The sequence below is a fragment of the Eumetopias jubatus genome, unplaced genomic scaffold, assembly GCF_037043125.1.
Source record: "Eumetopias jubatus isolate StellerSeaLion01/CBP00866 unplaced genomic scaffold, mEumJub1_p1.0 scaffold_9, whole genome shotgun sequence".
Classification (NCBI taxonomy): Eukaryota; Metazoa; Chordata; class Mammalia; order Carnivora; family Otariidae; genus Eumetopias; species Eumetopias jubatus.
The window spans coordinates 121,285,754-121,429,932 of record NW_028274815.1 but is presented as its reverse complement, the minus strand read 5'-3'; the positions used below and the strand labels follow the sequence as shown (position 1 = coordinate 121,429,932).

At 44.1% G+C, this 144,179-nt stretch overlaps 3 long non-coding RNA genes across 5 annotated transcripts; all 3 read left to right on the top strand.

Moving 5' to 3' along the window:
* The first annotated feature begins 64,559 nt into the window (after positions 1 to 64,559).
* Positions 64,560 to 103,264, top strand: LOC114223229 (uncharacterized). The gene is made up of 4 exons (XR_003612101.1): positions 64,560 to 64,749; positions 82,649 to 82,824; positions 102,609 to 102,703; positions 103,169 to 103,264. It is a non-coding gene; the product is annotated as an uncharacterized LOC114223229 (long non-coding RNA).
* Positions 103,265 to 113,726: 10,462 nt separating this feature from the next.
* Positions 113,727 to 120,559, top strand: LOC114223228 (uncharacterized). The gene is made up of 3 exons (XR_003612100.2): positions 113,727 to 115,408; positions 119,435 to 119,578; positions 120,420 to 120,559. It is a non-coding gene; the product is annotated as an uncharacterized LOC114223228 (long non-coding RNA).
* A 1,998-nt stretch (positions 120,560 to 122,557) lies between these two features.
* LOC114223114 (uncharacterized) lies at positions 122,558 to 138,985 on the top strand. Of its 3 annotated transcripts, XR_003612073.2 has the most exons (8): positions 122,558 to 122,977; positions 123,581 to 124,058; positions 125,934 to 126,072; positions 130,027 to 130,176; positions 130,830 to 131,084; positions 135,996 to 136,577; positions 137,042 to 137,156; positions 138,045 to 138,985. It is a non-coding gene; the product is annotated as an uncharacterized LOC114223114 (long non-coding RNA). The 3 variants fall into 3 exon arrangements; XR_003612074.2 differs by lacking the exon at positions 130,027 to 130,176; XR_003612075.2 differs by lacking the exon at positions 135,996 to 136,577.
* The last annotated feature ends 5,194 nt before the right edge of the window (positions 138,986 to 144,179 follow it).

Here is a 144,179-nt window from a genome sequence, read left to right as displayed (position 1 = left end):
GTTTCAACACTCTTACACAATTCACAGCGCTCACCATAACACATACCCTCCCCAATGTCTATCACCCAGCCACCCCCTCCCTCCCACCCCCCACCACTCCAGCAACCTCAGTTTGTTCCTGAGATTAAGAATTCCTCATATCAGTGAGGTCATATGATACATGTCTTTCTCTGATTGACTTATTTCACTCAGCATAACACCCTCCAGTTCCATCCACGTCGTTGCAAATGGCAAGATCTCATTCCTTTTGACGGCTGCATAATATTCCATTGTGTATATATACCACTTCTTCTTTATCCATTCATCTGTCGATGGACATCTTGGCTCCTTCCACAGTTTGGCTATTGTGGACATTGCTGCTATAAACATTGGGGTGCACGTACCCCTTCGGGTCCCTACATTTGTATCTTTGGGGTAAATACCCAGTAGTGCAATTGCTGGATCGAATGGTAGCTCTATTTTCAACTGTTTGAGGAACCTCCATACTGTTTTCCAGAGGGGTTGCACCAGCTTGCATTCCCACCAACAGTGTAGGAGGGTTCCCCTTTCTCCACATCCCCGCCAACATCTGTCGTTCCCTGACTTGTTAATTTTAGCCATTCTGACGGGTGTGAGGTGGTATCTCATTGAGGTTTTGATTTGGATTTCCCTGATGCCGAGCGATGTTGAGCACTTTTTCATGTGCCTGTTGGCCATTTGGATGTCTTCTTTGGACAAATGTCTGTTCATGTCTTCTGCCCATTTCTTGATTGGATTATTTGTTCTTTGGGTGTTGAGTTTGATAAGTTCTTTATAGATTTTGGATACTAGCCCTTTATCTGATAGGTCCTTTGCAAATATTTTCTCCCATTCTGTCGGTTGTCTTTTGGTTTTGTGGACTGTTTCTTTTGCTGTGCAAAAGCTTTTTATCTTGATGAAATCCCTAGTTCATTTTGGCCCTGGCTTCCCGTGCCTTTGGTGATGTTTCTAGGAAGAAGTTGCTGTGGCTGAGGTCGAAAAGGTTGCTACCTGTGTTTTCCTTTAGGATGTTGATGGACTCCTGTCTCACGTTTAGGTCTTTCAACCATCTGGAGTCTATTTTTGTGTGTGGTGTAACGAAATGGTCCAGTTTCATTCTTCTGCATGTGGCTGTCCAATTTTCCCAACACCCTTTGTTGAAGAGACTGTCTTTTTGCCATTGGACATTCTTTCCTGCTTTGTCAAAGATAAGTTGACCGTAGAGTTGAGGGTCCATTTCTGGGCTCTCGATTCTGTTCCATTGATCTATGTGCCTGGTTTTGTGCCAGTACCATACTGTCTTGATGATGACAGCTTTGTAATAGAGCTGGAAGTCCGGAATTGTGATGCCACCAGCTTTGCTTTTCTTTTTCAAGATTCCTCTGGCTATTCGGGGTCTCTTCTGGTTCCATACAAATTTTAGGATTATTTGTTCCATTTCTTTGAAAAAAGTGGATGGTATTTTGATGGGGATTGCATTGAATGTGTAGATTGCTCTAGGTAGCATTGACATCTTCACAATGTTGGTTCTCCCAATCCATGAGCATTGAACGTTTTCCCATTTCTTTCTGTCTTCTTCAATTTCTTTCATGAGTATTTTATAGTTTTCTGAGTACAGATCCTTTGCCTCTTTGGTTAAATTTATTCCTAGGTATCTTATGGTTTCGGGTGCAATTGTGACTGGGATCGACTCCTTGATTTGTCTCTCTTTTGTCTTGTTGTTGGTGTATAGGAATGCCACTGATTTCTGTGCATTGATTTTATAGCCTGCTACTTGCCTGAATTCCTGTATGAGTTCTAGCAGTTTTGGGGTGGAGTCTTTTGGGTTTTCCACATAAAGTATCATATCATCTGCAAAGAGTGAGAGTTTGACTTCCTCTTTGCCGATTTGGATGCCTTTGATTTCTTTTTGTTGTCTGATTGCTGTGCCTAGGACTTCTAATACTATGTTGAATAGCAGTGGTGAGAGTGGACATCCCTGCCGCGTTCCTGACCTTAGGGGAAAAGCTCTCAGCTTTTCCCCATTGAGAATGATATTCGCTGTAGGTTTTTCGTAGATGGCTTTTATGATATTGAGGTATGTACCCTCTATCCCTATACTCGGAAGAGTTTTGATCAAGAAAGGATGCTGTACTTTGTCAAATGCTTTTTCTGCATCTATTGAGAGGATTGTATGATTCTTGTTCTTTCTTTTGTGAATGTATTGTATCACGTTGATAGATTTGCGGATGTTGAACCAAACTTGCAGCCCAGGGATAAATCCCACTTGGTCGTGGTGAATAATCCTTTTAATGTACTGTTGGATCCTATTGGCTAGTATTTTGGTGAGAATTTTTGCATCCATGTTCATCAAGGATATTGGTCTGTAATTCTCCTTTTTGATGGGGTCTTTGTCTGGTTTTGGGATCAAGGTAATGGTGGCCTCATAAAATGAATTTGGAAGTTTTCCTTCAATTTCTATTTTTTGGAACAGTTTCAGGAGAATAGGTATTAATTCTTCTTTAAATGTCTGATAGAATTCCCCTGGGAAGCCATCTGGCCCTGGGCTTTTGTTTCTTGGGAGATTTTTGATGACTGCTTCAATTTCCTTAGTGGTTATAGGTCTGTTCAGGTTTTCTATTTCTTCCTGGTTCAGTTTTGGTAGTTGATACATCTCTAGAAATGCCCCCATTTCTTCCAGGTTATCTAATTTGCTGGCATAGAGTTGCTCATCATATGTTCTTATAATTGTTTGTATTTCTTTGGTGTTGGTTGTGATCTCTCCTCTTTCATTCATGATTTTGTGGATTTGAGTCATTTCTCTTTTCTTTTTGATCAGTTTGGCCAGGGGTTTATCAATCTTGTTAATTCTTTCAAAGAACCAGCTCCTAGTCTCGTTGATCTGTTCTACTGTTCTTTTGGTTTCTAGTTCATTGATTTCTGCTCTGATCTTTATTATTTCTCTTCTCCTGCTGGGTTTAGGCTTGATTTGCTGTTCTTTCTCCAGCTCCATTAGGTGTAGGGTTAGGTTGTGTATTTGAGACCTTTCTTGTTTCTTGAGAAAGGCTTGTATTGCTATATACTTTCCTCTCAGGACTGCCTTTGCTGTATCCCAAAGATTTTGGACAGTTGTGTTTTCATTTTCATTGGTTTCCATGAATTTTTTTTAATTCTTCTTTAATTTCCTGGTTGACCCATTCATTCTTTAGTAGGATCCTCTTTAGCCTCCATGTATTTGAGTTCTTTCCGACTTTCCTCTTGTGAATGAGTTCTAGTTTCAAAGCATTGTGGTCTGAAAATATGCAGGGAATGATCCCAATCTTTTGGTACCGGTTGAGACCTGATTTGTGACCTAGGATGTGATCAATTCTGGAGAATGTTCCATGGGCACTAGAGAAGAATGTGTATTCCGTTGCTTTGGGATGGAATGTTCTGAATATGTCTGTGAAGTCCATTTGGTCCAGTGTGTCATTTAAAGTCTTTATTTCCTTGTTGATCTTTTGCTTAGATGATCTGTCCATTTCAGTCAGGGGGGTGTTAAAGTCCCCCACTATTATTGTATTGTTGTCAATGTGTTTCTTCGCTGTTGTTATTAATTGCCTTATATAATTGGCTGCTCCCATGTTCGGGGCATAGATATTTACAATTGTTAGATCTTCTTGTTGGATAGACCCTTTAAGTAGGATATAGTGTCCTTCCTCATCTCTTATTACAGTCTTTGGTTTAAAATCTAGTTTGTCTGATATAAGGATTGCCACCCCAGCTTCCTTTTGGTGTCCATTAGCATGGTAAATAGTTTTCCACCCCCTCCCTTTCAATCTGGGGGTGTCTTTGGGTCTAAAATGAGTCTCTTGCAGACAGCATATGGATGGGTCTTGTTTTTTAATCCACTCTGATAGCCTGTGTCTTTTGATTGGGGCATTTAGCCCATTTACATTCAGGGTAACTATTGAAAGGTATGAATTTAGTGCCATTGTATGGCCTGTAAGGTGACTGTTACTGTATGTTGTCTGTGTTCCTTTCTGATGTTTGCTGCTTTTAGGCTCTCTCTTTGCTTAGAGGACCCCTTTCAATATTTCTTGGAGGGCTGGTTTCGTGTTTGCAAATTCCTTTAGTTTTTGTTTGTTCTGGAAGCTTTTTATCTCTCCTTCTATTTTCAATGAGAGCCTAGCTGGATATAGTATTCTTGGCTGCATATTTTTCTCGTTTAGTGCTCTGAAGATATCTTGCCAGTCCTTTCTGGCCTGCCAGGTCTCTGTGGATAGGTCTGTTGCCAATCTAATATTTTTACCATTGTAGGTTACATATCTCTTCTCCCGAGCTGCTTTCAGGATTTTCTCTTTGTCTCTGAGACTCGTAAGTTTTACTATTAGATGTCGGGGTGTTGACCTATTTTTATTGATTTTGAGAGGGGTTCTCTGTGCCTCCTGGATTTTGATGCCTGTTTCCTTCCTCACATTAGGGAAGTTCTCTGCTATTATTTGCTCCAATATACCTTCTGCCCCTCTCTCTCTTTCTTCTTCTTCTGGGATCCCAATTATTCTAATGTTGTTTCGTCTTGTCGTATCACTTATCTCTCGAATTCTGCCCTCGTGATCCTGTAGTTGTTTCTCCCTCTTTTTCTCAGCCTCTTTATTTTCCATCATTTGGTCTTCTATATCACTGATTCTCTCTTCTGCCTCATTTATCCTAGCAGTTAGTGCCCCCATTTTTGATTGCACCTCATCAATAGCCTTTTTGATTTCGACTTGGTTAGATTTTAGTTCTTTTATTTCTCCAGAAAGGGTTTCTCTAATAACTTCCACGCTTTTTTCAAGCCCAGCTAGTATCTTTAAAGTCATGATTCTGAACTCGAGTTCCGACATCGTACTAATGTCCGTATTGAGTAGGTCCCTGGCTGACGGCACTACCTCTTGTTCTTTATGCTGAGGTGATTTTTTTCGTCTCGTCATTTCGTCCAGAGGAGAATAGATGAATGAGAGAACAAAATGCTAACAGGTTTACAACGTCCCCAGCAAATATACTGTATACAAATCAGAAAAGACCTGAAACCAGGGGAAAAGAAAGGGAAAGAAAGAAAAAAGACAGAAAAAAACCGAAAACAGAACAATACCAAAAGAGCAGAATGTGATCAAATATGATCAGGCTAGTGCATAGATCAGTGCCACACACTAGATTTTGGGCGTATTTTGGTCTGTTAGAAAAAAGTGCCTCCTAAAATTTTAAAGGAAGAAAGACATATATGTACAAAATAAGGGTTGATACAATGAAAGGTTAGAAGATGACTGTAAAGATGAAAATTATAAAAGATTTTATAAAAGGACTTGATAAGATAAGAAATTGTTTGAAAAAAGAAAGAAGATTGAAAAAAAAAAAGAAAAAAGGGAGAGAATGTGATCGGGCAGGAGACTAGAACAGAGCCATACACTAGTGATTTAGGGTATATTTTTATCTGTTAGAAGAAACTGTATCTCAAAATTTTAAAGAGAGAACAACTTATATATATATGCCATAAATAAGGGTAACTACTATGAAGGGATAAAATATGACTCTAAAAATGAAAAATAAAAAATGTTTGTTTTTTTTTTAAAAGATTGATAAGATGTTGGTTGAAAAAGTGAAAAAGAAAAAAAAAACAGTTAACAAAAATGAACTTTGATGAACTAATGAATCATGGTAAAAAAAAGCCATGAATTCTATGTGCAGTATTCCTCTAGCGCTGGAGTTCTCCCGTTGTCCTTGATCGGTAAACTTGGTCTTGGCTTGCTGGCTGTTCGTGCTGATCTTCTGGGGGAGGGGCCTGTTGCCGTGGTTTCCACATGTCTTTGCCGGAGGCTGAATTGCCCCGCCCTTGTCGGTCTGGGCTAAGCAAGCTGCTCGGGTTTGATCTCAGGAGCTTTTGTTCCCTGCAAGCTCTCCGTACAGCCTTGGAGGACCATGGCAAAAATGGTGGCCTCCCAATCTCCACCTGGAGGAGCTGAGAACTCGGGGCCCCGCTCCTCAGTGCGCCCCAGAGAAAAGCAGTCACTCCCTTGTCCCCAGTCTCCAGCCGCTTTCTGTGCTCACCTGGCCTGTGACCGAGCGTTGCTATCTCTGGCACCCGACCCCGTGTGGAGTCTCCAAACCCAGCAGATCCCTGCGGTGCGCTCCCGCACCACTCCTCCCAGGGGAGAGAGGGGAATCTCCCCGGATCTGCCGCTTGTTGGGTCCCTGCTGCAGAAGCAGTGGCCCGAGTGGGCCGCGGATCACAGTTTATGGCAACCCCGAGCTGGAGCCCGCGCCTCAGCTCTGTCTCTGCAGCCGGCTTCCCCGCTCCGATCCCTGGGAGCTCTGGCGCACTCAGCCTCCCCCGGTCTTTCTGTGACCCCAAGGGTCCTGAGACCACACTGTCCCGGGAGGATTCCACCCCCTGCTTAGCCACTGCAGCGACATCCCTCAGCGGAGCCGACTTCTAACAGTTCTGATTTTGTGCTCCGCGACTCTATCACTTGCCAGATGTGGCCGGCGGAGGCCCCTCCCCCGCCGTCTATCCTCCCGAATATCACCTCGGATTCACTTCTCCGCACGTCCTACCTTCCAGAAAGTGGTAGCTTCTCTGTTCAGAGAGTTGTTGCTACTCTCCTCTTTGATCTCCTGTTGAGTTCGTAGGTGTTCAGAATGGTTTGATCCCTATTCAGCTGAATTCCTGAGACCAGACAAAATCTAGGTCTCCTACTCCTCTGCCATCTTGCTGGGATATTCAATCTTATTCCAGGAAGAGTAAGGCATAGGGGCACAATGCTTGTCTTTTGTTTGCTTTCTCTTGAGATATCTCTCTTCACTTTTTCTTTGACCTGAAAACTGGGCCCATTTCTTTGGTTACTCAAGTCCAGACTTGATAAGGCAAAAGGTAGTGTAGACAAGACAGCTTAGAACTTTATGGTGACAATGATAAGCCCCAAGCATTTGAAATGGATCTTATAAGCTACCTGCCTGATGGTAGGCTTGGGATGAAACATTCACTCCTTCATTTCATCTTCACACCCCTGCCAGAGATAAGAACTATTATTTCTCTTTTACAGATAAGGAAACTGAGGCTCAGAAAAGTGAAGTGTCACTTTATTCACGTACCCAGTCAGGGGTGGAAATGGGACTGGAACACAAGTTTTTATGACCAGAAAAACAGAGTTGTTTTTTTTTTTTTTTTCCCCTTTTGGGCCTTCCTTAGACAATACATACCACTGCTCTTTATCAGATGCATTTCTTTCTTGGCCACTAATCTAATGATGAATAAATCATGGATTGTGGCTGTAAAGCTTGATTCTTATGCTACACCCAAGTGAGTGTCCCATCGGCCTCAGTAGCAATTAGCTTCAATGAGAAGCTGAAGTTACCTGATTAATAATAATACCACCACCTGCTATTTATAGATGGCCATTCTCCAAGGAGTCCAAAGTACTTTGTAGACATTATCTAATCCAGTCCTGCTGTGTTACAGTAAGTCGGGTCTAAGCCTGTGGTATCCTTGTCTTTTCACAGGCTCATGTTCACAGAGGGCTAGTCTTGGCACTCATCATACAAAGGGTTGGCATCCCCTACTGGTCCATCAGTGACTTGTTCCACCTTGTATGACTTTGTTCTCCGTGGAAATCAGACCAGGTCTGTCATCACCAATTCTGCTTTCCATAGGCCTTTGGCATTGCTCGTGCCACAGGACCTGGGCAGACTGCTTCGTGTGAATTTCCAAGGCTTTGTAAAGAGTATATCTGGACTCATTTCCAGGCAGAGGCACCTATGAATTGCTCCTGGGAACAAGATCATCATTTTCTTTTCTTTTTTTAAAATTTACATTTATTTATCTTAGGTTCACATTCGTAGAGCTTTTCAAACATAACTTCAGTGGGATTCCTTCATTTTCATTTTCTTCTCTTTCTCCTTCTTCCTCCTCCTTCTCTTCCTTCCTCCTCCTCCTTGCTCCTCCCCCTCCTCCTCTTCCTTTATAATTAACACAAACTTATCTAGTGCTAGCTATATTCCTGGTCCTGTGCTAGGCACTTCAGAGGGCCTACTTGACTTACTTCTCATAACAGTTACCAACAGTAGTTGTCATTACCAGTCTCATTTTACAGGGTAGAAAACTGAGACGTAGCATGATAAATGATTTATTTCATTCTGATTGTTGACAGTCTAAATGGTCCCAGGTCAACTTGAGAAAATCTAAGCCTTCACCATCTAGCACAGAGCCAGGTATGCATGAAACACTCAGTGAGTAACTGTTGATTAGAATAGCAGAATGATTTCCTTTTATCATCATAGATACATTATACATCATAATTTTTAATCCCTACAACAATTCTATGAGGTAGATATTTGTACTCTTATTTCACAGAAAATGAACTAAGGCTCAGAAAAGCAAATAGTTTGTCAAAAGCACATAGTTAAAAAAAAAGTGTTGAAGTCGTACTTTTTTTCTTTAAATTTTTTTATTGTTATGTTAATCACCATACATTACATCATTAGTTTTTGATGTAGTGTTCCAGGATTCATTGTTTGTGCATAACACCAAGTGCTCCACACAGATCGTGCCCTCTTTAATACCCATCACCAGGCCAACCCATCCCCCCACCCCCCTCCCCTCTAGAACCCGCAGTTTGTTTTTCAGAGTCCATCCTCTCTCATGGTTCGTCTCCCCCTCCGACTTACTCCCCTTCACTCTTCCCCTCCTGCTATCTTCTTTTTTTTTTCTTAACATATATTGCATTATTTGTTTCAGAGGTACAGATCTGTGATTCAACAGTCTTGCACAATTCACAGCGCTCACCATAACACATACCCTCCCCAATGCCTACCACCCAGCCACCCCATCCCTCCCACCCCCCACCACTCCAGCAACCCTCAGTTTGTTTCCTGAGATTAAGAATTCCTCATATCGGGGCACCTGGGTGGCTCAGTTGGTTAAGCGACTGCCTTCAGCTCAGGTCATGATCCTGGAGTCCCGGGATCGAGTCCCGCATCAGGCTCCCTGCTCAGCGGGGAGTCTGCTTCTCCCTCTGACCCAACCCCCCTCATGCTCTCTCTCTCTCTCTCATTCTCTCTCTCAAATAAATAAATAAATAAATCTTTTAAAAAAAAAAGAATTCCTCATATCAGTGAGGTCATATGATATATGTCTTTCTCTGATTGACTTACTTCACTCAGCATAACACCCTCCAGTTCCATCCATGTCATTGCAAATGGCAAGATCTCATTCCTTTGGATGGCTGCATAATATTCCATTGTGTATATATACCACTTCTTCTTTATCCATTCATCTGTCGATGGACATCTTGGCTCTTTCCACAGTTTGGCTATTGTGGACATTGCTGCTATAAACATCGGGGTGCATGTACCCCCTTCGGATCCCTACATTTGTATCTTTGTGGTAAATACCCAGTAGTGCAATTGCTGGATCGTAGGGTAGCTCTATTTTCAACTGTTTGAGGAACCTCCATACTGTTTTCCAGAGTGGTTGCACCAGCTTGCAACCAACCAAGGGTTGCAACCAACCCTTTTGCTGTGCAAAAGCTTTTTATCTTGATGAAATCCCAATAGTTCATCTTTGCCCCTGCTTCCCTTGCCTTTGGTGATGTTTCTAGGAAGAAGTTGCTGTGGCTGAGGTTGAAGAGGTTGCTGCCTGTGTTCTCCTTTAGGATGTTGATGGACTCCTGTCTCACGTTTAGGTCTTTCAACCATCTGGAGTCTATTTTTGTGTGTGGTGTAAGGAAATGGTCCAGTTTCATTCTTCTGCATGTGGCTGTCCAATATTCCCAACACCCTTTGTTGAAGAGACTGTTTTTTTTCCATTGGACGTTCTTTCCTGCTTTGTCAAAGATGAGTTGACCATAGAGTTGAGGGTCCATTTCTGGGCTCTCGATTCTGTTCCGTTGATCTATGTGTCTGTTTTTGTGCCAGTACCATACTGTCTTGATGATGACGGCTTTGTGATAGAGCTGGAAGTCCAGAATTGTGGTGCCACCAACTTTGCTTTTCTTTTTCAAGATTCCTCTGGCTATTCGGGGTCTCTTCTGGTTCCATACAAATTTTAGGATTATTTGTTCCATTTCTTTGAAAAAGGTGGATGGTATTTTGATGGGGATTGCATTGAATGTGTAGATTGCTCTAGGTAGCATTGACATCTTCATAATGTTTGTTCTTCCAATCCATGAGCATGGAACGTTTTTCCATTTCTTTGTGTCTTCCTCAATTTCTTTCATGAGTATTTTTTGAAGTCGTATTTTAATTCTCATTTTTTCAGATTCCAAATTCTCTACACTTAATCCATAAACTCATTTGAATCACTGATGGATTGGACAGTGGTTGGATAGATGGATGGAAAGGGGAAGAATGTATGGGGCCAGGAATTTCCTGCTATGCTTTTCTGTCTTTAATACTAGATTTCTGATAATGACAGGGTACTAGTGTGATAGGAATACATATGCAGCACAGTCCAAAACCTTCAAGAACTTATGTGAGGTGACCTGAAGTTGCTTACCCACAGAAGGAGAATTACCCTCTTAAACAGGACACTTCAAGAACTAAACAATACTGCCTGAAAGAACTCAGGTCCAAGCCCTGCCGATCTAATTTGTGTCAATGGAAGAGCTGGGCTCACTGATGGGGAGAATGCATGATTGTACTAGGTTGAAGAAGGGTAGAATGATGAGGGTCTTCTTTGCACTGTAAAATATCTCAGCAACTTCAAGATGTGGGAATTTGAAGTGTTCAATCTGGATAGAAGAAGCTAAAGAAATGGTGGTGGACACACAAGTGTTCATGTCAGAGCATCTGGAATAAGACAGCAGTAGCTTAGAAATGGTATATATGTGTAAAGGGAGGAGGTGGACTTGACAGAGCCTGGGAATCTGGGAGCCAGGGCCACCCTGCACCAAAGGGAGCCATGGAAGAGTTTTAGTCACTGGCCTGAATGAAAGACTGATGGGGAGAGGTACCCTGGCCTCTCCCTTCCTCCTTCCCTCCAATCCCCCACTAGTACCTCTGATGAGGGTTAACCAACCCTCATCAGAAGCCAGTGTTGAGGGAATTGGGGAATGCAATTTGCAGGATTCAGCCCTGTATGACATAGAGCTGAGAGAAAGTGTGGGGAGTGGATCTGAGAACAAACAGGCAAATGACTGACATTCCAGGTGTCCTGGAACATTTATTTATTTCTCAGCCTTGTGTCAGATGTCTGGACCAGATGGACTCTTTGATTCCATTTGCCACTCCAGAAGTTAGACGCCCTGAAAAGAGAGTCGATTTTGTTAGGATTTAATCACAATTCAAGGAGAAGAAGGAAGCCACCACCATTCAGACGAGCATCTTGCACAAGAATGTCACTTCATGGCCAGGGTCCAGCTTCCTTTGGTTGAATGCTTTTGGCAGCAGGTCACCAGGGACCAGCTTACCTGGAGGCAGAGGCCATAGGATTTATGCTGCTCAAAGGAGCTTGGCCATCCCTACATCACCTTCACCATTCAGTGACATAGTGATTGAAATTCCAAAATGGATGAAAAATTCCATGGGGATAAAATGACAAGTTTGGAAATGCCTTTGACAGGGTAAATAAATACACAAGAAAGTGCATAAATAAAACTTCTGTCTCTCTGTTGCAGACACTGCCCTTACAGTTGCTTGGACAAGCGTAGGATTGCACCAAGAGCTTCTATTTTTTACCATTCTGATCTTGCTGAGGACAAAAAGAGCAACTCAGGGACCTCCTGGTACAGAGCCAAAACTGCAACCCTCTCTGCCTAGCAGGATCACAGAAGCCCAGGAGCCAGGGTGCATTTACTCACTAAGAGAATTTTACTCAAATTATGCAATTTTCTCCATGGAATGAAGCAGCAAATACTTTCCTTGTTCCCTTTCTTCTTCCATCCCTTCTTTCCTTTCTTCATCACTTAAGAAAGAATAGCCACGATTTCAGTCATCTGTAGCCACGTAGCAAACCACACCAAACTTAGTGGCTTAAAACAACCCCAATCCTTTCTTTTTCTCATGTATCAGCAGCTGGGGTAAGGTTGGTGGGTTAGCTCTGCTCTGCTCCACACTGTCAGCTGAGCCAGCTCAACTGGGGCTGGAGGGTTCATTTCCAAGATGGGTCACTCACAGGGCTAAGTGTTGGTGTCAGAACTCAACCAGGCATTGTCATCTGGAGGACTCAGTTGTCTTCAAGGGGATCTTTCCAAGGGGATTCTTGGGCTTTTCCAGAATAGGGTGGTGGAGTTCCCAGAGTATTCTAAAAAGTCCAGGTGGAGGCTGAAAGACTTCTTAGGCCACCTAGAAGCCCAGAATCTCATTTCTAAAGCACTCTCTCAGTCAAGAAAATTTATGGCTTTCTTTAATCTACCACCGCACTTTGTGGGAGGTGAGCGTACGGTGTGAGTAACTTCACAGTAACAGAGCAATGATAAACATTCAGGACCCCATAGAACTCGAACAGCAGAATTCTGGTTGGACCGGGGACCTGGAAAGTCCCTGATATTTATCAAGGGTGATGAATTCATGTCAGGCTGATCTTTGCTTGAATCTCAGCTCTCAAAATTTATGTATGTTACTTGACAAGAAGCTACATATGAACATGGTTGGCTGTCTTCTGCCAGTCCATCCTCATACCTCTTCTGGTCTTAGATCACCATCATCCAGAATCTCTTTTTATTTAGTTTAATTAAATAAAAGTGGAGTTATAGTATTAAAAGACAGATTTTTAAATTTTTGTGGTTTGTAATTTCATAAAAAGGGTATGTAATCCTTTTTAGGACAATTACTATTGACTCACAACATTCATACAATAAAGCATACAAAGGATTAAGTATACAGTTCAATAAATTTGGGGGGGGGAGAAAATTTTTTTACTCATGTAAACACCCATTTACCCATGGTAGTTTACCATGTAAACTACCTCCCATTCCAAGTTATAGAACTTTTCCAGGAGCCTAAAAGACTTGTTTGTAATATTTTAGTACTTTATAAATTAAATACCATTTTGCTAAAATTTTTCCACATGGTTGTATATCATGTCATTATAAGCTTATTCATTTTGACTACTGTGTGATAGTCCATTATAAAAATATACCAATTTTTACCATTTATTGATCCATATACCATTACTAATCCGTCTCTCATTGGTGGGTATTTAAGTGGTTTCCACGTTTTCACTATTGTGAACCATGTAGCTCCAAATTTTCTTGGCTGTGGGTCCTGGTATACATGCTTAATTACACCTATGAGTGGAACTCCTGAACCATAGAAAGTATAAATACTTATTATTAGAAGACCCTACTCAATTATTTTCCAAAGTGCTAATACCATGTTTCACTCTAGCAGAGTAAGTAAGAGAGTCTGTAGATCTAAATCCACTTCAAACTTAGTACTGTAAACTTTTGATCTTTGCCAATTGAATGTGTATAAAATTATAGGTCATAGTTACCTTGCTTTGTATTTTCCTGATTATCAATATTCTTCAACACCTTGCCAAAGGTTTATTGACTATGATTCTTCTGTGAAATGCCTGTTCATGTGTCTTGCTCATTTTTAATTGGTTTATTCTTGATTTTATTTTTGATTTGTAGGATAATCTTGGATTTTTCATAAAATAAATTCTATCAATATTTGCCTTTATGCTTTCTGCCTTTGCTTTTCAATTCAGTAAAAAAATGTTTCCTATGCTACAATTATTTAAATATTCATTTGTATTATTCTTTTTTCAGGGCCTCCTGGTTTTGTCTCTGCTGTTTCCATCACTAGCAGGCCCCACCCATGCTACATTCCTGAGCTGAAGGTTTGCAGCCCAGGACGTGGGACTTAGCACTGCATGATCAGGTACCCAGGCATTTCTGGGTCTCCACCCTGGCCCCTTTCAGGCTCCACCCAAGCTTGGCTGTGGCCCGACCCAGGGAATTGCCTGGAGCTACCTGGTCTATTTCCAGAAGGTATGAGTCATTTTCCTTTCCAAGAACCCAAGGAGTATTATATTTACTGGATACTCTGGAAGATTCAGCTAAACTGCTTCTACAAATGGAGACACTGGGGTTCTGAGAGGTGATGTAATTTGTCCAAGATTACACAGCTACAAGTATGAGAGAGGCGTGGAGACACCAAGTGTTTGCTTTGGGCAAATGGGTCCATGTTGAAAACTTTGTGTTGGATTTAGGGAGCATGCATTAAATTCTGCTGTCTAATTGGGATTAAGAGATGTCTTTTCAATCTGATGAAAGGAAGTCCACACAGCAGTTCATCTAATCTCTCTGCTTTCATCCCTGTGTTCCCCCAGCTGCTCTGAACACAGCACTCAGAGAAAACTTCTATTGAAACCAGCTCGTTTCTCTGCATGGCTTCAAATTCCTTGATGGCTCCCTGTTGCACTTACATTAAAATCTAAATTTTTTACCATGCCCTGCATGCTTGGTACCTGTCTGCCTTCCCTCTTCATCTCCCACCTACAGTAGTGCTCACTCTTCCAGCCACAGACCTCCTTTAAGTTCTTTGAGTGTTCCATCTTCAGGCTTTTTTCTTCTGTGGTCTCCTTTGCTGAGAATCCTCTCTCCTGACCCTCCTGAATATATTGTTCTTCTTTATGATGTACCACAAGGGCTTTGTTTCATTCTTTACTAGAGCTTATTATGATCTGTATTATGTTATTTATTTGTTTTTTATTGCTTCTCTTGGCCCCCTTCCTCCAATGGATTGTGCATGCCCGAAGTTTGCCTCATTCATCTGTATCCTTAGGGCCTAGACCTGTGCCTGGCACACCATTCAATTGGTACTTGTTGAACCATTGAACAAATCCAGTGGCTACTCAATAATTAGTGGTTTTCATTTCCTTCCGTAAGCAGCAGTGGCCATGCACACACACTGTACACACAACCTGAAGGAACTTGAATAGGAGGTTGGAAATCACAGCTTGGTTGGATGCATCTAGTATGCATTTGAACAACTGGCCAAACCAGTTGAGGTAGTTACTGTTTTCTCTTTTGTTTTGTTTAACATCCACAAGTTCCTTGGCCTTGGAGCTTCTTCTGGCCTGGGTCTACATATTCCTGGAGAAGGGGATTTTACAACAATGGTGATATTTTAGGGCATATTGACAGAATGAGCACATTACTTGGATTGCTCACTCCCCAAAAGATACCTAATAAGCTATGACTGCAGAATGATACTTGATTTCAGGACATTTTGAAAGGGGGTAGGAACCAAATAAGTAAACGACGCAAGTACTTTGTGTTTATGAAGTCCTTTCTCAATACTTGGTCTTTAGTGAAATGGTAGAAGGTGAGCAGAAGGGAGAGTTCTCATGACTCCCAGAGGCTGAATAAGGAAACAAACTCAGAATTGTTACATCTTGGGAAGTGTGCTAAGCAAAACTGGGATTTGTCATCCTAACTGGGATTAAGAGATGTCTCTTCAAGGATGGCCGTGTTCCACCTTCCTGACCCAGTCTGGCTGGAAGATCCAGCTTTTGAAAGCACTTTTTCTTCTGCAGGAATGAGGAAGCCCAGGTCTTCTTGGTGATAGTTAGTTGGAGAACTTCAAGCTCCAAGGAATGGCTATGGTTGATATTTTTGGGATGAACTAGGCAATTTCATTACATTTGAAGAAAGAAAGCAATCATCCTTCCTTTCCTCCCCTCTGTCCCTTCCTGCCTTCCATTTTCCCTCTTTCTCTCCCTTCTTCCTCTGCCTTCCCCTTCCATCAACTATGTACGAGGTCTTGTGGCATGGGTTAGAGATTAATGATGAAATTTTATACCTCTGTTTACAAGTCAGTGCTGGAGAAAAACAGGTGGAACATTACAGTACAAGATGACAAAAACTATACAGAAGGCCAGGCACAGATTTCTGGGAACACAAACTGCGGTGTGCCGATCAGTGGTTAACAACCAGCTCTCCATTGGGGAGAGACCTCAATTTGCAACATTTGCTTATTTCTGTGGTAAATACTTCCATCTTGGCAGGTTTCAAGCTACCAACCTGGTGCTGGGAAGAGGTAGTGTTGGGGCTACCAACATGGGGTCAGGAAGAGGTGCACACACCCTGCTCTTTAGCTGGAGCAGGCTCATTGCATCCCTGAGAAGGAACTGAATTTGGTCCAAGCAGGAGTGGGATTTGTAATGTTCAGGGGAGACTTCCCAGAAGAGGAGACACTTGAACTGCATTAGCTTCCTTGAGAATGGGGACAGTAGTAAAGGGAAGGAGTTACAAATCTGTTTTCTCTTTATGTCCATTAAAGAAAATAGAGAAAATGCAGATAAATCAAAATAACAAAATAAAACTCACATGTAATTTAAAAAACTGGGAGATGAACACTGTTAATTTTTTGATGATTATTCCTTGGGTCTTCTTTTTTTCTCTTTGTTGTTGCACTTTTGTCATTAGAAAGCAGGCTTCTTTCCCAGTTAACCTTTTGTCTGACAGGAACATTTTAACTATTGTTTCCTTTTTAAATTTTTATTTAAAACTGATAATCCATTAAAAAAACTTATGCCTCTTTGTTTAAATTTGGATTCTGATTAATTAAAGGATCTTTGTTTTTATGTATTTTATTTTATTTATTTTCTTTCACTGACTCTTGAAAAATATTTTATTTTACTTTTTAATTTTTTTAAATTAAGTTCTTAATTTAAATTCTGGTATAGCTAACATACAGCATTATACTAGTTTCAAGTGTATAATATAGTGATTCCACAATTCTATACATCACTGTTTTTACACACTTTAAACTCACATTTATACATACAATTATAACTGTTAAGCTCATTCTTCTATCATCTTGATTTAGTTTTTTCTTTTACATGTCCTTGCTTTTTCCCTTGGTCTCTTGCTTCTTGTTGAGTGTTTTAATGCCTTTATATTCCTTATTTTGTTTAAACGTGTATGCCCTGTTTTAAATTTAGCTCTTCCCATTTGAATGAAGATTAATAGCGCAGTTTTACTTTCTCTACTAGCATCCTCTTATTTTTCTCTTCTACTCTGCGGTTTTTGTTCACGGGCTCTGGAATTGTAGGTACAAAGTATTGGTATAGAATTTTTATTGTTGTTGTTATTTACATTAAGTGTCAACTCTTCCAAAATTAATTTTGACCTTGGTATATGGTCTCAAGTTCAAATAAAGGTCTAGTTTTACTTGTATTTTAATTGCTTGCAGTGCTCATTGACCACCTGTTGACACCATTTTTGGGTTCTGGTTTTAGCTTCGTCTTTCAGTCGGGTGGAGTGCATACCCACAAAACTGTTCCAGCAAGTACGCCCCAGTGATCCGGTATAGAATCCCTTGAATGTTTGAGATGAGATGTGGTTCTGTTCACAGACCCCATGAATGGAAATGTCGCCAACTGAAAGTAAGACATCTACTCTTTTGGAAGGAGCATAAAAGAAATGACTGGCGACCAGGAGCCCCGACTCTTCACTTGGGACGTTAACACCTCAGCTGCAGGTCCCAATTTCTCTTTCTGCAGCTAGGTTCTTGGATCCCACGTGCGTCCTTATAGTCCTCCTCGCTGAAGGGCAGCATGTGCTGTTGGGCCTGCCACTGGGCTGCAAGTCGCCCTATGTCCCTCTGAGGCCTGAGCCCGGGCCCTGTGGACTCTGCTCACAGTGCTCACTGGGCAACGTCAGGGCCACCTGTGCTGGGAGCCGCCGCAGTGACAGGTGGGCCCCTCGGATGCCTACTCCTGCAGGCCTATCTTCTTAGCACCACTGATGTCTGCCAACATCCTTGGGGGCTTCCTCTGGGCTCTTCAAGGAGACAGCAGGCCCGCCACCAAGACATACACACAGAGGATGCTCTCTGTGACCACTCTTTTTTAAAAAAAATTTTTATTATTATGTTAATCACCATACATTACATCATTACTTTTTGATGTAGCGTTCCATGATTCATTGTTTGCGCATAACACCCAGTGCTCCATGCAGAACGTGCCCCTCTTTAATACCCATCACCAGGCTAACCCATCCCCCCACCCCCCTCCCCTCTAGAACCCTCAGTTTGTTTTTCAGAGTCTCTGTGACCACTCTTATTAACCACATGTGGCTTCATGCTCCAAATCCTTTGGGATGCATGTTCAACTCACATTTTACGTAATGACTTGTCATCATTTCTTCAGCATTTACTATACTCTCAGCACATTGTTACTTGATGTGCATTGATCATCTCCTACATGCATCTGGATGGCTCATTACCTTCATGACACAGGAGGAAACAGGCCGAGAGAGGTCGCATCACATGCTCAGGGCACCTGCAGAGAGAGTAGCAGAACCTACATCAGGACCCGGCATTCTGACTCACCTCCCACCATCCCATTCCCAGTGCTCTACCACCTTCTTGCTCCTAAAGGCTTCTGGCTGCTGAGCCTCTGAAGACTCCTCCTGGAGGCTTCTCCTGGGTCCCCATGCTGCCCTAGCCTCCCTGAGATCACCCTTTGTCTAGGTTTTTACATATACATTGAGGGGACTCCAGTTCTCTGGACTCCTAGCAGTTTCGGCCCTGTGGGTTTCCCCTTACCAGCCCTCCCATGGAGGCTACAGCAGGGGAGGAGGCTGCTGGGGCTTTCTCCTGGTTGCAGCCTTAGACTGGGAGCAGAGCCACCCTCACCCCCGGGGGGCCAGGGCTCACCTCCTTCAGGTTTTATTGCCTTGGAAAGAGGGATTGGGAGTAACTGTTTATAGGCCCAGGAGGAGCTGTAGAAGTTTGCAGGCATTTCTGCCTCTTACTTAATAAACCTTAATGTGCCCTCATGCACCCATTTACCTAAAAAGAAACACATAGAAAAATTGGGGAGGGACGGGGTGGTTTCAGGCCCCATCATCAAGCTCAAAGTCTCATGAATTCCACATGAATCTTGACTGGCCTGCAGAGTTCGGTGCAAGGGAGCAGAGTGTGTTGCTGGAAGCAGATCCAGAAGAGGTCGATTGGGGCCTTGCTGTGCTCCTGAGACCCAGGATTCTGCAGAGGGACTTGGGGGCCTAGCTCCTGTGCAGCTGTACTTCCAACCCTCGGGGCCTGCTCCCAAAGTCCCTAGGCTCTCTGGGGCCTGGGGAGATGGGGTGGTGGGCAGTCCGGGGCGGGGAGAGCAAACCATCATTAGCCCAATCCCAGACGATGCCTAGGGGGTCAGGCAAGAGAGAAAACACTGTAGGCTTGAGCGCCCTGGACAGAAAGAGACTTTGTTTCTGGCTTGAGGAGTTTAAATTTCAAGTAGAGATTTATATACATGACATAATAGTTACACTTACTAAACAGTTTAAGCCCAGACATTATTCTAAACTCTACACATGTTTGCAAAATCCTTCCAAGGTAAGCACTGTTCTCCCCATCTTTCAGATGTGGAAATACACGTTCAGAGAGGTCACGTAACTTAACCAAGGTCACACAGCTATAACGGATCAGGCTGGTATTCAAATGGAAACAGTTGGCTTTCAGAGGCTGTGATCTTGAGAGCTCTATGGCACAGGTTCTTCTGTCAGAAACCAGCATAGGACCCCACAATCCTGACCTTGGCTCTGTGCTATCAAGAATCAGGGCCTCCGGAAAATAGGTAATGCAGGAGGAGAAGACAAAGAGGAAAAAGAAACTAGCATCCGCTGAGCCCCTCTCTGTGCCAAGTAGTGTTTATGAATTTAGACTTCCAGTATATACGCTGTGTTTCGAGATGGAGATTATAATCCTCTCTGTTCAGATGAGGGAAAAAGTCGAGTGAGAGTAAAGTTACTTGCTAACAACCTAGCAAAACTAGGACTCACAGAGTTGCCTGATCTCAAAGGTACATCTGCTTATCCCCAAGGAAGACGCAATTTGTGCTCATAGTGGATCAGAAACAGCAGAATTCATTTATTCATCCATTTAATCAGTCAATCAGTTAATCAATACTTCTTGAGAAACTTTCACATCATCTGTCCTGGGAAACTAAGATGTTCAAATTCCTGGAACTACAGGGATGAAATTGGGTCTTTGACTCAGTTTCAGTATGCGCAGTCTTTGACTCCATGTGAATTTGAATCCCCGACCGCGCAGAGCCCCAGCGTATGGCCCTTGAGGACTCCTAGGTATGCTGTCCTAGGGACACCTCCTTTTTGTTCCTGCTTTAATCATCTTTAGGTCTGAAACTGCGCTCACCTTCTTCACAAACCACGAGGTCGCAGTTGTGTGCTGGGGTACAAGAGTAAGTGGGAGAATTGTCTTTTGTGTGAAAGAATTCATCTCAGTGACCTTCCTTAAGATGTCAGATGTATTGAGGGTCTGAAGAGAAACCCATGCCATTTGCTCAGAGAGGACAGGGGGCCATTTGTGAAGGATTAAGCCCCGGGGGCGGGGGGCGGTGGTGGTTAGAGTTGTCAGGAAGGAAGAGGCAATGCGTTTCTGGGGCAAAGCAGTCAGTGGGGAGTCCCTACCTGTTTTGTATTTCCCTGACCCCTTGAACTTGGCAGTTTTGCTACTGCTAAATTGTCTGCTCCAGATTTTGGGGGGAAGTACATTAACATCTGCTTCCAATAATCAAGGAGCTTTGGTAGAATGTAGGACAAAGAATCAGATTAAGTCTGAATTTTGGCTCTTCTTCTTTGGTTACATGGCATTGGGCAAATGTGTTAAGCTTTCTGAGCCTGTTTCCTCACATATAAAATGGAGGCATGCTAGAAACTGCATGGAACTATTTCCCAATGCAGAGTGGTATCCCAACCTGAGTAATTCATTATGGACAATGCAAGAGTTGTCTGCTTTGTAGAAACTCTTGGTCAAGGTTCTGTTGAATATTAGAGCCTGGACTCCAGAATCTCAGACCCAGAAGTGACTATGTAGTTACCAGGTTCCATCTCTCTTATTTTGAAGACAAAGGCTCAGGCTTAGTCTGTGTTCTTGAAAACACTGAAGTCTTGATGCCTTCCATCTGGGAGGTGCAGACCCAGGACAATAAGAATGTGAAAAGAGGGAAGTCAAGAAAGAACTGAGTGAAGCAATGAGAAGTGAGGTATTACTAGGCTGGGTATTCCTTCATGGTGGGCCAGGTCATTCCGTAGGAAGGACCTCTGTGGATTGGCTATGGGAGAAATGGAGTTGCTCCTGGGAGGCAGGAAGGAGGGAATTTATCTACTTGGATCCCTTCCATTTTCTTTTCCCCATTAGTCAAGATTCTTTCCATGGACAGTTAATTCTCTGACTTCTGGATCATGTCCTCTGGCCTCTTTGGTGGTTGCTCAGTTCGCCAGATACCACCATGTGGGATGGTGTTCCTTCTAACTCTGGAAGTGGAGAAGGAACCAGAAAGCCTGGGTCTGTGGCTGGTAGGCTGTGCATCTGTGCAGGCAGAGCCGAGGCTGAGGACTCAGCATTCCAAGAAAAATGACTGATCAGGACATCAGAGGGAGTTTGGGAGACAGGAGCCTCCATGGTGGGACTGAAGAGGCATTTAAGATTTGTTATGCATGTTCTCTGAGAGGGGAAAGGATCTGTCTTGTTGTGAGTCAGAATATAGAGTAAAATCCAGATTTCCTCATTCCAATCCTAGCCTTTCCGCCCCCCTCCCCCCCGCCCAGTGCCCACTCTCTTTTCAGGTATCGCTGCTTACTCTGATCCTATAGTTGTCTACACTTCCAATAGAACCTGTGTAAGAAGAGGGACCTGGTGCGTGTTGGGGACAGAAAAGAGGGGAGAGCAGACGCTTGAGCCGAGGTTGAGGTAGTTCAACCAGAAAGGCATTAGAAACTTCTCTTTGGCTCCTGTGAGATCTTCCATGTTACCCCCTTACCTCTCGTCCTGACTTGGCTTCTCTTGGCCATTCTGTGGGGCTGTTTGAATGTTCATCTCCAGTCCCTTTTCCTGTTGTAATTCTTGGTTTTATTAGACTCTTAATGGCACGCAACACCCTGTGAGGAGATTGTTCTTATTCCTCCTGCCTCTCAGGGGCGCTAGATTCCGGATTCATTCATCTTCTTGAGAGTGCTGGGTGTCCAAGGCTATGGCAGGACCAACAGTTTGCTAAACATATGGTTCATCATACACTGATGAATTTTAATCATATAATGACTACCATTTATAAAGTTCCCTTTAAAAGCTGAATTTCTTTTTGTGGTAGGCTCCCCATCATGGCTTAGGAAAACAACCCCGCCATTGTGAACTTTGTAGATCCTTGCAATAAGAGCTCAACTGAAAATTAATGTCTAAAATTTGTGACTTCTGTTAGACAGATTTAGGGTTGGTATTTGAAGGTATTGCTTGTTTTCCTTCCCACAGCACCTGTAATAAAGCACAGCATGTCTTCCTCGGTTGTCAGTCACTGGGACCACTCATTGGACCTCAGTTCCAGCTGGTCCTGAGCAGATCAGTAGATCTGGTTGAGAGGTTCATTACCCCTTGCTCCTCAAGTAACAGAGCCAATATTTTACATCAAACTATTCCAGATATATCATCTACCTCCCAGATTTTATGACAATCAGATTAGCCACTATTATCTGAACCTATAACAAATAGGCAGAAGATTAATTTTATTAAAATATATGACCAATTATTTTTTAGTGGAAAAACAAAATATTTCTTCTAATTGCCCCTCGAGATGCACCTCGTCAACCTTATTAGTCACAATAATTCATAACTTTTTGATTGCAAATGTGCGAACTAGTCCACACGGGGATGTTAATGTGGGCTGACACCACTCCTAAAAAATGGTTTCTGATGCATTATTACAATATGTAAAAACACTAAGTAAATATCTTCTCCCATTCTGTGGGTTGCCTCTTTGTTTTGTTGGCTGTTTCCTTTGCTGTGCAGAAGCTTTTTATCTTGATGCAGTCCCAAAAGTTTGGAGATGTATCTTGAAAGAAGTTGCTGTGGCCGATGTCAAAGAGGTTACCGCCTATGTTCTCCTCTAGGATTTTGATGGATTCCTGTCTCACATTGAGGCCTTCCATCCATTTTGAGTTTATCTTTGTGTAGGGTGTTAGAGAATGGTCAAGTTTCATTCTTCTGTATATAGCTGTCCAATTTTCCCAGCACCATTTATTGAAGAGACTCTCTCTTTTCCATTGCATATTTTTTCCTGCTTTGTTGAAGATTATTTGACCATAGAGTTGAGGGTCCATATCTGGGCTCTCTCTTCTGTTCCATTTGTCTATATGTCTGTTTTTGTGCCAGTATCATGCTGTCTTGGTGATCACTGCTTTGTAATATAGCTTGAAATCAGGCAACATGATGCCCCCAGCTTTGTTTTTCTTTTTTAACATTTCCTTGGCGATTCGGGGTCTTTTCTGATTCCATACAAATTTTAGGATTATTTGTTCCTGCACTTTGAAAAATGTCATCGGAATTTTGATCGGGATGGCTTTGAAGGTATAGATTGCTCTGGACAGTGTAGACATTTTAACAATGTTTATTCTTCCGATCCATGAGCATGGAATATTTTTCCATCTTTTTGTGTCTTCTTCAATTTCTTTCATGAGTGTTCTGTAGTTCCTAGAGTATATGTCTTTACCTCTTTGGTTAGGTTTATTCCGAGGTATCTTAAGGTTTTTGGTGCTGTTGTAAATGGAATTGTTTCTCTAATTTCTCTTTCTACAGTTGCATTGTTAGTGTATAAGAAAGCAACTGATTTCTGTGCATTGATTTTGTATCCTGCCACATTACTGAATGGATTTTCCCCATAAAGTATCATGCCATCTGCGAAGAGAGAGAGTTTGACTTCTTCTTTGCCAATTTGAATACATTTTATTTCTTTTTGTTGTCTGATTGCTGTTCCTAGGACTTCTAGTACTATGTTGAACAATAGTGGTGAGAGTGGGCATCCTTGTTGTGTTCCTGATCTTAAGGGAAAGGCTCTCAGCTTTTCCCCATTGAGGATGATATTCACTGTGTGATGATCTATAAAGAACTTCTCAAACTCAACACCCAAGAAACAAATAATCAAGTCAAAAAACGGGCAGAAAACATGAACAGACACTTCTCCAAAGAAGACATACAAATAGCTAACAGACACATGAAAAAATGTTCATCATCATTAGCCATCAGGGAAATTCAAATCAAAAGCACACTGAGATACCACCTTACACCAGTTAGAATGGCAAAAATGGACAAGGCAAGAAACAACAAATGTTGGAGAGGTTGTGGAGAAAAGGGAACCCTCTTACACTGCTGGTGGGAATGCAAGTTGGTACAGCCACTTTGGAAAACAGTGTGGAGGTGCCTCAAAGAATTAAAAATGGAGCTACCTTATGACCCAGCAATTGCACTATGGAGTATTTACCCCAAAGACACAGATGTAGTGAAAAGAAGGGTCATATGCACCCCAATGTTCACAGCAGCAATGTCCGCAATAGCCAAACTGTGGAAAGAGCTGAGATGCCCTTCAACAGATGAATGGATAAAGAAGATGTGGTCCATATATACAATGGACTATTACTCAGCCATCAGAAATGATGAATACCCAAGTTTTACATCAACATGGATGGGACTGGAGGAGATTATCATATGGTTTTCATATCATATTTCATATCATATTTCATATCATAATTATCATATCAATTATCATATGGTTTCATTTATTTGTGGAACATAAGGAATAGCGTGGAGGACATTAGGAGAAGGAAGGGAAAAATGGGGGGTGGGAATTGGAGGGAGAGACGAACCATGAGAGACTACGGACTCTGAGAAACAAACTGAGGGTTCTAGAGGGGAGGGGGGTGGGGGGATGGGTTAGCCCGGTGATGGGTATTAAGGAGGGCACATACTGCATGGAGCACTGGGTGTTATACGAAAACAATGAATTGTGGATCACTACATCAAAAACTAATGATGTAATGTATGGTGACTAACATAACATAACATAATAAAATAAAAATAAAAATAAAATAAAATAAAATAAAATAAAATAAAATAAATAAAATAAAACACTAAGTAAAATTATTCATTTCTTTAGACCATTTCTGCTTATTGATGTCAGTGAGAGAGGCTCCTAAGAGTTGGCCAGGAGATCAGGCTCAGGGATCAGAAGATTCCTAGATCTGTAATCTTTTTTTTTTATTATGTTATGTTAATCCCCATACATTACATCACTAGTTTTAGATGTAGTGTTCCATGATTCATTGTTTGTGTATAACACCCCGTGCTCCATGCAGAACGTGCCCTCTTTAATACCCATCACAAGGCTAACCCATCCCCCCACCCTCCTCCCCTCTAGAACCCTCAGTTTGTTTCTCAGAGTCCATAGTCTCTCATGGTTCATCTCCCCCTCTGATTTCCCCCCCTTCATTCTTCCCCTCCTGCTGTCTTCTTCTTCTTCTTCTTCTTCTTCTTCTTTTTAACATATATTGCATTATTTGTTTCAGAGGTACAGGTCTGTGATTCAATAGTCTTACACAATTCACAGTGCTCACCATAGCACATACCCTCCCCAATGTCTATCACCCAGCCACCCCATCCCTCCCACCCCCACCACTCCAGCAACCCTCAGTTTGTTTCCTGAGATTAAGAATTCCTCATATCAGTGAGGTCATATGACACATGTCTTTCTCTGATTGAGTTATTTCGCTCAGCATAATACCCTCCAGTTCCATCCAGTTTCATTGCAAATGGCAACATTTATTCCTTTTGATGAATATTATTCATTCCATTGCATATATATATATATTCTTTATCCGTTCATCTGTCGTTGGACATCTTGGCTCTTTCCACAGTTTGGCTATCGTAGACCCTAGATCGGTAATCTTGGACAAATACAGTTTATCTTTAGAATCCTATTTCTTTGCCTGAAAAATGCTCCTCAAAGCTTTAAATAATATAAAAATCTAAACTTTTAGTTTATTTATGATTCCTAAGCTTTAGCTCTTTCTTTCTTTTTCTTTCTTTCTTTCTTCTTTCTTTCTTTCTCTTTCTTTCTTTCTTTCCTTTCTTTCTTTCTTTCTTTCTTTCTTTCTTTCTTTCTTTCTTTCTTTCTTTCTTTCTTTCTTTCTTTCTTCTTTCTTTCTTCTTTCTTTCCTTCCTTCCTTCCTTCCCTCCCTCCCTCCTTCCTTCCTTCCTTCTTTTTTCTTTTCTTTCTTTCTTTCTTTCTTTCTTTCTTTCTTTCTTTCTTTCTTTCTTTCTTTCTTTCTTTCTTTCTTTCTTTCTTTCCTTCTTTCCTTCTCTCTTCCTCTCTCTTTCTCTTTCTTCCCTGGAGGTTATGTTGCATTTTCTTTGCCTCTGTGTGGAGAAAAATAGCCCCAATTAACTTACTGGGTTATAGCCTTAAACATACTCTCTTGCCTTTTTATATATTGTCATGCTTGTAACTTGTGTCCATCAGCATACATGCCAGGAAGATCCAAGTGGCTAATTAAGAGGTTCATTCACATATTTATGATAAGAACATATGGGAAGCAATGTCTAAGTCATATATAATCCAGGATTACATGCTTAAAGTTAATTCATTCTATATGTCTATAAACATAAGAACAAAAACATTCTATAAAAAAATGGAAATTTATTTCAGAATGTTAAGATGGTGAGTGATTTCTTTATTTAATTTCTTTTTGTAAAAATATTTCTAAGGTTCATTTATATGACAAATATTTATTGAGCAACTACTGTGCAGCAAATTGGAAATAAAACAGTGGAAAAAGAGGTCTGTTTTTCAGGGACCTTATGGTTTAATTATTAATATGTTGATTTTTTGGCAATAAAAACAAGGGAGAATATAATCCAAAATGATAAAAGTTTTTAGTAAGGATTATTCTTCAATGAGTTTGACCTTTAACAGGGCTAAAACTCAGTATTTTGATCCCTCTCTGTGGAGAAGAAGATGCTGGCACCAAGGGTGGTGATTTTCTTGCCCTCCAGGCAGAGAGAAGCTGGATATGCTGAAAGCTCCTTGGCAACAGAAGCCAAGATAAGGAAGGTGATGATATCATGGTGCGTTCAAATCATCACCAACAGGGCAGAAGAGATTAGAGGCATCCAATTATAGGGAGCCCCTGACTCATGCTGCCTCCTGGTTCCCTGTCTCAGAGCCAGCTGAGAGGTTGGTCTTGGAAGTACATCTATGAAGATGGTTGATGTCCAATTAGCAGAAAACCCAATAACATCTTCCTGAAAGTACAAATTTTATCATATCATCTTCCAACCACTGACATCACTTCAGTGGCTTCTCATTGCTGTTGGGCAGAAGACCAAAATCCGTGAGAGGTCCTACAAAGTCTTACATAATATGGATGTTGCCTGCTCCTCTCATGAGTCTCATTCTCATTTCCCCGGGGATTCAACTGCACGCACCATATAACCTCTTGCCTCAGGCCTTCGAATATGTATTTCCTTTACCTGGAATAACCTCTCAGCCCCACGCCAGCCTTCACTTCATCTAGTTAATGTTCCTCATCTTTCAGGTTGAAGCTAAGATCACTGCCTTAGACAAGCCTTCCTTGATGTCTTGGACCAAGTCAATTTCCCTTATTATTTCCTTTAATAGTACCAGGTATTACTGCACAGCACACGAACACTATTGTAATGTTATTCATTTGATGAATGTCTGCCTTTCTCGTGAGGGTAGAGATGGCATCTTTTATTTCTCTCTCATCATTGATTCCTTTAGGTCCTACCACTGTGCCTCATTAATGGGTTGTTGAATCAATGCATGAGTAAGAATGGAGAGTTTCAGGCTCTCACTTAGGAGAGCATAGCGTAACAGGACAGGCTGTCCAGAGTTCCATCCAGGAATAGAAACTGGAGGACTTTGAGAAGAATGGCTGATCTTCTAGACATAGGAGGAAGGACTGAAGAACAGAGAGAATAAAGACCACTCTTGCCTGAATATGTAGAGCATCCCCTCCCCCATCATCAAAGTTAGGGCTGAGCTCCCTGGGTTCTGTTCTGAGTGGTGAGAAAGGATGTATTCAGTACAGAGTTGCATCTCCTAAACATCTTCTAGTACTATCCTAGGTGATGAAATGGTGCCATCAAGTTGTCACTGACAGGGCTAGAAGTATGACAGCTATAAGTAAATTGAGTGAGTGAGGCCATGTTTTTGAAAACTAGTAAGAGAGAGGTAAGGCCAGTGAGGAGAAACCATCTTCACTGTGATATTGCTAGTGACATTGGAATCATGGTCATGTGGGTCTCTTCCAGGCTGCCATGGGCAGGGAAGCTGGGCTGACAGGTTGAGGGCATAAAAGCTTGGATTTCATGAAGAAGTAGGTTGAGGGGAAAGACCCTAGTGGATCTTATATGGGGAGAAGAGAATCCCCAGGCGTACGTAATAATAGTGACAATAAATACCTCTTACTGAATATCTGTTATGTGATGGAAACTTTAAAACCTTACTTTTAATCTCCATAACAGCTCCAGAAATTTAGCTTTATTATCTCTATCTTATAAATAAGGAAACTGAGGTGCAGAGAGGTTAGGTGACTTGCCCAGGATTCCACAGAGTCGATGCTGATTGATAGAGCTGGGCTCAAAGTGGCCCGTGGAGCCATGCTTCTTCTGCACTACAGAACTGGCTCTGAGAGCTGCCCATGAAGGCAGATTGAACTTTTCCATCAGGCCCTTTTGTAGAAATAAGCTACATGGACATTACAACCTTCTCACCAGGTAGCAAAAGCCTGCAGTGCATTCCCAAGGCACTCTACTTTCTTCCTCCTCAATTCCCTTTGAAGTTAGCAGGAAGTCTGCACCTGGGGGCTACAGAGAATCACAACGGGGCTTTGTGATCATCTGGATTTCATGGTATCCACATTTTTCATTAAAAAAAATCCAGATTCTATCTATCTATCTATCATCTATCTATCTATCATCTATCTATCTATCTATCTATCTATCTATCTATCTGGTATCTTCTCTCTAATAAGGCACCTTTAGAGAATTTTCTAATTCAATAATGGACTTTAAACTTCCTGTATGTAAAGTAGGTCAAAAATAGCTGCTTCAATTATTTAAGTAATATCCAAAGAGGCAAACATCAAAAGAAGCTCAAGTTGCAACACAAAGAGAAAAAAAAATCTTTAGGATCAGCAACTTTTCTCAGGCATGCAAGATGGTCTCAGACACATTCACGAGCTAAGCTTAAGGCTTTATTTTTAAAAAAATTGCAATTTTATTGATGACAAGATCATTAATAATGCCACTACATGTCCATGGCATACTCTTATCCACCCGGCATACCTGTCAAATTTATATACAAGCTACTTATTTCTATGGGATTTCAATGATGAAAAATCAATTAATTGGAAGCCTGGAAATTAATATGGGAAATTGAGAGATGGTGGTTCATCCACTCACTCTCTAATTATGTTTCTGAGGGAGAGGGGCAGAGAGATGTTTTTGGACATCTGACTTGGTAGGAAAGATTTCGAGAGAGAGGAATTTTATCTAGCAGGTGTTTAATGACAATACTACTCAATGAACTCTTTTTTTTTTTTTAACTGGTATGCAGTAAAGTAAATACAGAAATTTAGAGTAAGAATTTAAACATTGCTCCAATATCCAATTGTTCAATGGACTTGTCTTCTTGAAGCAAATATAATCATTGCGGATAGTGTCAAACACATGTGGTAAATGGCATTCAGCATGGGCTGTGCTCTAGTCATGCAGAGTAAGACCGAGGAAATTGGAAATTAAAAATAAACATAAACTTGTTCTATGTCACAAATGGTTTGAGAAGCACTATGCTACAAGACAGTAATTAAGTAAACTGGTAATCCCTTCCCAAAAAAATCAGGTGGTTACTAATTTGGGGAAAAAGTTGAATCCTCTATCCCTATCTCACAGATTCATATCTGACAGTGTATTCAACTTCTAAGAAATTCCCCATTAAACAAGCTCCTTTGTTTCCATTTAAACTAGTGTTTCTCCGATTGATTGCTTTCCCCCCCTGGATGCCTCATGCTGTGGGAAAGGTAGAGAGAAAGAACTCGCTCTCAGTGGGGCACACTACCTGCACTCCACACCTCCAAGAGTAGAAGATCTGGTTTTCCCAGTTGAATTTTGATGTTGCACCATCCCCTTCAGGCTTCTTCTACCACCCACTCCCTTGACCTCCCAGAATCTGGGGCTGGAGAAGGCAGGCAGAGACAATACCCCATCACCATCAAAGTTTGCAGGATTAGAAAAGCACCAAGTTCAAGTCAAGAAGACTCTATGATGAGGCTGGTGGAACTGAAAAGAAGATCAACAAGACATTTTTCCTCTGGATGTCTGTCTACTTATTCCTTTTTTTCCTTCCTTCCATGATAATTGCTGAACCCCTAATGCGTGCCAGACATAGAGTGGATAAAATTAAGGATATAGAGGTTAAGGATATAGTTGAAAATAGACTCTATTCCTACTCTTTAGGCACCCATAATCTAGTGGGGGTCAGAGACAAGTCATCAAGCCATTTGGCTAACAGGGGTGAAGCATAGGGTGGAGAGAAAGAGGGTGATGAGTTTGATAAGGGTCAAAAGGGGAAGCTATACAATCTGTGAGGTTGAGGGAAGAGACTACAAGACTTCCTCAAGGAATAGACAAGCTAGGTGAGTACTGAGGGATGAAGAGGAGTCAGCCAAGGGAAGAGAAGCAGTGATGAGGGGACTTTCTGGGCAGATGTTTGTTTCTTTATGGATTCCTGGGAAACTTTAGTGGCACAAGGATGATTCTGAACCAGGGAGGCCACTCTGGCTCAGGTAGGATCTGATTTCCATTCCTTTCCCAGGTGCTTCAGAAAACCCAACTTACTTGCCTTCAGTGCCAGGTTATAGAGTCCTCATAGCCAATTTCCAGTCAGGTCCCTGCCGAGGGAGGCGATGACCTTCTTAATGGGAACATATTCAACAGCAGGAGTCAGAGGCACCCAGAATTTTTCTTGCGAAAAATTAGTTGAGCTCCAAGGTCAGGACATGATGAGTGGGGCTCATCAGAGCAAATGACTTCTGTTCGAGTAAAAAGACCTTTGGGTCCTGTCAGGATCTTGCCTAAATTTGGTAATTATGTCTGCCTCAGGCTTTAAGCAAACAAAGCAGTGAGATAAGGGTAGTCAGAGATAGGGAAAGGGGTGAGAGAGTTTCAGCTGAGCCTGGCTGGGTTTTTGCTTCAGAAGGGTTAGGCTCAAGCTTCTCTGGTTGGATTTCTTGGAGACATGCTGTGAGCAGGGATGCGTCCATTCTAGGGTTCATCAGCTCACTTAGCAAGGCCCCATGCAGAGAAGGGTTCAGTAAATGTTTGCTGCCACCATCATAATCATCACAGAAGAAATTGTGTTTGTAGCCCCAGTATCTGTTTTTAGAAAAACCCCAATTTTTATTCAGATATAAACACCCCTCCTATTCAAATCCATGTGCTTTGAGGGAAGAAGATTGAACCCTCACACATGGTTCAGGACAATTTTAATTAGTAAAAACCGCATTTCCTGGCCATGGTGATTGGTTCAGGGCTGTGCTTATGGTCCCCTGGGACCAATGAAATGAGAATTGTTTCCTAGGTGTTTCTGGGATTGCACTTCCTCATTTTTCTCAGAGAGCTTCTAGTAGTAATGCCCTTCCCCTCTCTCTTGATATGGTCCAAGAGAGCGCGGTAGCTGTTGGCAGCCATCTTGTAGCCATGAAAGGCAACCTGCGTGTGGATGAAGTGGGCACCATGGTAAACAGAAGAGAGATGGATGTGATGACATTGTGGAGCTGCCGCATCAGACCAACACTTCCCTACATCAAGATCTTCATTATTCACCCATATAGCCTCTTTGCAGGGAACTACTTTGAGCTATTTTTTTATTATTATTTTTTTAATATTTATTGTTTTATTATTTTTTTATTATTCACAACTCAAAGCATCTCAAATTATGGCGACCTTGGTAGCAGAAAGTGAGGCATTGTTAATAACACTCTCAAGTATGGAATTGGTTGAGATTGGATGGAGGGCACAGTAGAGGGTTCCACTTGGTTAATCAGCTGCCTCTTACAACTTGTGAAAGAGACTATCAAGATTGTAGCATTTAGTGGACTTGGTAGAAAAAAATAGAGATATTAGTGCATAGATCTGGAGGTCCTGTAAAGATAAATTTTTAGGTTACAGACACCCTTTCTGAACACAGAAAGAGAGGAAAACACAACTTTGTTATAAAAGCATTTATGGGAAGCAATAACCATCCTATTTAAGTCAGTTCCTGGTGGGTTTTATGTTCCTTGCAACCGACACATACTAACCATAGCAATCATCTAAGTGCCTTGTGTATCCTGCTATTAGAGCACTTAGAAAAATAAATATTTGCTCATATTTCTGATTACTATTCATCTCTTGCAGGCAGGAACCCTGAATACCAGCGTCCCTAGTACCCAGTATAATGTCTGGTAGGTAGTAGATGCATGTATCTATTTCCTGAATGAATGGCCTCAAAGGGGAGGCATTAAAGCATAGGTTAGTAGCTTAAAAATGGAGATGGTTCATTCATCCTCTCAATTTAAGTGAGTGTCTTTTATATGGAGAATTTTGTGGCGGATGATGATTCTCTACAGACCTATCATTTTGGTGGATGGTCTTCCTTCCTTCCTTCCTTCCTTCCTTCCTTCCTTCCTCCCTCCCTCCCTCCCTCCCTCCCTCCCTCCCTCCCTCCCTTCCTTCCTTCCTTCCTTCCTTCCTTCCTTCCTTCCTTCCTTCTTTCCTTCCTTCCACCCTCCCTCCCTCCCTCCTTCCCACTCTTCCTCCCTTTCTCCCTTTCTCCTTCCTTCCCTTCCTTCTCTTCACTGGTGTCAGAACTGCATTACAGTCTGAAGATTCTCTCCAATCTACTTCCATTCTCTCTTCCTTTTATCTTTACAGGTATTTCACCCAACCAATCTCTTGTGTGTCTAATTCCATCTTGGTGCCTGCTTCTCAGCAGTCATAAACCGATGCACACTGCTTTGGCTCTCGAGTGGCTGGATGTAAGTGTGATGTTCAGCATACCTTATCCTATACTCAAAGGAACGAGGAGCTGCCCTTCTCAGTGTTTATGTCCAGTGGAGGCATTTTCTGGAGCAAATCTGAAAAAAGGAAGGGGACAAAAATCAGTTGTGGAGAGCAACTGACAGCAAGCAAGGTAGCAGCAAACAGGCATGGAAAGGAAATAATACAGGTTCTCTTCTTTTTAGATAAGTTAAATATTCACAGGGTTTACATGCTGTGTTTTTAATAGAGGATGAATATGCCGCGAAAGCTTTGATGTAATATAATCTTTTGGTTTTCTGGGCTTTGTCTTCAGAACATATTCCTTATTATTGAATCATTTCTTATTTTGCCTCCTCTACTCTACTATGCACTGTCAAAGCCAGCTATGTACACAGAGTGGAAGGGGCATTAAATGTAGAATAATATTCTCAACTGGCTTTTGCTGTGTGATCTTAAGCAAATGACTTATCTTCTCTGAGTCTGTTTTCTCATGCACGAAAGTAGGATGCTAGTCTGTCTTCACAGTGTTGCTAAGAAGGTGAAGTAAGGCAATAGATAGGGAGGGTCTAGTACAATTCTGGGCACAAGGTAGTGCTCAGTGATATTAAGTATTGCTTATCAACAGGGCAAGTTTCAGAGTATGAGGGGCAGCAGGGAGTGATCTGAGTGTTGTTGCTCTGGTATTCAAGAAGAATGATGGGTCAGGGATGAAAGACTCTATATCCCTATGGGTTCGGTGGCCATTGGCCATTGGTCTCTAGGTTCTTTTGCCAAAAGTTAAAATAACTGCGTCTACTTTAAATTCTATTCTTTCTACTTATTTTTGGAGAACTATTATGAATATTTTATCACATATTTGGAACCTAATATAAGATGGGCTGAGGTTTTGGAGCTAAAGATAGTCTGTTGAGTTCAGCCTACTCCATGGAGCACCTTCAGAGGAGGATACCAAGTCACGGACTTGGGGAATGGTTTGCCTAAGGCTTCAGTAGAGCTGAGTATATGTGCTCCCTTGTCTCCTTGTCTTGGGGCAGCATGGTGCTGCCTCAAATGCACCAGCCTCATTTAGAATTTGACTATTTATTTTGGAATGAATTCAATCTGACAGGTTTGAATAGAAACCCTACTTTCTGGGAGCCTGGTGTCCTCCTCTGGGGTGTTTTGTGATTTTTTTGAAAGATTTTATTTATTTGAGAGAGAGAGAGAGAGAGCTAGAAAGCACAAGCAGGGGGAGATGCAAAGGAAGAGGGACAAGCAGGCTCCCCACTGAACAGGGAGCCCAATGTAGGGCTCAATCCCAGGACCCTGGGATCATGACCTGAGCCAAAGGCAGATACCCAACCAATTGAGCCACCCAGGTGCCCTTTTTGTGATTTTCTTAATAGCACGAGACGCTACATCCTATTCCATACTCCAAAAACTTTGTCTATTTTCTTCTTATGGTCTGTGATGCTTGTGTTTTCTCTTTTCAGCCACGGTAGGGGCCACGCTCTACCCCAGTGTCTGGTACAGATTAGGGCACTACTTATTCGTTTGCTGAATTTATTGAATTCCTAGATTTTATGATGATGGATGGGTGTCTGAGGAAGTAGTGGGCAGCAGGGGTGAGTTTGGGGGGCAAAATATAAGCAGTTCACTTCACTTGTTTAGGGAAAGACTTCATTGTTGTAGACGTACTCCTATGAAAGAATTCAGCCAGGAGGAATGAGAGGCAGGAGAGCGTATCAGTTAAGAACATGGAGCTAACTCATCTGGGTTTAAATTCTAATTCTGTCATGTACTATAGCTGTGTGACCTTGAGTGAGTAATTTAATCTCTCTGTGTTCTGCCCAGAATGAGGATCCAGAATCAATATTCAGGAAGCCGGGATGTAGGAGGATGTTTATGCACAATTCATATGTAATTATAAGTGCAAATGTATACGTAGACTTGCACATGTGTATGTAGACTTGCATACACACACACACATATATATATAGGGCTGTGCATTTATATGCAGGTTGGCACCTAGAGTTCTCACACAGTGTCACCTAAAGGTTTCTTGGCGAGATTGTGAACATCGATCATTCATTCAGCGAATAAACATGTATTAAGCAATTACGAGTTGGCAGACCCCATTAGGAGCTGAAGAGGGAGCCATGAATTGAACACATTTCCTCACTTTAACATAAGCAGTCTATCACCAGTGAATAACTGATACTGTGTTAAGGGCACGGACAGAGTCCTCTGGAAGCATGGAGGAAAGTGTGAGCAATTCTCATGGTAGAGTTGGGGGGAGGGCGTGACAGGTGGGTAGGGTAATACTTGAGTGTGTCATGAAGACAGAAACTGTGTGTGGGGAGAGAACCGGGTGGGGGGATACTTCAGGAGGGGAGGAGTGGCGGAACAAAGATGGGGTGATTGAGGATGCAGATGGTGGGGGTGACTGGGAACCTCCCTTCATTTATGTACATTATTTTTTTCAAATGGTTGCTAAGTTGTTAGGACATAACTACTTATTAAGTTCTTTGGGCCTAACTACTTAATAAAGGGAACAGGTTTTTCTTTTGGCCTAGGGTTGTCATGAAAATAAAAGATTACTGAGATACCCAGCATGTCATGAGCTGAGAAAATGTGTGAAATTCCATCCTAGACACAAGCATGAAGACATTTCTCAGTTGTTGTTTTCTCCTGTACCAATGGGTTGTTCTCAGCTGTTGTCACACATGTAGTATCAAGATTGCGACAATTATCTTTGACCAAGAAAGACAATCACAGACGACTGTAAGTCCATGTACATGTTTATCCCCACAAACCACACGCCCATACACACCCATCACACACGTACACAGACGCAGGCAGAGTGATTTGGCCATGATGATAACTTTGGAGGGTAATTAACTTTGAGAAATGAAAATAATTAAAAATCAATTAAGATATCATTTCTAGGGAAATGGAGGGAATCAGGATCAGGAATTTTCAGGGAGGAATGACTTCCTTGGCAATATGGCTTCCCCTTGAGGCAAATAGGACTCAAAGCTCTCCTGTTCAGTGGGTGACTTGTATCTCCTGGGTAGGTGACAAGCACAAACAGGAATGCCATGGACCCTGATATCTTCCCAGGGCTCCTCATCTTTTCCATCTTACTAGCTTCTCTGACAGATCCACAACAATTTTTCAGAATGAGACTCTATCATCCCAGTTCTTTGTTGAGTGATGTCTGTTCTGATGGCTGCCAGTATAGTCAACTCTCTTCCATCCTACAAAACTGCCCTGCAGCTCTTAAGAACTCTGAGCAATTGTCTGTCTTGCTACTTGTGTTTTCTGTGAAATGTCTTTAAAGTTGCTGCCACGATTGGTATCAGAGCCAGATCTGGATCCCTCCTTAAGTGACCTTCAGAAATTCCACCCAGGGAAACCATGGTTATGGACAACATTCACAAAATCACCTGTTGGAGTATATTTTCCTTTGCTTTTGGAATAATGCACACTCTACCTTGCTCACCTTGTCTACTTACTCTGTATTTATGAACCTGGGGCTCAACTCTTTAATGAAAGACTTGATAAAAAAAAAAATCTACCTCTTATTCTATAGCATTTCTGGCTCCAATCTAGTTGCTGTTCTGACAACAGTTTCTCTTTGCTTCTGCCTTCATTTTTTGGAAGTAATTACCTACCTCTCCTTGAAACATCACTGTATTAGCCAGGGTTCTCCAGAGAAAGAGAACCAATGGGATATATATAAAGAGATTTATTATGAGGAATTGACTCACGTGATTATGGAGGCTGAGATGTCCCACGATCTGTTGTCAGCAAGCTGGAGACCCAGGAAAGCCAGCAGTGTAATTCAGTCCAAGCTGAAGGCCTAAGAATGTTTCAGCTTGTCCAGGCTGAACTACATTTCCCAGAAGTCCCTTCTCTTCTGTGTCCAGCTAGCATGAGCCACCAGGGAGGCTCTCGTGAGGCCTGGAGGGCAGAAGGGAAGTGGCTGCCATTTTGTAGTGTGCACACATCGCTAGTGATCGGCTGGCTCACCTTGTTGGCAGTAAGCAGTGTCTGGGCCTGAATTGCTTTACCTTCCCCCGGATCCTCCTTTAGTTTCTCTGACTCCTAAGCCAGGCATGCAAGGGTAGCTCCATGATCAAGAGACCCAGCTTCTGCAGGATTCCTTTGTTTTGAAGGTCAGAAATAGGAATGGAAAAGGGTTTCAGTCTGTCCTTATCAGATTCCAGCTCATGCATGGTTTTTGTTTTTTTTTTAACAGATCTACTGAGATATAATTCATATATCATACATTTCACACATTTGAACGTACAATTCATTGTTTTTTCTAGTATATTCACAGAGGTGCACAGCCTTCACTACAATTAATTGTAGAATATTCATCATCCCATAAAGAAACTCCATACCCAAGACAGTCACTCCCTATTCCCCTACTCCTGCCCCTTACCTCTAGCCCTACTTTCTGTTTCTATAGATTTGCTTATTCTGGACATTTCATATATATGGAAACATACAATATGTGTCCTGCTTCTTTCCCTTTAGCAGATGTTTTCAAGGTTCACCCATGTTGTAGCAAGTGTTAGTGCTTCATTTTTTTTTTTCTGGTGAATAATATTCTGGTGTATGGATGTACCACCTTTTGTTTGTTTTTTCTTTTACATTGGTACCACCTTTTGGCTACCATGAACAATACTGCTATGAACATCTGTGTACAAGTTTTTTGTGGACATATGTTTTCATTTCTCTTTGGTATATACACTTAAGAGTGGAATCACTGGGTCATATGGTAACTCATTTGGAGGAACTGCCAAATGATCCACTTTACATTCCCAGCAGCAATTCACGAGGATTCTAATTTCTCTACATCTTTGCCAGCGTTTATTATTATCTGTCTCTTTGATTGTAGCTGTCATGGTGTTTGTGAAGGGATATCTCACTGTGGTCTTGATTTGCATCCCCTAATGGCTACTGCTGTTGAGCATCATTTCATGTACTTATTGACTATATATCTTATTTGGAGAAATGGGTATGCAGATACTTTGCCCATTTTTAAATTGGCTTAGTTATCTTTGTATTATTGAGTTATGAAAGTTCCAGCCTGCTCTTGACCTTCTCTTCCTAACTGCCTGCCCTGTGGATTTTAAGCACCAGCATCAGATGCAAATACAACAGCCTTACGGAGACTATTTAACTGGCTTCCACAATTGCGTGAGAATTTCCTTGTAGTGAATCCATATATATTCTACTGGCTCTGCTGTTCTGATTGAACCCTTGTTGATGGATGGTCTCAGCCCCATGTTCTAATCTCACCTTCCTATACTATTTATACACAGCTATGTTCCAGCCAAACTATACCTCCAGAAGAATCTTCTTTTCTCATATTATACCTCATGCCTGTTTTTTCTCTAGCACTTTTTTTTTTTTTTTAAGATTTTTATTTATTTGACAGAGAGAGACACAGCGAGAGAGGGAACACAAGCAGGGGGAGTGGGAGAGGGAGAAGCAGGCTTCTCGCCGAGCAGGGAACCCAATGTGGGGCTTGATCCCAGGACCCTGGGACCATGACCGGAGCCAAAGGCAGACGCTTAATGACTGAGCCACCCAGGCGCCCCACCCTCTCTAGCACATTTTGCCTAACTTATTTTTTTAACTTAAAATTTTATCTGTTCTTTGAAACTATCCTCTGTCATCGGTAGAAACTTTCCTATTCTTATCATCGTCCTCCTTTGTACTTTATAATATTGCTTATCTCCTTGAAAATCAGTTTCCTTTTCTGTATCTCATGGGATGGTTGAAAGGAATAATAAAGAGTACACATAGAACATATCCTCATAGAGTACCGGGCACATGGCAGGTGATGAGTGATGGCTAATTCTCTTCATTTTCTACCTCTAGAACATGTCAAGGGCTCGGTAAATAGTGCTCTACGTTTTCCAATTTTGTAGATCTGGAAATGAAGCCAGGAGACTGAGATGATTCATGTTACTCTGCATTTCCCTCTTTTTCTGTGGCTTAAGGATCCTTCTTTTTTTTTTTTTAATTTTTTAAATTTTATTACGTTGTTAGTCACCATACAATACATCATTAGTTTTTGATGTAGTGATCCACGATCCATTGTTTTCATATAACACCCAATGCTCCATGCAGTACGTGCCCTCCTCAATACCCATCACCGGGCTAACCCCTCCCCCCTCCCCTCTAAAACCCTGTTTGTTTCTCAGAGTCCACAGTCTCTCATGGTTCATCTCTCCCTCCAATTCCCCCCCTTCATTTTTCCCTTCCTTCTCCTAGTGTCCTCCACGCTATTCCTTATGTTCCACAAATACGTGAAACCATATGATAATTGACTTTCTCTGCTTGACTTATTTCACTTAGCATCATCTCCTCCAGTCCCATTCATGTTGATGTAGAAGTTGGGTATTCATCCTTTCTTAGGGATCTTTTTGGGACACTTTGCTCTGTGTGCTCTGGGTTTCAGTGCTGGACACACCTTTTTGTAAAAGCGTGTATTTGTGAGATGATGGTAGTGATGACTTCCAGCCATAAAATGTTTCCTTTTATCTCATCAAATAATTTGAGGGGGCCGCGGATTCAATAAATTCAATGGATCTAATTAATAGCATTGAATCCCATTTATAGAAATGTCTCATGTTGGCATCATGCTTCAGAGTTTCCAGAGTGCTTTTCTCTTCGGATCCTCCCAGCATCCCTTGCTGTGAAATAGGCAGGGCGGTTGAGGACATCCTACTGGTGATGACACTGAGGCCCAGGTGGCTTAAGCGATACATCTGAAGGTCACAGTGAGTAATTAGAACCCACAGATCCTGACACCCAGGCTTGTGTCCCTCTCTTTGCACTCGTCAACAAGCAAAGTGAAAGGGAAGCTTGAGCTTGTTCCAATGCAAAACCCAGGGGATCAGCATCAATTGGTTAATCCTCAATCTGTCCCGCTTGATCTCCTAGGTGGTGGTGGCTGCTTTGCTTTATCCTCCCCCATATATCTTCCTAGCTCTGCTGGGGCTATTACCCTCCAGCATCCAAGATGCTGATCGCACAGGTCCAAGAGGAGGAACAGACCATGTTGGCTCTTTGTTTTATTTATCTATTCCTACACGATAAAACATCTTAAAACTTAGTGACTTAAAACAAGAACAATTTATTTTTCCTTATAATTCTGTGTGTGGGCTGGGAAGTTCCTCTGCTGGCTTCAGCCGGGCTCACACAAGTGGCTGCCTTCAGCTGGGGGCTCAGTGGGGCTGGGGTCTACAAGATGGCCTCATTCTTAAGTCTGGCGGTTGGTGCTGACTATTGTCCGGTATGACCTGGTTTACCTGCATGTGGACTTTCGCCTTTAGTAGGCTAGACTGGTGGTCTACATGGTGGTCCCAAAAGCATAAAGACAGAAAATGTAAGGTCTATTGAGGCTTGGGCCAGGCTCATGCACGGTATCACTTCCACTGACATTCTTTTTTTTAAATTTATTTTATTAGGTTATGTTAGTCACCATACAGTACATCATTAGTTTTTGATGTAGTGTTCCATGATTCATTGTTTTTGTATAACACCCAGTGCTCCATGCAGTTTGTGCCCTCCTTAATACCCATTACCGGGCATTCTATTGGTCAAAGCTATCTCAAAGCCAGCCTGACTCAGGGGTAGGGAAAATAAACTCCACCTCTTGATGGGAGGAAATTCACATTCATGTAGCAAAAGAGCAGGGGCTATCTTTGGAAACAATGGTGCATGGAGTCATTGTGCATTAGATGAGTTATAGGGAGCGGGCTTGGCTTTCTCACTCTTCCATGCAGCAGGAGCTTCCATTATGGCCCAACTGTCCCCTGTTGAGAACATGTGTTCTCACCATCACAGCCTTCTCCCTGCCTGCCTCATATGTGACAGCCAGAGAGGGTCGCTGCCTCTGTCCACCCTGGACTAACTCAGCACTGGGCACTGGGAACTGATGCACACTCTCCTGGGAATTCCCTAGTGTTTTGGTCACCTTTTGTTTTATCCCAGTGATGTGGTTAAGTGTGAAACCATTCAGAACTAATCATCTCTAAAAAAGTATTCTCCGCCTGACCCAGCACCAGTTAATGTGATTCTGCTTTGTGGTTTAAGGCCACGAAATGGGTTTTCCACCTACTGTTACGATCCTGGGTACTTCTGTTCTCTAGGGAACCCAAAGGAAGGGATGTTTTGATTGGTTAAGTATCCAGATACTTTAAGGTTCCCTTGCCATAGTAGCATAAAGAGCTCCCCTATTTCACCAATATTTCTAACATCCTACTTTGGTTTTTAAATTAGTCATTTCTTATCTTTAAGTGAATGTAACTACCTTTACAACTATCTCTATAACTGAATTCTCTTCCTTTCAAATCGCCAAGACTTCTTTTGATGAAAAGTACTTGGTCTTGCCCATCAAAGGTATATCATCCATTTGAAACCTAATCTCTCTGTCTTTAGGTCAATGACTCAGACATTCTCTTTTCCCCTTGCAGTCAGGGTTTTATTAGCCACCTCCTCCCCCTCTCCCCCCAGCTGGTTGCCTCCCTGCTAAGATAGTATATGGACATAGTGGAGAATCTGTGCTACCTTGTGGCATTGGGAGAAAGACATTTGGCATCCTCATCTGGATGTTTCAACTCCTGCCCACTGGGGTTTACCCCTCCTCCAAGGTGTGGGGAGGGAGGTGTTAGTCTTTCATCTTGTGCTGTTCCGGTTCTTGTGCCCTCCTCCAGCACAGGGATGGCTTAAGCCTTCCTGTGTGGGGACAGTTCCCATCACCATTTTTATGCCTGTGTTTGCCCAAGATTTACCACATGGTCATTCCTTCCAAGCTTTACTTCCTGATATGTAAACATCTAGTTTGGGGAAGTCTAAGAAAATCCTTTTCTCTTTTTCGAAATCTACCTCTCAAGACTACCTGCTGTGGACTTTGAACTCTAGATTGAAACTCAGAGCTAAGCACTGAAAACTGTCCTCCCTTTCTTTTCTTTTTTTCAACAATTCTGGACATTACTCAGTGCTCATCATGGTAAGTGTCCTCTTTAATTGCTATCACCTATTTTACCCAGCCCCTCACCCAACCCCCCTCTGCTAATCATCAGTTTGTTGTCTATAGTTAAGAGTCTGTTTCTTGATTTGTCTCCCTCTCCCTCTTTTTTCCCCTTTGCTGATTTGTTTTGTTTCTTAAATTCCACATATGAGTGAAATCATACATTATCTGTCTTTCTCTGACTTAGTTCACTTAGCATTATACTCTCTAGCTCCATCCATGGTGTTGCAAATGGCAAGATTTCATTATTTATATGGCTGAATAATATTCCATTGTACATATATGTATCTGCACCACATCGTCTCAGTTCGTTCATTTATTGTTAGCCATTTGGACTGCTTCCATAATTTGGTTATTGTCAATAATGCTTTAATAAAGAGGGGTGCATATATCTTTTCAAATTAGTGTTTTTATATTCTTTGGGTAAATACCCAGTAGTGTGATTACTGGATTACAGGGTAGTTCTATTTTTAATTTTTTGAGGAACCTCCATACCATTTTCCACAGTGTCTGCACCAGTTTGCATTCCCACCAACAGTGCATGAGGGTTCCCCTTTCTCCACATCCTCTCCAACATCTGTTGTTCCTTGCGGTTTTGACTTTAGCCATTCTGACAGGTGTGAAATGGTATCTCTTTTTAATTTTGATTTGCATTTCCCTGATAACAAGTGATGTTGAGCATCTTTTCATGTGTCGGCCATCTTTATGTCTTCTTTGGAGAAGCGTCTGTTCATGTCTTCTGCCCATTTTTGTAATTGGATTATTTGTCTTTTAGGTGTTGAATTGTATAAGTTCTTTATATATTTTGGATACTAACCCTTTATCGAATATGTCATTTGCAAGTATCTTCTCCTGCTCAGTAAGGTTGTCTTTTAGTTTTATTGACCGTTCTGCCTTCCCTTTCTTGGGAGTAAACCGGCCATATGGATGAAGGACTGCAGAGAAGCAAAATCCCCAAATCAGTCGCTATCTCCCCACTTTTCATAACTGTTGGGAATTATCCCATTTGAGTAGCATCTCCCTTTTTTCTAAGTCATCACACATTTACTCTGACAGAGCCATTTTTTTCCCATTCTTTTTGTATACTTTGTTAGTGACACTTTTAATTAATTAACTGATTGATTATTTTAAAGATTTATGTATTCGAGAGAGAGAGAGATGGCACACAACCATGAGGGCCAGAGGGAGAATGAGAGAGTCTCAAGCAGATTCTGCACGGAGGACAGAGCCTGAAGCAGGGCTTGATCTCACAACCCTGAGATCAAGACCTGAGCCGAAACCAACAGTCAGACACTTAACGGACTGCACCACCCAGGTGCCCCAGTGACACTTCCATTTAGTTGTAATCATTATTTTACATGTGTGCATCCTCATGGAATCTCAACACTGATAGGAGAAGCATGCCCACCACTGCATCAAACACACGGAAGTCATTCAATGTTCAAAGAAACCACTGTGTGCTGCTCAAAACTATAGCGCAGTTATGTTTTCTAGTGTTCAGTGCATAACAGATGCCCCACACTTAAATGGTACTATTCTGTTAGCATTTATTGAGAAATGTATGCACAATGTACAAGTCCTGCTTGCAATTAGTGCAATGCAACAGGGTTAGCTTGTTGGTAGGAACATGGACTATTTTTTAAAAATTTTTTATTGTTATGTTAATCACCATACATTACATCATTGGTTCTTGATGTAGTGTTCCATGATTCATTGTTTGTGCGCAACACCCAGTAGTCCACGCAGAACGTGCCCTCCTTAATACCCATCACCAGGCTAACCAATCCCCCCACCCCCCTCCCCTCTAGAACCCTCAGTTTGTTTTTCAGAGTCCATCGTCTCTCATGGTTCCTCTCCCCCTCCGATTACTCCCCTTCATTCTTCCCCTCCTGCTATCTTCTTCTTTTTCTTTTTCCCTAACATATCTTGCATTATTTGTTTCAGAAGTACAGATCTGTGATTCAACAGACTTGCACAATTCACAGCGCTCACCATAGCACATACCCTCCCCAATGTCTATCACCCAGCCACCCCATCCCTCCCACCCCCACCACTCAGCAACACTCAGTTTGTTTCCTGAGATTAAGAATTCCTCATATCAGTGAGGTCATAAGATACATGTCTTTCTCTGATTGACTTATTTCACTCAGCATAACACCCTCCAGTTCCATCCACATCATTGCAAATGGCAAGATCGCATTCCTTTTGATGGCTGCATAATATTCCGTTGTGTATATATACCACCTCTTCTTTATCCATTCATCTATCGATGGACATCTTGGCTCTTTCCACAGTTTGGCTATTGTGGACATTGCTGCTATAAATATTGGGGTGCACGTACCCCTTCGGATCCCTACATTTGTATCTTTGGGGTAAATACCCAGTAGTGCAATTGCTGGATCGTATGGTAGCTCTATTTTCAACTGTTTGAGGAACCTCCATACTGTTTTCCAGAGTGGCTGCACCAGCTGGCATTCCCACCAACAGTGTAGGAGGGTTCGCCTTTCTCCGCATCCCTGCCAGCATCTGTCGTTTCCTGACTTGCTAATTTTAGCCACTCTGACTGGTGTGAGGTGGTATCTCATGGAGGTTTTGATTTGGATTTCCCTGATGCCGAGCGATGTGGAGCACTTTTTCATGTGTCTGTTGGCCATTTGGATGTCTTCCTTGGAAAAATGTCTGTTCATGTCTTCTGCCCATTTCTTGATTGGATTATTTGTTCTTTGGGTGTTGAGTTTGATAAGTTCTTTATAGATTTTGGATACTAGTCCTTTATCTGATATGTCATTTGCAAATATTTTCTCCCATCCTGTTGGTTGTCATTTGGTTTTGTGGACTGTTTCTTTTGCTGTGCAAAAGCTTTTTATCTTGATGAAATCCCAATAGTTCATTTTTGCCCTTGCTTCCCTTGCTTTTGGCGATGTTTCTAGGAAGAAGTTGCTGCGGCTGAGGATGAAGAGGTTGCTGCCTGTGTTCTCCTTTAGGAATTTGATGGACTCCTGTCTCACGTTTAGGTCTTTCAACCATGTGGAGTCTATTTTTGTGTGTGGTGTAAGAAAATGGTCCAGTTTCATTCTTCTGCATGTGGCTGTCCAATTTTCCCAACACCATTTGTTGAAGAGACTATCTTTTTTTCCATTGGATATTCTTTCCTGCTTTGTCAAAGATGAGTTGACCATAGAGTTGAGGGTCCATTTCTGGGCTCTCGATTCTGTTCCGTTGATCGATGTGTCTGTTTTTGTGCCAGTACCATACTGTCTTGATGATGACAGCTTTGTAATAGAGCTGGAAGTCCGGAATTGTGATGCCGCCAGCTTTGCTTTTCTTTTTCAATATTCCTCTGGCTATTCGGGGTCTCTTCTGGTTCCATACAAATTTTAGGATTATTTGTTCCATTTCTTTGAAAAAAGTGGATAGTATTTTGATGGGGATTGCATTGAATGTGTAGATTGCTCTAGGTAGCATTGACATCTTCACAATGTTTGTTCTTCCAATCCATGAGCATGGAACGTTTTCCCATTTCTTTGTGTCTTCTTCAATTTCTTTCATGAGTATTTTATAGTTTTCTGAGTACAGATCCTTTGCCTCTTTGGTTAAATTTATTCCTGGGTATCTTATGGTTTTGGGTGCAATTGTGAATGGGATCGACTCCTTGATTTGTCTCTCTTCTGTCTTGTTGTTGGTGTATAGGAATGCCACTGATTTCTGTGCATTGATTTTTATCCTGCTGCTTTACTGATTTCCTGTATGAGTTCTAGCAGTTTTGGGGTGGAGTCTTTTGGGTTTTCCACATACAGTATCATATCATCTGCAAAGAGTGAGAGTTTGACTTCCTCTTTGCCGATTTGGATGCCTTTGATTTCTTTTTGTTGTCTGATTGCTGTGGCTAGGACTTCTAATACTATGTTGAATAGCAGTGGTGAGAGTGGACATCCCTGCCGCATTCCTGACCTTAGGGGAAAAGCTCTCAGCTTTTCCCCATTGAGAATGATATTCGCTGTAGGTTTCTCATAGATGGCTTTTATGATAGTGAGGTGTGTACCCTCTATCCCTATACTCTGAAGAGTTTTGATCAAGAATGGATGCTGTACTTTGTCAAATGCTTTTTCTGCATCTATTGAGAGGATCATATGATTCTTGTTCTTTCTTTTGTTAATGTATTGTATCACGTTGATTGATTTGCGGATGTTGAACCAGCCTTGCAGCCCAGGGATGAATCCCACTTGGTCATAGTGAATAATCCTTTTAATGTACTGTTGGATCCTATTGGCTAGTATTTTGGTGAGAATTTTTGCATCCATGTTCATCAAGGATATTGGTCTGTAGTTCTCCTTTTTGATGGGGTCTTTGTCTGCTTTGGGGATCAAGGTAATGGTGGCCTCATAAAACAAGTCTGGAAGTTTTCCTTCTATTTCTATTTTTTGGAACAGTTCCAGGAGAATAGGTATTAATTCTTCTTTAAATGTCTGATAGAATTCCCCTGGGAAGCTATCTGGCCCTGGGCTTTTGTTTGTTGGGAGATTTTTGATGACTGCTTCAATTTCCTTAGTGGTTATAGGTCTGTTCAGGTTTTCTATTTCTTCCTGGTTCAATTTTGGTCGTTGATACATCTCTAGAAATGCCCCCATTTCTTCCAGGTTATCTAATTTGCTGGCATAGAGTTGCTCATAATATGTTCTTATAATTGTTTGTATTTCTTTGGTGTTGGTTGTGATCTCTCCTCTTTCATTCATGATTTTGTGGATTTGGGTCATTTCTCTTTTCTTTTTGATAAGTCTGGCCAGGAGTTTATCAATCTTGTTAATTCTTTCAAAGAACCAGCTCCTAGTCTCGTTGATCGGTTCTACTGTTCTTTTGGTTTCTATTTCATTGATTTCTGCTCTGATCTTTATTATTTCTCTTCTCCCGCTGGGTTTAGTCTTTCTTTGCTGTTCTTTCTCCAGCTCCCTTAGGTGTAGGGTCAGGTTGTGTATTTGAGACCTTTCTTGTTTCTTGAGAAAGGCTTGTATTGCTATATACTTTCCTCTCAGGACTGCCTTTGCTGTATCCCAAAGATTTTGAACAGTTGTGTTTTCATTTTCATTGGTTTCCATGAATTTTTTTAATTCTTCTTTAATTTCCTGGTTGACCCATTCATTCCTTAGTAGGATGCTCTTTAGCCTCCATGCATTTGAATTCTTTCCGACTTTCCTCTTGTGATTGAGTTCTAGTTTCAAAGCATTGTGGTCTGGAAATATGCAGGGAATGATCCCAATCTTTTGGTACCGGTTGAGATCTGATTTGTGACCTAGGATGTGATCCAGCCTGGAGAATGTTCCATGGGCACTAGAGAAGAATGTATATTCCGTTGCTTTGGGATGGAATGTTCTGAATATGTCTGTGAAGTCCATTTGGTCCAGTGTGTCATTTAATGTCTTTATTTCCTTGTTGATCTTTTGCTTAGATGATCTGTCCATTTCAGTCAGGGGGGTGTTAAAGTCCCCCACTATTATTGTATTGCTGTCAATGTGTTTCTTCACTTTTGTTATTAATTGCCTTATATAATTGGCTGCTCCCATATTAGGGGCATAGATATTTACAATTGTTAGATCTTCTTGTTGGATAGACCCTTTAAGTAGGATATAGTGTCCTTCCCCATCTCTTATTACAGTCTTTGGTTTAAAATCTAATTTGTCTGATATAAGGATTGCCACCCCAGCTTTCTTTTGGTGCCCATTAGCATGGTAAATGTTTTTCCACCCCCTCCCTTTCAATCTGGGGGTGTCTTTGGGTCTAAAATGAGTCTCCTGCAGACAGCATATAGATGGGTCTTGTTTTTTAATCCACTCTGATAGCCTGTGTCTTTTGATTGGGGCATTTAGCCCATTTACATTCAGGGTAACTATTGAAAGGTATGAATTTAGTGCCATTGTATTGCCTGTAAGGTGACTGTACTGTATATTGTCTCTGTTCCTTTCTGATCTGTGCTGCTTTTAGTCTCTCTCTTTGCTTAGAGGACCCCTTTCAATATTTCTTGGAGGGCTGGTTTCGTGTTTGCAAATTCCTTTAGTTTTTGTTTGTCCTGGAAGCTTTTTATCTCTCCTTCAATTTTCAATGAGAGCCTAGCTGGATATAGTATTCTTGGCTGCGTATTTTTCTCGTTTAGTGCTCTGAAGATATCATGCCAGTCCTTTCTGGCCTGCCAGGTCTCTGTGGATAGGTCTGTTGCCAATCTAATGTTTCTACCATTGTAGGTTACATATCTCTTCTCCTGAGCTGCTTTCAGGATTTTCTCTTTGTCTCTGAGACTCGTAAGTTTTACTATTAGATGTCGGGGTGTTGACCTATTTTTATTGATTTTGAGAGGGGTTCTCTGTGCCTCCTGGATTTTGATGCCTGTTTCCTTCCTCACATTAGGGAAGTTCTCTGCTATTATTTGCTCCAATATACCTTCTGCCCCTCTCTCTCTTTCTTCTTCTTCTGGGATCCCAATTATTCTAATGTTGTTTCGTATTATCGTATCACTTATCTCTCGAATTCTGCCCTCGTGATCCTGTAGTTGTTTCTCTCTCTTTTTCTCAGCCTCTTGATTTTCCATCGTTTGGTCTTCTATATCACTGGTTCTCTCTTCTGCCTCATTTATCTTAGCAGTTAGTGCCCCCATTTTTGATTGCACCTCATTAATAGCCTTTTTGATTTCGACTTGGTTAGATTTTAGTTCTTTTATTTCTCCAGAAAGGGTTTCTCTAATAACTTCCACGCTTTTTTCAAGCCCAGCTAGTATCTTTAAAGTCATGATTCTGAACTCGAGTTCCAACATCGTACTAATGTCCGTATTGAGTAGGTCCCTGGCTGACGGCACTACCTCTTGTTCTTTTTGCTGAGGTGATTTTTTTCGTTTTGTCATTTTGTCCAGAGGAGAATAGATGAATGAGAGAACAAAATGCCAACAAGTTAAGAACGTCCCCAGCAAATATACTCTATACAAATCAAAAAAGACCTGAAACCAGGGGAAAAGAAAGGGAAAGAAAGAAAAAAAGAAAGAGAAAAGAAAGAAGGAAAAAAAAACCAAAAAGAAAAGATTAAGAACAAAAACAGAACAATACAAAAAAAACCGAATATGATCAAATATGATCAGGCTAGTGCATAGATCAGTGCCACACACTAGATTTTGGGAGTATTTTGGTCTGTTAGAAAAAAGTGCCTCCTAAAATTTTAAAGGGAGAAAGACATATATGTACAAAATAAGGGTTGATACAATGAAGGGATGGAAGATGACTGTAAAGATGAAAATTATAAAAGATTTTATAAAAGGAATCGATACGATAAGAAGTTGTTTGAAAAAAGAAAGAAGAAGATTTAAAAAAAAAAAGGGAGAGAATGTGATCGGGCAGGAGACTAGAACAAAGCCATATCCTAGTGATTTAGGGTATATTTTGATCTGTTAGAAGAAACTGTATCTCAAAATTTTAAAGAGAGAACAACTCATATATATATGCCAAAAATAAGGGTAACTACTATGAAGGGATAAAATATGACTCTAAAAATGAAAAATAAAAAATGTTTTTTTAAAAAAGGGATTGATAAGATGTTGTTGAAAAAGGGAAAAAGAGAAATTAAAAAAAACAGTTAAAAAATTAACTTTGAAAAACTAATGAATCATGGCAAAAAAAGCCATGAATTCTCTGTGCTGTATTCCCCTAGCGCTGGAGTTCTCCCGTTGTCCTTGATCGGTAAACTTGGTCTTGGCTTGCTGGCTGTTCGTGCTGATCTTCTGGGGGAGGGACCTGTTGCCGTGGTTCTCAAAGGTCTTTGCCGGAGGCGGAATTGCCCCGCCCTTGTCGGTCCGGGCTAAGCAAGCTGCTCGGGTTTGCTCTCGGGAGCTTTTGTTCCCTGCAAGCTCTCCGTACGGCTTTGGAGGAGGACAGTGAAAATGGTGGCCTCCCAATCTCCGCCCGGAGGACCTGAGAACTCGGGGCCCTGCTCCTCAGTCCGCCCCCAGAGAAAAGCAGTCAATCACTCCCGTCTCCCTGGTCTCTGGCTGCACTCTGTGCTCACCCGGCCTGTGACCGAATGTTTCTATCTCTGGCACCCGACCCCGTGTGGAGTCTCCAAACCCAGCCGATCCCTGCCGTGGGCTCCTGCGCCGCTCCTCCCGGGGGAGGAAGGGGAGTCTCCCCGGCTCTGCCGCTTGTTGGGTCCCTGCTGGAGGAGCAGTGGCCCGACTGGGCCGCGGATCACAGTTTATGGCCACCCCGAGCTGAGAGCCCGCGCCTTGGCTCCGTCTCTGCAGCCGGCTTCCCCACTCTGATCCCTGGGAGCTCTGCCGCACTCAGGCACCCCTGGTCTTTCTGTGACCCCGAGGGTCCTGAGACCGCACTGTCCCGCAAGGGTCCCACCCCCTGCTTAGCCACTGGAGCGACGTCCCTCAGCGGAGCCGGCTTCTAAAATGTCCGATTTTGTGCTCCGCGGCTCTAGCACTTGCCAGAAGCGGCCGATGGAGGCCCCCTCCCCCGCCGTCTATCCTCCCGAATATCGCCTTGGATTCACTTTTCCACACGTCCTACCTTCCAGAAAGTGGTTGCTTTTCGTTCAGAGAGTTGTTGCTACTCTCCTCTTCGATCTCCTGTTGAGTTCGTAGGTGTTCAGAATGGTTTGATCCCTATTCAGCTGAATTCCTGAGACCAGACGAAATCCAGGTCTCCTACTCCTCCGCCATCTTGCTCCGCCAGAACATGGACTTTTAAGGGAGTTGATCAGGTAGCTTGACTATGGTGTGATCAACTCTATCCCTATTCTATTTTGGGCTCTCTCTTTTCCAGGAGACAACCTGCCTGCCTGCATATTTGCCTGATGGAGTTAGCCTGTCTCACAGCTTCACTCTGGAGCCCGGGGGATTGCTACCCACTACAGTGGGCTCTCCTTGGGAGACTTCAGTTGCTCTTGAATTAATTATAGGCTCAAAAGTGAGCAGCTCCCGTTATTAGAATGCAGATTTTAAAATTACTTCATTTCAAGTTGCCAGCTTGGCAGCATTTACCTGTCATCAGAGAATTCAGCATGGTCACAAAGAATATAGACTTTTGAAAAAATAAAGCAGAAAGGAACTGATATGGTCAAGGAGTGAGGGAAACTCTGAAATGCCTTTCACTTATGCCTTGTCTGTTTTACCATCTATAAAATGGTGACAAACTTTGGATCCTCCTGTTTAGAGTAAGTTGAAGGGTAATCAATGAAATGCTATGTAAAAACAATTCACTGAGTGTAATACTCCACTGGATTCTCTAGATTTGTGTAGCTGTGTTGAAATAGTTCTATGAAAGCTTATGCTCTTATTTTTTTAAAGATTTTATTTATTTATTTGAGAGAGAGAGAATGAGAGAGAAGAGGTTCAGAGGGAGAAGCAGACTCCCTGCTCAGCAGGGAGCCCGACGTGGGACTCGATCCTGGGAATCCAGGATCATGACCTGAGCCGAAGGCAGTCACTGAACCAACTGAGCCAGCCAGGCGCCCAAGCTTATGCTCTTATGCATACACAACATAGCTTGATGCCAGATATCAAAGGAGTACGTCTGGTATAAATGGCATTATTTTCCAGCTTTATTGAGGCATGATTGACAAATCAAAATTGTGTATATTTAAGGTGTACAATGTGATGACTTGATATATATAGACATTCTGAAAGATTACCATAATCAAGCTAATTAATTCATCCATTACCTCACATAGTCATTTTGGTGCTTTGTTTTTTTTTTTTTTTTTTGGTGGTGAAAACACTTAAGATTTATGCTCTTTTCAAATTTGGAGTATACAATACAGTATCATATTATTATTATTGTTAACAGTATAGTCACTGTGTTGTATATTAAATACCCAGAACTTATTCATCTTATAACTGAAAGTTTGTACACTTTCACTAACATCTCCTCATTTCCCCCTGCCCCTGGCAACCACCATTTTATTTTCTGTTTCTAGGACTTCAGCTGTATTTAGATTCCATATATATGTGAGCTCATACATATTTGTCTTTCCTATTTGGCTTATTTCACTTAGCATAATGTCCTCCAGGTTTATCCATGTTGTTGCAAGTGGCAGGATTTTCTTTTTTTACATGCCTGAATAATATTCACTATGAAACTATAAATTCTAAGTGTATAATGACTCAATTATGAAAGCAAACCTGAAAAGATTTAGAAGCCAGGTAGAATAATATCTTTATGACTTTGAGGAAGGGAAACCATTTTTACAGGATACAAAATGTACAAAGTATAAAGAAAAATATGGATGTATTTGACCTTAAAATTCTCTCTCTCTCTCTCTCTATTTTTTATAAATAAAATACCATAAACAAACTTGAAAGATCATTTATAAACTAGGAGAATTTTATGTCAATTCATTGTTAATGAAAGATAAAAATCTAGAATACAAAGCAGCTTCCTACAAATCAATAAGATAAATAAAAACTTACCAATAGAAAAATAGGCAAAGAACATGAATGGGTAATCTACATATAAGAGAAAACCCAAATGATCAATTAATATATGAAAAGCTCAACCTCACTGTAATTAATGATATGGAACAAAAATCAGTCATTTCATAAGATTAAATTAGTAAAAATGATGTAGTCTGATCGTATCAAGTGTTGGTGGGAAGATGTAGAGAATCAGGAACTCTCCTGTGCAAAAATTATGCAACCACTTTTGAGAGCAAATTGACAATACATACTAATGTTAAAGATGCACATATATTTTGACCCAGAAATTTTACTTTGAGATACATTTTCTAGAGAAGTCTGTTGTACATGTACTGAGGACGTATAAAGATATTCTCTATAGCACTTGTTTTCTAATGTCTGAGAAGTGAAGATACATCCTTTTTTAATGGTGGAATGAGAAGTTGTGGTTTGTCTACGTTAAAATTCTGTAAAGCAATCCAATAATATGATTTATCCAATCTCAAAAACAATGTTGAGTGAAAAAAGGTGAGTTGTAATAGATTATGGTATTTATTTTACCACAAACTCAGTGGCTTAAAATAATACACAGTTATTGTCACACAGTATGTGGAGGTCAGAAGTCTGGGCATGGCTTAGTTGGATTCTCTGCTTCAGTATGTCACCAAGCTCCGTTTCTAGCCTCAGTGAGGGCTGCAGTCTCATCAGAAGCTCTACTGGTGTAGGAGTTACTTCTAAACTCCCTTAGAATGTTGTAGAATCCATTTTCTTGTGGCTGCAGGATGGAAGGCTTCAGTTTTGTCAGGAGGGCATCCTTAGTTCTGAGAAACCATCTAAGATTGCTTGCCACACAAGCTTCCTCATATGACCACTTGCTCCATGACGGATTGTTTCTTTAAAGCAAGGGATGGGCCATCTGGGTGGCTCAGTTGGTTAAACGTCAGACTATTGATTTCAGCTCAGGTCATGATCTCAGGGTCCTGGGATCAAGCCCTGTGTCAGGCTCTGTGCTCAGCGCAGAGTCTGCTTTTCCCTCCCCCACTGTCCCTCCCCTGCTCATGCTCGCACTCACTCTCTCTCTCTCTCATTCTCAAATAAATAAATAAAATCTTAAATAAAAACAAAGCAAGGGATAAAGAGACTCTAACAAGATGGTGTTACAAAGCTGTGTAACACATTATCTCATTTATATAACATTCTCATAATGACAGAATTATAGAAATGCAGAACAGATTAATGGTTGCCAGCGGTTAGGGACAAAGGGAGGCAGAGAGGGTGACAGTGATAAGTGAGTATAAGGAACAAGAAGGATAGAGAAGAGTTCTGTACCTTGACTGTATCAATGTCAGTATACTGGTTGTGATATTGGACTATAGTTTTATAAGATGTTACCATTGGGAGAACCTGGAAATTGTACATGGGGTCTCTGCATTATTTCTTAAAACTGCATGTGAACTACAATTATCACAAATAAAAAAATCCAATTAAGAAACAACAACAACAAATAAACCAGAGAAAATTTCAAAAAAAAAAAAAACCCCAAAGTCCTCATATAAGTCCTGAATGATGAGCAGAAAACCATGAGACAGACAGAAATCAAGGGAAAAAAATGGGGACTAGCTGGTTGACATAGGAAGAGAATTTGCAAATAGATAATTAAAATCATCATTGGCGGGAGTAAAGGGTAGAACTGCTCTGCAGAAAATCAGATCAGTAACTTGGAGGTCAAAGTTGAGAACTCTCAAAATACAGATGAAAATAACAAATATTAAATGACTTGATTAGTTTATACTAATTATTAAGCTTATAATCTTACATAGCAAACCTAGGAATATTGCCTTATATGTATCACATATACATATATATGATTTATATGTATATTCTTTTGTTACTTTCAAAGAACACATGTGAATATTATTCTATAAGGTAATATGCAAAGTTATTAATGGTGATTCTCTTGAATGGTACCATTATTCCTGATTTTAATTTTCTATTTTATGCATTTGGATACACAGTTTTCTACCATGAGTATGTATTAATTTTAGATGAAAAAACAATTAAAATTAGTGCAATTTTGTGCATATTGCACATCTGCAATTGTGTAAAAATATATACAATAAATTGGAAGGAAATGTTGTATACTAAATGTTAACAGTGGTTCTGCCTGGGGGATCAGATTTACTTGTTTTCATTTTCTCCAAGTAACACTGTGTAGTCTCTAGATTTTATACAGTGATCAGATGTTTTTTATAATCATATAGATAAATTTTAAATTAGCATATAAAATTTTATAGGTACTGTATGATAACCAATATGTAAAAATATACATTGAAAATTGGTGGGAAGGAAAACAATAAAAGGTCAGAGTATTAGAGAGAACTTTTTTTATTCTTCTAACTCTCATGTATTTTCAAAATTTGTATCATGAGCATATATTGGTTTGGTAATGGAAATGTCCCCAAAGAAAATGGAAGTGATTGATTAACTGTTTTGGAGATGGGGAAATTTTTTCTAAACATGAAACAATAGAAAAATCATAAAAGAAGGACGAAATGTCCAAATAGCCAATTAAAATATGGGAAAATACATTGCTTCCCTAAATGCAATTTCAAAAATTAATGTTTCTTTGAACAAGTAAATTTATTTCAGTTTTTCTGTTATACTTAACTCAGTTTTTAGATGATTAAACAATATTCCATTCTCATGTAGAATAATATGCATACCTAACAGATTCTATTTGAGAAAATATGTAATAAGATAAGAAAATATACTACAATCTTCTGTGAAAATAAGAAAAAATATTGCATTTACAATTTGTCTTAAACTTATGTATGTGCATATTTTTATGAATGACAAAAGTGATCCAAATGTTCACAATAGTTACATATTAGGGTTGGGATTTCAGAAGACTTTTTTTTTTTAAAGATTTTATTTATTTATTCATGAGAGACAGAGGGAGAGAGAGAGAGAGAGAGAGAGAGAGAGAGGCAGAGGGAGAAGCAGGCTCCCAAGGAGCAGGGAGCCCGATGCGGGACTCGATCCCAGGACCCTGGGATCATGACCTGAGCCGAAGGCAGACGCTTAACCATCTGAGCCACCCAGGCGCCCTCAGAAGACTTTTATTTTCTCTTTTAATGCTTGTATTTCCCACATTTTCTAAAATCAAACTGGAGAAATGTGACATGCTATATATGATAAATGTAATAGAACTACAGCAAGGGCCAACGTGTAAGCTTAAAAGGCACTGTGCTTGGCTGTGAACTTCCAGTTAACACAGAACTCTTGAGAAAGTCTAATAAGATTCATTCATTCATTCAACAATTACTTACGGAAGGCCTACTCTCCATCAAGGACTACGGCAGGTGTTTGGAATCCTCCAGTGAACAAGTCAAAGATCTCGCCACCACCTAGCTTACACACAAAGATTTGGAAGTTGGAAAACCATCTACTCTTAGCTTGTTCGAGCTGCCATAACAAAATAATCCAGACTGGGGGTGCTTAGATAACTGAAATTTGTTTTCTCATGGCTCTGGAGGCCAGAAGTCCAAGATTAAGGTGTTTTCCTCTGAGGCCCTTCTTTTTGGTGTACAGGTGGCACCCCTCTTGTTAGTTCTTCATTGATCATCTGTCTGTGCACATGGCCCTGGTGTCTCCCCCTTTTCATGTAAGGATACCAGTTGTGACTAGAACCCCACACTAATGTCATCACTTAATGTAATTACTTCTTTAAAGGTTATTCCCAAAAACCTTATACGGTTACGTTCTGGGATATTGGGGGTTGGCAATTCAACATATGAATTTGGGAGGGGGGGGACATTATTCAGCCCATAAAACCACTCTATCCTTTAACTGTCTTTAGTGATCCCTCATAATCTGGTCTAGTGTCAGTTTGAATACCTCCAGGGATGAGGAACACACTTCCTCACCTTGTATCAGTGGGTAGAGTTTGTATCTCTTTCTGAGGAGGTCACTGGCCCCAGACCTCCCGACAAGAGGGCTGGAATACCCAGCATCATAGCTGCTTGATTCTTGCAACTTCCTGGCTGGGGAGACCCTGCAGTTGAAGAGTGAGGCGTTCAGCTGTGACTTATCTCCCACATCCTGCAGCCATGAGGTGACACAAAGTCACAGACATTTTCAGCTGAACTGATCTCTCCACCTTCCTCCCTTCGCTTTACAGGGTGCCTCTGACAATTTTTTGTTTGTTTGTTTCTTTTTGCTTTTAAAAGGATTCCTTATCTTCATCTCTCTCTCTCTCTCTGTCTCTTTCTCTTTCTTCTTTTAACTGATCAAACTGAGAAGTCTCTGGACCTACACGAGCAGTTTTTCTGAATCTGACCCACTCAAAAGAATCAGCTCGCTCCTTTCTCTGGCAGCCAGCTTTTTAATCCTGGGTCACATGTCACTTCTAATCTTGGGCATGATGTTCAAGTTCCCCTTGGACCTACATTTCACCCCAGTAAATGCTCTTCTTCAGCAGCTGCAGAAACGTGTCGTGGAGAGTGATCCTTAGGCACCGCTTCTGCAGGAGGGAGCAGCTGAGGCCGCCGTGAACCCCCGGAGTCAGGTGCTTCTGATGGGCTTTTGATCGAGGCAGACACTAAAGGGTTAAAGAGGGAAGACCCATGAGGCTGGGTACAGGAGGAAGGGGAGCCCTGGGGGTGGGTTTCTTCCTATTTTGAAATAAATGAGCAGTGTTTTCAGGGGAGAAAGGGCAGGAACGGACAAGGTGATGAAAGATGACTGGAGTAGAATTCTCACTGGTTGTATCCGGTTTGGCCACCTGGTATGTGTGGGGCTCCTTAGAGAGGGGCCAGTTCCCCAAACGCCTCCGAGGTAACTGCTCGCCTAAGAAAGCTTCTCAAATATACTGAGAACATCAGAGTTCATTCTGGTGTGAACCACTCAGACTGTTAGGTGAATCAGAAGTTTCTTTTTATGTCAACATAAAAGTCACCTCATTAACATAAGACACCTTTATCGCTCTCATCACTTAGGAAATTCCAAGGGTCTTAGGAGCTCTGTGTCAGAAATGGGGGCGAAGACCAAATTTATATCTTTTATTATAAATCACAATATCGCAGAGAACAACACAGACCATTACAGAAACACAAAGATAGATCTAAGATGGAAACTTCCAGAGAAGGGAGAAGCGTAGGAGAGGTAGACAAGACTTCCAGACAGGTCAGGCCCAAAGGAGGGAAGCAGAGGACTAAGGATTCTCAACATTCTGTAGCAGCTTTAGTAATGGGGTCATGATGCATGGATAGAACGAGAGGGTATTACGCTAAGTGAAATAAGTCAATCAGAGAAAGACAAGTATCATATGATCTCACTGATATGAAAAATTTGAAAAACAAGACAGAGGATCATAGGGGAAGGGAGGGGAAAATGAAACAAGACAAAACCAGAGAGGGAGACAAACCATAAGAGTCTCTTAATCTCAGGAAACAAACTGAGGGTTGCTGGAGTGGTGAGGGGTGGGAGGGATGGGGTGGCTGGGTGATAGACACTGGGGAGGGTATGTGCTATGGTGAGTGCTGTGAATTGTGTAAGACTGATGAATCACAGACCTGTACCCCTGAAACAAATAATACATTATATGTTAGTTAAAAACATAAAAAAAAAAAAGTAATGGGGTCATGATGCCCTTTCCTGCAGCTTCCTTCAATACAACCTGACGGCTTCACCACAGAACTCTGTTCCATGGAGGTGATTTTGCCAGGGGCCTTATGGAGTGAACTTCTTAAAACCTACTTCCCTAGAACTTACCTCTATTTATTTGCATACCTCCTGCAGGTCTGTCTCAAGCCTTGATCCCACTTGACCTGAGACTTTCAGAGGGAGCTAATTATCCTAAGAAGTGATTCTGTTCTAAAGTTTACAGATTTCTTCTGAAAAGCTGGATGGAACTGACTCATAGAATCAGCCAGGCTTTCTCAAGTACAACAATTCCAGAATGTACTAACCCTGAGATGCAACACCGGGTTCATTTTGAGTCATTGGTAGGGTTGCCAGATAAAACACAGAACACCCAACTAAAGTTAAATTCCAAGTAAACAACATTTTTTTTAGTATAAGTGTGTCCCAAATATTGCATGGGACATAAGTATGTCCCCAATATTGGATGCAATATGAATTTATACCAAAAAGTGATTCGTTGTTTATCTGAAATTCAAATGTAACTGCACATCCTGTACTTTTATTTGCTAAATCTGGCAACCCTAGTCATTGGAGAAAGAGGTTTTCTGGCCAAGTGAATTTTACCCATGATGGAAGCCAAACCCATAAAATACCAAAACTTTAAAAAGTAACCATGAAAGAAATGTTAATTGTATCAGATATCTCCCCATCTTTTGAGTTGGAATATATGGATGTATCCCAAAACCTTCTTGATAACTTGAAGTCATTGGTATGAATATTAATAATTAATTATTATCAAAACTACTAAGGATATTCAGGGTTGCTTGTCTCTATACGGAATGGCACCAGAAATCTGTAATTTTAGATTTTTAAATCTGTGGGTTTTTTTGATTTTTTCCTAAGTATCAGGCTATCAATTAAACCCCCTGTAGCAATTAATATTTATTTTCCCAGAGTCTAAGAACACCAAACTTTTCTTCTGCCTAACCTGATGTCAGTAAAAAAAAGACACTAAATCTTGCTGGTAATATGTATACACAAAGATTATAGGCTATCATGGAAAAAGACATTGAGTTTGTGATAATTATTTTAACATTTCAGAGATTTTTAAAAGCCAATTTCCAGTCTTTTAATTTTATTTTCTCAAACATTCATTCACTCACTCATTGAAATAATAAATGTAATTATGTAATAGAGGTTTATGCAGACCCCATGGCTTCAGCATTTTATAAAATAATATTTATAATTAATTTTTAGTAAACCGTATCTTTAAAGGGCTGGAGGGTAATTAAAAATTGAATGTTGCCATCTGAATATAATATATCTTCCAGATAGTGTATTCATTCAATTTACATAATTGCATGAATTCTGTGAGCAGATTCCCACCTGGTCTCATGTCACTGTGCTAAACAGTGTCATTTAAATGTGGAAAGCACAGCTTCCTCTCCCCTAGACCTTTCTTCATGTGGCATCGGGATCCATATTATGTAATAACCTCTCTTGCACCTTTAGTGTAGATCTGAAACTTTCAGACAAATTGTGAAGGGAAAAGAAATCTTTTAACTGCATATTTCAAGGGGGACACTCAGCTTTTAGCAGAATGTTGACTCTCATCCTTAGCCATTCACTGTTTCTTCCTCTGGGAATCCTTGTGTAAAGATTCTAAGTTCTCATGACAATTGTCAAGGAACAAAGAAGTCATAGGTAGCAGATATTCATAGAAGTTGGGGTTAGCTTTCCTGCATCAAAATTCTTGAAAATGTGTCCACCAGATTACCCAAAGGATGTAACCTGCCTTAAACATCTGCCAACGTCCATCACCTGCAAAGAGGATGCTTTCTGTGAAAAAAAAATGTCCCCCCCATTTCCGTGGTAACTCTGATCTGCCCATATGTTAGGTGAGACCCATAATCACACCATAGGTTTGTCCAAAATGTGTGCCTCATCCACCTGACCCATCGCCTTCTCTTGACCTGGGTCACTGTCTTGGGCCAGTCATGTGTACTTGCCATGCCTTTTTTGAGCAATGCTCTACTAGCAGAGTGGTTTTAAACTGCAGAGTGCATCCAAATCACCTGGACAGCTGTTGAAAATGCAGGTTCCTGGACCTCACACTATACCATGAAGCCAGATGCCCTAAGATGTTGAACCATACTCAAAGAAACACGCTTCTGCACCTAAGTTCCATGGGGATGGGAACTGTGTTGGTCTTTCTCACCGTTTATTCCCTGCACTGGCCTAATGCCTGGCTCATGATAGGTCCTCAATAAATGTCTGGTCAATGAAGAAATTAAGAAAGGTTGAGGAGTGATGGGTAGCACAGTGGCTTCAGTGGCTAAGGAGACTTCTTAGGTGGAGGAATTCCTATTACCGTGAGGGATGAGTTGTAAACAGTTTCTTTGAAGTTGTGTGTGTGTATGTTTTGAATTATCAATAAAAATCATTGCTTTTCTTTAAAGTATGAAAAGTACTACACTGGGATGTATAGTTCCATTATAATATATTCTTTTTTAAAAGTATTTTATCTATTTATTTGAGACAGAGAGAGAGAGAGAGAGAGAGAGACAGCACAAGTGGGGAGGAGGGTTAGCAGGAGGGGGAGAAGCAGACTCCCCACCGAGCAGGGAGCCTGACGTGGGGCTTGATCCCAGGACCCCAAGATCACAACCTGGGTTGAAGGCAGACACTTAACAGGCTGAGCCATGAGGTGCCCCCTTTAGAATATATTCTTATCCTTCCTCCCTCTCCCCTCTTTCCCTTCCTTCCTTCCTTCCGTCTATCTTTATGTATAAAGGGAAGTCTAGAGGGTGCCTGGGCGGCTCAGTCAGTTAAGCATCCAACTCTTGGTTTCAGCTCAGGTCGTGATCTCAGGGTCATGAGATTGAGCCCTGCATTGGGCTCCATGCTTAGTGTGGAGTTTGCTTGAGATTCTTCCCCCACATCCCCACCTGCTCCTCCCCCTGCTCATGCTCTCTCTCTCTCTCAAATAGATAAATAAAATCTTTAAAAAGAGAGAGAGAGAGAGAGAGGTCTAGGAAAATGTTCATTTAGTGCTCAATTTTTAAGTGGTGAGATTTTAGGTAACTTAAAATTTCTTTTTGTATTACATGAAATTCTGTGGTTTTTGTAATAATTTATCAAGACAAAATAAAGTAAAAAATCATTTAAACTTTAAAAAATACATGCTCTTTGACAGATTGTTTGGAAAAGAAATTAGGGTCCATTAGCACATCTGGTCTCAAAACCTGCCAAAGATGGGAGAGAAGACAGTAGGCATCAGCTCTGGTTGCCAAAGTCTGCTTCTTCTTTTAGAGTTCTCCCGTGCAGGCCCCTGACCTATATCTCAGACCACACCTCCATTGTTCTTCAAAGTTCCCTTCTCTGAACCCAACATCCCAGACCCACTTGGAAACTCTCTATACCTTGAACTCATGGGCTGGATACTTTAGGCCACAATAGTGTGGGCAGTTTGCCTGGGATTCGGGGCAAGAGTGAAAGCCACTGCACTGAAGGGTATGCCCCGAGCTCACTTGAAGGTCTTTGGGTCTCTGGCATTGGGGTCTGTCTATGCAATGAAAGGAAAAGAGGAAGAAAGAGGTCATGTTTTTAAATAGCTCAAATCATCCTTGTGGGAGCTTTTCTGGGGATTTGTCCCTTTGTGCAGGGAATAGAGGCCAAATGTGTATACTCTTTAGGGAAGAGCTGACCCCAGTTGGATATCTCAGCTTGTGTCCCATCTGACCCCAGACCAACTTTTCATTTTACTCTTTTCAACCCTGTTGCATAAAATCTCAAGCTCTGCCTTTAATTTTCGTGACTGGTTTCCAAATATACTTTTCTTGAAAAAAAGTTCCGCTTATGCTCCCATTGAGTGACCACCCACCTGATATTGCCAGAGCTAGATCCCCACTCCTTTCGCATGAAATGTCTCTCCCTTCTCCTACTCTGGCACACTCAGTACTATGAATTAACCAGACCCACTTCTCTACTCTTCTGGGCATACAGGAGAACTACATTTCCCAGCTTCCTTTGCAGTTAAGTGGAGCCATGACTTTCTGGCTAGCGTAATGTGGATAGCAGTGATGTAAGGCAATTTTTGACTAGGCCTGAAAGCCTCTTGAGAGGTCTATGTCTTCACTGTACAGAGCTTGAGAGGCTCTGTGCCTTCATTGTGCAGAGGGAGAGGATCCAGTGAAAATGCAGAAGAAGGGTTCTGAGGTCCTAGGGAACCGCAGAACCCATTAAATCATGTAGCCTGGGAACCTAGGTCACTCTGTGAAGAAGTAAACTGTGCAGGGAATAAACTTTTATTGTGTTTTCTGTTTATGTTTAGAGGATTTTTGTTCTTGTAGAAAAATATAGCCAACTCTAACCAAAACCCCTACTTATGCTTCAAACCCACTTAAAACATTCCCATCTCTGTCTAGATCGCCTGAGTATCACAGATGGAGTTAGTCTAGATTGATGTCTTCCTCTGAAATGTTCTTATCATAGTGATTATAAAACATTTTCTCACATCCCTTCCTTTCCCACTAGACTGGAAGCATTTCAAGATCAGAGCTTTGTCTTATTCATCTTTGTAAACTTATCGCTGACCACTGTATCTGGAATATTCTAGGATCTCCTGGGAGATGGTGGAACCTGCATTGTACTAAGGTCTGTTTGACCAAATTTTGTGTTCTTGTATATTGTCCTTCTCAGACAGAGCTAGAGGGGAAAGAACCCAATGTTTATGGGAGCTGAAGTGCAGTTCCAAGTCTCAGTAGTCCTCTTCTGGGTAGTAAGCAGGTCTGAGGTCCTCAGGGAAATACTTGTATTTTCTTCCTCCTGCAACCGCCCATGAACATGGCTACAGACAGCTGCCCAAAGATGGCCAAGGAGAGGGACCGCCATTAGAAGGCATGTCTCAGCTTTCCAGAGAAGATGGTAAGAACCCGCTGGAAAAGATGAGGATGTCCCCAGATACCTATTTGGCGAAGTGACAGTGATCCCCATTTCTGCCCCAAGACAGATACCAAGAAGTCAGGGCAGAGAGTCCCCTTCCAGATATTGTCTGTTCAAGAATGAAGTGCCTTTTTAAGCAGACTAGAGGAGAAGAAACTTGCCCAGCTGAAGAGCTAAGAGAGGGCACATGGCAGCGGCCCAGGAGGACCCTTTTCATGTTGTTCTATCTTCACTCTTCTGGGAAATGCATTGCATGACTTTCTTGGGGTGGAGGGCTCCAAAGTACAAATGTGCACCCACAGCAGTTTCCAAGATGTGCTTTTCTCCCTTTTTACTGTAACTCAAAAAAGTCAATGCATTTAGAAACTAGAGTGGTTTTCTTCAGACGTTCAAGTTACATTTTTACTTCCTCAGTTCAGCTCTCAAACTCCTAATCCTAGTTGACCAAGAACTTGTGAAAAAAAAATGGAGAAGGAATATCCTGAATCATTTACCTAGAACTTGGACTGGGTGTAAACAGGTCAAAGGTCAATGTAACTTCTAATCAGAAAGATGTGGGAATACCAGAATGCTGTCCTACATGGCCGTGAAGTTCACAGATGCCAAGACTGGCTTGATGGTGTATGCAGACCGGGGTCGCCCATGAAAATTTGCAGTAAATACTGCAAGGTCAGTCCCCAGATGACACTATGTAAACTCATGCAATGTCTTATTTTCTGTTTTAGGAAAAGGGTAGACAGTTTGTGTGTTAGTTGCTATTCATTCATTTCACAGCTGTTTACTAAGTGCTCACCATAAGCTGGCCACAAAGATTTGGGTCCTACTCATAAGGAGCTCAAATTATCCAATTCAATCCAATTTTCTCTAGAAAGTTATTCGCTGAGTCTACTTCATGTTTTAAATGGACTTTTGATACACAGAGGTTATCAATATAAATCGCTGGAACTTGGACCAAATATTTTTACCCTGGAAGTGGCCAGAAAGCATGGCTTGAAGGTAGAAGAGGGAAGGAAGGGTGTTCTTGCCAAGAAAGGGTGTTTGCTAGCAGGTTTAGGTGAGGGCTGGGAATCCCAGGACATTAGGAAGTAAGTACATTTTGAGCAATCCCCCAGCTACTGTGTTTTCTGAGGAGGGTTCTGAAGAACATGAGCTAGCAATATGCTTTGAGTAAAAGTGTTCTGTGGTCAGACATGTTTGGAAAATTTTGTGTATCATGTCAAGATGTTTGTAAACATCCTCATGTGACAAAATAAGGACTCTAGGAAGTTTTACAGGAAAGAGAACAAATCATGTTTTTCCCACCCCCAACCCCAGGCATCCCAGACTTATTTTACAATATATTATTTTGTCACTTAATACCAATCCACATTTCACGAATATGGCATTTTTCTCATCTTCTCATCATATATTATAAAACACTAAAGCAGTTTAACCCACAACATCATTCTATCCAAAGAGAGTTTTTAGTAGTCAAATACACATTTCACAATTATTTTTATTAATGTACATAGTTGCTTAGGGGCATAAATCATTCCTGTGGATATATTATGATTATCATAAGATAATATGTTAGGTTGTGTTACATTACAAAGTATATCATATGTACCATATCGAGCCATATGATCATATGTGTAATGGGTTGAAAGTATTTGTTATTTTAACAGCTCACACCAGCACTGTGCTTAGAAAGGGAGGGGATCTGGAAAAGACTTTTGTTGAGAAGATGAGACCCAAATATATATATCATCAGGCACAACAGTCATCAAAGAAAGGAAGAGATCAATAATTTGGTTTGGGAAGAGAGAAGAAGGAAAGAAATCTGTCAAGATAAGAAATACGCCAAGCAATAAGGCATAAGGTAAGAGCCTGATGTTTAGGTTTTAGAATTTTAGTAATTTTTAGGAACTTGACCAATTCAAAATCAACTTCAAGCTGTTTGTGTTGCTATCATGTAAATTTCTTCATCTTCCCCAAATTACCAGCAAGGATTTCTATACACTCACACACTTTGCACTGTTTAATTAGATGGAAATTTAAAATAGTCGTGTGGGTCGATGCAGAACGAGTGGGGTACAGCCCTAAGGGGATGGGGGTCCCCCAAACTGAAGCATTCAGTGAGAATGGGAACCCAGAGGTCTCTAGGGAAGCTGTGGGGTTTTCACAGAGCTCTGGGTGTACAATGGGGGTTTGATCATTTTTATCTATCTCTTATGGAGCTGGAAATCCACATCTGGTGTGTGTGTGTGTGTGTATAAAGTGATGGGTAGAGAGAGAGAGAGAGATACAGGGGAATAGAGATAAAGATATGGAGATGGAGGTCTGTATGTCACCTTCAGAATCTTAATTTTCTATTATAAATGTTTCATAGCTTGGAAAATTTATAAAAAGTGGTTTTGTCAGATACCCATGCACAGGCCAGCAGTAGATGAGAAGGCAGTAGGCTTTGGGAACCAATCTGTAGAAGCCCCAGCAGCTGGCCGTAAGTCTGTGGCCAGAGTGAAAGGGGAAGGAGAACCAGGCTGTCTTTTCTAGTTTTGGAATTCCCTCAAGGCTCAGGTATAACAGCAAAGTCCTATTCTGGGAACAGAAAGGCAAATAAATGTTCACAGACAGGTTTAGGGGGAAGCGACTAAAGAATACAGAGATAGAAGGAGGCAAGGGGCTGGGGTTTAGTGTGAAGAGATTGCAAAGAGTTAAGCAATGATCTTAGGTTGCATAAAACAAGGTCTGCTGTCTAGAATGGAGGAGGTGACAGTCCCTTTTTGCTCTGGGCTGGCCAGTCTACCTCCTTTCTGGATTTGTGCTTCTTTTTGGGGCTTGGCCACCAGTAGTTTCCAGTGACCTTAGTGAAGTGAAAATCTGATCATGTCAGTCCCTCCTTTAAAACCATTTAATACGTACCCCTATGTTTATTGCAGCAATATTTACAATAGCCAAGATATGGAAGAGACCTAAGTGTCCATCAATAGAAAAATGGATAAAGAAGATGTGGTACACACACACACACACACACACACACACACACACACACAGGAATATTACAGTCATAAAAAGGATGAATCTTGCCATTTGTGACAACATGGGTGGACAGAGAGAGTATTACGCTAAGTAAAGTAAGTCAGACTGAGAAAGACAAATACCATAGGATTTCACTCATATGTGGAATCTAAAAAACAAAGCAAATGAATAGACAAACAAAAAGCAGTATCAGACCTATAAATACAGAGAATGAACTTAGGATTGCCAGAGGGGAAAGAGGCAGAGGGATGAGCAAAATGAAGGCAGAGGAGTGGGAAATACAGGCTTCCAGTTTTGGAATGAATGAGTCATGGGAATAAAAGGCACAGCGTAGGGAATATAGCCGGTGGTATTGCACTAGCGCTGTATGGGGACAGATGGTGGCTACCCTCGTGGTGAGCAGAGCATATTACACAGAGTTGTTGAATCACAACATTTATGCCTGAAACTAATGTAACACTGTGTGTCAACTATACTTACATTTAAAAAAATTTAAAAAACCCCATTTGATGGCTTCCCATCGCACTGAGAAGAAAATATGCCCTCTCCCCCCTAGCTTATAAGACCCCTCGTGATCTTTCCTTCTGCAGTTCATTTCCACGTAACGGCTTGCTTAAAATGTTCTCCCTCTCTCACTTCCTCTCATGGCCCAGTCGACTTCTGTTCATCTGTTATATCTTAGATCGGATGCCACTTTTTCAGGTAAGCTTTCCTTGACCTCCAAGATCAAGTGATGCAATCCATTCTCATTCCACCTGCCTGTTCCCTTCCTGGTATTTAATTCCCAGCAGAGGACCCCTCTCTGCACTGGTGCATGGTCTGAAGAATCCTGGTGGGAAGTCCTTCAGCCTAAAGAAAGGGAGGGGGGTTTAAGCAACATCCACCCAGATGGCCTTTCTCCCTATCTTGGGAGGGCAGCAGGTTGGAATGAAACCAAGGATATTATCAGCCTCTGAAGTTGAATGGAGTGTTATCTGATCCTCAAAACCAGTGGTCTTTAACCTGAAGTATATATACCTCTGAAGGTTTATAAAATAAATATTTTCCCAAAAGATACATAAACAAATTTGTTTTTGGATCATCAACTGCCATATGAATTCTTCTAATATTTGTCTAACTGAGAAGGCTCCTTGAATTTCTCCTTTTTATGTCCTAATCTCCTGTTTCTCATGAAAAATGAAAAAAGTACCTTTTATCCATTGAGATTCTTATTATGGTGCATTGCACTCACATGAAAAACTTCCAGGGCACTAAATAAAGGGATAAATCAAAACGTTAAAAATATTTTATTATGCTAGATGATTGTGTGATAACTCAGTTCCAATAATAACTTGAGTAGCAATGGTTAAAAAAAAAAAGCTTCCGTTTCTATATACTTGTTTCTGTGGACAAATTTTCTAAACATTTAATGTCTATAAAGACAGATAAACAAACAAACAAAAGGAATAGAATCAATACTGAATCCTCTTTCTTTCATGTAATTAGTCATAATCATCCCCAGAAACATAAACAGCTTCATGGATCCATCTCATTAAAAGATGCATTTCCAATACGATTGTATTATTTCTGCTTAATAAATATTTATAAAAATTTGTAATGTATCCATCTTGTTATAATGCATGGCTTGGTAATAATAAAAATGGTATCTCCATATAGAAGACATACTTTTTAGTACTTAGAACTGTATAGCCCTAGGAATTACAAACAAAATTTAAAAGTCAATTTATGTACATATTTTTGTAGCGGATAAATATGATCAATAAGGGATTTTTCAAGCATCAGAGTATATTACAGGAGCTTAAAGTTCTGTGGGGGAAGTGAAATGAAACTATTAGTTCTTGGAGAAAAAGAAAAATGTAAACTGTTACACAAGAGCTTGTTCATCTTTTTAAATAGATGAAGGTAGTTATGAAATTGCTATGATTTTTTTTTAGAGTCTATGGGCTACTTTTTACAGTTTTGTCTAAAAAAGGTCAATATTCACAATATACCAGAAAAGGTTCCCTTTGCAAGGAAGGACCAGACTTCGCAAAGTCTTTTGGTGAGTGAGCAAGCAGCAAGCTTGAAGATCACTGCTCTAAGGCGCTGTTCCTGGCCGCTGTAAGGGCAGCCCGGCTCTGCCCGTTGACATGATCTCCACTGATCATTTGCACACTGTGGAGTATCTTCCTTTAGGCTTGAGTCCGAGGTTCCTCCTTATGGAACATTTCCCTGCCCGCCCCCCACCCGCGCCGGCCAGACCTGGTGAGGTTCTCCCAATAAACACTCTCAGTGACCCCAGGCTGCTTTCCCAGATTATTTCTTATGATTCATAATTATACATTAGAAAAGACCAGACCGAAATTCAGAGGCACCACCTTACTGTAAGCTCTGTGAGGACAGGGTCTTGCCTGCTTATGCTCATCTTCTTTTCTCTACATAGGTCTAGCCCGGGGCTTGGAGCTTCATAGAAGCTTGGGGATTATTTGTTGAATGAATGGATGAGCTAAACAAAGGGAAAGCCTTTAAAAAGCGAGTCCTCCAGGAATAGCAAAACTTCCGGGTTATTTGTATGTACATATGCCTCACTTACTGTTTGTTACCTTATTTGCAAGATTAACTGTGCATTTCTGTGCCTGTGTGTTTGGCGATGTAACTTGCACATGGAGGGGCAAGGAAAGAGTTAAAAATTTTACTCAGTGATCATGGCTCCTGGTGGCAGGCAGACATTTTTTTTTTTTAAAGATTTTATTTATTTATTTGACCGAGAGAGAGAGAGAGAGAGAGAGAGAGAAAGAGAGAGAGAGAGAGCAAGCACAAGCAGGGGGAGCGGCAGGCAGAGGGAGAGGGAGAAGCAGGCTTCCCGCTGAGCAAGGAGCCCGACGTGGGGCTCGATTCCAGGACCTTGGGATCATGACCTGAGCCGAAGGCAGCTGCTTGACCAACTGAGCCACCCAGGCGCCCTGGCATGCAGACTTTTGATGTCACTTTAGCTACCCTGGTGTTGTCTTGTTTAAGACTAAGAGAACACCTCTGGAAAAGAAAGTGTTGGGGTGTTGGGGGCCTGGGGTGAGGGATCCTTCTAGGTACACCCTCCTAGGAAAGTCTTCTCTCCTCCTGAATCTAGGAGTCTGTTGATGATTTCTTCCATGGTCACAGGCACTGGGGCTAAAACAAGAGCTTTGGAACTGTTCCAAATTGTGCAAGCACAAAGTGCAGAAATTGCAAAAAAAAAAAATGCAAATAATAAAATGGGACAAAAACACATGGAGAGGTAGAAGCTTCTCTGTTGTGGCAGTGAGCATGTCTGCCTTTTAGTGTGGCTCCCTCTGTCTCTGAGTTTAGGGAAGCCAAATGGACAAGAGGGCTCATTTGAGCACTGACTTGCAGCAAAGTTGGCTTGGGGTGCTCCAGAGAAAAACTGCGTTAAAACAAAACTACTCAAAAGAAGGTGAAGTGCTAGTGACCAGAAGAAAGACGTCCGAGCATGATTTAGTGAAACCCATGCTTGAACCCTGACTTTGCAATAACCAGCTGTGTAACTCTGGCAAATGACTTACGTTCTCTGAGTTTCAGCTTCCTCATTAGTAAAATGGGATTTCACAACACTCCTTGAATAAGAGAATGGAGATGAAATTTTTCGCTTCATGAGGGGTTGTCCAGTAAGTGTCAAAACAGTTGAAAAATAGGGATTTCTAGAATAAGACTGGTACCTGGACACCCATGTGCTGAGTTTAGAGAGTTGGCTAAATAGGATAAACCTCGGGTCCAACCGTGGCTTGGACATGTGTGTACTTAATAAACATACATAAGTCTCTGGGTCTAGGATGGGGTTCTCAACCTTGACACTTATTGACATTTGGAAAACTCTGTTGTGAGTGGTCGGGTGGGGTGCATTGCAGGGTATTTAGGAGCATCTCTGGCCTCTACCCACCAGATGCCAGTAGCTTCCCCGGGCAAAGTAGCAATAACACCAAATGCCTCCAAATGTTGCCAAATAGCTCCTGGGTTGGGGATAAAATTGCCTCTGGTAGGGACCCACACAAGTCTGAACTCACATGAAGGAAACTCTGTGTGTGTGTCTCTGTGTGTGTGTGTGTGTGTGTGCATGTGTGCATGCGAATATGTGTGTATAGAGCGGAATTAAGAGGGGGTGGCTAAATATTCAATGTGCCAATATCATAATAAGGCAAAATCTGAGCTTTTTCTTTTTAGAGGCAACCCAAATAATTTGCTGTTCAAAAACTAAACTTTAGGGGCATGCTGTCAGTTAATATAAAACATACAGCATATATTCACTTTGCAACATTTCTTTACACTGTACTATCATTATCTATTTCTTAGGCCATATCACCCTGGACTATTAGCTTCTTGGGGATAGAAGCCACTTCTTTTTTCTATATCTTAGGACATGGCAGAACATTTGGCCCATAGTTGTTGACTAAAGGCAATATTTATTGAATGAATGGAAGAAGTCAGAACACTTTAGTGTGGCTTAAAAACCATAGAATGACTCTTACAGATCTATTCAATAAGAACAATGGTATATAATGTATGAAAAGATGCTTCTTTTAATGCCTAGTAAGTAGACTAACTCACCTGAATAGTTATGGAAATTCAGAAATTCAACTTCAACCCAGAGAACTGAGGCCAAATTCTTTCTGACTAGATGAATAGATGGATGGACGAATGGATGGTTGAACAGATGGAAGGATGGATGGATAGATGGATGGATGGATTGGTGGATGGAGAAGGATATGAGGTAAAGATGTATATAAACAATTCTTAAACAGAGAAGAGTATGGAAAAAGTGTAATGTTGACAACAGCAGAAACTAACATTTAGTGAAGACTTATTCAGTTTTAAACACTATATTGGTGGTGTTTTACGTATGTTATCCTTTATAATCCTCATAGTGATGAAGGTATTATTGTCCCCATGTTAAAACCAAGGCTGAGTGAGATTAAACAACCCACTCAAGATGGAAGGATAGGCCTATGAGCCCAGCCCTAAGTGTTTCCTAGAAGGCTCCCCCATCCAAAATGGAGAGCAGAGACCTGTGAGGAACCGTGTCTTGGCCTTCCAGGGCCCCATCTCCTTCCCCACAGTGTGGTGGCTGCAGCCTGGTTCCAGCTCCTGGCCCAGTGCTTCTCCAATAGGTCTTTTTAAAAAATTATTTTATTTATTTATTTATTTGAGAGAGAGAAAGAGCACACTAGCAGATTAGTGGGGAGCGGGGCAGAGGGGAGAGGGAGAAGCAGACTCCCTGCTGAGCTGGGAGCCCAAAGTGAGGCTCAATCCCAGGACTCCAAGATCATGACCTGAGCCGAAAGCAGGTGCTTAACCGACTGAGTCACCCAGACGCCTAAACCCCACCCCCCAGCAGGTCTTTTTTTGCAGTGTTGACAGGTCACAACACACAAGGCTTTGGCTGGTGCCCACCGCACACAGGGTCCCCACACTGTCATGAGCCCATAGCAGGTGAGGACTATGGAAATTACCTCTCACCACGATCGCAAGCTACCTGTGGCTGTGTTCATCACCAAGTGAAAAAAACACCTTTTTTGTTGGAAGCCCATCACTCACCAGGCAAGCCAGAAATAAAACGCAGATGGCTAAACCATCTTAATTCTCTCCTGTCCCGTCCACGGTGTCTGTGCATTTTTTTTTTTTAAGATTTTATTTATTTGACCGAGAGAGACACAGCGAGAGAGGGAACACAAGCAGGGGGAGTGGGAGAGGGAGAAGCAGGCTTCCCACGGAGCAGGGAGCCCGATGCGGGGCTCGATCCCAGGACTCCGGGATCATGACCTGAGCCGAAGGCAGGCGCTTAACGACAGAGCCACCCAGGCGCCCCACGGTGTCTGTGCATTTTAACCCACACTTTTACATGAGTCCCACAAGCGTTCTGGGGAGAGCACTCTCAGAGGTCGTGAACTCCAGAATAGGCTGTCAGCTCCACCTGGCATTCCCTGGTGAGGCTTATGTTCATTCACTCATTTCATAAATCAACCATATTTACTGAGCTGGTACTACATGTCAGACACAGTGTTAAGAGTGGGAATGGGATGGTCAAGGGCATGCAACTTGCATCTGGTGGGAGGGGACAGAAAGCAGAGGAATAAGTCCTAGGGAGTAAGAAGGGCGTGGGGTTGGGAGGTAACTGGGCGTGGGCAGAGCTGCAGAAATGCAGGTGATCGGGGAAGACTGTCCTGGGATGAACAGGGTGAGGTGCCCTGATTGAGGCCCCGTGGGGAGGGGGATTGGGGCTCCTGTTGGTTCAGGCCATTGAAAACACCTGGGTTCAGAACCAGGCCTGTGGCTCTATCCTGATGCACGTATATCGAATTATAGGATTAAAAAAATAAAATGGGAGAGAAAAGCGGGAGAATGAGAAAGAGAAACCAAATCTTATGTGAACCATGAAAGTTTGAAGAGAATGGGGCCTAAGACAGGAGCTTGGGCTACTGTGGAAAAAGGATATTATGGTCAACAAGAAGAAAATGGAGCTACTCTTTATCGGCCGATACTGCGCCAAATGCTTGACGTATATTGCTTTATTGAGTTCTTCTTAAAAAGAAGTGAATAAATCCCTGTAATATACCATGATGCCTATCTCATAGATGGGGAAACCAAGGCTCAGGGAGTTTAAATACATTTTTCTCGGTCATCCTGCTGTGGCAGATGGGGTTCAAATCTTCAAACCTAGATTTCATGTCTCTAAAGGGTGTGCCCTGTCCCCGATGAAGGACCATTCCCTCCGAGGATGAGCAGCTGAGTATCTTGGCTGGAGTGGAATAAAGGAAAAATTTCCCAAGGATAAGAAGGGGGAGGGTGGTATGGATGTGAACTTTTCCTGGGGCTAAACATTTGGTGGGGAAGGGAGAATGGGGTGGGCAGAGAGTAGCTTGCGTGGGTAGGTTCCAGAACTCAGATTTAGTTCATTGAATATATTAACAATAAATATAGTTATTAGACAATTGAGTCTGTGAGTAAATACCGAGTCGTAATATCCACATCCATTCAGAACGTGCCAGTTGGGGTACCGATCACTGTCTCTTCCATTTGAATCTATAGACCTGTCATCCCCCGGATGGAAGGCAAGAGTTATTAGTTTTTTAAAGAGAGGTAACAAATTCAGACAGTATGATGAGTTACGTAGTGAAAAGTATGTCTCCCTTCTCCTCCTTGAGAAACCACCAGAATCAGACTATTTTAAACTTTAAGTGTGAGTTTGAGGGCTTCCAATCCTTGTTCCTTTAAAGGATCCTGGGTGGCTCAGATGGTTAAGCAACTGCCTTCGGCTCAGGTCGTGATCTCAGGGTCCTGGGATCGAGCCCCGTGTCGGGCTCCCTGCTTGGCGGGGAGCCTGCTTCTCCCTCTCCCTCTACTGTCTCCCCTGCTTGTGGTCTCTCGCTCTCTCTGTCAAACAAATAATAAAATCTTAAAAAAAAAAAATAAAGGATCTCCTGTACCTTCCTAAGCCCCATTTATTCCTTAATTAAATACATAATTACTAAGTAATTATGTATTTGGGGCAAAGCCTTTGTTTCTTTTTTGGCATGTTTTCTATTGGGCTGTAATAAATGCTCCCAAACTCAGTGACTTAAAATGACACAATTTATTATTTTATAGTTCTGGACGTCAGAAGCCCAAAATGAGTTGGTAGGGCTGCATTCCTTCTGGAAGCTCTAGGGGAGAATCAGTGTCCTTGACTTTTCTAATTTCCAGAAACCGCCTGCACTCCTGGGCTCTTGGCCCCCTTCCTCCATTTTCAAAGCCAATAGAAAAGCATCTTCAAATCTCTGTCTCTTACACATTGATTCTCCTGCCTCTCTGTTTCCCTTTTAAGGATGTTTATAATTAGACTGGGCAAAACTAGATAATCTAACAATCTCCTAATCTCAAGATCCTTAAGGGTCTTTTTGTCCCCTTTGCCTTATAAATTAACAAATTCACAGGTTCTGGGGATTAAGATGTGGACATGATTGGGGACCATCATTCAGCCCTTCATGCCATCACAAATGGAAATATGTATGCCCAAGTGAAAAAAAACACCTATATCTCTGAATTAAGTTATAATTCATCCAGTTCTCTCCATCCATAGACCCCACATGGCTGGGCTCCCTGTTATCTTTGCCTCAGGTCATTGCAAAGCCGGCTCAGTAGGTTCCTGGTACCTGGATCGCTCTTCCTGTCAATTCTCCACTCTGCAGCCAGGTGGCCTTTCTAAGCATACAACTGGTTCTTACCATTCTTGTAAAACATCTCAGTGAGTCCCCATTGGGCTCAATATGATGTCAAGCTTCCTTTGCGGAGTTAACAAGACTTCTCAAAATGCCACCCTGTGCCCACCTTGAATGTCTTCCAGCTCCTCGAGTGCCCCGCCAACCCCCGGTCTTTGCATTGCTCTTTTCATTTTTTAGCTCTCAGTGTAGGTGTTTGCCCCCTCCAGGAAGCCTACCTGATTCTCCACAACTAGGCTAGATTAGCCTCTGTGGTCCAAAGGCAGTGCTGTATCATCTAACACACCCTCACCACGCTGAATGGACGTCCATCTTGCTCACCTGGCACGTTTCATTAATATGTATTGCCTTAGTGAATGCATGAATACATGAGTGAGTGAACTAGAGTCTCGCTGTAGAAACAGACTATCTGGTCTCCACCCCCACCCTGATATTGATCATCAACCTCGATTCTTGGAGTACAAAGCCCATTTGGGAAGGTAGGACCCGGTATGGAGGGCTGCAGGTAGCAGCTTGTCATCAGAAAAGTAGCCATACATATGTACCTGCGTCCATTTTCTTTTTTCGGCGGTGGTAGTGCATCTGACGGACTTTTAGCTGAGCTTTTAGAGCTGGGGCCTTCCCTTTCTCTCTAGCTTTAGAGAGACCGATTTTGCAGAGCAGGAAAGCATCAGCAGCTAGAAATAGCCCAGCAAGAAGCACTTGCTGGTGTAGACGTGTCTGTGGACATACTGTGCACTCACTAGGTTTTTAAAGGAAAGCACCTAGAAAGGGTTCTCTGCACCAACATGCACCCTATTTTCCTTAACCTTCCCCTTCCACAGAATACTCCTGGCCTTCCTGAAAGCCAGGTCCCAGGCCCCACGAGTTGGAATTCCCCAGAGAAGGAAGGGGAGGAGGGCAAGGGACTCTGGCAGGGGTGGGGGGGGGAGCACTTCCTTCCTGCTCCCGGACATGCCAGGCAAGGCAGTGAGCCGTCCTGGCAGCTTGTTTTGCTGGAAACAGCGGCCCCAGCGAAAGGCACGACGTGGCAGCATCTCTCGGGAGGGTGGCATCTTACAAGATTCCACTCTTCCCATGCCAACCTGGCAGCCAAGATGGTGAGGCAGGCTTCACTTCCAGGAGAAAGCTCTGCTTCTCGCAGGAGGTGGATTACAGGAAGGATGTAGATGGTCCACAGTGCATAGCAGGGATTCTTCAGCGGAGGGGCGGGGGGAGCCGACGAGGTTTGTTGAGCAGCAGAACTTGCCAAAGAAACAGGGCACATTTGAGACAGACGGCAGCCTTCCCAAGCCCTAGGTGGGACTCTTTCCTCCCTCGCCCCCACCTCCCTTCTCTGGGTCGGCTGGCTCCTTTGTTCCCCTCTCTCCCTGGCCATCACAGTCGAGTAGGAAAAGTAACCTGCCATTTCCTCAGGGAGAGCACAAGCCATGTCTCCAGGTCCTAAGAGAGAGCATCTTTCAAGGCATGGTCTTTCCACAGTAACTCTTCCATTCTTGCCCTTGTCTCCGAAGCACATGTCCTGGCCACACTTGGACAGGGAGTTTGAAAGGCTATTCTTTCCAGAGAAAAAAGCAAAGTAGACTTCACTCACTCCTTGTCTGGTGATGGGTGTTCCCAAGCAGATCCAGGCCCCAAGGCCGGAGGGTCTCATGGCTAATGAACATGGCCGTCACCTGGGGCGTGAGTGAAGCTCCAGTTTTCTGGGTTTTTCGCAGACCTCTGGATGGAGGTCTGAGGAATCTATATGAGGCAGGGCTTGGGAGCAGCGGTGGAGGTTAGTTTTCAGCAAATTTGCCAGCACACTTTAGGATCCCAGCAGAGTGTGCAGATGAATCGGTTTTGGCTTCCGATAGCTCTAGATAATGAACCTTGGCTGTGCTGCCAAGTGTGTGACCTTGGGAAGGGCACCTCTCCTCCATCAGTCTCAGCTTTCTCAGCTGTAAAATGGGAACAGTAACAGTGTGCCCCACCAAGGCTGCTGGGAGCATGAAATGAGGCTGTGTAGGCACAGTGCCCGACACACAGTGCATGCTCCGCAAATGGCAGCTGGCCCTGATGGTGTGGTTAGGGGTAATTACGTTTGGGTGTGGAAAGGATCTCCCATCTGCTCCGGGCCGAATGCCCAGTTTTGCTCTAGGAAGGGGTGGGAGCCTGAAGTCTAGTGAAGCATGCTGCCTGAGATGTGACCAGAAGGTGGTGGGCAGATCTGGGTTTGAATCTTGCCTCCAACAATGGAATACTGGGCAAAATGTTCTATTTTTCTTAGTCTCCTCGGTCTGAACTTTACAAATAGTGTATGTCTTGAAAATTGCTTAAGGATATCAAGTGAAACATCTATAAACTTCAGTTTCTTCATTATTTCTGACCCATTCTGGTTCCAAGTGATACACTTCTTTGCTCATGGATTACACATGACTAATAATAATATTTAGGGAAGGTGAGCAATTTGATAGCATTAAAATTTTATTTATTGAAAAAAATGTACACTGACCATGGAAACTCTGAGGAATCATGGCTGGTCTTTGGGAAGACAGAGATCATTCATTTACAGTGTGGGGTATGGGCCACTAAATGGAGCACAAAAAGGTAGCTTTTAAAAATTTTGATATTGTTAACATAGTAACATTTATATTAAAAAGAAAAGTCAGGTTGGGCTAGCACATAAATAATGTGAGTTAGGAGGGAGTCATCCCTGGGTTCACATCCCTGCAGTTAGAAGCTATGTGACCTTGACTAAGATACTAAGCCTCTCTGGGGCTGAGTTTTGGCATCTGTAAGAATAGAAGGTTGTGCCCACCTTGCTGGTTTGTGGTGGGTTTAAAATGAGACATCAGGTTACAAAGGCACAAAATCGGCATTCAAATATATTTATATTAAGCCACACCTCTTTCTACTCTTTTTAAATGTCAATTTTTTAGCCAAGTCTCTTGGATTTTCTATATAAATAGCTTCATCTGCAAATAGTGATAATTTTGCCCATTCCTTACCAATAGTTAAGTCTCTGTTTTTATTTTTGTTTTCTTCTCTTATGTTATAGTGGGACCTAGAGCTTTCAGAAGGATGCTTAATGATATGGTGGCAGCCTCTCTTGTCATTGCCTCAGTGGGAAGATTCTGGTATTTTGTCATTAGGTATGATTTCTTTGTAAAACTCTGGTAGCATCATCATATTCAAAATTTCCCCCTATTTTTACTTTTATAAGATCTGTTTGTTTGTTTTTTCCTATGAGGAATTGACTCTTATTAACTTTGTTTTTCTTTTTTTAGCAGTTCTCAAAGTAAGCCCATGGTCTTCTCTTTTTCTTTGGCTTTAACCCACTAATCTGCATGATTGACGCTGGTAATAGGCAACCATCCTTGCATTCCTGGAATCAACCCTACCTGGTCCACTGGGTACCAGTGAGACACTTGCCTCTTCCTCTCCCATCCTCTGGTCCTGTGGTCATCCATTATCTTCTCTCTCTGATGCCTGCTTCCCCTGTGCCCTGACACAATCCCTTCAGAAGGAGGGAGGGCATGAAGAGGGGGGCCTATTTGCGAGTGCACCCAGGAGGAGACTGTCACAAGACCAGCTGGACACATGGAGGGAGAAACCCATGAGTTCCTGGTTCCTGTCCGTTGAAGGTTTGGAAGCCTTCAGAGCCTGTCCCCCTGTGCCAACCCATCCCTTGCAAACCGCCGCTACAGCAGCCTCTGACCAGCTGCCAGGCCCCTGACCTCATGTTCCTCTGACCACAGAGGACCAAGGCCATGTCTGCCCCAGGCCGTTTCCATAGAAATGCAAATACATAGAGAGAGCGCTTCCTCTTCAGGCCACCTTGCCCCTTTCTTCCCGTTTCTTCTAGATCTTTATGACAATAGCTCAGATTTCACAACAGAGAGATGTGTCACTCAGTCACGCGGTTCCCTATGAAGAAATACATTTTCTTCTCTCTATTTTTTTTGAAAGCACAGAAAATATGACAGATAAACTTCTGGGTCTTTATGAGGAGGTCACGCTCATGTCTCCCACAGGGGACAGGGAGCGAAACAGGAGCTAAGCCTAGAGGGGTCTTTGCAGAGGAGCTTCACTTTGGGTTTGCCTGACAGAGGGGAGCTCTCCCAGAAGGAGATGGGTGGTGCTGCATCAGCCCCTGGTGGCGGTTCAGACCCAACTCTTTTGACCCCAAAGGTGGAAACTAGGATTTCTGCCTTCCTGGAAGAGGCCCATCTCCTTCCACCCTCCAGCTTATCTCCCTCTGTGACAAGGATTGTCAACTTAAAAAAAATCTGTGTGGAACCCAGGAAGTATGGGAAGAACCCATTTTTAAGCTTCAAGTTGTGTTGATCTGGGGTTGAGTTTTTGTATATTCAACTTCCTGTAAGACCAAGCTCTGAGAAGACCAAGCTCTGAGAAGGGCCATGGGCAGGGCATAAGCAACAAAGAACTGATAAGGGCAGGAAGTATGTCTTAGGTCTATGCCAAGAGGAGACCCAGAGATGAGGATTCCCGTGTAGGTGACTGACGAAGTGAAATTGGTAAGGGAGGGGAAGTCAGAGAGGAAAGGGTACAGAACCAAGCGAGGGTGTGTTCTCAGACAAAGTCTTGCAGAGATTGACTTCAGCTTGAGCCCACAACCACACTGGAGCAATAGTTAAGCCTCAGAGGCATCCTGACTGGAAGTAAGGGGGTTAGGGTTTCACACAACTTCCCACCACAGTGTCAAGTTTCCCAGGGGGACGTTTCCTAGGAACTTCCAGCTTTCTCTGTATGTGGAAAGAGGGGGCTCATGCAGCCCAAGGGTGGTGCCTTGAATAAAAGAGCCACAGAAGCCAAGGGGAGTACCCATAAACAGTAAGAGGGGATCAGACCAGGACCTGGCTGCACCACCCAAATGGTTCTTCTATGAAGGGAATAGTCGTGTCACCGGACCCAGGGTAAACCTGCAGATTCCCTGCTCTCAGATGGACGATGGCACTGGTATTTCTGGGGGTGGAGCCCAGACACCTGCATGTCTGTCCACTCTCCGTGCAACTCTAAGGCCTTCTAACGGTGGCCAGCCACCCCTGTAAGTGTTGCAATGGGCTGAGGGTGAGCTCACTGCCAACAGCAAATTGGGGGCCAGGGCAATAGGAAGCACGACTCTTTAAAATGGAAGAAAGTGTAGCATGGGAGACGGGACACAAGACAGGCTTTGCAGGCAAACCCACTTGAATTCCTCTCCTGGCCCAGGGCTCTGTGACTTGGAGGAAACCCACCTGCCCTCAATTTCTTTACCTCTATGAGTCATAAAGCTTAATTCATGGGGCTCTGAGGAGTTGGTCCATTCCTTTATTCATCGGAGAAACATGTATCGAGTGCTCTGCATTTCAGCAGCCCCTCTGCTAGGTGCGGGGGGCATCGGAGTCTCAGATTTTAAGACAAGACACCTAGGACTCCTTCCTGCCTTTGTGGAGCTCGGGGCTGGGCGGTCACATCCCGACCCTGGGTGATGGAAGCCTTCCTGGGATCCTCCTGAGTCTCTTGTGGCTCCTCCATCTTCCTGATTTTCTGCAGTTCTGCAAGGCGAAGGGAATGTGTGAGGGGGGCAGAGGTGTTCTGGGAAGTCTGGGGGCAGATGCTGCCATAGAAAGCCCAGCGGGATGGAAAACAGAACAGAATGAGACGGAAAGAATTGTCTGTCCAGGTAAAGAGGAAGCCTGGAGGGCCTGGTTACCTGTGGGGAGTTTATATGCTGATATGGGGGGTGGGGGAAGAGAAAAGCTCCCTGGACTTATCAAAAGATACCATATATTACAATGGAAAGGACCTTGAACAAATAGTCGTTCTTTCATTTCTTCCGTTTTGATTTCTGTAACCTGGGTGTCAACCAACCCCTTGGGGCTGGGATAAGGTGGCCTCAAATCCCACTTCCATGGCTCTCTCTGAGGCCTCCCCCAGTTCTCATAATCGCTCTGACTCACAGCCTCCTGCTCCGAAATCTGCAGTCTTCGTTCCCAACCATATTGATTTCGACGTCAGACAAGGCTCCTTCACTTCTTCTTACCAAACAAATCCATGGACACACAAACCCAAACAACCACAACAAACACTCAGGCATGTGCTTGGGTCAAACTGAAGAGGAAGTGTTTCCATCCCAGGAACAGGAACAAATTTAAAGGGATAAGAGAAGCCCCATTCCCCAAATTCTTTGGGATCCTTCAGGCTGCCCCTTCCCTCCTCCTCCCCCCACACTCTGCCTTCTCCCGTTACCCTCCCTCCCCCCTCCATGCTGTAAGAAAAGTTAATACATCTCCCCCCTTGCCTCAAGTAAAACAAACTCCCCACCTTGGGGTTATCCAAGCCTACGAGGAACTTAGCAAGGATTTTCCCACACAGAGATAGTTACCTCCCTCTAAGGAATTCTCACTCCCACTGCTTGGATAGCAATGGTTTCTACCTCATTACGATCCTTTCAATACAATAGACACTAATGGATCCCCTTGGTTATGGTTTCCATTACCCTCCCCCATAACTAATTCGGAATTTACTTTATTTCTTGGGGCTACAAGTTTGCTCAAGTAGAAATCTTGCCCACTTCTCAGGCTTCTTTGGAGCATTAAGTGAAGTCATGGCTGTGAGAGTTTCTGGATACCCCCAAGCATAAACAGCCATTTATCAGTTCTTCCAACCTGGGCCCATTTATCACGATTCATTTCTATAAGGATCACATTCTGGCTCCTAGCAAGACTTCTTCTCTGTAAGTTTACTTGACTCCTCACTCAATTCATGGCAAGGTTTATCACTCCTTTCTTGAGGCTTCAAGAGTAAGAGTATACACTTCAGAGTATTATTTCCCGGCTGGGTTATTATTATTAGTGTGGCTAGAAAGTTTCTTGAGAAACTCAAACTCTGTTTTCTGTAGGGAATCAGAAAGAATGGCAAAGTAATTTTCACCTCTTTTCCCTCTGGAAGAACAACCAAGCCCATGAATCTCAAAGATGCAAGATCTCCTTGATCCCAGGGGGAATCAGGACTTCCGGCTCAGGACTGAGCTTTATTGAGGCTGGCTTGCCTGATAGTAACTCCCTCTGGGGGCAAGTTCCTGGAGGTGTGGGTTCCTATATCCACTGAACATGGAAGATGGTGTGACTTCTGTTGGGGCTAAGAAGTGGCTACCTGCTAGGTGGACGGCTGTTCCTTCAGCCCATTCGGCATCCATTCCCCCTGCTTCTGGTAATAGGACTACAACATTCTTTGGGGAACCACTCTTCCCCTATACTCAGTCAGTGAGCTTCCCAGGGGTTGACTTCCTTCTCATTTCCAAGGACAGACATGGGACCATGTGGCCAATCAGAATGTCTCCCATATTTCCAGCCTCAGGTTCAAGGCTGGATCAGGACTAAAGCCAGACAAGAAGGCTCAGTTTCTCACACTGGGTAAGTCTTACTCATCTTTTGAGACCAGGAACCAGGAGTTTCTTCCCACTCTCTACTCCCACAGAGTGCTGTGCTGCCCCATCCTAGAACCCATCACACTGTTCTCCTTTCTTGTCTGCCTTCCTCAAGGCTGTGAAGTGCAGGGACAAAGATAATTTTTAACTTAACGCATGATAGGTAAATCGGCCCAGAATAGCTACTCCATCAATTTCCATTAAATGGTGGTTGGGGAGGGGTTGTGAGGGAGGGAAGTTCAATCCTGGTAATGGGGAGGGTCAGGCTGAGCAAGGACAGGGCCAGTGGTTCCGGATTTTGTATAGATCACACTTCAGATCTGATCTCCAAAAAGCCTTATTAAGAGAGCAGCAAAACCGAGAATTGCAGTGATGTCTCCGGCAGACCTCCCAGCTCCCATTAATGACCCTTATAATAGCTTTTCATTGCCTTCTCTTTCCTTAAGAAAGTCTCACATTGTCATCCAGGCCTGTTAAACGTTCTGTGGGCCCATTATCAAAATAGCATTTTCAGCTTCACTGAACACATGTAGGAAATGTCGTGTTTAAAAAAAAAAAACAAAAAACAAAAAACAACTATGAGAATAAGCACAGATTGTATTGGGGTAATTATCTCCTCTCCAACAGCCTTTTGGAAAAAGAGGATATTTCTAATTTTTGGAAAGCCATACGTCCAAAGGGTACATCGTCAACGAGATTAGCAGTGCTGCAATGGAAACTTGACATCAAGTCAATTCCTCCTCCATCTCTGCCCTCCACCTCTCTGGCCAAGCCCTCTGTCCCTGTAAGATAGAGGGAAGTCACCCAGGTTTCTGACGGATGCCGGCTGCGAGGGTCATTTCTCACTGCATTTCTATAGGAGTATGAAGTCAGCCTCTCCCTCTGAGTGGTGGGCGGGTCCCACACTTGTGATGATGACACTGGGGTTCAACCAGGGTCACCCTGGGTTAAGGGCTGGTGCAGAGCCACGGATGTGCTGCAGGCAAAGGTGGGTCCTCGGGCACTGAATATGCACAGCAGAAGACTCAAGGTCTTTGGCCGATTTTATGTCAGCCGTTTTATGACACCAGCTCCGAGTGACGTTCTCACTGTCCCTGCAGGTCCTTCGGCCACTAAGCAGCAGTGCAGGCTCTGCATTCTGCTTTTGCAAGCTCCAGTGTCCTCGTCTGCAAACTCTGAGGGACAGCGCCTACCTCAGCTTTAGAAGGAAGGATCGAAGCCATCAGAAGATGCAAATATGCATAATGGCTGCTCCGAAAAGGCCACCTCTGTTCAGGTCACTGTCTTGACATCTTCCTACGCTCCTGTCTGATCTGAAGGGGACCCCACCTGGGTGGCTCCAGATGTCCAGGCCCAGTGAGGAATGTGGGCACATCATGCAATGATAGGCAAACTGTGAAGTATACAGAGGAAGGCACGGGCTTGGCTTTGTGGAGCCAGAGAATCGTCCTCGAGGGGGTGGTAAGGGAGCTGTGCCTGGGACGAAGGACAGGCATTCCCCAGAAGACAGAGGAACAGGTTCCTGGGCAGAGGGGTCAAGTGGTATTTTGTGGGTATGTGGGGCAGATGAGGGTGGGGAACAAGGTTGGACACAGCCGCCACGTGCATTGGATGGCATCCCATGACAGCGGCTAACGGTGGGTTAGGGGTCTCAGGCTCCATGGGCTTGCAGATTTCTTGGTGAGTTTGTTAAAAATGTAGCACCCTGGGGTGGGGCTCAGGAATCTACCTTTTCTGCCACCTCCTGGATGACATCATGCAGGTGGTCAGAGGCAGCCCTGGAGAACAGAGCTACAGGTGAATGAGAGTGAATGCAGGGCTTGGGCTCAGGCTGTTCCTTCCCCTCAGGTGCAGGAGCAGGGTCTGGGGTCTCAGGATCCTGGGCGTGGGGTATGCTAGCATGAGAGCTCTTGAGGGGGTCATCTGAGAAACAGCAAGTTGGGGGAGCCCCGGAATAAGAACCCCAGATAGGTGATCACAACTCTGTTAGGAATCACCAGGTGCTGGGCAGAGAGATTCTGTTCTGGGGGTTTCAGTGGTGAGACACGAGCTGGAGCGGAGAGGAATGTTGGAAGGGGGGGGGCGTGAGGAGCAATCATCAGGAGCAATTTCTGCATGATGGGACTGTAGCAGCAGCCTGGAGGCTTTAGGAGGGGAGAAAAAAAAATAGCACATACTAAGTACCTGACATTATTCTAAGGACTTATTAACCCATTTAATTCCCATAACTGCTCTAATTAAAAAAAAAAATAGAGAGTTATTCTCAATTAATAGACAAAGAAACTGAGTCCCAGAAAGTAATTTGCTCAATGAGTAAGTCGTGGAGGAGAGACCCAAATCATCCAGACCCAGGGAGTCCAGCTCGTGGGGCCGCATCTGCCACCTTGTGCATCAGCTGGGCCTTAGACCGTGCACACGGTCCCAGCTCTGCACAGAGGGGGCCTGGCTGGCCTGGCTGGGGCCAGGCTGGAGACCGGGAGGCCAGGGAGGGCTGGGACCCTAGCCCAGCTCAAAGACCCCACAGACTGGATAAGGCACCAGGCAAGGTCTTGGGCAGAGCCTAACTGAACTGGAAACACCTTGAAGATGGGGTGGATAGCACCTGGTGGTTGTGGGCTTTGTGGGGGCCTCTGAGGGACTGACCCTGGAAATGGGTCTTTTCAGTGCATCACTCAGAACCCCAGGGTCACCTGGGAGATCTTTGGTGAGAAAGCAAGGACCTTATGCTCAAAACTTGGGGCACAGAAGAAGGAGTTGAGAACCGTATGGGGCAACACAGAGTTGCCAGGAGAAAGGGTTGAGGCTGCTCTCTCTTACTTAACAAGGGCTGGGAGGCAACCCCTCAAGTGCACAGCGCAGCCCCTGAAGCTCTCGGGAGGGCAGGGCTCCGGCGAGCAGGCTTACTCCCCCAGCACAGCGTCTCCAGCCAGACCCTTCAAAGCACAACCCACCTTACCTTGCAAGGCAGACACACGTTCAAAGTGCAGGTTCCCTTGCTTCTTGACCCTATGAGTGGGTTGCTTTACTTCTCTGAACTTTGGGTTCCTTATCTGTGAAGTGGGCATAATAACAGACTGTGGATTGGCGTGGCTGCCTTGTGGGTCTGGTGGAGGGGAAGGTGAAAGCATTTTCCACACAGGTGAGAGGAGGTGGAGAGCAAGTTGCCTCTGGGGCCCTGGCAGCAAGCATCCCTTTCATTGGGGGTGGGGGTGGGGCGCTTCTGTGAGCCAGCAAGGCGGTGATGCCTGTAGAGGGGATCTATACTAATTGGGAGAACCCACTGGGAATTTCTGGCGAGTTACAGGATGAGCCACGTTGAAGATGCTTAAAAGCTGAGTGTTTGGGCGTGTGTCTGTGCTGGTGTTCGGTGTGTGAAGTCACAGTGAATAATAATTGGTCGCTTCGTGTTTTCCACCCTGGGTGACAAGCAAGGAGGTGGGGACAGCCAGTCAATATGCGAAACAGCCCACAAACTTCTGCTGTGGGCTCCGAGTGAGCACAACCCCACCCCCAGCCCTGCCAAGGCCCCTGGCAGCCGCAAGGGTGGTCCGTGGAGTGCAGGGAGGAGAGGAGAGTGGGCTGGGCAGGAGTGCAGGCCGGGATAAGGGTTTGGGTCCTTATCCTAAGCACACTGGGAATTCACTGACGTGCTTTCAGCTAAGGGGCTGTATGATCAGTTTTGTGTTTCAGAAAGCTTCAGGCTGCCACGGAGGGAATGGATTAAAGTGGGGTAATTCATGTCACGGACTTTGCTCCGGAGTCAGACTATAGTAAGTGCTCAGGAAACATTATCCAGTTGCTGTTATTAATCTTTTAGCTGCCAGGTGCCTGGAGGAACGTGGATGGCAGCTCAGCAAATGAGCCTGAAGTGCTTCCTCTCTCCAACAAAGGGACAGGCTGCTTCCAGGCTCCTTGGCCAGGCTGGGTTAGCCTGGCATCTTCCCATCTGTAGCTATGGAGGGTCAAGAAAGGCCCAGCCAGGCCTGAGATAGGAGTGAGCAAAAGCTTCCAGTGTGGAGGGCGGGGCTGAACACTGCCAGGAAGCTCCAGCAGTGACAGCGTGCGCTGGGGGGGGGGGGGGGGGGCGGGGGAGGAGTCGGGGGAGGAAGGGATTCTTGCCTTGCTAGCTTGGGCCCAGTTCACAGCCCTCCTGCTGGTCTCGGCCATTTGACTGCCCATACAGCTGGATTCACTGTGTGTGTGTTGGGGGGCGGGGTGCAGAGGGGGCTCTGGCTTCCCAGATGGGAAGAAGGAAAGGCCCACAGGCACAAACCCTGCCCTCCAGGGAGGGAGCTCAGCTGGGATTACAGACCTCTTGGGCTGATTTAGAAACTCCAGTGGGGAAATGGGTGGTCCTGTAACACCTACCAGGCTTTACCCAGGACCACCAGTAGCAGCTTCCTTGAGACCAGAACTCCCAGCAACAGTGCTGCGGGCTCCTCGCTGTTCTCCATTTGATCCTAAACGCTGACCGATCCTCTGTCTAATCTACTTCCAGATTCTCTGTTCCACACAGCAGCCATGAAGCACATGGGCTTTTTGAGCACTTGAAAGTGGCTCATTCCACTGGAGATGTGCTACGAATATAAAGTTACACACTGAATTTCAAAAACTTAGTACAAAATAAGTAATGTTAATAATGTCCCGTATTGGTTACATGTTGAGCTGATAATACTTTGGCTACGTTAGATTAAATAAAATCTATTATTAAAATGGACTTTACCTGTTTGCTGTTCGATGTCTTTTTAAACGGAGCCCCTAAAAAGTTTAAACTAGCCTATCTTCCTGGCATTGTATGTCTATTGGATAGAACTGATCTAGGGTTTAACTAGGTGAAAATGGTCCAATAAGACAAAGACAAAAAAAGATCCTTTGAGCTCTCTCTAGGGCATAAATAGATGAGAAGGGCAAATGAATCCCCCTGACTGGTGACCTGTTCCTAGGGGTCTCCAATGCCTTGAGGTGGTGGGTGGGGAAAGTACCAGCAGGTGAGCCTCCTCTGAGTGCAATGAATGTGGGGATGTACACCTAGTAATGCTGTTAGGAGGAGATTAAGTGAGGGAATGTATGGAAATCTCCCAGTGGAGTGCTTGGCACTCGGAGGCATCAGCATTCTTCTCTTCCTTTCAACAAGGACATTTCAGAACTGGGAGGATCTTTTGGAAATGAGGGCTGAGCATCCCTCTGGTTCTTTGGATTCATTCACCATTCTTTGAGCTGGTTAGAATGGTAAACCAGGTGGACAGGGTCCCTGCCATCGTGGAGAAGAGCCACCCTCATAACCTACAGTGGTGCACGTGTACACTGGAGGCTCGGGGGTGGAGCGGTGTGCTTTCCTGGCAAATGACAGGAGCTCTTTCTGCCTTCCTAGCATGTCTCTCAGCTCTACTTCCATCTCATCAGGCTGGCCATGCCCCTTGGAAGCAGCTGAAACCCTCCCCAACCCATGCACTCGTAACCAGCACTCTTTGTCAACACCTGTGAGGCTCAGCACTGCAATTTCTATAAAGCCAGGCTGAAGGGAACCAGGTAGTGAGAGCTGGTTCCTATCATACCTCATTCTGTCTCCAGCTCTTGAGGTCCACTGAATGCCATGCCGGTACTCCTCTGGGATTTCTCTCAGTTAATGCTGATCCCCAAGCAATGAGGGCCTCTTGTCTGGCGGTTCACCTTCCTGCCCAGCAAGTCTGAGCTTCCGGGGAAAACAACGAGAAGAGAAAGCAGACCACTGGGATCTGCAAATGGGCAAATGGTGTCTCAGTGTGGCGATTCCCTGAGCACAGGCAGAAATGTAGCCAGATGGGAATGTTAGCGTGAGGGGCCATGAGGCCCACCATCATCCTCGTGATGGCATGTGTTGAAACCCTGGAGTGCACTGGATACATTGCAAATATTATTAACTTGAATCCTCCTCCAACCCTTTGGGGTAAATTAAATCCAATGTCGTACAGATCTTACCAGACTCACTCATGGTCTCACAGGCAGTGACAGAGCCTGTTTTTAAATCCAAGTCTCTTTTCCTAAGAACCCTACACCAGATACTCCACACGCTACATGCATGGACAGATGGTTCCCAAGAATATTCCCTGCCATTATCTATTTCATTTGTCCAAGATGCAGGAGCACAGGCTGAAAAGAACATGTAGGGGACAATGTCTGAGTCCTTTTGTGCCTGCCCAACCCACATCGCTGTGCCTTCCCTTCTTCTCTGCTCTTTGCCCGGACTGGGTGGATTCACATGGTCAGTCTCTGGGACACAGAAGTATCCATGTTGCTTTCCAGCTTCAAACTTCCCAGGAGGAAGAGATGACTTAGAGAGTTCACTCTTATTCCATGCCGTTGTCAAGGAAGTTGTTGAGAAAATTAAATGCGAATGATGTTTGAACCTGGCTCAAAGTAGGGCACAAATTAATGGCACGATCACTTTTAAAGAGATGATGTAAGTGGATGCTCCCCACGGAAGGCCTGGCTTATAGAAGGTGCTTCAATAGATTCTTTTTGGAGAGATAAGCTGTTATAGACTAGTGTCACCTTAGCAAGGATGGAGTCTGTGGTTCCTAATCTTGGATGTGTGATGGAGTCATTGGGAGATCTTGTGAAAATGCAGACTTCTGTCTGTCATTCAGGTCTCCTTCCTGCTCCTCCGATTCAGTCAGTCATGGCTGGAGTCCCAGACACTGCATTTTTCATAAGCTCTTGAGGAGATTTTGATGTGGGTGTTCCCTTTGGTCACCCTTTTGGCAGTTAGGCCAGAGAGCCTGGAACACAGGTGTAGTAACTCATGCTGGCAGAGGTGACCAGGGACCAGAGGTGTGAGCCTGGATGGAGGCATAGAGGGAATTCCAGGAAATGGGGTGGGGTGGGGGGCAGGATGGTCTTGGGAGTGAGGAGAAGACGCTCCAAGGGGAATGCACCTACTTCCGGGGAGTCGATCCTTTTTTGCTTGGGAGTCCTCACACCTTTGATGTACTCTCCCTGCTCTGCTAAAATAAATTTAAGATCTGGTTCAGCAGTGACCTCCTCTAGGAATCCTGCCTTCAGCCCCTAAGATAATTTAGTCACTTGGCATGTCTATCACAAGATGATCTCTTTCATTTCTGTATCCCCAATGACCAAAGCAGGGCTGGCATGTAGGGGCTTAATCCATCAATGATTGAATGGCTTGTCTGTTTTCAGAACAACTAGCAGGGACATTGAGGGGTTAAGCTTTACCAGCACTACTCATTTTGTGCAAGGCTGCTGAGGGCATGCTGTCGGCAATGGGATAAGATCCCCCCATCTTGTAGGTTTAGAACTGCGGGTCAACACGTGATCTGGGGGAAAGGCTGAAATATTCCTACTCAAGTGGAAATTGTGTGGAGATGGGTCAATGGGGAAAGGATGGGGAGAACTAGTCAGTGTTAAAGTACAAAGAGAAAAAGAAAGAAGGAGGGAGGGAGGGGAAGGGGGGAGAGGGAGAGACTTGATACCACTGTCATTCTGTGTCTAAAACAAAATAATGTGCATTATCATCATAGAACATTCAGAGAAGCCCCTGTTTATAAAAATTAAGATTCGAACCCTGGAATGTCAGCTAAGTTGTCCAAAGCCACGCCATCTGTGAAGGGACAAAGTCAGGATTTGAATCAATAATTTTGACTCCAAGGCTGGTTCTCTGTCTTCTGCAACACATGGAAAGCAAAATGAGTAGCACGTTTGCTTTGTTGCTAATTTCCCATTTCTGTAGCCATATTGGACATCACCAGTTAATTATTTTAATTTTAATGTTCTTTGTCTTTTTTTTTTTTTTGCCATTCATCTCAAGTAAAACCCCAGAATCTTTCTCAACACCGTGTTTCTGGAACATATCACCTTCCCATAAGATTTAGCATTTAAGATCAGATTTCCTTGTTTGGGTTTTTTTTAGATTTTATTTATTTATTTGACAGAGAGAGACACAGCGAGAGAGGGAACACAAGTAGGGGGAGTGGGAGAGGGAGAAGCAGGCTTCCCGTGGAGCAGGGAGCCCGATGTGGGGCTCGATGCCAGGACCCTGGGATCATGACCCCAGCCGAAGGCAGATGCTTAACGACTGAGCCACCCAGGCACCCCAGATTTGCTTGTTATTTTGTTCAAGATTAACCTATTCCAGAACTCAGAGGAATTTATTTCCAGTGGCCGTTCCATTTGAAAACTCTGGAGATCTATGTCTATGTCTGTCTATATCTATACAATATCATTGTCTCATATCTTAAATTACATGATAATATATGTCAATTGTGTCTCAATAAAGCTGGGAACATAGTATTTGTCTTCTGCTAAATTAAAATAAATATAAAATACATAAAAAAAGAGAGAAAAAAAGAAAACTCTGGGCCCTGACTGCATTTATTGGAGGAAAGAAGGGAAAAAGAAAATGATAGTTTCAAGAAGAGTTTGCTTTTCTAAACCCAAACTGTGAAAAAGACAGGAGTTACAGGGAAAGGTTACTGACTGTATCAGCATGGAGGGCTGCCAATGATAATAATGGAGCAAAAATGAGATCAGTTGTTGTTACTACTGAGCGCTCACCTGAGCCAGGATTTAAGTAAGTGCGGTACGTGGGTTAATTCATGTGCCCTTTACTACAACTTTATGAAGTTTACAGAAGAGAAAATGGAACAGAGAAAGGCTGATTACTTTGCCCCAAGTCATGCACCTGCACAGTTAGAGCCTGGATTCCCCGCCAGGCTGCAGAGCTGAGGTCTTCACCAGTAAAACAAAGCATGTGCAAATTTAGAAGGGATAGGCACGTTCAGTTACCCTACACACAGGGTGGTTTGCCCTCCACCCCCACTCAGAAAAGGTCAGGGAATTATGGGATGGGGGTGGAGCTCCTCATCCTGGCATCCTCATGGTTTATTCAGAAGTTAGTCATGATTTGCTTCAGCCCTGGCCACTCCGGGTTCTGTTGTCATGGGCGAGGAGCCTTGTAACTGGGCACTGTGGAGAGGAAGTTAGCACATGCAGGAAATGACTGCGCAGTGGATTTCTGGGACCCCAGGAACAGTGATGTGAGCTCCTGCCCTTCTCTTCCTTCTGCCTCCATGGTGGCGGGGGGGTGGGGGAGGAGAATAGGCATTCAACATCCCTCTGTTCGGGGTTCATGCCGGGCAGTTGATTGATTGATTGGTTGATTTTTATTTTAGAGAGAGAGAAAGAGAGCAGGTGTGCTCGCCAGCAGGGGGAGGGGCAGAGGAAGAGGGAGAGAAAGAATCCCAAGCAGACTCCAAGCTGAGTGTGGGGCCTGACTTGGGGCTTGGTCTCACGACCCTGAGATCATGACCTGAGCTGAAATCAAGAATTTGATGCTTAGCTGACTGAGCCACTCAGGTGCCCCCAGATATCCCCATTTTTTTTTAAATTTTTTATTGTTATGTTAATCAGATATCCCCATTTTTTAACGTGAGCAAGCTGAGGTTTGGAGAGCAGAGAGGCGAACTTGGTTCTGTCTGACTCTACATTGGGTCCACACAAGGAGAAACCAGGCCTGAGCATCAGTGAGGGGAAACCAACAAGGAACCAATCCTCAGAGACTGTGAGGGCCAACACATTCCAGTGAAATAATTTTTGGCATTTAGAGCCAATTTTGGATTTAGCTTCCCTGGGCCTCTGTTTCTTCACCTTTCCTGGCTGGTTTTAGTGAGGGATAAATGCAAACGCATGTCCACAAACCTCAATATGAAAACTTTCTTCTACTTCCTGCCAAAATCAGGTTCAGTGTGCAATTACAAAATCTTTATTTCTCCTAGAATGGCAGGATTTTATAAAGATACCCATAGATAGATATATAGATATCGTGGCAGAAACTTGGTCGGCATAGGTGCCGGTTTAGGAGAACATAAACATATTGACAAACAACCCTCCCTGATATTTAAGATGAAGGTAAGTTTTAGAGAATGCCGTGGGGGCTGGCGAGAGCATTTTCATTTTCTTGGATAATTTCCTGCACTGACTAAGGGGGATCAGCATGACAATTGGACTCCTCCTGACTTGAACACGCATGCTTTAGGGTGAGCAATTATAAAAAGGATCATCCCTTTCCCAGGGGCTTATATAGATCCTTAACACTAAGGTGTGGTCAGGAAGCGATTTCATATTCATCCAGGATCTTGTTAGGAACTCAGACTCTCGGGCCCCAGCCCAGACCTACTAAATCAGAATCTGCATTTTAACAAGATCCCCAGGTGATCTGTATGCACATTACAGACTGAGACATGCTGATGCAGATGGCTTTTTCTTTTTCCAATCCCTTAGCGTTGAGTGGATGTTTCCATTTAAAATTAGGTTACAGGCCTTTCAGGGAGTTACCTGCCTACGTAACATTTCTGAGGTTAGGTGCCTAGAACACTGTTTGCCAAAGGTTTACAGGGGCAAGGAACCTCCAACCTTCACTGCTGTGATTCTCAGTCTGTTTTCCTTTGCTGCCTCAGAAATTGTTGATCATACATGTCTTGGGTAGAAAGATGCCTTCCCTAAGATGGAAAAAAAAGGTCTTCACTCCAGGAAGATGGATCAGTCCGAGTTTATGGCTATTTTTATTGCTATGACTTAAGAAAATGCTGGAGGCCTTCTTAACTTTTGATGAAGGCAAACCAGTTTGGGCTCATGTTTGGAGCATCATCTGGCTTTTCCATGGGCCACCAAAGACCACAGAAGGAAAAGAAGAGAATTGACCTTTGATGGGGGTAAGAGGCAGAGAGGGTGGGGAGGACAGGAGAGTAGAGGGCAGAGTCTGAATGCCAGAGATCCAGAGTTGGCAAGAGGTAGAGAGTGAGGTGTCTGTTTGGGAGATGCTCTTGAGAGAAAGGGCTGAGAAAAAAAGAAGCCTCTGAGAAAAGGAGGATTTGGGTGCCTAGCACATATGTTGGGTTGGAGTTCCAGTCTTCTATGCTCTGGTCTTTATTATGAGTGCCCACTTGAGATGACCCACACCCAGAGCCTTCACAGAAGTGGGAACATGACTTCCTTCCCCAGTGTTGTCTCTAGTCAGTGGGGATAATTCCTAACCCATGCCATGGGTTACTCCTACCATAGGGTCTTTCCATAGGATCTCAATTTACAGATCTATTATGGGTAGAATTGTGTCTCCCCAAAAGATACGTCCAAGTCCTAGTCACTGGCACCTGTGAACATGACTTTATTAGGAAATAGGGTCTTTGCAGATATAATCAAGTTCATTTGGGGATCCTATTGGATTAGGGTGGATCCTGATCCAATGACTGGTACCCTTGAACAAACAGGCACAGAGACCCACATGAGAGTGCCAGCTAACAAAGAAAACAGAGATTGGATGCAGCTATAAGCCAAGGACTATCAAGCCAGCCACCACCAGAAGCTGGGAAGAGATAAGGACAATCCTCCCTTAGAGTCTTGACAAAAATCATGGCCCTGCCTACACTGTGATGTTAGACTTCATTTCCAGAATTGGGAGAAAATGAACTTCTACTGTTTTAAGCCATCTAGTTTATGGCGATTTGTTATGGCAGACTTAACAAACGAATACTACCTCCTAAAAACACAAGGGGACCCCCTACATACTTAGCAGATAGAAGCAAGGGTCCCATGTCTCTATTTCAGGAGGGGATGTTGAGTGGCGGGCCCTCCAGTGCTTGGAGAGGCACTACCTTTCTAAGGACACCAGCCACAGCACGGATGTCTAATGTGCCCAATCCCTGTGTGCAGTCTACCTCAGCCTGAGAACACCCGGCACTCTACATGTCTAATCTTGCATGAATCTCACAAAGCTTGTTGCCAATGATTGAGGGGAAAAAAAGTCCCAGTCTCTAACTTCCTCCAAGGCTTTGGTCATCTGTAACTGGCCAGAGGAATGGCCTTCAGGAGCCAGAAGTTAGCTATGGTTTTCGAGCAATTTCCCCTATTCACGATTTTGCAATTGTCGAGTGCAGTCTGCTGCGCATTTGCATAAGCCACTTTATTCTTTTCCTTTTGGGCTCTGCAAGCCACCAGGCACCCCCACACATGAGTCACACACAGCGGCCCCCAGGGTGGAGGTGCGCCCTCCCCATCAGGCTTTCCTTCCCTCTCCCGAGCTGTGCCTCATTTGCTGCTGGGCAAAACTCAGTCTTGCTGCAAATTCCGGCGCCTGCCTGCGTGTGTGTAATTGGGTTGGATTTACATTAAGAGGGTTCCCTGTGGTGAAAACCACACTGCTATTTTCAATCTGAAGCTGCATAAAACATTCAATTTTCTAAGTATCCGTCAGCTGTTAGCACCGTGAAAAACGTAGTCTGCCCAGATGGATGGGGGGCTCCTGCTCAGTCCCGTAAACCCCCGATTATTTGTGCTACCAGAGGGGATAATATTATATGGTTGTGGATAATGAAACGTTATTTATCTAAGTATCCACTCACTCATTCAACAAGCACATTTGAGAATCTAGTCTGCATGAGGCACTCTTCTGAGCGTCTGATCAGACCACATCCCCCCTCAGTTAAAAACCCCTCAAACCGGCATCTTTTTGTATAATCCAAACTAGGGGCCTTCCAGCTTTCTCTATAAAGGGCCAGGCAGTGTATATTTTCTGCTTTGTGGGCTATGAGGGGTCTGTCCCAGCTGCTCAACTCTGATGTTGTAGCTTGAAGCAGCCATAGACAATACATGTATTCTAATGTATGTTATGTATGTACTAATAAAACTTTATTTATAAAAACAGATAGCAGGCCAGTCTTGGCGCATGGGCCACAGTTTGCTGACCTCGAATCAAAATACCTTACTTTGTCCTACCGAGCCCTTGTGACCTGTTTCCTGCCTCCTTCATTGTGTTTCCCATACATGGCTCTCCCTACCATTCATTCCACTCCAGTACAATAACTTCCCTTTATTCCAAGAACCACCAAGCTTTTTCCTGCCTCAGGATCTTTGCGTATCCCATTGCCTCTGCATGAAGAAATTCTCTTCTCCTGCCATTTGACAGAGACGGTTCTTCATTATTTAAGGTCATATGAGAGCACTTTAGATGCCATCCTTATTGAATGGAGCACTTCAGATGCCATCCTTATTGAATGGAGCCTCTTTTGAGAGTTTTTCCCACCCGATACATCTACTTTCAGTTTCTTTTGCCTCAATCTTTTGGTTTCCATCCTTGGAAGGACATATTACAGATATTCATTATCTTACTGTTTATTTTGTATTTTGTTTTGGTTTCTGTTTCCCTCCCTGCGTTGAATTTATGCCCTAAGAGTCCAGGTCCCCTGTCTGTCTCATCCTTTGCTCTCTCCATTCCTTGGCATGCTGCTTGGTACATAGCTGTCTCTCGATTTTAAAGGCAAACATTTAGGACCTCTCAGTATATCGTTATTTAATCAGTAAGAGCTTCTGACCTCAAGGAGCTCATAGTCGAGTAGGGGACAGACTGACACACAAGCACAACATCAGACGTGACAGATGTGTGTCTGAATAATGGGAGACTGGTGGGATTACTGAGCAAGAAGGCTGCTGCCAGATTCAGGGTGGCCCCAGAATGGGTGAAAAATCAAACAAGTTCCAAAGGGACAGACACACAGTGAGAAGCAAGAGCACGGAGCAAGGCAGGTGGCAAACATTTCCGCACTGCACAGACAGAAGTAGGGGAAGAAGGAAGAAGGTGACTGATATTGATGGAGCACGCACTAGGTGCCAGCTACCCATCAGGTATGTTACAGACTTTCTGCACAACAGCCTTTCAACACGGATATTACTATTCATTACAACAGAGATAGACACTGAGGATCAGAGAGGGTGAGTGACCAGGCCATGGTCCCACAGCTGGTAAGTCCGTCTTCCTTGGTTTCTGTCACGTGACCCGCCGCAGATGTGGAGTAGCAGCAAAGTAGGTATGAATCCGCCTGCAGTTTTCTTTTTTTCAGGGAGGTGTTTCCTTCTCCCCACAGGGATCTAGATGGAACCACTTCTTCATCTCTTTGATTAGCTGCGGAACCCTCGAGGTGGCGGATGCCTCCTCCAGAAGCCCCTTTCTCAGGTGCAGCCTGCAGGCTGGATGAGAGCAGAGGACAGGGAGGCTCCTCCCCGAGCGTCTCCTCAGCCTGTACACATGTGATCCACTTTCATCCTCATGACAGCCACATTGGGGTGGCATGGCCTCTCCTGTTTCACAGGGGAGTTACCTGAGGCCAGAGAGGGTTGATGGCCCGTGGTGTCCAGCACGAAGAACTGTCCTGGGCCCCCACACCTGCAGGCGTTGGCACCCAGAAGGCCGACTGAGGTGGGACAAGGGCTCAGACAGGGTGCCCAGGGGACTGGCGTCCGCTGTCCGCTCAGGATGGGGACAGCCCCTCCCAAGCAAGGGAGCCCAAGAGGGGGAAATGCGAGCACACCTGTCTAAGCAGGGACATCAAATTGCCCGAGGAGAAGCTATTATATATACGAGCAAATTCTTAGGCGATTCTGTTGGGGGAAAAAAAGTGCTTACCACTTTTTTTTCCCCCACTGAGTGTTCATATAAACCTTCTGGGCGCTCAAGATGGGAAGCCGCGGTGTCTGCAAGGCAGCTGGTCCTTCTCCCTGGGGGCATCGGGAGTGATTTGATTCTGCCAGCTAACGTTGTTCGAGGCCCACTTCATCTCCCCCAGAACTCATCAGAGCTGCTAATAGGCCCTTCAGAGCTCATAAAGAGATGACCAAATCTGGGGCTGGGGGACTCCAGCTCATTTATCTTCCGCGGGCTCGATCAGATCTGATTTTGTGCGCTGACGGCTGGATGCTCAAGTGGGGTCTGGCCCGCATCTCAGACACCGGCTCAAGCAGGCCCGGGCCCCGGGGACCCCAGGAGGGGCTGAGGCCCCCTGACCTGTGAGGGTCTCATTGTTCTGATGCTGCAGACAGACACTTCCCTACCAGCCGTATTGATCTGTGCGCAAGAAAATAGAAGCTTTTAGGCTTGGAAGGGAACCCGAAGTCCACTAATGGGTGTCAGTTACCGCTTTGGGCATTCACCCACCGCCCGCAGCTCTTGTGCGTGCGCGTGCGTCAGTCCTTACGACCCCTCTGCCTCTGTTTAGCTCTGTGCCCACCAGGTTGTGAGCTTCTGCCTGAGGAGAATGTGAAACAAATGTGAAGTCCCAGATTCACACAGATACTAACCGCCCCCTCCACACCACAGATACGTTTACCAAATCCGTATTAGCGCCTTGGAAGGGACGAATAACGTTCCGCAACCTTGCAAATTATTTTTAGCTGAAAGTTGGGCTCATCTTTTCTATGAATATCTTGCATTCCTCTAATTAGAAGAGACAGTTTGTACAAAAAATAATTGGGGGATCTTCATATGTAACCGATATGTGCTTCAATTAAGGGGAACAATGTAGGTGACAATGACCATCATCATCATCATCACAGTGTTTGAGCATTCACAAGGTGCCAGGTTGCGGCAACCATTCACTTCTCATTAAACTCGACAAGGTAGCCACGATTCATGGCACCATTTTACAGATGCGGAAAGTGAGGTTTAGGGAATGTTCTGATTCGCTGTTGCTACACAGCAAACTATCACACAACTTAACAGCGTAACACAACATCCATTTTAGGAAGCTCACAGATGTTGTGGATCAGGAATTTGAAAAGGGCCCGGCAAGGCAGTTTTCCCTTGTTCTCTGATGTCTGGGGCTTGGGCTGGGGTTTCCTGGGGTGGGGGGTGTGGGGGCTGGGGTAACCTGAATAGCTGGGGTTTGGAACAGTGGAGTGGAGGACCCACTTCTAGGATGTCTCCTTCACTCCCATGCCTGCTGCTTGGGCTGGGTGAGCCAGAGACGGGACTCAGCTGCAAGTGTAGATGAGAGTATCTACCATGGTCACTCCACATGGTGATCTCAGGAGAGTCAGCCTTTGTACCTGGCAGCCCAGGACACCACGAGTGAGTGTCCCTAGAGAAGCAGGCAGAGATGGTATGACTTAAGTCCACCCAGATTTGAGGGAAGGAGACAAAGTCTCCAACTCTCAGCGGGGAGAAGGGTTATAGAACTGGGCACCATGTTTCAAAAACTTCATCAGAGAGGTTCACTAACCTGGCCAGGATTTCAGAGTGAAGAAGTAGTAGCACAGGTATTTGAAGCCAGGTAATCTGACTGCAGAGGCTTCTCTCTTAGTGACCCTATGACGCTTCAAGCATTGCTAGACATGCACTAGATGCTACATTTATGCAAATAAGCTATGATCCAGTTTAATTCATGTTATCAGTTTGGAGGGCAGGCAGAAAAATGGACAAGAAGCATTCTCCAGGATGGATGAAAAGACTGGGAAGAATCTGGAGTCAGGCTGGGAAGGGGGAGCATGTGCCGTCGGGAATGTTTTCACATTCAGATGAAAGCTGAGACGCCTGCAGACCATAGAGGAACTGAAGTTTCTCTTGACCTAAACTTTGCATGAATCTATGGACAAGTCTTTGCCCTTAGAGCTGAAAGTACTCATGGTGGCCGGGAACCAGCCAGTCGGCCCAAAGGGTTTGTGGCTGTCTCGCGATCACTGGGAGAGTACATAAGACCTGAGGCTGGAGTTTGCCAAGAACCTATGGGTTTCTGCAGAGCCTGTGTGTGCTTGTGCTCAGCCCAGAACCAGCCTTAGGGCTTGTCAGAGGAATAAAGAGTGTGCATCCAGGATGGCTGGGCTGGGCTCAGAGTTAGCAGAGTTTGCAACCTGTCTGCGAAATTACAGGGTCTTTGGTGGTGATACCTCCTACAATTCTCTTTATGGGCAACAGGGTTATAGGGAGTGACTTCTGAGGATACAAAATGGACAAGAGGCAAAGAGAGATGTACAGACACATTCACAGGAGTCGTTTGTGCCCAGCTGAGGCTCTTAATACAAGTGGTGGACAAAGTGCCCTGGCATTGCCTTTCATTGGCTTCTGGACCAAAGGAGCGGCACCTGGCCAGACCTGTTCTGGCCAGCCAGGGTGGGGCAGGGAAGCTTCTTGCCTCACCTGAAGAGACAGGTTTATTCACAGGCCTGCAGTCAGCTTCCCTGGAGGCCGGAGGGTTGCGCCAGGGAGGAGCACCTTGGTGGTCTCCCTGAGCAGGCGCTGAGCTCACAGCACGAGGAGGTAGCCTGGCCAGTGATCCATGCAGACAGGAGTGATGTGCTGGCAGGCCCGGGCTGATTATTCACTCTGATGAGCGGCGTGGCCCCTTGGTGGGTGTTTGGGTGGCATGGAGTGAGGTCTCTCCCACTGAGGGGAGGTGAAAGTTCTGTAGCAAGAATGACTGAGCCATTTAATACTGAAGGTTTACCAAGAGCCTGGCCCTGTGCTGAGAATTTGGTCTCGGCATGGGTTCTCCCAGAAGCAGGCCCCAAGACCAAGATTTCAGTACAGGGAGGCTATTTGGGAAGTTGAACACAGACAAGGAGATGGGGGAATGATGTATGAAAACAAGGCAACAATAAGTATGGGATGGTGTCAGCTGTCGGAGTGGGTGGCTGGAGCTTCCTCCCACGGCGATGCTCTGGGAACACGTTCTCCACAATCATCCCCCCTGAGGAGTCAAGGAGCTGGGGTATTTACACACCGGGTGCCAAGGTCACTGGCTGAAGCCTGCTCCTGGAGGTGCAATTCCGTAGCATTTCCAGGCTTCTGTGTGCCTGTATGTGCGCGTGCGTGCGCGCGTGCGCACACACATACACACACCCACACCCACACACACACACACACACACTGAAACTTTCTGCTGTTTTGGCCAAATTTTAAAAACAAGCAACCTGACCCTCAGGTGTGTAGATGCAGGTTGTGGGAGCTAGAAATCCACTTGAGCTCTTGAAAGCTCCAAGGGGCTGGGTGGAGCACAAATGGCATCACCACACTTAATCCTTATAGCAACCCAAGGAGAAAGAGACTCTTCATACCCACTTTATAGATAGGAGACTGGGGTTTGGAGAGAAGACACTTTGGTTGAAGTTGCACTTCAGGGGAGTTGCTGGGGTTTGAGTTAAGAGCATAACCCATGGGTCAAGAGCCCATGGTTTTAAGCACTGAGCTATACTGTCTCCCTAAGTGTAAAGTTATAAAAATTAATAAGAACAGGACTCCCAATTCCTCCCTTCAGAACTGCTCAGAACTGACTAGGTTTTGGGTCACAGGATGAAGATGGTTTCACTCCAAGTGTCAGAGTCTGGAGTACAGAAACTTCCCACCTTGAGGGAGAACTAAAGATGGGAGCATGGGTCAAGTTGGGGCTAAGGGAGCCCGGGACCTCAGACAAACATGCCTTTCAGTTTTCACAACGTAGGGGCGAGGCAGACAGAGTTGGGAATTTGAGGCTGACACTGATGGGAATGGGAAGGGAGGAAGTAAGGAGAAAGGAGGGGGAGGGAGAGCCTCATGGGTCCCACTGTGAGGCCTGTGGGCTTGTCAGGCTGGGGAGAAGAAAAGGAAAATGTGACCCACTCCTTCCTGTGCCATTTGAGGTGAGCCCTAGGTGAGTATCAGATCATCACCACGCCCACCCCACCTTACTCCTCCTCCTTGCTCTTCTAAAACTACTCTGGGGCTTATCAAAGAAAGGCCCCTGAAGACCCTCCGAATTTCCCTTCTCAAACTTTAGTGTGCTACACTCAGGCTGTAAGCTCTCCTTCCTGCTTCAGCCCCCCTTCCCTGAGTCCCCTGAGCTATAGAAGGTACTTTGAATTAAACCCAGGCACAGCAAGCTCCTGAGGATCAGGTGGTTGGGACTGTAGGCACAACCTCTAATGGATAGCCTCTAACTGTTCTCAGCACTCCTCCTTGGCTCTGTGAGCACTGCCTCACATCCCTAGAGGCTGCCGTGGCCATCCCTGCATAGCTGAGGACATAGCGTACTAAGGCGTTGACTAGTTCTACGCATAAGGATGGAGCATGAAGATGCTTAGAAGGCAATCATTCATTCATTCATTCATTCATTCATTCATCTAGTGCTCTATCCATTCAACCATTTAGTCCTACCATTTGGGGGATATGTGTCAGGGACCGGGCATGTGTCTGTGAAGAAGAAAGTCAATGCCTGTGCCCCCATGAAGCTTAGAGTCTAGTTGGGAAAGCAGACAAAAAAAAAAAAACAAAACAAAACACAAGAATAAAATTCAATCTAAAAGTAACTACTAAGGGAGGGGGAATCGGGGGGGAGATGAACCATGAGAGACTATGGACTCTGAGAAACAAACTGAAGGTTCTAGAGGGGAGGGGGGTGGAGGGATGGGTTAGCTTGGTGATAGGTATTAAAGAGGACACATATTGAATGGAGCACTGGGTGTTATACGCAAACAATGAATCGTGGAACACTACATCAAAAACTAATGATGTAATGTATGGTGATTAACATAACATAAAAAAACTTAATAAAATAAAAGTAACTATTAACGACAATTGAATAAAACTTGATAATAGAAAAATTAATGTGATGAAGATAGTAATCCACCAAGAAAGGATGGTCAGTAAAGATCTAGCTGAGGAGATATTTTTAAGCTGAGGCCTGCCTGTGTGATGGCAAGGAGCTAACCATGTGAAAAGAGGAAAAGAGCATTCCAGAAAATCGAACAATGTGGGTGTGGGAACTTGGATTATACTGAAGGCAATAAGAAACCATTGGAGAATTTTCAGTATGGTAATTTTATTCTTAAAAAAAAAAGGCACTCGAGAGAGACTTTATGGAAATTAGGTGGCAGCCAAAGAAACCTGCTTAATGTCTGTCACCTTTGTTCTGGTGGGAGACAGTGATGGTGGCCTGGCCAGAGTTAGGTGATGGGGATGGAGACACATGTCAAGTTTGAGGTATGTTTTGGAGGTGGAGACACCTGGATTTTCTGAAGGACTGTGTAGAAAAGAGCTCAATCCTGTGCCAAGAACCAGGAGCCAACTTTATTCAGATCCCAGAACAGTAAGTTAGAAATGTGTTGATCCACTGTGGTGTGGGGAATATATAAAAACCAACCACGCAAAAAGTCAGACTTAAATCACACACCAACTCTCCGAGAAGCAGGGTATCTTCTGCCTGGAAAATGCACCTATGTACTTACAAAAATTTTGGTGTACAATTTCAGTTGACTCCTGGATTCCTGAAGACCCTCAAGGGACCTCTGCTCCCAACTGCAATGGACTGGGAGCATCATATGTCTTGGGGGATCCAAGATCTGAAAATCTATGAATTAGAGATTTACACTGACTCTCCGTATTCTGGAAATCTATGTCTTGAAGAGTGGACAATGGCCAGCCCTCTTTCAGGCAGGCTTATATATAATCAATCTCTGGTCTAGGTTCTCCAGGGATAGGAATTCCATGCATCTCCTTCAGGGGGCGCTGGGGTGATCTGCCATGACTAGAATGCAGTCCGATCCTGTTTCCATTTGTTCTGTCCCCTGAGAGGGGGATGGGCCAGTCAAAGGAAAACCTTGAAGGAACATGGGAGTATGAACACGTGGTTATTAGGGAAGTGGTATTCTGGGCCATTCTTTTCTAATTTTGAGTTTTCTGTTTTGCTGGCATTACATTGCTTGAGCAATACATTTTAAAAAGAACCCAGAAGAAGATGGGAGTTCAGAAATTAGCTCTATTTTCAGCTTGAACAAACAAAACAAATTGTCCAAAAACAATTAGTAAATCTTTTTTTTCCAGCAGATTAATTTTTTTCCGTGTCTACAATTTTTTTTATTGTGTCTCTTTCCCACATGTCATTTAAATGCAAAAGGCAAGACATTCTAATACATACAAGATGTACTCACCTTATACCTCAGTCACCAGGGCTTCTTGCTCTTCCCAAGATCATTGAAGGCTTTTCTTGATTTCATGCCTTGCATATGCTGTTCCCTCTGACTAGAATGCCCTTCTGACTATGTCTTCCTGGGAACCTTGGACATTTTTTAGGTCCAGTGGAGAGGTTGTCTCCTCAGCCTTCATGAGTGCTTAGATGCAAGTGCTCCTTTTGTGTTCTCCACACCAGCCTCCTCTTGTCCATGCTTCTCTCATTCTACTGATTATATTTTATTTTAAATTATTTGAATGTCTGTCTCTCCCTCTGGATCCTTGAAAGCAAGGATGGTGATTTATTTATTTCTTCATTGCAGGACCCAGCCAAAATCTGGCACAGATTCTAAGCCCAAGAAGGGCATTCGGGATGTATGGTGTACTTCCTTCGAAGGGCTTCGTGGTGCTGATGCAGGTGGGTGGGCGATGTCCTGGCCCAGGCACATCAGATCTTACTAACAATTCTAGGGTCATGCTGTTATTAGGAAGAAAAGTTTGGACTCGTGGAGTGGAGCCCATTCTCCCCCTCAGGCCACCTCTCCCCTGTGACTGCTCTCCATATTTCTATTCTGCCTGCCTGGGGGATTTTGATGTTCAAGGCTGAGACTGCCTTTTATGGACCATTGGTCTCAAACCCTAACCTCCTCTCTATTCCTTTCGTCTCCACAGTAAAAACAAAACAAAACAAAACAAAAGAAAAGGCCTTTGGACTCAATTTTTAATGCTCTAATTAGGTATATTTGTTGAGTGCTTATACTCTCTCAAGCACTGTGCTAACTGCCTTCATCAATTAGCTCATTTCATTTATATAAGAGCTCTGTCCATTTATTTGCTCGTATGTGTGTATGTTTCAGAAATACTAATTGAGCATCTCTTATAGGTTGACACTACACTGAGTCCTGGGTGCAACTATGGACAAAATGCACAAGGGTCCTGCCCTCTTAGATCTTGAAGTCTTGCATGGAAGATAGGAAATGAACTGGTAACCATAAATTTTGAAGATAATTTCAGATGGTACAAATGTTACAAATGATGCAGAGACAGTTCCATGGTAGAGATGTAAATAGATGGTGTGGTCAGGATCTGCAGAAGGCTAGAGGTGGTACAGCCCAGATTGCTTAATACACAACACTTCCATTTTCCATTTCATTGGCCCAGTGCTAGTCACATGGCCACGTAATGACATGTAAGGACACGTAATGACAAGCAGCCTGGAAAGCCATTCTCTGGATGATCCAGAAGAGGCCTAGGAGAAAGGATTTCGTAAACGTAATTCATAGCATCACTTTTGACATTTGAACTGAGAAGATACATATGAAATGGAAGAACTTTCAAGATAGAAAGAAACCCACATGGAAGGGCTGTAAGCTGGGGAAAGCTGTTTGGCCTATTTGTTGACGAAAAGGATGCCATTATGTCTGGCACCTAACAAGCAAGGAGGAGAGCTCCATGAGATGAATTACGACAGGTCGTTTAGGATTTGCTTCTGAGAGCTGTGAGCAGCTACCAGAAGGTTTTCCACCAGGGAATGTGATGATCATTTTTAGAAGCCCTCCTTAAGTGCAGGGTGGAGAAGGAAGGGTCTGTGGGGCAACAGCAGGAGCAGGTAGACCATCCATTAAGTTGTTCTAGAATGCTAGGGAAGAGATAATGGTGGCTTAGAAGAGGTGGTAGGCTCAGAGAGTGTGTTCACGCTCAATAGAGTAGGAAAGTAACAAAGTCGATGTTGCAAGCTGAAATCTGTTCCTAAGTTCAAAGACTCATTTCTCTCCTGCTCAATTCATTGTTCGTTTATTGGGTGGTTCTCTTGTATATAATACCACATTGGTTTAGGTCTGTTTTCTAAACACAGGCATTAGTTATCAGGCTTGGAAATGAAGGCCATGAAATATAAGCACTAAGGAGGTGAGAAGAGGGAAGGGACACTGATCTGGTAGAAGCCCAGATGAACTTCACCAAGAGTGTAGACCCCCTGGCAGGGCTTTGAAGGATTGGGAAACCATGGGAACCATGGAAAGAATCGGGACTCTAGAGACTGTGCTCTGTTCCTGTATGGGTGGTAGCCCCATATGAGCTATATTAAACTCTTTGAGCTTTGCAAGAGGGAACAGACTTTTAAATCCAATAGAAATGGGTCTAAATCTAAGACTCACCATTAGGAGTTGTATGAGCTGGGGAGAGATGTGTCTCCCAGCTTCAGTCCCTCATTTGTAAAACACCACTGTATCAGTCAGCTGGGATGCAGTAACAAACATCTCCAAGATCTCACTGACTTACCACAAACTTTTATTTGCCCCTCCACTGTAGGTAGACTGCTATGGTTCTGCTCCATGATCCCAGGACCCAGGCTGTGAGCATAGCAGCTGTTCTTGGGACAGAAGCAAGAGAGAAGGAAGAAATCTGCAAGTCTCTTAGAGCTTCATAGACTTACTAAACTGGAGACCTGTTCTCATTGACCCAAGCAAGTCATGTGGACCACCTTCTTATTGGGACAGGAAAGTATATTCTGTCTACAAAGAAGCACCATGAGTTACATGACAGTGGGAGAGTGTATAGTTGAGAACGAGTGCAATCTGCCACAGCCACCTGGCAGAATTATTGTAGGAATTAAGCATATGATACATCCAAATCACCTGACAGTGTCTGATATGCCAAACACTTGGTGAAGCCAATTCTTATGAAGTAGCTCCATTTTAATATATATTTGCAAATGTTGGATTAAAATGTTCCGCTTTTTTGCCTTCTCCCTTTTGCTTTCCTCTTCATAACCACCTGCTCCACACACTCAGGAGCATAAACAAGGCTGACCTTGTGCAAAGTGCAGAGTATCTAGTGGCAGGTAGACCTTGGTTGGAAGCTCAGTGATGCTGCATACCATTTGTATGGTATGTGACTGGCTGAGATGACTTGTCCTTTCTGAGCCTCAGTCTGCTCATCTGTAAAGGGAGGAGAAAGCCCACAGCACTGGATCGATGTGAAGATTAAATTTCCTTGCCCAGGGAGCTCACAATATTTGGCTTCTCTTTTCTTGGTTGATTTCCCCTAGTCTCTGGCAAGTTCTTAGAATTCAATATCTTCTGACTGTTCCAATCTGAGGCCAAAGAGCTTATCTTCACTCCAGATGCTTAGAGAAAGTAAACATTGAGGCTTTCTACAGTAATTATTGCCATTCCCTTTCCTGAAAGAAGATTTGGGGCTCTTCCCTGATGTGAAATATATAGAGTTTCTTGAGATTTCCTGAATATCCCAAAGGCTCTCCGCCTTTGTTGGTCCCTCTACCTGGAATGCCTTCATTTATCTCAAAGGAAATTCCTTTGGTGAACAATCCCCGATTCTTCTTACTACCCCTGCTGCCCTCCTCCCACCCCCTTAAGAAACTGTCCGTGACTCTATGCTTTTAAATCAGACTTACCTACACACATCTGGTCACATATAGTAGTGGACTGGGGAGCTGACTTTTGGGTGTGACTCCTTGAGTCAGAGTCAGGTCTTCTGCTCACTATGAGCAGCTCAGTTGGGCCCTTCATTGGGGCATGCAGTACTGAGGCAAGTAGGAGCCAGTTTGCTATGAATGAGGTGCTAATGAGTGCCCAGGGCATCCTGGGAAATCAGAAACACTAACCTGATGTCAGGTAAGAAAGTCCACATCACGTTTGCATTTTGGAATGATTTATTTTATGGCAGTGAGAGATGGAATTGGAAGAGAACATGGCTAGAGGATGACATGATGGTCCAGACAAGAGATGGTGCCCTCGGCTTTCAAGAGAACTTGCTGATAAATACTAACCATGTTTCCTGGCTGGGTTTCTTTCTGTTTGCCAATGGCTTGGGTTTGTGGGGTGCCTGGGCCTTGGGTATATTTATTCTCCTCTGATACAGTGCATTTTAATGTGTAACTTATTTGTGATGGAGGCTTGTCCATAGACTTTCATTACCAGCCCTTTGTGAGGCAAGTACAGAGACTAAGTATTCATAAACCTTAGTAAGAATTTGATATCCAAGTGTATTCTCCATCTCCTCTAGTAACTAATTTTTTTTTATTTTGCTAAAATATTGGATAGTAATGGATTGGTATAAAACAACAACAACAACAACAACCAATGAAACCAGCCCTTCACCCAAGAGATTTCAGGAATATACTCTGTGAAATTCCCCTCTTTTTCTTTGCTGGGTAAGACGATTTTAACTCTCTTCTGGAGTTTCATGAAATCAGATTACAATGAAGTTGAGTTTCGGATACTCTCAGTTTTTCACTTCAAGGGCGTTTCCTGGACCCTAATATCTGATTTTCCTCTGGTTACAAAACCACCCAGTTTTTGTGGGAATGGGAAGGGACTGTTTAAATGTTTCAGCCCACATTCTTACCTACATAGCCTTCTCTCTCTCTTTTTTTTTAATTTATAAACTTTGTTTTTTAGGGTAGTTTTAGGTTGACAGAAAAATGGAGCAGAAAGCTGAGCGTTCCCAAACCCTCCCTCTCCCCTGCCACGCAGGGTTTCCCCCTCTCACTAACACCTTGCACTGGTGTGGCACGCCTGTTACGGCTGATGAACCACTCTTCGTATATCACTACAGTAACTACAGCTCATGGTTTGCATGAGGGTTCGCTCTTGGTGTTGTATCTACATGGATTTGATGATCGTATGGTGGTGAGTGTTCATCATTACAGTCTCATACGGAGAGGTCCACTGCCCTAAGATCCCTGGGGCTCCACCTGTTCATCCTTCCCTCCCTCTCCCAAAGCCCCCGCGACCGCTCATCTTTTCCCTATTTCCATAGCTTTGCCTTTTCTAGAATCTCCTGTAGTTGGGTTCAGACCAAATGTAGCCCGTTAGATGTCTTTTTCTTGTTCCCTTTCCCCCAAATCTTCATGTCCCCTCCCTCATCTCAAAACACACGTGCCATCCCTCTGAAACAGAATAGAGAAGTTGAGAACAATGAGAAAAAGTCTTCTCCAACTTGGCTCACACAATCGTTAAATATGACAGGGCATCTGGGGGTCATTGTTCACTGTTCCCTGTCTTCCTATCAGGAAGACACCCTCCGCCGGAGAGTCAGGCCTTTCCTCCCACCTCGCTCGATTCCCTTCCTGTTTTCCTAAAACCAAGGGCCTCTTGCCTGCGCTGTGTTTGAGTGGTAATTACCTCGTGTCTGTTCTGCTGTCTTCAAATTATTTTCCCCACCTTCAGAGCAATTGCCTCCTACTTCTTATCTCGACTGTGATCCTCTACAGGGCACAGGGGACCTGTCTCTTGACTCTCATATTTTTGCTTCTGATGTTAAAAAGTCCCCTTGAACTTGCATTTACAGACACCAGCAGACCCGAGTGTCTTCACATCACCTGACACGTCCCACGGGCAGGGTGTTTGCAATTATAGCCTGAGCTCGCTGCTGGATCAGAGAGCCTAGGGAGGCCCTCTTTGATGAGTGACAGGGTCTTTATTATGAATGTTATGCAGGTGACGCTCTGGGGCAGGAGTGCTTTTCTCCCTTTATCTTGTGTTAGCAGAAGAGACAGACCTACATACACATGTATACACACACGCATAGATGGGGACCGGCCTGGCTAGGGAGGGTGGGTAAGTGAACTTACGTCAAGGATTTCCAGCTCATTCTGGAAAAATCCTTCCACAGAGCTTGTCTTCTCAAAGTCTCCTCCTCCTCACTGATGGGCTGTCCTGTCTCAGGGGCATAGCTTCACCTAAGTAGAAGGGCTGATCTCCTTTTCCTCCAGCCTTTTGATTCTATTATTGTTCCTCCCCATTTGTATTTTTTTTGGGGGGGGGGTTGGGACATAGGACTTCTCTCTATAGAGTTATTTTCTGCCACTTTTATTTCTTGCAGAGGAAATAACAAACACCCAACAGTGATCCTGGCCCTCTGTATCTGGAGAACCTGCCTTTCTCTCCGCCACTGTGTGTCTATATTCTGTACCTCAGAGAGTTGATTGTCACCCCTTCAGGTCTATTTGGTAAACCTTTGTCCCTGTGGGTGGGCCTCGTGTCCCCCAAAGGAAGGAGGCGCACCCAGTGTCAATCATCTGGGGACCAGGCCGTGCTTCGCTAGAAAATTCCATCTCAGGAAGCGTGGCGAGGGAACGCTCAGTCTTTCCACTTTGGTTTCAACCTTTGAGGACAAGTGATGTCTTAGCGTTTCAGGGGTTCAGACAGCCTCTTTCATGGGGGGGGTGTGGGGGGGCCTGGGAAGAGGCTCATTTGCACTGTACCATAAGTTGAAGGAGAGAAGTCCCCTCATCTTGTAAGTGGGCATTTCTGCTTATTTTTTACCTGTTTATTCACTTCGGTTGAGGTCTTTCCTTCAGACCTTAAGAAAACCTTGTTGGAACTTTAGAAAATTGTCTCAAAAACACCATTGAATCCAGGAATGAGCCCACCTTCTCATTGCCGGGGGTGGAAGCAAAGATGCCTCGCAAGCGCAGCTGGGGCAGCCAGGAATGTTCTAGGGTTCCTGTTATTAAACCTGACTTGTACTTTAAAATAGTCCTAATATACCCACCATTATCTTTGGAATCTTAAAACATCCTTATCAAGTGACATTCCTCTTGCTTTCATTTTACCGATGAAGGAATCGGAAGTTTGAGCCTGTGTCTTCCGACTCCCCATCCTCATCTGACATCTTCCGTTCTCTGTTGTCCCCAGAGGACCTGGCCTGTATATTAGGAAAGGAAGTTCAACATTTTTGTTACATGTTTGCAATGTGCAAAGCATCTTCGCATAACGGGTCTAGCTAGATGGTTGAATTCTGTGTGTCAAGTTTATTTTCTACTATTTTTTAAAATTTTACGAGCAGGACACTGCAGTTCATGGGGTTATGTGCTTTGGAAACCACACACCAACCAATGGAAGAGGTGGGACTCAAAATTATTTCAGGTGAAGAACTCATTCCTCTGGTGCTTTGTTTTGTCCTAATGCAGAACCAGCCAAGGATAGAAATGCCTAGGATTGAGAGCATAGTCTAACAGCACACACTGGAATGCAGAAGGACCCCCAAGCCCCAGCGGGCCACAGACCTGCTAAATCCAGGGGCTTTCTGTATGTTTGCCTGGCGAATCCCCACCCTGCTCTGGAAGCGACCGCGAGGATGTCTATGGATGTGTCAAATAGCTCAGTGTGTCAGTTACAAGGCTCTGTCACAGAGCCAACACGATGCGGAGAATTGAAACAATTACAGGGATGCCTTGGTCCTATACCTGCTTTCGCCAGCTCACAGAAATCCAAGGGAAGCGTCTGATGTTTCTTTCTGCTTCAAGGATTCCAGTGATTGTTCTTTCCCCGTTTCAGCCACCTCAGGCTCCTGGCAGACCACGATACTCTGACAAGTCCTGAATGCCAGGGCATTCAATCTGAGGACCTTGACTACTTTTGTGAGAAGGAATTACCTGCTGCTAAGTATAGTCTCGGAAAGAGGTTCTCTTATAGGTCGCACGAGGACAAGCCAAGGAAACACAAGCCTTGGTTCTTTGGACTCGTAACACTATTCCAAGACAAATGTTTCTCGGGGGCTAGGATTTGATCCCGCATCTGTCACACACTCAGGGTGTGACGTGGGGGAATGGACATCCCCTCCCAGAACACAGATCCCCATCTCTAAAGCAGGGAGTTTGGAATTTTGAGATTCCATAGCATCATGCCTTGAACAGGGTCAGGCTGGGAGGTCAGAAGCTCAGGTCTGGTGGGAAAGGGCGCAGCCAGGAAGGGACAGCGCTCGTGTAGGGTAACGAGAGAGACAGGCATGGTGACCGCGCCTGAGCCAGTCCGGAAAGAATGTCTAAAGAGGTCGGATCTGGGGGCCGAGGAGGACAGGGGAGTCTCCTAGGAGTGGCAGTCAAGCTAGGTCAGCCTCTGGGCAGGCTGCCCAGTTTGGGGAATGGCATCAATGTGTGGGGAGAGGCTGTTCAGGCCAAACAGGTGTCAGGGCCCAAGCCAAGTGGTCTGGAGGTCAGGACAGGGCGTCACTGCTAAATAAGGGGCCTGAGCACAGAGCAGGCCTGAGTCAAAGCCCACTCACCCAGGCAACACAGCATGACAGACAGACCCAGGCTCTGGGTGCAAGGGATCCCGAGTTTAAGTCAGCCAGGGTAACTCTAGGCTTCTCTGCCTTCTCAGGGCAAATCTAGGGCTGTCTTGGCTGGAGGGTTGGGGAAGCTGGACAGACACCTTTAGAGCTGGAAGATGGTATTTCCATTTAAATCTAAATAAAAATAATAATAGCTAACAGATACGGAGTGTTTTCTCTGTGCATACTGTTCAAAGTCCTCGTGTGCATGAACTCATCAGCAAGCTAGTTTTAGAGCTTTTTTTTTCTTCAAAGATCAAAATGACGATATCCATCCCTTCACCTGTGACCTATGCCACCATCGAGGGGTCCAGGCAAGAATGCAGAGAGTGGAAAGGGGCACAGGAAAACCTCTCAGGAAACAGGGGCCCTTGAAGTGACCCCCAGCTCTGTGGACTCTGTGGATTTCATTCTCAGACCTTCGTTTTCCAGCACAGTCAAGGGATTGAAGACACTTTCGGGCTTTCCCAGGTGCCCCTGCGTCTTTCCAGTGAGGCTTCCGGGCCCCATTCCCCAACCTCCCCTACAAATGTTTCTTAGGTTCCTCTGGGCTCTGACATGAGGTGGAGAAACGGACAGGGGAAATGAAAAAGTTACAAGAAAACTGTTCTTAAAATGTTTTAATCACACTTATCACAGGACGCCTGGGTGGCTCAGGTGGTGAAGCGTCTGCCTTTGGCTCAGGTCATGATCCCAGGGTCCTTGGATCGAGTCCCACATCGGGCTCCCTCCTCAGCGGGGAGCCTGCTTCTCCCTCTCCCTCTGCCTCTCCCCCAGCTCATGCTCTCTCTCAAAAAAATAAATCAAATCTTAAAAAAAAAATCACATTTACCACAGATCTGAAAATGTAACTGGGGTGAAGACACTTTCTTAGGATTTCCCTCCTTTCTGGCCATGCTCCGTGGGTGTCAGACAGACCAGACACACCACAAGCTCTCTGACGCTGTGCTCACATCTCTTGAGCCTGGTAAAAATGCCGAGTTCTGGCCTTTGCTGTTGCCTTAACCGCTGCCGGACTTGCCTCCCGCTTCCCTGGTCTGTTCTGCTCCGCCTGCCCCTCCCTGCCAACAGCAGCATCTTCCTGCTCAAAATCACCAGTGGGCTCCAGTCCCCTGCAGATTAATATCCAGCATCCACATCCCAGCCAAATCCCCTAAGACCTGCCCTGAAAGCACCTCTCCTGCCTTAGCTTTCACTCATGAGTTCCATAATCTCCAGGCCCAACCCACCTGATCATGTTCTTGACCTCCCAACCTAGCCTAGGCCAAAAATATCCTTTCCTATCCCCACCTGTGACAAATTCTCACTGGAAAGTCCATCTTCCTTTTCAGTATCCAAGTCAAAGGCTGTCTCCTCCAGGAAGCCTTCTTGTACCTCTAACCTCCACCGTCCACCAACCAACCTCCAACCTCTACCCTCCAACCTCCAACCTCTACCCTCCAACCTCTAACCTCCAACCTACAACCTCCACCATCCAACCTCTACCCTCCAATCTCTACCTTTCAACCTCCGACCTCTGCCCTCCAAGTCTCCAACCTCCAATCTCAACCTCATACCTCCAACCACATACTTCATCATTAGAAATGATCACAGCCAGCTCAGAGCTCTCTACTCACACCTTCTTCCCTCTATTTTAGCTCCTCGCAGAATTATCTGCGTTTACATCTACAGTGACCTCTCGCTGGGATCATCAGGTGTGAATCACTGTATTTTCCAAAACCAAAACTATTCTGGCACACCACATGCTCATTGGAGCATGGTAGATTGTAGTGCTGGCCCCAATTCTTCAACTCTACCTGTATGTACACCCTTTGGCTTATCATTTTGGAGCGCCCACCCATCCAACTCTGACTCTGTGTTTTGCCAGGACATTTACTTTGACTCACGGAATGCAGGGGAATGAAGGTGTGCTAGTTCTGAGTTCAGGCCTGGCAGGCATTGTTTTCAGGTGCTCTCTTGGGGCTCTTTGTAATCATAAGAACATAGCTGGGCCGGGTGCTGGCGGGTAAGAGGTGCATGGAGAAGAGAAAAAAAACACTCCGTTTGCAGCAGCGGAGACCAGCACAGAGAAGCCAGTCAACCCCCAGACATGGGAGCCTGTGCAGCCAAAGATCAGCAAGGCCTTTGGATAACCTCCCAACTTACCCAGAAGCCATTGCAGGTGTCAGTAATTAGATCAGCAGCAACCTTCCTCCCTGAAAGTCTTAGCTACAATGGTGAAAAATATGGTGTCTCCAGCTACAATAATGCCATGTCACCAAAACCCATACTACCATGGCAACATCTACTATAAGGATGTTTTGTTTATCCTTCTTACAATGGATAGGTCCCAATTTAATAATTGACAATCCAATTAAAAGAAGGAAAATAATCCATGCTAGCTCTAGAACATTTAAATATGTAAAAAAAGAATACAACAAAAAAATTGAAAACCTCTCAAAATATTTTCCTTATGGATTCTCTGCTTTTACGATTAGAATACCTCCACCTTGAGAAGAAACATCACAATTTTTTTTGGCCAATTCTTTTAATATTTCATCGTTACTGTTTGAACTTTTAATCAGTATAAATTGAATGAGGTCAATTATATGAGATGGTCGGGGGGGGGGGAGGAGAGGTTTCTCCCAGCATAACTCCCAAATGTTTAAACAATCACCCATGCATATTCATTTAATAATCCTACCCCATGCTTTAAATTATTTCATATTCTTATTTTTTTTAAGGATTTTATTTATTTATTTGACAGCGAGAGAGAGCACAAGCAGGGGGAGCAACAGAGGCAGAGGGAGAAGCAGGCTCTCCGCGGAGCAGGGAGCCCGATGCGGGGCTCGATCCCAGGACCCTGCGATCACGACCTGAGCCGAAGGCAGACGCTTCACCGACTGAGCCGCCCAGGCGCCGCTCATACTCTTATTTTCGTCCCACAGTTGAATTACTGTAGCTTTATCGTATGTTTTGACATTAGTAGGGACAGGATTCACCTTTTTACTTGAATTTAATTTGTTTCCTTTTTGAGCCATTCTCATGCATTTATTATCTTTAGCTGAATCAGAAATAGGCTGCCAAGTTTTCAACAGAGATCCAATGGAATTTTGAAAGTTTTGTCTGTCACTAAGATTTGGGAGTTTCGTTCCTCCCTCCCTTCTTCCTCCTTCTTTTTCATTCTCTTCTTCCTCCTCGTCCTCTTTTATTTCCATTTGTCCCTGTTCCTTTCCTTCTTCCCCCCTCTTCTTCTCTTTATTGATTACTGCCTACATAATAAAGATTTCAAACATACAGAAAATAAAGACTAGATCTGCATGCGCGCTCACACTGAACCATCCCAGGTGGTTCTCCGTTCTTGCCGCTTGCATCGTTTCTGATGCTTTTCATTCCCATTGTGTAGATCCAGCTATATGACTTGCTGGGTACCATTTTCCTTCTATTGAAAGAAGTTCCTTTAATATTTCTGGTACTGCAGATCTGCTGGTGTTAAATCATGTTAACATTTACTCATCTGAAACCTTATTTCATCTTTATTTTTGAGATATAGTCTTATTGGGATATGGAATTCTAGGGTGGTGGTTTTACTTTGCACTCCGCCCTGTGGAAGGGATGTTGAAGGGTTGAATCGGGGGAGTTTGTGAGTGCCGTGATTATATCTTCATTTCAGGAGTATCCTGTGAGCAGTATGCTGGAGAATTGTTTGGGTCGGGGAAAGTCTAAAAGCAACAGGAATGGTTAAGAGGCTGTTAAAAATCATCCAGGGGAGATATGATGGCATCTCAAATGAGTCAAAGGAGGTGGGAATGGTGATGAGAAGACTGGTTTGGAAGATATGCTGTGTCATCAGCCCTAGGGGATCAGATACAAAAGGTGGTAGAGAAGATAACTCGGCCGTGAGCTTGGTGATGGCATGTGAGTAAGTGAGTAGAAGTCCCATGTATTGAGATGGAGATTTACAGGAGGAAGAAGAGGTTTATGAGATCAGTGGTGCCCAACTTCACAGTGCCTTAGGTTCTAGAGCTGGGTGAGTGCCCTAGATGTTATGTCTGGCATTCAAGTTCTCCTCTGGGATGAACCCCTCACCTCTTCGAGAACCAGGTCACTTCTTGCCATACCGCTCTGCCAATGAAATAGATCCTTATTTTTCTGCAAAATTTCTGCAAGTCCAAAGTCTCACTTCGGACTTTACATGCACAATATTGAGAGTCTCACACTTCCAGGACTCTGGGTCTGATTCTCTTCTTCCTCTAACCTGGACTGGAGGTCATGGATAATGTTCTTAGGCTAAGCGAAGTTCAGGTCAACACCTTTGTACATGGTGCTGGTCCCATGGCCACTGGGCAGAGGCATTTCTAATCACGTCAGCCTCCCCAGGCCCTTGTTCCCTCTGCTCTGATGACTCCGCCGGTTCCAGCAAGTCGTATAGCTGAGGTCACCCCAAGTTATGCCATTATTTAGACTTTTCCTTTCAACTTAGAATATGAAACAGGGATAAATCATTTAACCCCCATCACCCATTTAACCCCTGTGTAAACTGTCTGAGGGATATAATGATAATTACCTTTTTCGGGGACAGAGTTGTGGGGGGAGTCAATTAAGTCTTGCACTGTGCTTTGAGATCTTTCAATGAAAGGCTCGGGGTTATTACTGTTAACAAGATACCAAAGGGATATTTGCCAGCAATGACTCCCTTTGAGCCAGCATGTCTGTCATTAGTAATTTGGGGGCTTGGCACAGAGTCATGGGAATGTTTTAATGGCTTCTGTTCAACCCCAGAAATAGATCTTGAAGTTGCTAAAAGAAATGCTTGTTTTCTCTGTTCTCCTCCACTTCTGTACACGTGGTGACCCTCAGGGGAGATCTCAGGTTCTCTGGCAGGGGCCGAAGAAGTGGGCAGCAGGATTTTATGCCATCCCAATAAACTCTGACAGCTGATAGCACCGGGCCTGTTCCAGACACTGACTTAGAGATGGGTTCTACCACCAGCAAGTAACTTTGGCCGACGCTGTATTTCTGGAGCCATGTGGCCCCCACGCTAATTCAGTGGGGTTTAGGAATGGTAAGTAGAAGACTTACCATTCCATTTTCTTAGAGAAAAGAAATATTTGGGAAATGTTTGTTAATTTGAACAAGTTATTTTTCTCCTAAGCCAACTCCCAAATTTGTTTTCAGAACTCTATGAACCAAGAAAAAAAATGTTTTCTGTCTGGGAGGCCTGGATTTGTTTCTAGAGACACGGGCAACGAATATGTATGCCCAACCAAGTTTGTGTTTGGTCCCTCATTGGAAGAGACCATACTATAGCTTCATTTTCAATGAACTAATAAACTGTTCTTTGAAAACTCCCTGCTCTTTCTCTGCCTCAGCTTTTCCCTTCATTTTTGCTCCATTCTGTGCTTTGTTTAATCAGTTCTTTTCTCTGCTTGTCAAGGCATGATAAACTGGAAAAAACAGTAGATATGTTAAGATGAGACATGGCTTTGACCCTTACTGATGGTGGTCTTGGGCAGGTCACTTAACCTCTATGCGCTTCACTCCACTCTCTGAAAGATAACATGGCAGCCCAAACAGGACACCTGGGGTGACTGAGCCAAGTGGGACATAGTCACTTCAAGTGTTGCAAACCCAGAGGGTCACACAAACTTGTGAAATGGCTGAATATAAGCAGTAGGGTGTGGTGAGGACTTTAGCAAACTGGTGCACACATGCCCCACCCACAGGGAGCTCCAGTATTCCGCCATAGCAAAAGTTGGCCAGACTTTTTTCCTTTTTCTTTTTTCCAAACTCACAGGAAACTCACAAATTTATAGAAAGTCTCCTGATTGTTAACTACTGGAACTAATTCAATTTTTTTTTTTTTAATAAACAGTGTGGAACAAGAGAAAATGGTTGTGGGTTAAGCTTAACATTTATGGTTTACTTGACTCTTCATTTATCAATTTCTGCCTTCTGTCCTTCTATAATACTTTGCTTTTTCTACCCATTTCCCCCTGACATCAACAATGTTTTCTTTGCGTTCTCCTAAAGTAACACCAGATTCTCTGCTTGGGACATATCCACTCAAACCACAATTTCCTTCTTCCATCAGGCTCGTTCTGACCGCCATCTGTTTTCTCAGAGCTGACAACACAAAGACACCACCAAGCTCACTGAGTTTTGAAGCAGTTCAGTCTACTCATCCCTTCCCAAGGGGAAAGTGGAGAACAAACCTCCCTACTTCTACTTAAAAAAAAAAAAAAAGAAAAAACCTTGGCTGTTGATATGATCACCAGGAATGCTAACTCATCAGCCACTTGGGGCCATAACTGGGGCAGAGTTTGCCAATCCTTGGCCACATAAATAGTGCCAATCCTGACCCTGGGAAGGAGCTGGCCTGATGGAGTCATGACAGTGGCTCCATTGCCTTTCCAGAAAAATATGCTAAAGAAGCCCAACCACTGATTGTTTAATGATAAACTGTACCGTAAAAGGGATGTTCTACGCTAAAATGGGAGCAGTTCTTCCTAGTTGCAACGTCTTGCCTTCCTTTGACTCTTTTCTCGGGAGAAATGTGACTATTCCGTTCAGGTCAAGAACACACCTCTTTGGAAAGGGTGCAATTCCTTTACGCCATGCTTCTCTGCTGGCCTGCCAGTGGCAGGTATCGCTAATTGTTCAGGGCACTCTTTCCACCAAGTCTAGATGTAGCCATGGAATCCTCAATATGCATGGCAGCTGTCACCAGTCACTTGGGGTTGGGATGTGTGTTAAAAATACGATAGGTAAAAAAGTGAAAACAACTCAAATATCCATTAGCTGGTGAATAGATAATAAAATGTGGTAATTCATACAATGGGGCGTTATTTGCCAATAAAAGGGAACGCATGAGACCACGTGGCTAAGCCTCAAAACATGCAAAGGGAAAGAAACCAGTCACGTGAGAGCACATAGTAGATGTCATATGGGTCTACGTACATGAAACGTCCAGAAAAGGCAAATCCATAGATGAAAGTAGATTAGTTGCTGTCTGGGGTTGGGGTAGGAATGAGGATTGACTGCAAATGGGCTTGAGGTTTCAGTTTTGAGGGGATGGAGATGTTCCAAAAATTAGATGGTAATAATAATTGTACAGTTTTATAAATTTATAAAAAAATCATTGTACTCTGTACCTAAAAAAAGTGAATTCAGTGTTATATAAACTATATCTTTATAAAGCTATTTTTGAAAAACATACAATAGGCTTGCCTGTTTGTCAAGACATTAACTATCTGGAGTCAGGAAGCCATGGAGGACATTATTCCAGAACTTCCACTGACTGGTTGTGCGATATTAAGAAAGGGTTTGCTTTTTTCTGTGTGCAGTTTCTTTATCTATCATTGGAGGTGTTTGGGCTAATGCCATCTTAGGAACTTTTAGGCTCTACGGTACCCAAGAAGACACAAAAGCAGGAATAGTTACTGCTGTTATTTTGCCAGATAAGCCTACCAGGCTGGCGACAGTATGGGGCACAGGCTTGCTCCTTATCAACACCTGGCTCACGCCCTACATGGAGTGCTGGATGATGCCTGACTATTGGTGTAAGGCAACTAGGAAGAGCAACATTTAAGTGCCTCCAAATATAATATCAGAGTTATTTTCTAAGAATGTCGTATGCTGTGGGACGTAGGGCAGTGTGGCATTCCTCACCTTTGCATTGTGTTTTGTATTCTTCTCCAAGAGTATGAAACACTGGGAGTGAAACATCGCCCATTACAACCTGGTCTGGTTGGGTAGGTGGTCTCAGTGAGGAAAAGAGCGATGTGTGTGTGTGTGTGTGTGTGTGTGCAGCCCCACTTACATTGGGTGTGTTGTGTTGGCTAAGGATGGGCTTTGGGAGAAAGACAAATCGAAATTTCCCTCCTGGTCTTGCCATTAAATCCTGTGGGAGCTTCATTTCACTTTTCTGAATCATCTGTACAATGCGGGTGGTGGAGTACCTCATGAGATGTTTAGAAGTTTAAAAGAGATCTTCTATATTAAATACTTAAAGTAGTTTCAGAAACAGATTAGGTACTTCCTAAATGTTTGCTTCTTACGTTCCTGTTCTTTCTGTCCCCCTTTACCAAGTTCGGGGTCTGTCTGGAGACGGCTGGGCCTAGACAGTGGAGACTACAGAAGTTGTACAATTACAGGGTTAATTATATGCAATTACATGCGAGCACAGTCAACTAAGGACGTGTGAGTTACAAGGAGACCCAGCTCTTCCAAGTGATTGTGAACTCATCCCTCTAGGCAGTGACCCTGAACACGACCCCCCCCTGGGCGGCCACTTTACCCATCTTTACTTCTCTCTTTGACTTTAAACTTCCCAAATTGGAGTTGCAGCTTTTTGGTAAGATTTTTTTAGATAGTTACTATTCCTTTTCATCGAGGCCACACCAAAACCTCAGAGGAGAGCTACTTCTAAGGCAAACGAGCCCAGGAGCCCACCCAAACCTTCTACTTCACCTTTGGCCAAAGCACCCAAATTTCTGTTTCTGCTTGGGGACAAACCAGTGCCTATGTTTTCTGCCCATGTGTCCTTTTCAGAGAAAAGCCAGCAAACCCATAAAGGCTGGGTTTTGTCGGATTTTGCAGGGCCACACACACACTGAGGGGCAAACTGATGGGAATAAGACTACCTTGCCTATCTTTGCACATCTCATTCCTGTGAAGAGAGGTAGAGATGTGCTAGGTATGTTTCAGGGGCAAGGGGGGGGGCGATGAACATGTAGGGGGCTTTGTTTCCGCACGGCACTTGAGATGTTCATTTATTCTTCTCTTCCCTTATTTAAGATGTAAGAATAATTTTGATTGCATTTTTATTCAGCAAAGGTATCTCAGACTCTCTGTCAAAACAAATTAAGCAAGGCAAAGGGCTCGGGGTAAAAAGCGAAAATAACCCCGTCCCCCCACCACCCCATCTCCTTTCTCCCCTCACCCTTCCTTGTTGAGGTCCTAATGTCAAGTGGAAGTAACCATTCTCAGTAGACCAGTAGGGATTCATCTCTTGACCTTTTTGGTTTTTTTCTAATCATGTTACCATAAATGTAAATTGTTCTGCAATCCCCTCACCCTATTTATACAGGCTGGTTACCTGTTACAGGATGGCACGTACAGCTGCCTCAGTTTTTTTAGTGACTACCTAGCATTCTGTTCCATGCAAGAACTTCCACTGGGTTAACCACACTCCACCCATGCGCACAGGCGGTGTTTCCCGAAGCTTGCACAGGTAACCCTCTGCGTGTCTATCTGTGTACACTTGCAAATAATTTTGTAAAATAGATTCTTTGACAGAAATTTCTTGACCAAAGTATCTATCAGGTGGAGGACTAGATGCTGTGAATACAGCAGGGACAAGATCTAATTTCCACCTGCCTTCATAGAGGTTGCCATCGGGCTCAGCGCTGTGTTTCGGATATACACTCCGTCTTGCCCCTCTCCCTGCTCTGCCCACTCATGTAATCTTGATTACTCCTGGATTATAGATCAGCAGCCTCTGGCTCGAGAAAGTCTAGAAAGAGTCCGAGGCCACCCAGACCATTTGTTGCACGGCTGGGAAACATTTCCACGTCTGACTCTAGAACTCCCATGTGATCCAGTACCTTGCCGATGACTAGTATTTCCTTCCTTCCACCCAAGGAAGATGCGTCCAAGCGATGTGTTCGGCACTGGATCTAAAGCTTTAGATATCCAGGTGCAATGAACAGAAGCAAAGAGGCTAATTCTCGTTTATAGAACTGTGACCCACAGCCCAAAAGAAGGAGCAGGGAGAGATCCCTGGCCCCCACTATTCATCTGAGGGTCTGCCTTGGAGTTATCAGATTTGAATGAGGTCTGCCACTTTGCATCTGAATAGCCTTGGGCAAGTCACTTTTCTCTCAGACTCAGGCTTCATTATCTGTTGGGCAGAAAATATCAATTATCAGGGTTTCTGAGGGGCTGTGAGGATAAAATGTGTGTATAAAATGTTAAGCATACTTCCTAAGACAGAAGGGGAGCTTCATAAAAGTCAGCTATTGTGATTGCTTGTATTTTTTTTTTTTAAGATTTTATTTATTTATTTATTTCAGAGAGAGAGAATGAGAGACAGAAAGCACGAGGGAGAAAGGGGTCAGAGGGAGAAGCAGACTCCCCGCCGAGCAGGGAGCCCGATGTGGGACTCGATCCCGGGACTCCAGGATCATGACCTGAGCCGAAGGCAGTCGCTTAACCAACTGAGCCACCCAGGTGCCTGTGATTGCTTGTATTTTATTTTATTTTTTTTTTCTTGTGCTAAATCTGATCACCCTCTGGAGTTCCTGGCTTATTTTGCCAATTCTGAGCCAAGTACCTGCTTTCTTACCACCTTTGCTGTCCTCAGGAGCCCTCAGGCAATTCTCAGGATGGCCTTCACTTCCATCTTAGGAGAACATGAACATGATCTGTCCCCGATATAGTCCAGGAGTGCAAGGAGGCTGCTTATCAGAAATGGAAGGGCAGGCATGGGTAATGGTTTTCTAAGTAGCCATTTACACTCACAGTTTGGGAACTGGGTGTGATTTCTTCTTAGAATAATTCCTTAGAGATTTGTGGCCTGTTCTGATGTTGTCATCTCGTTTCCAGAGTCTCTTCTGTCCTTTGAAGACCCAACTTTGGAACTTGGCCCTTTGGCTCGGCTCTCACCGCCAGGATAGACAAGTGCAGATGCCACTTGTCATGCTTGGGCCAGGTTGCTCGGCTGGGACACTCGCCACCAGGCCAGGCCATGCCTTCGCCAAGCTGGGCTCTCTGCCATGGCTGGAGAAATGCCAGCAGGGAGGAGGCAGGGCCCGGGCAGAGCAGGGGTGGGTCATTGCTGCTGGGAGCCCGAGGTGGCCCGCAGCTACACGGCAGGATTAGTGACATCGGCCCCTCCCAGGGAGCGGGTTCAGACAGGCCGAGAGGGAGGCCGCCCGCACCTGGGTCAGAGGGGGCACTGGCGGCCAAGAGAGTGAGCCCTCCCGGCCTGGGCTCCTTGGGGCCTGCCCGCTCTGGCGTGGCTGTTGGGAAAACCTGTTGGGTAAGCTCCCATGTGTTTCCCTATAAGACTGGGCCCTGCAGTCTAGGCTGCAAAGTGGGGTGAGGGGCAGGAGCTCTTTATTGGCTCTGACATTTGCTTGAGAAGCTGCCAGAGGGTGGTTTGTGTTTCTTAAACAGCGATGTGTTACGATAGCAGGGCTGCTTCTGTGGAAATGATAGCAAGCCCTGCCCGAGGCTGGGACTCCCTGACCCACCCTTTTGCTAAGCCAGCATGGCCAGATTTGGGGGTGGCAGATGTAGCTGCCCCCCCCCACCCACCGTCACAGTGCCTGACCTTGCGGTAGTCAGGTCATCTCCCTGAGCTCCATTCTCCTCGTTGGCTAGATGGGAAGAAGGGGCCGCCCCTCTGGGGCTCCTTAGCAAATGTTCCTTAATGACATACTTACCCTGTGCCATTCCGGGTATTTTGCAAATATGATCTCACTTAATCCTATAATGTTCACATGATGTAGGTGGTATTAGTATCCGTGCTTTACAGATGAGGCCCAGAAAGACCAGATGATTTGGCCAAGAACAAGGACACAGTGGAGCAGGCAGAACTGGGACTCGACCCCGAGCCGACTGGCTCCAGCCCCTCTTGACCACAATGCCGTGCTTCCCGGAGCCTGACCAGGACCCGGTCCTCGACCTCTGAGTACTTAGGTCGTTTTAGAATAGTACTTGTATCGATGTGGTTGTCTGCCGAGTGCCCACTCCGGTGTTGGATTCTGAGCTACCTGCTTCGGTGTTTGCTCACCACCACGTACCCGGCACCTGGCTGGGCCCCTAACCAGAAACTTCAGTGCAGCACCTGTGTGAGAGGTTGCCAAGAGGCTCAAATGAGATAAAGAACTTGAAGTAACAGGTGGCTTCCTCTGAAATCACCCGCCCTGCTCTGAGCTCACCGCAGGCACTTGGGAAATACTTATGCCTGGGCCAGACTCACTGTGCACACTTGAATGTGAAGCTCCCCAAAGAACCTACTTGTTATTTATTTATTTATTTATTTGAGAGAGAGAAAGAGAGAGAGAGAGAGAGAGAGAGAGCAAGCAACCATGGGGGAGGGGGAAGCGCAGAGGGAGAGGGAGAAGCAGACTCCCTGCTGAGCGGGGAACCCAACATGGGGCTCAATCCCAGGACCCTGGGATCATGACCTGAGCTGAAGGCAGATGCCTAACTGACTGAGCCACCCAGGCGCCCCAAAGTACTTACTTTTGAACCTTGGATGCAGACTCTGGATCATCTTCCTGCCTTGGGGAGGAGCGTTTCCATCCCTCTGCTCAGCGACTAAAATCCTATCTTCAGCTTCAGCTTCAGGCTTGACAAAGAGCATCTCTGAAATGACCCCAAGAAGGCAGGGAGAAAAGACCTGGCTTCCAGGCCACATGTTCTCTCCTCTCTTCTCTGGGTTTGTGGAGCCTAAAGGGATGAGAGGAGTCAAGAACCAGCCTTAAACTGTGGTCCTCAAATGGACACTCTCCCCATCCTTCCCTTGCTCCTGTAGCCAGCAGGGGAAGAACGATGCATGTGTGTTTCTGTTCAAGGAGACACTGAACAATCCATTTCTAACTGATGAATCAATCCCATGCTGGTGAGAAATCGAATGTCTTTTTCGAAAATTTGCTAAATTTGGACGTACTGTTTTCCTCTTCCCTCATGCTTTCCCTGAGCCCCCTGGCTTATGTTCCTGAGCACAGCGAACCCTACCTGTGGGCACGGCTAGGTTCACCAAGGGTTTGGCCGGTGTGATGCAGACATGCTCCCAGCCTATCAGAGAGATGGGTTGTAATAATGCATAGGTCTCATTGATCTTTCAGTTGGGATGGATAATTTGGATAACAGCAAAAGAAACATCTGCCAGAATATTATATGTATGTATTTAAGTCCTGTTAGCAAAGAGAATATTGTAGGAACAGGTCTGAAACACCACTCCGTAGGAGGAGCATCAGGTAATGATAAATGACTTGGGTTTCTTTGCTCAAAATGGAATCTGGTGAATCAGAAAGTCAACACAAATTTATTGAGAATCTGCAATATGCCAGGTCCTATTCTGGAATTGGGAGGTCTTTCAGTGGAACTCTGTTGTCCCAACCCTTAATACTGTATCTGGAGTGATAATAAATAAATAATAATAAATCCAGAAAAAGAATGCATCAGAAGAAGAAATTGATTTTTTTTTTTTTTTTTTCCTTAGCGATGTCTTCATTACCTGTTTGAAAAGTTCTCCAGGACCAGGCTGGCTATCTAAGATAGCAAGTTATCTTACTTCGGGGCAAGATACTTCTTGGCACTTATGTCTGAGGTCTTTATTTTTCAAGGAGGTGTCTTCATTTGCTAAAAGACAATGTCTTGGCTCAAATGAACCAACTCAACAGTCACCTGCATTCCTTGACAGACTGTTGCTTCCTAATATTGCCACACCTGGGGTGTGTGCTGGGGCCCTCAGTGTGCAGCATGAATATCTTTATCCATTTAGGGTGAGGTGGTGGCAGCTTCTGCTATACTCCCCACAGGTGGCTTGGCTCTTAATCAAACTCCTTTTGATTCACATGGGAAGTCTTCTTCAGGAATTCCTTCTAGCTGCTGAAAAGTATACGTCTCGTCGCTGTGGGCAGCGTGAGTCTCAGAAAGTCTGGGGCTCAAATTCGAACAGGAGGTTGTCAATAAAACTGGTATGTAAATCTGTGTGATTGAATTTATAACTTAGTAAGATTTGTTATACAGATGCTATTTCAAAATAGAAAAAAGAATATTTTGTTAGATTCTGTTGATTCTGGAATAGTATCATTAATCTTATAAGGGGGATAATTGGAGCCAATCATTTTAGAAGTATTAAGAAGTCTGGCACTGTGGATGAATCAGATGTCCCCGTGCTCTCTTGCACCATCTTATCCCTGAATGGCTACAGAGTATGGATGTTCGTGCATGAATGTGCAAACACACACATGCACTCACACACACAGATACATACACACTCACATGCGCGCATTTCCTCTTTGTCTTGGTCTCTTTGGACAGCCCTCTATTTTCTCTTGAAAAGTAATTCCGGGTCTATAACCAACCGTCTGGCTCTTGATCCTTTTAGAGCTATCAATAGTCATCTGCCTGGCCCTGTTTGTTTCATAGGAACTCTTATATACCTGACACCAGGATCTCCAGTTTCCAGGAGGTGGTCTCACCCAGGTCATTAGGCACCTCTTCTGGTCCCCACCTGAGCTGTCACTTTAGCCCTCAGCCTTCAGCTGTAAATTCTGCCCAACAAACCTTCAGATGCACACCGGGGCCACTAGAGGTTGCTCCTCCTGCCCTGGTGTGATCGACTCCAAGGCCAAATGAGGGTGTGCAGTGCATGCCAATGATTGTCCCAGGTGCTCTTACCAAGCCAGACTGAAGGAAGGCGCATCATCACCAGCAACAATCCCTAGGCTTAGTGGTGACTCATGCCCACACCTGCCAAGGGCATGGTAAGAAAAGCCTCATCTGGAGGACTGAATCTTCAGGTCAGATTGCCAACCAGGTTGTCTGGAGGAGCAGAAAGCAGCCATGGGAACATATAGATAGCGTGGGGCCAGATCCTGGGACTCTGGGCCATTCATAAGCCACCTCGAGGGATGTTTATATGCCAAATAGCATTCTAGGTAGGATCCTTGGGCTCCAGGTTGATTCCGAAAACTATCCCCAGCCCCAGTTGATGGAGGAACTTTGTGAACGGCATATGGAATAATATCATATGACATTCACAACAATAAGCATTATGTTAATCAACACTAACCATTTGCTGGCAGTGTGCTGCATACTTTACCAGATGGCTCATTTAATCCTTTCATCAACCCAATATGATAAACTAGGATTCCCATTTTACAGATATGGAAACAAAGTTACAGGTAAGTGAGAGAACTTGCTCAGAGTTCCAAAGCTAGTTAAGTGATAAAACCAGCGTTTAAACCCAGGCAGCTGGACTCCAGAGCCAGTGTCCCATGACAGTACAAACCAGGGGCTTACACAGTCATTGTATCAAAGACCAGATAGTAAATATTTTAGTATTTGTGGACCATGTGGTCTTCATAGTAACTACCACTCTGATTCTGTGGCACAAGAGGATTTATAGACAATATGTAAATTAATGGTGTGGCTATGTTCCAATAAAGCTTTATTTATAAAAACAAGCCGTGGGCCTGGATTTGCCCCACAGACTGTAAATTGCTGACCCCTGGCATAAACCAAAGAGGGGACTGAAGTTTCATATTCAAAAAACATTCCTTGGAACCCTCATTATGTGTCAGGTACCACAATTACTTTATTTTATTGAATCTTTCAAAAGCTGTGAAGTAGGAAAGGCATTCCCAGTTTACAAATGAGAAAACCAAGGCTCAATGAAGTCAACTTTCCTAGAGACATACAGCTAGTAAGTGGCAAAAGAGAACTGACCATACCTCGTCATAACTCATGTTCCTTTGTCATTTTTCTCTGTAGGCTTTCCAAGTAGACTGAAGCCCCATAAATAATCAAGTCTCCAGAAGCTATATGGCTGCCTTTTTCTTTTTCAGGGAAGTGTGAATGTGTCATAACTTGGCCAGGACCGGCTGCAAGGCATGCTGGGACATCAGAAGCAAGAGGCGTCTGGAAGAGAATGAGCTGCTGGGGCTCAACTGGAGGGAACTTATCCAGCTGCAAAGCCGGCCATTGGTGAGGAGAGGGGTCTCAGTTGTCCAGATGGTTGTGGGAAATTCTGACAGGTTCCAGGCTAGTCTCATCTCCACAGTGGGGTCTGTAGGTGCGGGCATGGGCAGAGGGATCAGAGAGCTCTATGTGGGCCACGACGATATGGTGTGTCTTCCTGGTGTCGAGCAGAATTCTACTGGAGGCTCTGGGGAGGAGGGAGATGGAGGGGTTGGCCACCATTGTGGTGGGCTGGTTCTCAGGAATGAGTTCTAGGTACAGGAAGCAGTCAGAGTGAGAAACAAAAATCCTAACTAGAACACAGTCATATAACCCAGGTAGAAACACTGCCTCCACCTCCTTCTTCAGCTCATAGATTGCCTCCTCATCGAGATCGTTGCAGAACACTCCAGGTAGACTCCCCTCCTCTGTTCCCTCTCTGTGCTGTATTTTTCTTTACTCAGACACACTCCTACTTCAAGGTCTTCATGCCTCCCATGCCCTCTCCTGGAATGCTCTCCTCTCAGATTTGCTCATGCTTTGCTCCTTCCTCCCTCTGCCTCAAGTTCTTTTTACAATAATCACTTCCTCAGGGGAGGCCTTCCCTGACCTGTCATTCAATATTTCAAAGCCTCTTCTTCACCTGATATTTTATTAACCCCTTTTTCTGTGTTAAATTTTTTCTCCTTAGCATTCACCACCAACCTAGAGTGTGTTACCTCTTTACCTTGTTTCTTGACTGTTCTCTAGAAGGTCCAGGAAGTCAAGAAGTGTATGTAGTTTTGTTACTATGTCCACAGAGTTTAGAACAGTGCCTGAGACCTTGTAGACACTCAGTAAATATTAGTTGAATTAACGAATTAATTTATCACAATCTGTAATTATGTACTTATTTATCCATCTCTCTGACTAGCCTGTAAATTCTGTGAGAAATAAAACTGTGTCTGCTTTTGCCTGCATCCCCAGTGCCTAGAATACATTAGGTGCTCAGTAAATACTTGTTGAGTGAAAGAATGAGTGAAAATTTGGAGCAGATATGGCTCCTCACAGGCAGAAGAAGTCTAAGAGCTTGTATATCTCATCAACTGAGACTTCCTCCGGTTGGATTGTGTTTATCATAATTATTTGCAAAGGAGTTTGTTTTCCCCAGTAATCTAAACATTCTTTAAAGGTCACATGTTGTGTCTTACTTATCTCTGAACTCAAGTTCCTTAATCCCAACTGGAGCTTAGTAGGTGATGGCCAATTAATTATCTGCCAAATGGATAAGGCATACCAGAAAGCCTAAAAGTACAACACTCACTGGAGAGTCCACTCCCACCCTGAGGCTGAGCCTGACACAGAGGGGCAAGGCTGGGTTTGCGGATGTGAGTGTCAGAGATGATACCTGGAAAGGACTAGCGAGACCACACACAGAAGACTCCGAGAGACCTCTCAGAGTCCCAGAGGGTGGGGCCCCTTCCAGACAAAGCTGGGGTGGCAAAGGCAGCCAAAGGAGAGGAGTCAGGCAGGTGAAGTGGAGATTTTGGGATGGGATGATGGGAAGACCAGGCAAGAACCCATGGCCACTGGGCTGCTCATGTTCATGCAGTGAGCAGTGAGAGGCAACATGGGGGATCTGGGTCCCTATAGCTCCAAAGAAGAGGCCAGGAGTCAAGATGCTCTTCAAATCAGGTTGGAGATAGGATGCTAACCCTGTTCTCACCTCCTTCGTGAAGCACGTATCCTAATTTGCTTTTCTTAATACTCTAAAACCTATAGAACACCCTGTCCAATATAGGTTGTTTACACAGAGTTGCCAAATATCAAATCATTCATGAGGTGGGTCCAGAACAATTCCTTGGAGTAACCATTTACATTAAGGATGCCTTAGGGTGGTTCTTTTCCTTAAATGGGTGAATGCCTTAAGTGGATGCATGAATGAATGGCCAAATGAACAAATGGATTAATGAATGAATAAAACAAGCTTTCTACGATTTTTTAGGATAGGGTAGAAGGGAGGGGTGCATTTAGGGATCATGGAAACTCTCTAAATGAGAGACAAAGCCAGTTGGATTTCAGAGACATAATCGTGTCCGTATTGCATAGCACTCTCAGAGAAGAGCCTCTGAAAGTGGAAGAATCTAAACTGGACTGAATAGTGCAAACAATTTTTTGCTGTTTAATTGATTTTTGGGTTTGAAACTTAGTGAGATTTTCTTTTTTTTTAAGATTTTATTTATTTATTTGTATTAGAGAGAGAGAGAGAGAGAGCACATAAGCAGAGGGAGCAGCAGGTAGATTCCCCGCCGAGCAGGGAGCCTGATGCGAGACTCCATCCCAGGACCCTGGGATCATGACCTGAGCCGAAGGCAGATGCCTAACCGACTGAGCCACCTGGGCACCCCAGGAACTTAGTGAGATTTTTCTGTGTTAGCTAATATATGGATATTTGTAGATGTTATATGAACATTTTATAAAACTATTATTTCCTATTTTATGCCTGTGTATACTTCCTACTAAGGCATATTGGACCAAGGAAAGCAAGATTAAGTCTTTCTATTTTATGGGTGTGTTTTGTGATGTCTCCTTATTATTTTTACAGTTGCCCCATTGTACATTTTGGTGCTATGCTACTTGGCATCCACATATATATGAGTATGTGTTCTGGATTCTATTTGTTCCCATTTTCATTACAGAGTAGATTGGTTCAATATATATAGTTAATGGGGACAAAAAAAGAACATGACAAATGGGGGGTCGTGAAGCAGAGAAATGACAAAATGTAGGGACAATGAGAACCCTATTCCATCTATGGTGGACAAAATATAACATGGCAGTGGAAAGAAAGAAAGAAAGAAAGAAAGAAAGAAAGAGAGAGATGGGTACTTGTGGAGTAGTTTCTGTTGGTCACTGGGTACTTTGGCCCCACTGGTCTGAGATGGGGATCAGCAGCTTCCTTTTATACCCAGAAGAACTGATAATAGTGAGGTTAAGTGATTTTGCAGAAGTTACTCCTTAGAAATGAGCTTCAAACCCTAGTCTCTGTGAGTCCAGCACCTTCTCTGGTGACATTTCAGGGTTTTAAGATGGAAGATACTCCAGACTGCAAGGACAAGACTAGAGAAACGGAGGGTAATGAGAGTAGACTGGGGGAGCAAGGTCATGGGAAATAGGGGCTGGAGTGAAGTCTCTGTGGTGATGGAAAGCCTCTGCCGGTGTGACTTAGATGTGGTCAGCTACGAGGCGCCCCTGGGTCCCCTGTTTCGGTAGAAGCTAGCTCAGGGGACTGGGCACATGGAGTTGAATCCACAGGGGTGAACCTCAGACCTGCAGCTAAGACTGACCTTGAAGTGTTGGGTGTGGGTGCTCAAGCAGGGACAGGAGAGCCAGTTTAGGAGAATTAATCTGATGTAAAGAAGGCAAAGGTGAGAAGCTGAAAAGTCACCTGGGGGATTATCATAAAAGTTCAGAATGAACACTCTGGCCTTGATCAAAACAGGGCAGCAGAAATGGAAGAGAACTGGGAGTATATTCAAGATGTTTGGAAGGAAGAATTTGTCTGATGTAATTGCTGATTGGATAGCTGAGAAGAAGGAAAGGAAGGAAGGAAGGAAGGAAGGAAGGAAGGAAGGAAGGAAGGAAGGAAGGAAGGAGAAAGAAAGAAAGAAAGAAAGAAAGGGAGAGAGAGAGAGAGAAAGAAAGGAAGAAAGAAAGGAAGGAAGGAAGGAAGGAAGGAAGGAAGGAAGGAAGGAAGGAAGAAAGAAAGAAAGAAAGAAAGAAAGAAAGAAAGAAAGAAAGAGAAAGAAAGAAAGAAAGAAAGAAAGAAAGAAAGAAAGAAAGAAAGAAAGAAAGAAAGAAAGAAAGAAAGAAAGAAAGAATATATTTGGAGTACAAATAATCCCATGTGTGTGCAGCTCTACATTGGGACTTTTCCATTCATTTTCTCATCTTACCTTCATAACAACCCTGTGAAAGATGTGCCATGACCCCTTTTTACAGATGGGAAAACTGAGACTCCAGGAGGCGAGGTGACCAGCACATAAGGTTACAGGTGGAGTGCAAGTCCAGCGCCTTCTAATTCTCGAATCTAACCTCTTCCCACAAAGCAACTTGAGAACGGTGGGCCCAGCTGATACAAGGGAAGCCTAAGTGAGCATCTTGTGGCCACACTATTCCAGAGACTATGTTAAACAAATATCTGGTTTCTTTAAAACAACAACAACAACAAAAACAAACAAACCCAACAACCGAGCAAACAGAAAAGGCAAAGTGCTGAGTCATTCCCCCCAAGTAAGCGGAGGGAGGTGATTACAAACAGCTGGACCAGACATCATGCGGCTCCACTAGAAACACCAGAGGAGAAGCGGGAAGGGACTGGTTCAGAAAGGAGAAGGAGAACCGAAGCGGGGAAGTTATTTCAGAGGACAGAGCACGGCCAGACAGAACCGGGTAGAGCCAGACAGAGCCCGAGCCCTTGGTTGTGGAAGAAAAAAAGAAATCGAATTCTAAAAACTCAAGAATCCTTGGTCTATGTCCTTGCCTCTCAGTTAAACAGTAAAGGAATGGACACAGGCCCCCAAACCCTGAAGGCGGGACAGTCCATCATGTGAAAATAAGTTTGAGTTGGGACAATACAAGTGGTGGGGAGGCCAGTGAAAAATCTACCCTACGGGGGGAGCATGGAGCTGAAGGATGAAGCACCATGTTTGTACTTAGAGGTTACTCTTTTCCTATCGTCTCTACCGAGGGTACGGGGTTGTTTATCTTGAAAAGACTGAGTAATTACCTTTTATTTTTTTTAGTTGACCACTTGACTTTGGATATACAATCACGGAGTTAATTTTCCCTTCCTGAAATTGCTGCACCTCTGAATTGGCATACCTGCTCAGCTACCGCCACTGCTGACCCTGGGATTGTCTGGGCCGCTGCTGAGGTCCAGGCCTTGGCTGAAGAAGCATTTACGTGGCACTGGCCCTGCAACCTTGGCTGATGTTAGAACAGCATCCCATCAATCCCAAAATGGGAAGTCAGGAGAGGAAGTGGATTAGGAATGTGGGGTAAGGCCTGCTCATGTTCTGCCCCCAGCCAATATCATTTGGCACCTACTCTACTCCATGGACTTAGCTAGAGGCCCAAGGACAAGTTGGATTCGGGGCATTTAGCTTCAAGTGGAGAGGAGTTAGCAGGATCTGAACTGTAGCTCTTTATTTCAGGGCTGTCTGAGATAAGATAAAATCCAAAACCTCTCTGAAACTCACCTATAATACGGGGCGAAAGATATGTGGGTTGAGGATGAACGTGGATTAATGCCCGTAAAATGTCTGATAGGGTACCTGGTACGGAGTCAATTCTCAGCTAGTATTCCTTCCCTTGTTCTCTCTCCTGAGGAGAAACATGAATAATGAGGATATTGTGGTAGGCAAGCTTATGCTTAGAACTGGGTTGGAAAAATCCCGTCTTTGTCATAATTGAGATAGATAATCAAGAAGTATTAAGTGCCGGCCACATTAAGGGTGAAACCAAAGCACTGCATGAAAATGTAGCTTGCTCAAAGTCAAGAAACTGCTAGGTAAAAGTTTCCCCAAAGCTGCTTGGAAAGTTGGCCCCAGGTTCCTCATTCCCTAGCTTATCATGCTAAGGTCAGAGAGTCTGTGTTTTTAATTAAAACCCAAATGCTTCCGTCCTGTGAACATACCTCCTATCTCAGCAGCCCTTAGGAGCACAATGGGTCCTCCCCCCTAGTCTTAATAAGATCAAGACAGAAACAACAACAGTAACCACTGTCCTCCCCATCTCCCTTGGCTCCACAGCGTGTACCTCTTTCTCTCTGGGAAGTCTGTGAGTCAGGATCTATTTCCAGGAACGCCAGCCCTGGAAACGCCAGCCCTGGAAACTGCTCTCAGTTTGCCTGTCTTGTGCAGAGAACCTAGTCCTCGGGGACTCCAGGAAAGAGCACTTGGTCTTAGGCTGTGTACTGAGCTTGGTTCTTGGGTGGAAGCTGCCTTTGGTCCTCCAACTGCCATCCTGCCCAGGATGCATGAACGAATGAACTCCGTTCCTCATAGTTCCATAGGCACCCCTCTGGGTGGGCTCAATGGGGAAGGTAAAGAACCTTCTACAAAGACTGGAGCTGAGGGAGGATGCCCATCTCCCATCTTTTTATCACACAGAGACACAGGACAAAGAGCCCTGTCTTACTTGAATTCTTGTCTCTTTTCTGCTGTTGACCAGTTGACAGGCTCAATTGTCCATCTGCATGAAATCAAAGTTTAGTGAGCTTAACTCTGTCTGCTGGAAGTTTTGAAAATTTTAACTGTGGAATAGGGCTCATGGGGACACAGAAACTGCTCTGGATCAGACAATCCTGGGTGAAAACTCCAGCTTCTATCCTCACTAGGCCTGGGATCTTGGAAAATTACCTTTTGAGTTTCCATTTTATCAAAGAATATTGTATGGTGGATGTAAATACTTAAACTACAGTGCAGATGTGTAATACATGCTCAGTAAGAATATATATACCCTGCCCTACATTGCAAGCAAGAAGAACCCCTTAAAAATCTACCCCAGAGCCATTTTCTGTTATTCAGACCAAACAGACAATATTTCTGATCCCGAGGTCTGTTAAGCAATAGGAAAACACCCTTTGGGGGTGATTGCTGACAAAAAGACCTTCCTGTTCCAAACTGGAGGCAAAGACTAGAGCAGAGGGAGGAAGCAAGCCAGCAGTGGTTTTGTTTGGGACCAGCTGGCTCATCCTCCTGAGGCGGGGACCCAGCGCTGGGCCTTCCTTTCCCCACCCCTTGCATTCTATGAGAGAAGCCATCAGAATGGGAGGTCGCCATATTGGCCAGAGACTCCTCCCGTGGGGCTTGGAGAGTGACAAAAGTGGCACAGAGTTCCTTTTCAGGGTGGTCTCTGACGGGAACAGGGAATCCAGGAAAAGTCTTGACGATAGAACGTTAAAACAGAAACACATTTTTGGGGCTGAGATTTCCAACTTGGGGTCTAAATTCCCGGGCAATATTGAAGCCTTAGTGTAAAGAAAATGCTCTTTGGGGTTCAGATTGCCTAGATTTCTTCCCTATTACTGCTTTTTTCTTTCCTGAACACAAAAGAAAGTTAAGCTCTACACTCCAGGATGGAGCTGGAGAGAAAATGATCCATTTACTTAGAGCAGAGGAGATGGTTTCCAGAGGATTTGTAGGAAAATGCCCTTTGCCTGCAGGCCCTTGGAGCCCAGGCTGGGCTAAGCTGATTAAAGCTCCATTCAGAATTGCAATAACCCAAAAGATACGCCAGGGCCACTGATGGGCCTCAAGATTAGCCACTAAACTGATCACTCTCTCTGGGATTGTGGCGGCTGTATTTTTAGAAACTGGGCACTCTAAAAAAAAAAGAAGAAGAAAAGAAAGAAAAAATTTCTATTTTCTCAGGCTCTGTGTGCGGACCTCATTAATTTCCCAAAGTCTCAGCAGAAGAACAATTGCTCTAATTCCATCTGGCAAGGTTCTAAAGCTTGAAAATTTCTCATATAAAGTATACAGAAAATGAATAGACACACTTATATATGACCTCTGTAATAGACGGCTCAGTATGCGTAATAGGCTACACCCCGTACACAAACACGCACATGTGTGTATATAAATATTTTTTTTTCCTTGCCTTCCTGCCCTTATCCTGGAATTCTTAGCAATTTGGCCTGTCCTTGCTTATTAATGATGTTTCCAGAGCAGGGCTCATTGGTGCATTTTCGGCAATGGGCTGATTAATAGGTGGGCACGGGGGAGCTCTCTGGGAGCCTGAGCATTGCCGGCTTGTTGACCTTGATGCTGGGGGATAGTCTAGCTTCAAACTATGGAATCTCAGTTAGCATCATAAATTGTGGAGCCACTGGTTTTATTACCCTTCTGCCTCCTGCTGGGAATGTTGTTTCTCTTTAATAATGGGCTGAGAAGCAGCAATGAGCACTTCCCCTCCCCCTCCTCCCTGCAAAACTTGCCTCCTCCACTCTTCTCCCCCTCCTCCACTCGCCACCTCCCAGCGCTGGTCAGCAAGGCAGATAGACAGACAGACACACACACACACACACACACATGCTCACAGCATCAGGCATTCATTCGCATTGTACACACCCGTGTGTGTGTCTATATATATACAACCTATCCTTCCCCCTCCTTTTAGCTCCAGGACTTAGTAAGGAAACACCCCCCTCTCCTTGGCACAGCTAAATCAGGCAGGGATTTTCAAAAGGCACTTTTGTAAACATCAAAGGAAAACAGAAAGTAACCAATCTTAGAAAACATAAAAATAGTCTTGTTTTCAAAATAGAGATTTCTAGAATCTCAGTAGAAATAGAGAAAAACTGGCCTGACTTCTAAACACTGTTCTCAAAAGAGCAAAGATAATGCTCCTTGCTTCCTCATTGCCCCACTTCCCGTGGCCTCCAAGAACCGTCCCACTCCTTGGGCCTCAGGGACTCATGTCTACACAAAAGTGCACCCTCGAGCTGGACCCAAAGGAAGATTCACTTCCTTGCCTGATGTCAGCCCCTCCCACTTCTAGATCTACCCCACTCCCACTTCTAGAAAACTCCAACTCAAATCTTCAGAGTTTTACTCAATTGTCACTTCTTAAGGGAAGCCCTCCAGGACTTCCTTGTCAATGAAACCCCTCTCTTTATCCAAGATTAATGTGTTCCTTCTCCCCTTCACAGCAACCATCCCGGTTGTAAATGCATGTTTATTTGAGGGAGCATGTGTTTAATGTCTACGTCCAGAGCTGGAATGTAAACTCCTTCAGTGTAGGATGCCACAGCATTGATCTCATTACCAGAAACATAGCTCACATTAAATCACATTTGTTGATTGACTAGACAACCCTTCCGAATTGCACCACACACTTCGGAGAAGTGGCTTCCCAAATCCATGCTAGTTCAAATGTCTAGGACAATGATCTGTCTCCGTATTGGAGTAGACATGGCTGGTCTCCCGCTGAGCTGGTGCATCTGTCCCTCAGCAGCGCTGAACACTCTTCTAGAGAATTACTCTGAGATTAGGAGCTATCTCCCCAGAAATGCCTGGGAAGCTATATTCCCCCCAGGAGGTGGTCAGTAGCCAATGGCCAATTAATATGTGAGTAGAAAAGCTTGGCTCTCTTGCCTCAAAGTGGGAACACGTGTGTGCGGTGCTGTCCAGACTGAGACCAGTCTTCAGGGGAGCTCACGGGTTTTCCTGTCTTGCCACATGTGGCTTCCCTCATCCCCTTACAGATTTAACTTGAGAGCACTCTCTTAATAACTCATTTGCATATGAATCTCTGTCTCAGGAACTGTTTCTAGGACCTAAACTGAAACACATTCAATATTCATAAGCGGGGGGTACTGGTAAACCAACTCTCCAGAAAAACATACTGACTCTGGTTTGTACTATTTGCCAATTTTCATGGTGTAAGTAACTCCCACTACAGCTAATTTCAAGCTAAACATGGTATCACTGAACACAAGGTGGGAAAGGGATGCACACAGTTGGCTCCTGGGAGTCAGTGGGGACCATGCCTGGGCATACCATTGCTCACAGTATACATGAAATGAGAGTTGTATACATAATATTAATATTAGTAATTGTACCACTGTGAGCACTAACCGTGTGCTAGGCATTATGTTAAATTCTTTATATTTACATTAGTTCTCACAACTCTGAGAGGTTGGTACATATTATTACCCCATTTTACAGATGTAGAGGCTTTGGCTTCTGGAGTTACACGGTGTATCTAATGTCACACTGCTTATAAAAGCTGGTGCTGAGATTCAGACCCAGACGTGACTCTAGAATCTTAATGTATGACCATATTTGGTGATACCTACCAAAAGGTAATAAATGCTCATTTCATGTGTATAGCATTTTAATTCTGCATGGTGACTTTTTTCTGCATAATAATTTGCATTCCTTCTCATATTTTAATGATTTCAGTAATAGAACTGTTCGGGACAAACACAATTATTTTCAAGATAGGGACATTGAAGCTCGTTGTGATTGTTCAGGAGTTCTGAGGAGTGGATGGACCTAGAACTACGGCTCGGGATTCTCATGGTCCAGGTGTCTTTCTAGCAGCCTCTGCTCCTTCCTCCCCAGCATCTCAACTCTCAATGGCAACCTCACCATTTTCTGGATGTAAGAGCCATCCCGCTTTTAACCAGAGAAGGCCAGCATTCAAGCAATCATAGGGACTGTTGTTCATCAGTTCTTCAGTAGTTTGAACACCTACTGTTGTGACTCTAGAGTGGAACCTCAAGTAAGGAAGATATGACCAGGACTCCTGAGTAGGTTTTGGTCAAACCATTCAGTTTAGTTTAGCCCACAATTACCAACTGCCTGCAGCACCTGCCCTGGAACTCCTCAGGGGCTTCTGAGACTTGGCTGCCAATGCAACACCCTTCATGTGTAACTTGGCACATGGTGGGCAGTCAATAGATCTAACTAGGTCCCTTCTCCTTCTTCGGTCCAAAACTGTCAGCAGGTCTTGCTGGAGAATGACAATGCATCTATGCTATGGTAGGTCTGTGCACGCCCCTACTTCTTTCTTCAGAAAATATGATGAGGGGCGCCTGGGTGGCTCAGTCAGTTAAGATCTGCCTTTGGCTCAGGTCGTGATCCCGGGGTCCTGGGATCGAGCCTGGCACTTAGGCCCCCTGCTGTGCGGGGAGCCTGCTTTTCTCTCTGCCTGCCACTCGCCCTGCTAGTGCGCACTCTCTCTCTTTCCCTCTGTCAAATAAATAAAGTCTTTAAAAATATATGATGAGATTATTCACAAATAGCAATCTGTCCAATGTTTGGTTCTTTAAGTATATTCATCGATGGTAGATATTATTGATAGCATTATTCTATTACCACTTTCGTGATGGGCTATTATTTTGGCCCTCTGTCCCAGCTGGAGTTGTCATCTTGATGACTGTATACTTGCAAATCTAAATCAAATTCTAGGTATTATTTACAGATATGCTCTTCCCCTTCTGTAGGAGAGAACCTCAGGAAAACATCGCCTGTCTTAGCGGTTGGGCCATGGATAACGTAGGTGGATGTTATAAGCGGGAGAGGAAGCCGGTGACAGAGCACAGAGTCCATTTAGCGGCTGTAAGTCAGGTGATCAGAAGGACGATCCGGAGGGTCTGATGATTCCCCTGAAACACATGTCTATTGAGTATCTGGTGTGGATAAGGACGTCTAGGGATGACTAAGGGGTAGATCCTCTTTCAAAGGTCACCGTTAATGTTCTCACATTTGATAATCTGATGAAAGCTGTCTGCCCTCTCTTCTGGGGGGTGGGGAGAAGAGGGAACCACGTGGACTTTCACGTACACTGTTTTACTTATAATTTCAGGTGAAACTCAGTCATAGACTCCAAACTTTAAATTCATTTGGCATTTATTGAGTACCTAGCATCCTGCCAGCTCCAGTGGTGGATGCAAATAAAGCTCATCTGCATTGTTTTAAGGCAGTAAATCATGAACTTTGATGGACTGCCTACCACAGCAGGGCCAGATGGGAGGGGTGTTTTAAAGGTCTATGGGCCATCCACAGGGGAGAAAATGTTTCTGGCTAGAGGTGGTGAGATTTATTAATTACCCAAGATACACAGGATACTTTGCTCTCTCTGCTGTCCCATGATCATTCTGGATGGCATTGCCATCTCGTGGCCAGCCTCAACCTCATCCTGGCCATTAGTCTGAAAATATCCAAATCACCCTGAGCCCAACCTTCCTCCCCATTCCAGCGTGCCCTGGATGTATCAGGGAGAGAGGTGGAGGTAACTGGACTTCTCAAAATCTTCCAGTGAGCCAAATGCCCTGGCAGACACCTACATACCTATATAAATAATGCAGTGGGCATTATTATACCTGTTCTACTGCTGAGAAAACTAAGGCTCAGAGAGCTTGAAAAAGTTACCCAGAGTCACACGGGGAGGGGTGGGCGTGGAGCAGTGTGTTTGACTATAGTTTCCAATGTTTTTCTATCACACAGGCTGGTGGCTGGAAGGTGGGTAAAACATCACATTACGGGTGCAAGCTGAAGATCAATGTGCCTGCCCTCAGCGAACACAGTCAAAGAGAGAGGCTCTTAACCTCTTGGGGGAAATGGGCAAAGTGTGGAAATATTACATAACTTTGAGCATCTTCCCAGAAAAATACTGAAAACTTTGCATATAGTTTTGGAGAAATATTTGCACCCCTCCCCCATTCCGATCCCAAGCAAAGACTCTAGGCTCAGAATATACTGGAAGCAGACTCTAGCAATTCCAAAGTGTGCATTCCCTGTAAAGGAAATGGTGCCAAGTGTTCTGCTGGAACCCTCAGGAAAATACGTAAGTGCTGCTGGTGGAAATCACCTGTTCCATGTTGGCTGCTGCTTCGGAATTTAGAAGGATGACGTGCAGAACATCAGTCAATCAGAAGGATTCAGGACATTCATCCAGGCACACGGGCAACTTCTGAGTGACTGCACAGCCCCACGGGGTTGTGCAGGGCTATGTGTCCTTTCTGTGGAGTTGAAGCAACTCTCCATGGGCTTTGCAGGGCAAGCCAGGGACAAGGGGTCATTCCCTTTGAAGGAGAGATGTGTACAGAAAGTATGCAGGAGAGTGAGAGCCTGCATATTGTATAGTATTTCCTTATTTGTTTTCAACCTAAATCAGAAAGATATTTCTTGGGATTGGCAGAGTTGCTAAGACAGAATTTTTTTTTAAGTTAAGATTTAAGCATTACAGGGAATTTCGGGGTGCTGGGGTGCCGTATTTCTGGATTTGGATGCTGGTTGCGTGAGTGTGCTCGGTTGTGATATTCAGGGAGCTTACACTATGTATGTAGGTTCTACTTTTCTATAGGTCTATTATGCTTCTATATATAAACATATGCTACATGTATATATATTTCTCCATGTGCAGTAAAATGTTTTTAAAAAATGAAGCAAGCTATCTAAAACTCACTTTTATGAGGAAAAACAGTATAATTTTCTGACATAATTTAAATGCTCAAAGTCGCAGTCAGCCAAATGTCTGCCACGTTAACTTAAAGATTTTGTGGAACAGGACCGACAGCTCAGCACATGTTAATACACTGAACTGAAAGTTGCAGCAGGATCTGCTAACTCCCTTGCAGGGTGTCTGGCAGCGGAGTCCCCGGGCCCTCTCTGGGGCCCTTCCTCCTACATGCTGGCTCCTCTGGGCTGAGTCCTGGCTGCGATTAGCTATGTGGTTGGATTCATTAATCCTGACCTGAGCAAGCTTGCAGGCCCACAGGGTTGTGGAATGTGAAAGGAGTCTGCTGCTAGATGCTTGGCATGGCTTGTACTGGGATGTTGGGGTGCAGTCTGCAAATCCCACCCCCTCCTGTCTTTCTGGAAGGTTCCATTCATTCCCAAGTGCTTCAGCCCTGGTTTACTGAGCAGCACTCAAGAGTCCTGTTGGAGGCTGTGTCTGCCTACGCCTTGACCATCTCTGTTTAGTAAGGAGCTGCATTCAGCTCCTTCTGTCCCTCTGCTCTGGTTACCCCAATTCCAAGCCCCACCTCTTTGGCATATGCCATGGACTTTAAATGCGAGGTGTCAACTGGACCCGCAACACAATGGCTTTTGTGTCTGACATCCTCAGCCTCATCCTCCCAAGCCCCTCCCCCCCCCCCCCCCCCCCCCCCGCCCAACACACATGCCTCTTTCAGCTCAGCCACCCAGCACCGTTTCATTCCTTCCTCCCCTCCCCGGTGGCTCCTGCCTTTTGGTGGCTGTATTATGACATCCTATGTCTCTATGCATAGGGAAGCTACTGACTTCAGAAATTAGAAGGTCTGACTGAACTACAGGAAGAAAGGAAGCAGAGTCAGAGCTGAGGTCCCAAGTCACCTGCAGCAATATGTGAACACAGGAGGCTTGGCCTGTGTACTGAGCCACCCCCAACAGGAGATGCACCCCCCTCCCCCGGGAGGGGAGCGGGCACAGGCTGCTGCCCATGCCATCCCTGGGGACCCAGCCTGGTTGCTCCGTCGGTTGGGGGTGGGGAGAGAGGGTGGGATATAATGACACACAGCAATGTGTTTCTCTGCCTTTTCCCTCTGTCACTGCGAAAATGCCTGACTACCAGGTTTAGTCCCCTACATATTTCTTTATTCACTTTTCAAAGGACTTAAGGAAGTTAGCTCTCCATATGGCGTGGGTCATGTGGATCCAACGTGCCCCTTGAAGACCCTCGAAGATATAGAGCATCATTTCTGCAAACAGATCTCAGAAGACGCCGTTCTCCAAGGCCAGGGTCAGGTGGAAAACAGCAAGCGTGTTGCAGGATGCCAATAAATCTGCAAGCCTCCTCCAACTTTACTGAGCCCTTCCGAACTCATTCCTCCCTCATCTGTGGATAGACATAGTGAAGGCCCTGCCCAGTTCTCACTGGTGAGGCCCCGGCCAGATGGCAGAGAGCTATGAGGCAACTGTAGAGTAAGGATCGTTAAGAACAGAATGTGAGCAACTTCCAGGAAAGGAGAAGCCGCCGGACCGCAAGAGCCTCGTGACAAGCAGGCGGTGTCTTGAAGCACGGCTTTGTTGACTGCTGCCACGACATGGGCGACACCAAACCCGGGTTGCTTTCTGACTGCCGCGTAAATGTCTTTGCTTTTCTAAGCTGCAAGGACAGGATCCCGTTCATGCTGTCCTTCTCTATATTCCTTGCAGAATCCTGGATCTCTTACGTGTCTGGCTTTTTCTGTCTGCCTCACTGCAACCATCTCTCTACGTGCATCTTAAACAAGCTGGGAGTTACCAAGAGTTCTCTTCTTCACCTGCTACTGCTTCGCACTCCATCTGTTTGGCCTGGCGATCTTATTCTCCCACGCCCATGCCACACCCCATTCCGTCCCCCGTTCCCAACCCGCATGTCTTCTTGTCATCGCGTTCTATTACCCTTGTCCGTCCCTAACTGACCTCGGGAACTTCCCTCCCCAGGTTGTTCTTCCCTCTAATTTTCTGTAAAATTAGTGGACACCACCGTCCACTCAGCTGCTCAAGCAAGGGCAACTGGTTCAACCAGAAGCGCCCTTGAGCACAGCCCTCAGCTCTTTCTCTGTTGACCGTGAAATCTCAGCACCTTGCCCATGATGGAGGCTCAGGAAAATCGTATTTTTAAATATATAAAATATTCAGTATCTCCTTCTGCTTCATTTCCTATTAAATAATAATAAAATGACAAAATTATAGGAGAGAGGTATAGATAGGTGAAGGTTGCATAGTGCTTAACACATAGCTCTGTGAGTGTTTTCTGGGTGTTAGGCACTGTCAAGCACTTTATACCTTCATCTTCTACATATATAATTACATACAACATACGTATCTAAATAGATATGTGTATAGATACATATACATATATGTATGTTTGTAATGATTTTCACATCTATAATCCTCAGCTGCGTAACTTACCCATTTTACAGATAAATAAACTGGTTTCCCGAACTCTTGCAGATAACAGATGGTGGAACTGCATTTGTATCCCATTTCTAAGGGTTTTACAAACGTTAATTCATTTAATCCTTCTAACAACCTTTTTGTGCCAGAGACTACCTTCCCTACTTTATAGACAGGGGAACTGAGGTCCATGAGGTTCAACGCCTCACTCCGGGTAACAGGTGGTAAGCTGCAAAACAGAAGTCCGGCCCACACGGTCCAGTTCTGGAGTCGGTGCCTTGCCGACTCTCCAGGGCTGGAGTCCATAGCGTAATGGTGGGGACACACCTGCATGCCCACCAACCACAGGCCCCCGGTCCTGCTTCCTGAGCACCTTCTAGTTTGTCTTTTCCTCCCCCGTGTCAAACAGGGTGCAGACAGCACTAATGAGTGGTGTATACTGACTAAATGAATACATGGGTGAAAAAAGTAAGTAAGTAAATGAATCTCCCCACATTTGCTTGGACTCCTTTGTGGGGCTCCTTTCTCTGCTTTATTAATTAATTAATTAATTAATTAATTAATTATTGCTAAAAGGCATTTTTCTTCCTGCTTCATGTTTTATGCCATTCGACATTGCTTTCCGGAGATGATTATCATTATTCCTTTGGGTCTTCTCATCCATTATCATTTTTCCCTTAAACAGCTGATTGAAAAGGATTTGTTTCCTTCATACAGGTCACTCTTGTCTAGTGGTGAGGCCAAATGTTTTGTCCTATGGGAATGCATCTTCATTTTTATAATGGAAGTCAATGGGAGTTAATAAAAGGAATGGAAAAAGCCCATCGCTGCCAGCTTCTTAAGTATGTCTCCCTTCCACTCCGAGAGCCCCACCTGTCCTCACAGAATGCCTCCTGGGGAATCCTCCCAGCAGCTGGATGGACATTCTAGGAGACAATGGTGGTATGGCTGTTTGGAATGCTAGGGTACTCAGAGGACACATCGCAGACCTCAGTTCAGCAAGGAGGTCCCTGGCAGTCTTGGCACAAAGACCCTCAGTCTTTCTCTTAAACGTACCACAAAACTCTAGTGAGACTGGAATTCACTCCCCCCGCTTTTTTTTTTTCTGTTCAAACCAATCCCAAGCCGGTGCCAAGTTCAGGGGCCAATTCACTCAACACATCATAATGACCTTCCATCGTGCTTCGTTCTGGGCTAGGGAAGAGGCCAACCAGCACTGAAGATAGGAGCCAGACTCCCTGGGCTTTTCGTTCTAGTGCTGAAGGATGTGAAGGAAGTGACTTCATTCCCACAGCGGGGGGTGAGAGCTCAGCGGTATGACTTGTGATGATGATGGTGATGGTGATGATGCTGGGTGGTAGAAGACACAAAGCTAACTCAGACCCAGTCCCCTTTCTCAAGACACTGCAGGCCAGCTGGGGAGATAGCCATGCCCCTTGTAGTCCTGTGTCAGGAAGGTATAAAGGACAGGTACAACAGGTGGGCTGCAGAAGATGTTCCTGGCTAAGGTTATCAGGAAAGCCTTCGTAGGAATGTAGGGATGTTAATATCTAAGCCAGACTTGCAAGATAGACAGGGTCTGGAGATGCAGGGACAGGCTGGAGAGCCAGTGTTATTGAAACAGAACTGGATCTGGCAATAACTCCTTCTGGAAAGCTGAGATATCTTCAAGTTGTCGCTGCTGCATGTTCTGCCATGAAAATGGTGATTAGAATTTTACATGCATGCAGCACATTTATTTTTAGAGTCTCCAGTGATATTATTAAAGACTAAAACCTTCCATTTTAATGTTGGTCTGTCTTAAAAAACGTGTATCTCTTTTCTTCCAATGAGTTCTCTAACTCAGGGAAGAGTTAGTGAGATGTTGGGACTAGCTATGAAATCTGAAATTCTTAGGATATTAAACAGGCAAAAAGTAAGCTTCAAGAATTTTTTGAAAGTAAAGTGTGTTGAAAAAGCCCCGGTAACGAAGGAACACCGATGATGTTCAGAACTGCCAGGGAGTTGGAGAGAAAAAACATTTCAGGAAAAAAAATGTGGAGATGAAGGGTATGTTAAATATGCTGTCAGGGTATCCTTGGGGTATCGTCCACTCTGGAGGCCGACAGCAGAGGATCCTGCAAAATGGGCCCCACACGGATGGAGAATGTCTCCTGAGAATCGTGCGGGGACCCAGCAAACGACTCTACTTCCCGTTGCCCAGTGATGACACTCTGAACCCTGGGTCATCAGTTTGTGCTCACAGGGTGCTGCCTGCTATGACACAGTGATTGCGCCACATTCTTGCATGTGATGGCCCCTGCAGGGGAGCGCTGTCAAAATCCTGCCTCCCTGCCAGGATGAAGCAAGATCTGCTGGCTTTGGATCCATCAGCATCCTGAATTTTAACACCACTGGTTAATATAATGGCACGGAAGTACTTAATCCGAGCAGCCTGAGAAGAAGGAAATCAGTGACTGCACTGTCTAAAGTAACCCCCCCCCAAAATCCTTCACTGGCACCCACTTATGCTATATCTCATCACCTTGCCTTTTCCTTACTGAAAGTATTCCGCTGAGTGGCTGATTGTTTAATCTCTCCTCCACGTTCTGCAGCTTGGTGTCCATGGCACTTAGGAGCGCATTTGACAGTAGACCCTTAACAAAAATGTCATCTGGTCTACCGCAATAGCCTTACTTGTAGTGACCTCTAACTTATTTTTTAGATTTGTAAAAA